General features: G+C 39.1%; 4 protein-coding genes across 11 annotated transcripts; 2 read left to right on the forward strand and 2 right to left on the reverse strand.

Moving 5' to 3' along the window:
• Positions 1 to 5208: 5208 nt before the first annotated feature.
• On the reverse strand, positions 5209 to 17501 carry mlycd (malonyl-CoA decarboxylase). The gene is made up of 5 exons (XM_063004231.1): positions 16951 to 17501; positions 12986 to 13098; positions 12314 to 12470; positions 12066 to 12218; positions 5209 to 6798 (listed from the first exon to the last, which is right to left on the reverse strand). The coding sequence occupies exons 1-5, from the start codon at positions 17494 to 17496 to the stop codon at positions 6253 to 6255; spliced, it is 1515 nt and encodes a 504-aa protein (XP_062860301.1). The 5' UTR covers positions 17497 to 17501; the 3' UTR covers positions 5209 to 6252.
• Positions 16463 to 58793, forward strand: zgc:173742 (DNA topoisomerase I, mitochondrial). Of its 7 annotated transcripts, none has more exons than XM_063004225.1 (22): positions 16463 to 16538; positions 18781 to 18935; positions 19305 to 19420; positions 21132 to 21261; positions 22314 to 22386; positions 24984 to 25030; positions 25809 to 25931; positions 28646 to 28721; positions 29635 to 29768; positions 29843 to 29958; positions 30510 to 30631; positions 37929 to 38051; positions 39274 to 39461; positions 40507 to 40651; positions 43518 to 43661; positions 43975 to 44160; positions 49892 to 49960; positions 55288 to 55402; positions 57439 to 57566; positions 58070 to 58164; positions 58252 to 58401; positions 58553 to 58793. In XM_063004225.1, the coding sequence occupies exons 4-22, from the start codon at positions 21173 to 21175 to the stop codon at positions 58653 to 58655; spliced, it is 2226 nt and encodes a 741-aa protein (XP_062860295.1). In that variant the 5' UTR covers positions 16463 to 16538; positions 18781 to 18935; positions 19305 to 19420; positions 21132 to 21172; the 3' UTR covers positions 58656 to 58793. The 7 variants fall into 7 exon arrangements, 6 of the variants coding, with proteins under 6 accessions (XP_062860295.1, XP_062860294.1, XP_062860296.1 ...); XM_063004224.1 differs by lacking the exon at positions 16463 to 16538 and adding an exon at positions 18108 to 18377; XM_063004226.1 differs by lacking the exon at positions 16463 to 16538 and adding an exon at positions 18108 to 18377 and having other exon boundaries at positions 18784 to 18935.
• A 1385-nt stretch (positions 58794 to 60178) lies between these two features.
• On the reverse strand, positions 60179 to 62371 carry hsbp1b (heat shock factor binding protein 1b). The gene is made up of 4 exons (XM_063004773.1): positions 62149 to 62371; positions 61373 to 61439; positions 60811 to 60931; positions 60179 to 60461 (listed from the first exon to the last, which is right to left on the reverse strand). The coding sequence occupies exons 1-3, from the start codon at positions 62191 to 62193 to the stop codon at positions 60816 to 60818; spliced, it is 228 nt and encodes a 75-aa protein (XP_062860843.1). The 5' UTR covers positions 62194 to 62371; the 3' UTR covers positions 60179 to 60461; positions 60811 to 60815.
• Positions 62372 to 63776: 1405 nt separating this feature from the next.
• On the forward strand, positions 63777 to 108600 carry si:dkey-246g23.2 (solute carrier family 66 member 2). Of its 2 annotated transcripts, XM_063004776.1 has the most exons (6): positions 63777 to 63834; positions 63941 to 64028; positions 70723 to 70991; positions 71338 to 71471; positions 91419 to 91635; positions 107862 to 108600. In XM_063004776.1, exons 3-6 carry the CDS (start codon positions 70792 to 70794, stop codon positions 108034 to 108036), a joined length of 726 nt encoding a protein of 241 aa, XP_062860846.1. In that variant the 5' UTR covers positions 63777 to 63834; positions 63941 to 64028; positions 70723 to 70791; the 3' UTR covers positions 108037 to 108600. The 2 variants fall into 2 exon arrangements, with proteins under 2 accessions (XP_062860846.1, XP_062860844.1); XM_063004774.1 differs by lacking the exon at positions 63777 to 63834 and having other exon boundaries at positions 63970 to 64028; positions 70718 to 70991.
• The last annotated feature ends 30314 nt before the right edge of the window (positions 108601 to 138914 follow it).

Raw genomic sequence — 138914 nt, forward strand, 5'->3', positions numbered from 1 at the left:
TGTAGTGTACGTGTAATTACCAAAGACGATAATTACATGTTTGGCTGTGCTGAAATAAATATAAATTTATAATTTTTTTCCAATCAAAGGTATTTATAAATCCATACACAGGTCAACTTTTAAAGCAAGTGTTCATAGCTTTTGGTTACTAAATTGGTCCGATCACAAATAGACACCATAAAACCTAGAAAACCCAATACTAGGAATTGTACTATTGTATTGCTTACTATTGAAAATTGTTATTAAAATTATTAAGGAAATTGTTATTAAAGTTAGAAAAAATTGTCTTGAAAGTTATACTATATTGCCAAAAGTATGTGAACCACCTCCTTTATTGTTCAGTTGTTTTAACCACAACCGTTGTTCATAAATAAGTTACAAGGGATTCAGAAAATATTCAGACTCTTTGACTTCTTGTTTTTAGATCCAAGTATTTAGACCCTTTATTCAGTACTTTGTAGATGCCCCTTTGGCAGCAATTACAGTTGCATGTTTTCTTGGATACATCTTTACAAGCTATGCACACCTGAATTTGGGTAGCTTATCCCATTCTTCATGGCAAATCCTCTCAGGTTCTGTCAGATTGCATGGTAAGCATCTGTGATCAGGTCCCTAGGCTTAGACTGGGCCACTCAGAGACATTTGGAGACTTGCCCCCAACCATTCTATTGTTGTTTTGGCCGTATCATTGCTGTCTTAAACAGGTGAACTGTTGCCCCTGTGTCAGTCAAATAGCAAGATGCTCCCTCTAGCATGTTTTACTTTAGGGATGGATTTTTTACCAGACATAGTCCACAACATTTAAGTTTAATTTTAGCTACTTCTTTTTTCTCATGTTCCCCTTTACATGTGGTTTAGCAAACAATGACTACTTTCTTGCAACAAAGTGATGTAGAAATGCTTTCTGTCTAACAGGTTCTTAGACTTTAAGAGTGACTGTTGAGTTTCTACCTATCTGACCCAGGCCATCTTGCCCAAACACCCAATTTGTCTGGTTGGCCAACTCTTAAGGTTGTGCCAAGCTTTTTCCATTTTAAAATTATTGAAACCGCTGTGATTGTGTCTGGGAACACTCAAAGCCTTGGATGAAATTTTATTTATTCACCGAGAGTTCCTTGGACTTTATGAATTGTGTAAATTGTGGCCCCTTCTAGACCCAAGTGTGCTTTTCCAAAATATGTCCAATCAGTTTACATTGCAACATGTTGACTCCAGTTAAGGTCTTGACACATCAAGTAGAATGTAAGCAAAAAGGATGCACTTGACCACAATGTGGAGTGCCACAGTAAAGTGTCTGAATACTCTTGTAAATAAAATATATCAGTTTCTGACTCACAAACCTAAAAAACTTAGGGTTGAGAGTCACCCTAAATTTAAAATGGCAGGTATAATGAAAATGACTGCAAACAACTCCAAGCATGCAACATCTCAAAAGGGTTGAAAACTTTTTGAATCCAAAGAATATGTTTCCACAACATTATAGCACCTTTCCTTTTCCAACATGACTCTGCCCTTGTGAACAATGCAGGGTCTTTAGAGACATGCTTTGACAAGTTTGGTGTGAAGACAATCCAGTGTACTGCACAGAGCTCTGACCTCAACCCTTTTTATCATTCTTAGAATGAATTGGATCATGACCTCATGAACTCATTACCTTCAAAAAATCTTTAATAACATCATCTTTCAGCATTCAGCACCTGAGAGTCTGACGCAAAACCTGTACTTGATGTTCTTTAATGTCTATTCAGCCTTCATCTGAAGCCACATCTGTTCATAATAAATGCACAATAACCATTCCACACTTTTATTATCAGCCTTTGGAAGAACTAAATGTTCTTTTAGATTTGCAGACTCAGTTGGACTTGTATTATGTATTTATGACAGACATTTTTGTGTCAAACTTTTCCACCTCTTCTCCTTTCTTCAGCACTACAATTCTTTCCCAAGTGCTGCTGTCTGCTACTACAATACAACTGCATTCTCAAATGTGTGTTCTGTAATGTGCCCACTGCTGTGCCATGAATTCCCCTAAATAGTGACTGTGCTGTTTGTGCAACAGTATTTCAACTCAGCTTTACTATTTCGAGCATTTTAGTAGCAGATACAGTAACAGAAGGCACTGCTGGGACAAAAACAATGGAACATCAGTATTATCAATTAGGGAATCAATTATATAAATATGGATAGTTAACAGCACCCATTATAAACAACTCAAAAAATTATTTTCTATATGGAGATTCACATATTCTCCTTGTATATGTGTGAGTTTCCTCCCACAGTCCAAACACATGCAGTCAGGTTAATTGCAGATACTTTAATTTCCCTAGGTATGAGTGTGTGTGTGTGTGTGTGTGTGTGTGTGTGTGTGTTTGCTCTGTGATAAACTGGCAACTTGTCCAGGGTGTTTCCTACCTTTAGCCCATTAAATTGTACCCACCCCGACCATGAATGGGATAAAGTGGTGGTAAAACAGACAATAAATGATTGAATGAATAAAGGAACTACTGGCTGTAATAGCGCCAAAGGTGTCTAAACCAAATGAATTTGTTGTATTTTTTAATTTTATTTTAGGTCTTTCCTGGATAAATAAACACTCTGACAATCATTTTTGAGTATAAAGTTGGAGGACGAATACTTTTTAATGCTTTGAAGACCTGTTATAAACTGGTACGGCTAAAATAGTCAAACTCCTTGAACTTTTCGTAGCGTATATCCCTGCGTTCCTCGCCGTGCTAGATGCGTTTTAATGTCATCTTTTGAACAATGGCTTTTTTCTCCAACTCTGCTCTCCGATAAGTGATACTAAATGTATCAATTGATTTCAGTTTCATTTCCTACTTCATTAGTTTCTATGACAGTGCAGCAGAAAGGACAGGAGAATAAAAGTATTCCTTCATTTCGACTAAAAATGCAATTTCACAGTTAGCTTGCACTGACAGCTTGTACAGTACAATGGTGAAAACAGATAGCGGCTCTACACGAGCGCTGTCGTCTCTTATCAGACATGATAGAAGATACGGGGGAATAAAATGAGCCGGAAACTGTAAATCCCTCTAAACGTGGCCAGAAAAGCTGATACAGTGATGACTGCTTAGTCTGCTGGTTTACTTTACATATTCACTTACAATGTGTTAAAGTGTGTTCTTCAAATCTAACATTCATTATGCATTCAGCACTGGAATACCTTTCTGCTAACCAATTGCCATCAGTGTTATTAAAATGTACTAATTTATTAATTTCATTTCATTTTTTTTATTTTTTATTTTACCAACAGATTATCCATGTCAGGGGCAGGTGCATTTTCCCTGGAATCACTGGGCCTAATGCAGTAACACACCCCAGACAAGATACCAATCCACTGTGGAGCATTGTACACCCCCCCCATGTTTATGATATTATACTAGCCACTCAGACTAGCCACTCAGCGCTGTTGCCTCACAGCAAGAAGGTCCTGGGTTCGATCCCCAGTTGGTGGCGATCCGAGTCCTTTCTGTTTGGAGTTTACATGTTCTCCCCGTGTCTGTGTGGGTTTACTCTGGGTGCTCCGGTTTCCTCCCACAGTCCAAAGACATGCAAGTGAGGTAAATTGGGGATACAAAATTGTCCATGACTGTGTTTGACATTTAAAGACTTGAACTGATGAAACTTGTGTAATGAGTAATTACTGTTCCTGTCATGAATGTAACCAAAGTGTAAAACATGACGTTGTAATCCTAATAAACAACCAAACAGATGGAACTGTCTGTTACACTAGCCCAGGGTTCGAATCTCAGCAGTGCTATCGGTGCTATCGTGGTTGATGACAATAAAATGAAATATTTTGCATTTTTAGATACAGTTTGGTTTGATTAGTGTAAGGACAAAAATCATTCTTTAGATGATTTATGCAAATGCTATAAATGGCCAAAAGTATGCCGACACCTCTCTATAAACTTGTTGGACATCCAGTTTAAAACCCATAGAAATACAAATAGGAAAAGCACCCATCATTTGAAAAGGTTTTTACAAGATTTTAAAATGTGGCTGTGGGAATTTGCAACCATTCAGTCAAAAGAGCATTTTAGGCAGGAAGACCTGGCTTACAGTCGATATTTCAGTTCATTTATAGTGTGTTAAAAGATGTTATGGTCAGGGCTGTGTGCACCAGAGTCCCTCCACACCAGACTCATCAAATCATGTCTTTATGGACCTCGCTTTGAGCACAAGGGCACAGTCAGACCAAAATGTACATCCAAATGTGCTTCACAACTGGGTGTAAACACATTCATTAATAAAGCGCTTGAGAGCCGCTGACTTAAAAGTTGTACTTGATGTTCCTAAATGTATATTCAGCCTTCATCTGAAGCCACATCTATTCATATTAAATGTACCAGTAACCATTTTACACTTTTATTATCAGCCCTTAAAAGAACTAAATGTACTTTTGGATTTGTGGACTCAGCTGGATTGGTATTTTGTATTTGTGACAGACATTTTTGTGTTGAACCTGAAAAGCATGTAATTACACTTTTGTTTACTGTAATTGATTTTATGTACCTGTTAGCGATGGAGTGGCTGAAACACACCATTACTAACACGTTACACTTAAACACCTGAGCTTAAGAATTAGTAGATGTGTCCACATACTTTTGGCTTCGAGAGGTTTCACACATTCTTCTCATGTACTCATGGGTTTTTCTCTCTGTACTTATGCTTCCTCACACCTCCCAAAAATATGCCCAGGGGTGGCTTGGTTATTCCGAACGATGCCTCTTGGTGTGAATGGGCCAGTGAGTGAATATATACTGTATTTGGCAGCACAATTTTTTTATTGGCACTCTGTGCATGGTGCGTCTTGACTTGCACCCATCTGGGTGGCTCATGGCAAAAAAAAAAAAAAAAAAACTAAAAATATGGAATACATAAAATAAAATGCCAAATAAGCAAACAATAGTTTACTGTAATATTAATTAAAAAAAATAGTTTATTAATAAAAATTAATATAGTAATATTACTAAAAACTTTTTAAATACAAACGCAAAATTAAAACTATAAATATATATATAATACAATATATATATATATATATATATAAAAAATATATATATATATATGTTAGTAATTAATTAATTCTAACCTTTTGCCACATACAGGACCTAATATCATCAAAGCATTCATGCTAATAATCAAACTAATAAAAAGGTAATTAAAAGAAGGAATTAGAAAGTATTTATTTGAAAAAAATAAACTTTAATGAAATGTAAATAATAACTACACATTTAAAATAAAATGTATTATGTATTTGACAAAAACAGAAATGTGTGTTGTGTCTTAATCAACAGGATTACATAGAAGAAAAGACAAGTAATGTTAGTGGCACTTCCTCTGTTATAGTAGGCACACATATATCATGATATGAGGTCAAAAAGCAAAGAAGTATACACAAAACATTAGAAATAACCCAAAATAAAATGATTTGAAGTGAACTTAAGATCAGATATTTTGTAGTACATATATAATTAACTGTGTAATTCAAGTTTTAAGTATTTGTTCTTGACCAATATCAGTGGCCAGACTTTAAATGCTTTTGTTATTAAATGAATGGGCACAAATCCCATAGACATACTTGTATGTCTTGTGAGAAGCCTTCTCAGAAAGGCTGTTGTTATATCTGAAAAAATAGAATAGAAATGAATAGAAAGGTCAACCTATTCTAACACCATTTAGAATAAAAACCATTTGGCTTTGAAACAGGATGTCCAACAAGCTCATGGACAGTAACCCAATACTTTTGGCTACATCACCACATAGTATTTACGACCCTGACTTATCTAGACGTGTATGTACAAAAGAAGAAAGGCTGTAGTGTTTAGTTTGAATGAAATACTGTTTGAATATTTAAATTTTCAAATGTAAAAAAATATATATATTGACGCAAAACACCCAACATCTTACATGCTAATGTATGAACACAAGTGTGGTTTGCAAATTTACACAGTACACAATGTAGAAACGCTACGTTTAGGCACATATGTCAAACTCATGTATAATACACAAGATTTAATGGTTAAACAATGCAAAAACACTTTGTACATCCAGCCCTCTAAGGCTTTAATTAAGTTATTATTTACATTAATAATTACAATTTACATTGATTTTATTAGAGACACAAACTCTTTAGTGCAGACCTGTGTTGTTTGGATGGATTGATGTTTGGGATGTCGAACAGGTCTAGAGTTCTCAGTTCTTTATTAATGTTTGTTCTTGCAGAACTCAGAGTTTGCTATTCATCTGGAACTGCGACACCAGGCTCAGCACTTGCTCTGAAGCTGTAATGACTTTGTTCTGCAGATAGGTTTTGCTGTTGGCACTTGTTTCCTGCAGGAAGTACCGGTAGTTTACCATCATGCCACATGAGCTAGCAATGCCCCTGGCGCTGGTATCGGCATGCCAGTTGAGCCTCCACAGCATGGCACCGTTCTGCAGGTGGAAGTTGGCCACAGGGTTGAGGGCATAGCCGCGGCGCTTCTCGCCGTACAGGTACCAGGCACACAGACGCATCAGTACAGGCTCCAGAGCCTGCAATAGCCTTTCAGACCGATGCCAGTCTCCAGAGGTAATGAGGGAACGCAGAGCATCGAGGGCAGAAGTGCCAGGTAATGCCCCTGTGACCTCCTCTACTTCTCTCCACTCGTGCTCAGTGAGCAGCTCAGACGCTCTGCCTTCCTTCCTGTACTGGGACAGGAAACAATGGAGCCATGAGGTAAAGCCTGGAATCGGAGAGAGGCTGGAGAACTGAGACATGTGTGGAAACTCACTCTGTAAAGAGAGGCAAACGGGTAGAAGATTAGGACAGGCTATCCCAAATTCATGGCTCGTTATATAGTCAAAAGTATGTAGACACCTCAGAATTTATGGTTGTGGCTTGTACTTGTTCTAGTAGAGAGAACTCATCATGATATAGCATTCAATGACCAACCTGTATGCAGACTAATAAGTCTAAACAAAAACTATTTTATCCTGGTGGCACCACTGGTGCTCAACCAACACAGTACACTATAATTAAACCCTATCGAGTCCATCTGGGCCCAGTTGCAGAATCTTGCTTCATCTGCCTTGCCAGTTATGCCCAGCAGAGGAGGCAAAGAGGCACAAATGACAAGTCACCTGTGCCTTGTTCAGTGTTAATCCGCTCCAGGTGGGAATGTTTCTACAGAGCACACTCACAAACTTGCCAGCTCCTTTGTTGGCAAACCTGCTTTTTTCTGGAACTGTGATGCATAAATCCATGTTAAATCCAGCTGAGGTGCTGCAAATGCATTGCTGTCCCCCGTTTGTTCAGAGGGTTCCCTAGTTTTCCTTTTTTCAGAGAATTGGGTAGTCATAATGTGACAACCAGTTTTCAGTTCTGCTCTATCCCTTTTCTATCCAGTTTCTCCATTGCGGGCTGTGTCTTTCATTTGTTACTTTGTTTCTGTTATTTTGGCCACCCTCTTTATTTCTCCACTGTCCCTTTTTGTGAGTGGCTTTTTAGCCACAGTATTGTTCTATCTTGGTTAAGCATCCTGCACTTTTTAGTTCTTGCAGGCGCGGGGGTTCACCTCGCGCTTTAATAGCGAGGCGCAATCGTCTCTCTTACGTAACTCTTACTGTTTGGTCAATGTGCTGAGGTGGAAAAATACACAGAGTAGCATGATATCATGTATGTGCTCAGGATTTCTGTATGAATCAGACAGCACACAAGTCGGAAGAGGTGTTTGCTAGCCTGCGGCTCATCCCTGCCAGTAAGGGTGTTGTCTTAGTAAACAGCAACAATGCAAAAACTAAATGAATAAAATCCCATTGTTTTTGTAGTAATTCCACACACTTTCATGTCGAGAGCACATGATTTTGCACTGCAATGATTGAACAAAATGGTCATGAACTTCTTAAATCAGGACCAATCCAACGCATTTCATGATGTCTTTACAGCCGGAACCATTCAGACAGCCTCTCGTGTGCACGGCTTGCTATTTTACAGCTCTGATTTAGCACTTTTAAATTTCCACTCAGCCATATCAACACCTCCGCTGTTCTTTTTGCTTCACTTCACTTAGACCTATACAAAACATAGCCACTCTATCTGACACACTCGAACTCACTCCCCTCATCTCCGCTGTCTATTTTTAAAAGCCCCGGCAAAGCAAAGCCAAAAGTGTTAGACTAGCCTTTTAAGAGGGAGTGTTTAAATCTGTTCTTTACCCCCCTCTCAAATTTGCTATCGTTTATCAAGGGGCTCTCCATCACCCACGTGAGGCAAAGTGAGGATAAGTGTGTCTGGGGGTCATTTTATATTCATCCGCCAAATTTACTGCCTGTCCTTGGTCAGCAGGATTAAAAGAGCTGGAAAAAAGGAAGGGACGGGGACGGGGACGGGGAAGGAATGAGCTGGAAAATGGGGATCACATGAGTACAATGCAGGAAGACAACTAGCCACTTTTCTCCGCCTACTAAATCACAGAATGACCTTTTATACCCACTCCCTTATCTTACATCCATCATTGTTGCTCTAGCCCAGTGGCAGAGTGAGTTACCTTCACCCCTCTGTGTGCAGTCAGAATCACTGCACTATGCTAACATTAAAATTTACCAAAAATTAGGCTAGACTGTTATTATTGCTATGTATTAAATTAGACGATATACACTGTATGGCTAAAGGTATGTGGAAACTTCTCCTAATAATGAAGTTTAGGTGTTCCAACCATTCACTGCTATTATTATTAAGTGTTGTCAAGTTGATTCCATCTCCTGGGACCATATGAAGTGTTTCTCCAGAATATCCCATCTCCTGTTTGGTCTGCAGGCTTCTTAATGGCCCATTCATCTTGTTGCTATCTGTCCTCTTTCTCCTTCACTTTACTCTTCCAAGCATGTCTTTCCAATGAATTGGTTCTTCTGAAAATGTGTCCAATGTAACAGAGCTTCAGTGAGAGTTTAGGTTTGATTTGGTTGATCCTCTTTGCTGTCCAAAGTGCTCGAAAGTCTTTGCTAGCACAAAGGTTAAAAGGCATCAATTTTCTTCCAGTCCCGCTTTGTTATTGTTCAGCTTTCATATCCATAAAGAACCACAGAGAAGACGCTAATCTGGACAATTCTGATCCTTGTTTGAAAGACTGGCACTTGGCAGAAGAAGGTCTTGTTTTGGATTTCTTGACTGCTGAATCCTTTGCTTTAAAAAATAATCTATTGCTAACAATAATTTAAATAAAAAGGCGAGTTCATATGCGGATCAGCTTTGGGTAGGGAGAGCCACACCCTGATCAACGCGTTATTCCTCAACCCTGTGCAGGCGCCATCAATCAGCCAGCAGAGGTCTGAATTGCCTCAGTTATGAGGAGTGCCTATCCGGCTCCCACTCCGTATAAACAACAGCCAATCGTTGTTCATGTAGGCGCCCAGCCCAGACGGATGAGCTGAGTTTTGAACTGACGAGTTCGAAATGTCAGCTCTGGTGAATCATTTAAATTTTAAAATGAAACTTTTTCCCCCCAACAATACAAGTCCTCCATGCAGCATCATTATAACTGACACACATTATACAGACAAATTACACAACCACCTCGTTCACAAGTACGAATCGCACCACTACGGATCATCTGCATGGTATAACAGCCATCAGCCCTGCACTTGCCCCCATCTCATTTCCCCTGCAGCAGCCCTGCTCAGTGTTGGAGTGTGGCGAGAGCTCTCCCGAGAGCTCTTAACAGGGCTTAACCTCCATTACACAAACAGCCACTCTGCACTTTATTTCATCAGCATTTTCCATGAAGCAAAAAGTCATCTAAATCCATAAACCTGAGCGCCTCTTGTTTTTCTCCCTCCGCTTCAATTCTGTTTCCATCCAGTAAAGTGAACGCACAGCAGCGAGCGTACAGCTCTGACACGCTACATTTCCTCTTTTGGTCTGATGTCATTAAGGCAGCGGGAACTCGGCGGTTAAGGTACTGGCCTAGTAATCTGAAGGTTGCTGGTTCATGCTGCACCAGCGCTAATTTGCCAATGTTGGGCCCCTGAGAAAGGCTATTAACCCTCAATTGCTTGCAATAAATTTGGATGAAATCTCTGCTAAATGCTATAAATGTCAAATTAAGAGCCTGCCCTTTTATTTGTTCGTCTCTGAGCTGAAATGTAATGGCATGTGAAAGCCACGTTGAACTGAATGCGACATAATTGCTGGGACATCGAATTTCAAAACCAGGGACATTAATATGGAATAAGTGCACATATGTAGCTATAGTAGCCTCCACTCTGCTGGAAAGGGTTTCAGCGTGTTTCTGGAGTGTGTCTAAAGAAATCTGCGCCCATTCAGTTAAAAGAACATTGTTAGGTTAGGTCAGAAGATGCTCGGGTGTTGAGGCAGTCTATTACAGAGGTTATCTGAGAGTGAATATTAGTGGTACTATCAGCTGGCTGGGCGTCTATACAGACGTGTTCGCTGCCCAGTGATTCCCCTTTAAATAAGTTCTATGAAGTTGGGGCTCAGGTGGCGCAGCGGTAAAACACGCTAGCACACCAGAGCTGACATTTCGAACTTGTCGATTCAAAACTCAGCTGGGCTGGGCGCCTACATGAACAACGATTGGCTGTTGTTCATACAGGGAGCCGGGACCTCATAACTGAAGCAATTAAGACCTCTGCTGGCTGATCGATGGCGCCTGCACAGAGTCAAGGAATAATGCATTGATCAGGGTGTGGAGCCACATACACAAAGCTGATCCGCATATGAACTCGCCTTGTGCAGGTGAAAAGATGCAGCCGGCTACTGCACACGTGTCGAAGAGGCATGTGTCAGTCTCGCACTCCTCAATCAGGGTCGGGGATCGGCATCAGTAGAGAGGAAGCATAATGCAATTGGGTAATTGGATACGCTTAAAAAGTCTGGAGTAAAAAAGGAGAAAATGTATAAACATGAAAAAAGTTCTATGAAGTTAAATAGTTAAATAGTTCTATAGGCAAACTTTTAATACAACTATTTAGTTGGTTGGAAGGAGTGCAGTGTGTTATCATTTTGCTCATTTCTCTTCCTTAATGGAGGAATGTTTGTAAAGCTAAAACAAGCAACACTGTTTTGTGCCGTTAAAAGCAAAGCCCACATAGTTTAGCTCAGTCTCTCCTACCGTCACTCAGTATTTACCATCGTACCGTTCACCTCTTGTCTAGCCTCATGCCTATCATAATCGCTTCTGCCCACTCAAATGTGTCTTCTTCTCTGACCTCAGGCATTTTAATTGTTATTCCATCACTACATAGTCTGCAGGTAATTACAAAAAATGACAACAGTGTAATGCAAGACTAATGGAGTCGGCTTCTGAGCACGACTTCTTGGAAATACACTTGTAGACCTAATTAAATTGCAGTAGACGTCAGCTTAGTTTCTACGTTACTACTTACCATACACTTTAATTTGCTACATTTTTTTTTTTTTGCTGCACACATATTTAGAGGTCAACCCAGCGGATTGCTCTGGTCTGCATACCTGAACTGATGCTCTTACTGACGCAACCCTTCTTATTTTATCCTTAATTTATACAGGCTTGGTACTTGCACTGAGAGGGCACTGACAAGTTCACCTCCCATGCCCCCCCACCACCATCCAGACGCCCAACAATCCAGGTTTTGAATCTCAGCTTGCAGGGTGGTGTGGACGATGTGTTGGCTAGCGTATTTCACCGCTCCGCCAATCAAGTGCTTTTATATCATACATTAAGCCCCTTAAATAAATCTGTAGAACAACTTTTTTGGACAGTTTTTTGCAAATGTACAAACATGATCTCAGTCAATCATTGGTCTCGGTCAACCAATTGGAACTGGTAAGAATGCAAAGTTGTTGCCAGATGTTACTGCCCAAACTCACTTATGTGGCTAAACTGGGGTGTATTTCTAGTCAAAGGATAAGAGAGAGTGCCTGCATATTACTGCCCATGTTTAACGAATGGATATATCCATAGTTTATGAGTGTCCACATACTTTTTGTATATTATAAACACAATGCTGTGTTTGATCATAACAGAAAAGAAAGAACTTTCTAACAATGTCATGTCACTAACCTGCAGCTCTCGCACCACCCTCTTGATTAGGTAATTCCCGAGGTCCACACCCTGAAGGCCAGTTTGGGTGGAGGAGATGGAGTAGAAGATGGCAGTGCTGATCTTCTCCACCTCCTCTACTGCATCCAGAGTGGTAAACTCTCTCACGATACTCTAGAAGCAAAAACATGAACAACACATCTATTCAGACCACACTATAAAACTGACCTGATGAATAAAGAGTGCGCTGAGTGAGGGTGCCTTCTTACCTGGATGTTATCTGAAATGTCCTGTGTGAGCGCTACATGTAAGACCACCAGAGGTTCTCCAGGCATCGATGCATGTGTGAAGACATAGCAGCGTCTGTAAGGTCCAACCCTGCGTTTAATGTCGGTCCAGTTACGCACCGGGTGAACTGCCTCATACCTGTAAGTGTGAAGACGTTATTCAACCCTGAAATTCATCTGCATGGAGGTCATCACATGCCCCTCACATTGCCTGGAATAGTGCTAGATGCTCATAAGGTCTGTTTTTGTGCACTTTCCACTGCCATGCTGAAAAGAATTTCTCCACTGGATTTAGAAACGGGGAATATGGTGGAAGTTACATCACTACAAAATGTGGGTTGTTGGTGAACCAGTGTTGAACCAGAAGGACAGGTCTAATGTGTCTTGAATCAACACCAGCTGAGGATGAAACTGGTATATTGTTTATACTCTGACTAATGATTGATGTTTCTTCTAATTGGGTCTGCACAGGTGCAATATAGGTAAGACTAACTGGTAATCACAGTTTAGTTTAGAAGTTTAGAAGAATGGAGTGTTGTTTTTAAAACTGTGCGCAAAGCTCTATTATGTGTGTATAAAATGGAGAAAAACTATAATCTTTCATTTCATTTCTGAACAATATAGAACACTTTGTTATTTGCATGTGCTTCTTACTGGCTGATCTTCTGAAGGAGCTCACATGGGGACTGCCAAGTGATTCTCTCTAGCCGGAGAAGCCCAACGGAGAACCATTCAGACAGCAGGCTCTTCAAAGTGCTGTTCAGATCCTAGAAAACACAACATTCAGTGAAGTAATACAAAAGTGTCTCGATGTACAAATGTATCCATGACTGTTTAACAAAGTAATCTGATAATAGGAACACTTTGTAGTCCTGGTTGGGGCCGATCTGAAGCCTATCCTGAATTAGACCTGAATGGGATACCAGTTTATTATAGGGCATCACACACTCATTAAGATCAAGAAACTAATTTGAAGTAGCTGAAGCATTTCTAGAACAAAAAGTATTCCAACAAATGCAGGATGAGTCAAACTTCCTAAAGATAATATACAGTATAGGATCAAACCCAGGGCCCTGTTGCAGTAAGATACCAACAATGTCAGCTGTGCTGCAGTGTCAACCAACTGTGTATGTTTCCACTGAAAATGAATTTCATTTCTGACCTTTAAAGTCAAATGTCTGGTTGTCGGATGTGGATATTTTTCACGGAACGGGCTGGGATATTGAAGCTAAGACTCACAAATACAGATGCGATACATGGTGTTACGTGAACCTAGCCATTGTGGGGGGGCACATATCAGTGCACCCTTATATTCAGTCTTGCCTTATTAGACATGATCAAGAAACTGTCTGGTCTGAAGCGCTTTATATAATTTCACGCTGCTTGGAAGAGTTTTCCTTCCTGTCAGTTTCAAGTTCAGGCTCATCTATTGACCGTGCACATCTTAATCATCCTTCAATCAGGATGTAATAAAGCTTTTAAGGATGTTATTAAGTGTAATCCAGTTTGAATGTCAGACTATGTATAAAGCTAAATTAAATAAGACTGTAATCAAAAGACATATTAAGAGGTTCAATCTCTTCTGGAATGAAAATGACAGCTGAAGTTTGAAAAGGCAGAACAAATTATAGCAATGTAATTGCAGGGACGTCCTCAGTATGGACGGTACACTTGACATGGCAAGAAGTCCCAGCCTTTTGAACCAGTAAAAAGCATACGCTATACTTTTCCAGTCTGTTTTTTAAACTAAATCTAAATACTTTCAGAAACATGTTTTTGCTGCTTCAATGCTAAAACACATACATACAAATTAGTGATGCCAATGGTTAATGATGGCCAATAACCGACAAAGACTTCAGTGTTCGACTAATGCTGGGGTTTAAAAATGTCATTTAAATTCATTTTGAACAGCTGAGGCTACAGCTCACCAACAGTGCCCATGCACCAGAGCATTTTTTATATTATTTATAAAAATTAAAATCACAAGCTGTTTTAGCATGAGGTCGGACTGCATGTTCAACTCTGCAAATGTGGATCTCTGTGTAGTGTTATGTTTTAACAGAAAGGATTGAAATTTTGGATGATATGCGATGAATTTGAATCATGTCTCAGTATAAAGGTAGAGTTCTGCCTAGCATTTGATTATAACTATAATAATGTTGTCAGGAAAAGCTTTAGCATCCAGGCTGCTTCTTTATTAATTATGATTAGCATGTTTCGTTAGTGCTTAACAGGGACTGTTCACTGCAAATCTACATTCTTGAATGCTGAGCTGTTTGCTGACAGTTTAGTGTTCTACATTACTGTCATGTTCACGGGTATGCTGTTTTTTTATTTAACAAAGACTTGGTACTATGAAACTGTAATGTGTGTTATATACTGATTGAATGCTATAAGCTTGTTAGTTATATTGGTTATTGGCTGATTACAACATGTACAGTCTAAGTAGCATGATGGCTCATTTGCACAATCTACCTCTTTAGGTTCAGCTGTAATCCCCAAATTATTTAGGAACTAATTTTATTAGCACTGCAAAAAAGGTAATAAATATTATCCATACTGATGTGCAGACACCCATTTTATTGTGAACATGTGAAGTCCAAATCATAAAATACATCTGTCTGAAAACATAAAAAAAAAAAAAAAAAATTTAAATGTCACACATCTGTATGTAGATAGCTAATTATGAAAACATTCTTGGACAGCACACCACCAGTGCATCAGAGTCTGACCATTTTTATTACCAGATCATTAAATCTCACTACTAGATGTTTTGAACACCAGCAAAACAAAGAATAACCCCACACTTACACTGACATAGTAATAACACTGACACTGTGAGGGGCACCATTGCTCAATTTGTACTGCGTATGTGGGGCAAAAGTCACACAGCGTGTGTTCATGTTGCTTTAAGGTACATTGGGTAAAGGGGCACTGCTGACGTTATGTAAGCACTATCAGGCATGTCAACATTGTCCAAATGCCAGCCAGTGGAACTGGAGCATATGACTATTTTATATTTATAGCACACATTGTGCTTTCCTAACAACACATACTGACAATACCTGCAGCACTGAGCAATAAAAGAGGGAATGGGTGCAATTTTGGGCCTAGGTGACCTACACCAATCTGATCATGCCCTGTCCTACCAAATAGAGCATCATAAGATCCAAGCCATTTTGCAAGAGTGTCTGCCATGTTTTCATTGTGAGCAATGAAGTGGTGAAGTGTATTTGGGGGCGTGTCTGTTATATGGCTGGCAAAAACAAAAAGTAAACAAGCTGGCCTATCACTGATCATTCTTTTTTGGCGTTTGGATGGTGCAGTGATCTATTACGCTAGGCCACCACCTATAAGATCCGTGTCTGATTCTTAGCAGTGCTATCAGCCGTTTTGCTGTCTACACAGGCATGATTGGCATGATGAGACATCTTGGGTGGGGAAAGGAAGGGGGAATGGTTGAAGCCCTGGATGGATTTTGAACGTTGCACTGTCATCATTTAATATTTTTACTTTATTTGCAGTGGAAAAAAGAAATATTGACCAGTGCAACTATAAGCTCTTGTGTTCAAATACCAGCATTGCTATTAACCAGCCATGCGCCTACACAGACATGACCGGCTGTGTGTCTGTATGGGTGGTGTTATACAGATCACATTTAATAATCTGCTTTACTTGTTAAGCTACTCAAATGTCCAAAGCACACCATAGTACTCTGTATGTAGGGGAAAAGTCACTCTGTGTCAGTCCACTGTAACTTTTCAACCCCATGCAACAGGACACCGAGGGCTAAGTGGGTGAAGGGGCACTGCTTATGTCATGTACTTTTCAACACTTCAGCACTTCCTAAACACCAGCTAGTGGTGACATACCATCACAGTTTTATAGTATGCTTTAAAAAAATGCTTTAAAAATCATTGAGACGCAAGACACGGCCCTGCGATTGATTGGGTTTGATCCTTGCCTCCGGTCACTGTTTGTGAGAAGCTGTGTAAACTCTCTATATGTTTGCAATTTTTCATCTGACTACACTAAATACATCTCTGACATCTGCAAAACATGCAGAAGGTGGACTGGCTGCACTGACAGTGTGTTTTCTTGCCTTGCAACCAGAGTTTCCAGATGGCATCAACCCTAACCATAGATGCAATCATGAACATGGATAAAGCAGTTAAAAAGAAGTAAATTAATTATTGTAGGTGTGCAGGTAAGTAACAAATGTGGTACCATGATTTTGTTTGGAAACGACAAAAGAAAATGTCCAGATACATAGTGAGTAAATACTGTGGTATCGAATATTTTAAGACATTGCCCATGCCCAATGACTTTTAATCATTTTCACTGTTAATGACATTGGTTCTACACCATTATTCTAATCTGTGATAATAATGATGGTTGGTATAGGGACAGTGTAGCCTAACTGTTAGGGTACTGGACTAGTAATCAGAATGTCACTGGTTCAAGTCCCACCACTGCCAAGTTGCTGTTGTTGGGCCCTTGAGCAAGGCCCTTAACCCTCAATTGCTTAGACTGTGTACTGTCCCAGAAATGTAAGTCGCTTTGGATAAAAATCGTCTGCTAAATGCTGGAAATGTAAATGTAATGTAAATGGTATTTACCCTTAAATGTGGACTGTCAGTGATTCTACTGGTCATTTCCAGTAGATCAGCTCGGAGATCCACCAGGAACTTGACTCCCCCCTCTGCCCTGCTGATGTGACAGAGTAAATGTTTGTATCTGGGGGTTAAACTGTATCTCAGTCTGTCTTCTGCCTGTAAAATAGTAGCCAGGTCCCGCATCTGTGTATCTACCAGCCTGCGTGCCATGTCCGACACCCCTTTGTGATCTACTCCATACTCCCGCGATAAGATCTCCAGAAACTCCAGTCTCTGCTCCTTATCCAGCTTTCTGTAGAAGTGCATGAAGTCCCAGCTGCTAGAGTCGGGGGGTGGAGGTGACTTGTCTCGGGTCTCATAGGTGGGTACAGGTGGCACTGTCCTGCGCAGGAGCTCCTCCATGTCCCTCATGGCTTTCTGTGTTGGTATAGAAGAATAAGAGCGACTGATACAGCTCAGTGTGGAGCTTCGGACTGGTTTAGAAACACAACAGTGTCTCCAGGTTCGTGTGAAAGCGCACAGAGCTAAACCTAAACGCATAGTGAGCATGGCACCCTCCGAATATAAACAGTGCCCTCAATGCCAGGACCAAAATAAACCCGCTTCTCCTTCCTCATTTAATGCGCTTCCGGGTTCTTCTTAAAGGAACCGCACTCATTTTCTTTTTTCCCTCTTCTTGTTGATGACTCAAGAACAAAACCATGATATAAACTTCAAATAGTCATACAAAAGTCATCTGTTTTTAAACTTTAAAGCCAAAGGGAGATTTAAAAAAAATATATACAAACACATAAACCCATACATATACAGTACATGTATATACAAGCATTTACATGGCAGTAGTGGGGCTTGAACCAGTGACCTTCTGATTACTAGTCCAGCACCTTATATATACTGTACATAAACATACACATATACTAAAAAGAGCAATAAAACAACTGCTAAACAAGTATTTAAATGCAGTAACAACCTTAAAAGTAATCACCATAAGAAAAAGAAAAATAACTGCACTCAATTCAAACAGTCCAGCCTGCGTTTTTCCAAAATAATTCTCTTAAAACATTTCAAATCTAAAATTACAACAAAAAAATGTTGTTAAATCTCAAGGAAATAAAGTGAAAGGGCTTCTAGCCAAAACAGGGTATCACACACTTTCTGCAGTCTACATTTTATTTGGAATTTTTTACTGGATTTCAGAAAGTGTGACAGTACATAAGCTTTTTTTCATTGGAAACTTGTTAACTTAATTTTTAATAATAATAATAACTGGAAGGAGGCCCCGGGGTAGACCCAGGACCCGCTGAAGGGACCCGCATGGGAATGCCACGGGATCAGACCAAAGGAGTTGGGAGAAGCTGCATGGGACAGACACCTGGGCTTCTTTGCTTACCCTATTACCACCTTGAACCTAAAATGGATAAGCAGAAAAGGTGATGATGAATATTATTATTTAATTTTAATTCCAATATTATATGTTGTCTGTCAATATCATTGTCACAGTGAATGCAGAGCCTATTTCAGGAACTTAATTAGATAGGTAGTGGTGGTTCAACAACATTTATATCTAAAACTACAATAATTTTTTTTATTGTAAGGAAATAAAGTGTAGGGGTTTCTAACCATAACAGGGCACCAAAAACTTGCTGCAGCTAATCTACATTTTATTTGGAATTTTTTACTTGATTTCAAAAATTGTGAGAGTACAGTTTTTTTTATTACAAATTGTGTCAACTGGTTAATTTTACTGTGTAGAATTTGTAGCTGATTCTTACTCCTCTTCCTCATCTTTTTCTTCTTCTTAATATTATTTTTTATCATAATAATTACTGGAAGGAGGCCCCAGTGTAGACCCAGAACCCGCTGGAGGGATCCGCATGGAAACACTTGGGGATCGGACTGGAGGAGCTGGGAGAAGCTGCAGGGGCCAGAGACACCTGGGCTTCTTTGCTTGCCCCATTACCACAGTGCAGTGACCCTAAAATGTGATGGTGAATATTATTATTCAATGTTTATTCAAATATCATTGTCACAGTAAATGCAGAGCGTATTTTAGCAACTTAATTAGACAGGCAGTGGTGGTTCAGCAAATAAAGTATTGGCCTAGTTGTCTAAATGTCTGGGTTTAGACAACATGCCACAACTCACAGACGGTGATTAAAGCTAATAATTCAACCCAAGTCACCAGTAATCGTATTGTCCTCCACTAAATGTTGTTAGGTGCTGCTTGCTGATGCTTTTTTTTTTTCATTTATTATACCCCATTAATTAAAATGTCTTTAATGAATTATTATAATTAATTGTTGTTGTTGTTGTTGTTATTACGAATATGTTGTATTAGTAAAAGTGTCGATCTGCAGATAAAAAGTTTGGACCATCCTGGGCTAAACAGAGTTTAGAAATATCAGAGCAGTTCCACAGTGGGAGCACCTCAGTCCTGCTGCTGCTGCTTTCACCTGGAGCTTCACTGTCACCTGTAAGTGTGAGACACGTGTGAGTGTTCAGTATTATCTTATCAAATCCATTCATTTATATCTGTAATTTTGCCTCTTACTCGATATTTAGACAGAAATAGTTTAAACCTACATTTTCCTTTTATTTTATATGTTTTAATCATTGTAACACGTTTTCGTCCATTTGATTGACGGTTTGTAATCAGACCTAGCTAACTGGTTATTAAGTGAGCCACTTATTTGGGTATATTAAACAAATTTTACACTTAATATGGCATTTTATTTTAAAACAACCAAACGCATCTAAACTAAAAACACTGAATTAATTATGAATTAATTATAGGCCATGGTTTGAGCAAGGGGAATTGAGTTTAAGATTTAGGCGGAATTACAATCATCCTCGTACAGCCTGTGTAGGTGCACTTTATTAAGTTTGAAACAGTGGCATTTAGACCATATGTAGTGTACCTTATTTCCAATCAAAAGTTGTTTGGGATTTAGCCATACGAAGTAAACCTTGGCAACTCATATAGCGTAAAAACGTCTATCCTCTGAATAGTTGGTGTTAAAAAAGAAAAAATCACGATCAATTAAATGCATATATAATGTAAAAATACGTTATTAAAAGAAATTCCTAATTGAAATGGGAAAACGGGCCAAATCCCAACTGGCGTCAGCCTTTCTCTGCAAGTGTTTTACTAAACCCTACCTAGTGTACTAAATGCATAGCAGAACTTTATTTGTGATTCAGCCATATAAAGTAGGTTTGATAATGGTTTATAAGAAGATGTTTATTCAGCGAGAAAATGTATAAAAGTTTAAGTTTTTTAGTGTTTAAAAACTGAAGAATACACTTCACACGCGAGCATTTTACACGCCCTATCTAGGGGGCTAAATGCCCAGTTGAAAGCTATTTGGAATTAAACCATACACATGAAACTGCAGCCATGCGTTGAGCGTCAAAACTGTAAGTTAGTTGCTAATCTAACCTAATCGCGTTTTTGGCAATAATTAGGTAAAATCTAATAAATGAAACGCTCATGTAAAATGTAATCAGGGTAATTTGGACCAGTAAACGGCCCCTTGCTTCCTATGTTGAAAATTAAATGACATTCTAGAGCATTCTTCACCACCAAAATAAAACTAAAGCTGCTTATGATGTATTATTAACCCAGTGTACCTTTCACAACCCATAAAACCAAACACTAATAGTAAAGCTAATAGTTTATGCAGAGCTGAATGTAGTCTGAATCCCAAATTGCTGTTTTCCCTGCATATGTGCCCCCCCATGAAGAACAATTGGCATTTACATGCTACTTCATGAACAGTTAGGAGGTGATAATTTAGAAGGGTAGCATGCAATCATTTATTGAATTGTCTAAGTTTATCTTAGACAATTGGATTAGCTTATTGTTATTGGTAAATTAGACTCCCTATAAAAGGTGCACCAGATGATTCATGAGACAGCAGAAGGTCCCCCTCCAATAAGGCGTGTGTTTTCTCCACCCTGAACTATTAGGGAATTACCTGGAAATTATAAAGGATTACACATTGCTTGACTTTGATCAGGGACCTTAAACAGGACTATAGACGCATCCCAATTTGTTTAGATTAGATGCACTATGTTAAGTTATGAAAATAGCTTTTACACCATATGTGGTGCAATATGTAACCAATAAAGAGCAGTTTGTTATTCAGCAAAGATGATATAATTTTATTTGTCTGCATTTTTAGCTGTATCCACATTTAAAGGATTTCTGCCTGATTTTTGAACAATGACTCAAGAAGACAAAGCAGAGAAGGCCAATCTGAAGAAAGCCAAAAAAGCCAAGAGTGATGTGCATTCTGGTGAAGACACTAAACTGTGAGTAGAACTGAAGAAGTTGTTTTTTTCTTTTTAAGCTTACACTTAGACAGTAGTATCAGTCAGATCACTGGTAATAGGAACAGTCTAACCTTGTACCTCTGGTGCAATTTATTATTTGTTTAATTTTTGGGTTCGGTAGTCTGGTTCCAAATTGAAACTTCTGATATCCTCAGTTCCAGGGCATCAAAACTGCTCTACACAGCACATGTGACGTGACATCAGTCCATTGTCCTCAGTCCTAAGCCCTTGCTTACTGTAAGGGGGGTAGCGTGGTACCAAATTGAAACACTACTTTCATAGTTTGCAGCACTTAACTCAGGGATTTAGCCAGTGAAACATCAGTTATTTGTCTTGGTGACTCCCTAACCATTGAGCATTAATTTAAGTCAAAACATGGGTTTATCCATATCCATGGAGGTGTTTTTTCCAGGTCACCTCCTAAAAAACAGCTCCATATCTTTAATCCTGAGTTAACTTTCAGCTTGTTTTTGATGCCATACACTTTTTACTCAACACCATGTTTATTGAAGTATTTGCTAATGAACTGAGTGTAACTAGGACTTAACAGCATTACAAACAACAGCTGAGCGTTATTATACACAACAGTATGTTTGGCGGCAGGAACGCCTTCTGTGTTGGAACCAGAGACAGAGACAAATTGGTCTCGTGAATAAATGATCTGCACCAGCAATCGTTAATCTAACCAAAGTGCGAAGTGAGTGGGTGGAAGATTGCATTCATTATCTACAGCATTGTACTTCATCTTTTTATGAATAAATTAATTTACCGTGATATCTCAGGCATGATATGGACAGAAACATGCAGACAAAATCATTCATCTCTGGCTCTCGTAATTAATTCATGCAAAAGAAGTACAGACACCTGTTACCGTCAGAAACGGCGCGAGTGCGATGTCAGGCTGGCATGCTGTCACATACTTAAATTAAAAGAGAAAATACAACCTATTTTCATCTCAGCCTGTGAACATTTTTCTTTTTTCCTGACTTTTTTACTATTTAATATTGTTTCATTTTTCTTTCTTGGCATAGTGGCAAATATAAGAAGATGAAAGTTAAAACCAAAAAGAAGTCTCAGGTCGAAGAGGAGATGAAGCAGCAGAAGGTAGATTTGTTTTTAGCCTTGAAGTTTTCTTACCTCACTCACTTATCTACACTAGCTTTATTCTGGTCAATGTTGCAGTGGTTTGAGAGTCCTTTCTGGGAATACTGGGCGCAGGGCCAGAGCTCATCCTGTATGCATTGCTAATCTGTTGTAGGGTCCTCACACCTACTGGCAGTTTAGGCCCCATAATGCTCAGTGGTAACATCTGTTTCAGCACAGACATAGCAAGATTTGGCTTTGAATTGGGATGAAATAGAGCATAGTGATGCTCAGCATTTTTTAACTGGCCCCAGCACAGGGAGAATGTTTTCCAGAACACCTGCAAGAAGTCTTAAACTTCCAAATTGCCTTAACCATATTATTTTGTTTATTTTAAAAGGTGTTTTGATGCAGTGTTGTGGTTTTTGCATCTTTTCTAATGCTAATTAACTCTAAGCCACAATCACCTGACAGCTTCTCTACAATTCTTATCAATTCTTATTATTCCTGTCAGAGCAGGGTTTGTGTGACAGCGTAGCACTTAAATCATATATTATTAAAAATAATGTTGCAATCTTTTGGCTTCCCATTGAAAAGTGCACTGTTACAGCTGCCACTTTTTATTCACCGGCTGGCAGTGAGAGCTCACGCACAACTTTCGTGAAGTCATGATGACTTTCCATGGAACCTGGCAACCCTGGTGACCGTGTTTTTGAACCACAATATGTTATGTGGCTGTATCAGTCCCAAACCCAGCTACGATGTGGGTCGAGTTATCTCTTTGATGCATTTGACCCAGTGTATGCCAGTCATTAAAGCCGACCTCCTGAAATTTGTCCTGAAACGTGTAAACAGGAACTGAGAGTAGCCAATTTACCTGCTGGCAAATGTAGGGAGACTGGAGGAAACACAGCTAAGAAAAACATAATTAACTCCTTGCAAGCAGTAATGAGACGAGAATTAAACCCACGAGCCTGGCGCGGTGCAGCATGGCCACTAGCATGCGGCACAGTTTCCTGTTTACATCTTAATTAAATACAGTTCAATAGTATAGTTGAAATTAGCTTTTCTTTACCATTCCATGCTTATCGAATTGCTCAGTCCATAATAATTAACTTTATTGCTTTTCGATTCCGACTAAGCCACATTGTCTGTAAACGTAATTAGTTCCGCACATACTGAGGCCTTGATCTTCACGCATTTATGAGCTGCAAGTGTGAGTGATGCAGCTTTGCCCTCATGTCGTTGTCTCCTGTCAGTTGGGTATTTTTGACACTGGAACACGATGCCCTTTGGCAAGCAGCTCGCCTCATGTGGCACCGATAATGTTGCCATCCAGTCACAGCATGAGCATTCAGCGTTGAATTTCTCCTTCATGCGTCAAACTGTCAGCTGCCTTTCTGTGACCTACCTGTAACCAGTAGAATCCCAAAACCAAAAATGGTTCCAGTATATAACCTAATATGATCCTGGAGAGGATAGCAGTGGGTCTGGAGACTGTCCTGTTAACATATGAATATAGATTATACTGTATTTACTGTACTCAGGTGGCATAAACATGGGTTTGGAATATGTTCCATTACATCACATACTGATTTACATTTGGTAACTGTGGATCACATTGCGGTACACTAATCATTTTTTGGAAAGTTCCCAAAACCAGTTTTACATGACTTTGTGCTTTATGACATGATTCATTACCATGCTAGTGAGAGCCATGATGAGACTAAATTGTGGCCATAACAGGAAACACTGGTCGTCAACAACATGCTGATCTGCTGGGGCGTTCAAACACGGGCCAGATTCTAATAGGGGGCCCAGTGTGTGCCAGATATAATTTCCCATACCGGTACACCACTACCAGCTTGAACTGTTAACACAAAGCAGGTTGCATCTATGGATTTGTGGTGTTCACACCAAATTTTGAGATTTATCTGTCCAGGTTTGGTGACCCTGTGACCACTGTATTTAATTTAGTTATTTAAAACAAGGGACCAGATCAAAAACATACATCTGGCCTAATGCACTAGCCTATCGCTGTGGAGATCCGAGGTCAAATCTGCATATTTTTACATGACGCAAACTGCAAGGGTGGCATGGTGGCTTAGTGGGTAGCACTGTCGCCTCACAGCAAGACGGTCCGGATCCTTTCTGTGTGGAGTTTGTATGTTCTCCCTGTGTCTGCATGGGTTACCTCCAACAGCCCAAAGATGTGAAAGTAAGGTGAATTGGAGACACAAAATTGTCCATGACTGTGTTTGACATTAAAGGCTTGAACTGCTTAGTCTTGTGTAATGAGTAATTACCTGTCCTATCATGAATGTAACCAAAGTGGGTAAAACATGAAGTTAAAATCCAAATAAATAAAATAAAAGCACAGCAGTTATACAAGTGAGTATGATTCCAGGTGAATTACTGTAATGATTTTCAGAAAAAATAAAATAAACAAACAATAGATAATTAAACGTAAATGTGTTCTGCAGCTAAATGTTTATTGGACAATGTAAGTAGGATGTACCTATTTCAGTCAAATCATATATAGAATAAATGACCAGCCATTAGCCTTATTGGTTGTCTACTGTCTGTATTAATATATATTTGTTTCTTTTTGTTTGAAGAGCCCTAAACAGGAGAACACAGACTTTGAATCAGTTGATGACACAAGGTACTGAAAAAAACTTTCCTCTGGTTGTGGCTATTAATTAAATAATTTCCCATTTTGTCTGTTTTGCTAAAACCTTCAGCTGTAAAGCAGTCAGCATCTGGATTTGGCAATTCCAATCCCAATTCCAATCCATATCTGCCCTTGATTCTGATGCATTGTGTACTGATGCTCATAGACGATAGCCATCCTGATTTGCCGGCTACATTAACTGTCTTTTAGGAAATTAATTTCTTTATTAGTGTGCAGGTTGATAAAACCTCAATACAGGAACTTGTTTTTCCTGTGAAACAGAACGAGACTGAAGTCTAAATTTTGCACTCTCGCCACCTCACACTGATGAAATGTATTTTTAATTACAGACGGCCACCATCCAAATAGATTTTCTAAAATTGACCCTGCTGCTGATTGCTGGAGGAAGGCAGATTTTTAGAGGTCAAGTGTTAAAATGCTAAATTTTTTTGGTGCATTTCTACTTTGGCATTAGCAGAGCCAGATCTGAAATCGAGTGCACAGGTCACTGTTATGCTTAATGGAATTAATTGATAAAGTTTAGTCACTCCTCAGTTCCTGCTTCAGTCTCAGCTTTCTTTTCTACTATTCCAGCATCTAATTGCTCTAATTATCAGCACTAATAAGGCATTTTTCTTTAATTACTGTAATTAAGTTCTTGCCATTCAAGAAATGATTGGTTGTCTTAGTATTTCAGAGTGTAATAGACCTCTAATAAGCTTTATTTTATTCCTGTCCTTTTCTTTCTGGCTGGCACTGTGATAAACAGGCTCATGTTAAAAGTAAAGGAGGAACCAGATGATGGAGACTTCATGACTGAAAAGAAAGGGAAGAAAAGGAAAAGAAGGCAAGAGTCCGTTGATGGCGGTTCTTCCTCTGCGGCACATTCTATGTAAGTGATACGGTTCATCCTGCATTATTGATACATACACAGTAAGCGGTAACAAGAACAGAGCTGTAGAAAAAGTATTTGCCCCCAATTGTCACATTTAAATGTTTCAGTTTGATTTTTAAAAATTGATTTTAAGACCGAAACAACACAAGTAAACACAAAAGGCAGATTTAAAATGATCATCCCATTTATTAAAGATTTGTTCTATATCTATTGTTCTATATCAAAACCTATATCATGCATTTAACAAAGTAATTGCAACACTTGGCATTAATCAAAGATTTGAGAGATGCACCTTTTAAATCGCTGTGAAGGAATTTTTGTCCACTTTTCATTACAGAATTGTTTTACTTCAGCTACGAGGGGGTTTTTCCGGCATGAACTGCCCTTTTTAAGGTCTTGCCGCAGCATCTCGATGGGATTCAAGTCAGCACTTTGACTTTGAAACCTTGTTTTTGCTATTTTGAACCACTCTCATACCGCTGACTTGTGGCTTTTCCTCCCTAAGGCTGAAGTCACATGATGCAGGCAAAAACGCTTTTGAACCGACTGTCTTTTTTTCAATGGAGTAAATTTGTTTACCTTGCCACTGTGCTACCATAAGCATTGCTGCCTCACTGCTCTGTTACTACCACTTGTCTCTGTACTCAAAGAAACATTCTTACTGTTTCACAAAATGCTAACCATGGGTTTGTGAGCAAAATACAGCATGGTGACTAGTGAGCTGTGAAATAGGAAGACCACATTTGGATCATAGATAGCTATCTCATGTTTACTAATCCTTGAATTACTTGTTGTGGCTTTTTAGCTTTTCAATAAGATTTAATTGGCTTGAGATTAGCGAAACAATGACATTTCATGCACGCACTTTATTCTTTTTTTGGGTTTTATCCTCTCATGTCAACAATGGTGTTTATTATTTCAAGTCTATTATTTCAAGCAGAAACCCCGTTTCATGTGAGCAAATGGCGCAAAAGGCTTAGCGTGTGAAAGCAACGTAGGACGTCTGTTCAGTGCCCAATTATGTTTTTTAAACTGTAATTGTTTTCCAAAATGCTGTTTTGTCCAATTCTGTGTGTCGTGTTTTGCTTTATAAGCTGAAATCATTTAGTGTAACAGTGGCTCGGTGGGTAACACTGTTGCCTCACAGTGAAAAGGTCTTGGGTTTGATTCCCAGGTAAAAGGGTCTAAGACCTTTCTTTGTGGAGTTTGCATGTTCTCTCCTTGTCTGTGTGTGGGTTTTCTTTAGGAGCTACGTTTCCTCCCACAGTTCAAAGACATGTATGTTAGGTGAGGTGAATTGGATATAGAAATTTGCCCATGACTGTTTTTAGTATTGAACTTGAACTGATAAATCATGTGTAACCTGTAACTCCCTGTACTGTCATAAATATAACCAAAGTGTAAAACATGATGTTAAAATCCTAGGATATAAATTAATAAGTAAATAGTGTTGCATGTTATAACAAAGGCAATTAGAAAGGATGCAATAACTTTTCTCCAGCTGGCAGAAGCAGTTGTTGCATATAGAAATACATCCCTTTTTCCAGCAGCATTACTGAGCCGCAACACTGCAAGCTTATTTTCTTTTTGTTTTGCTTTAGCAGTAGGAAATGCGTAGTCCGCATTTAATCCCATTCAACTCCTGTGGCTCGTGTTGCCAAACATAGCAGCTATTGTAGCAGAGCTAAATCGGTCTGTTCAGTTTACCGTAATCATCGCCTAACTTGCTTGTTTCCACCATGCTGCCTCCAAATATGTTCGTGTAAACAGAAATTTAACAAGTGAGTATGATTACCCTGCGATGTAAAAAACCCACTCGGCGTGCCATCTGTTTATAACACCTCTGTGTCGCTTTCATGTGGATGTACACTATATGGCCAAAAGAAAACACCTGTCCTAATTATTGTTCAGCTTTTTCAGCCGCACGCGTTAACAGGTGTATTATGTTAAATCTATTATATATTTCTAAATATAGCAACAGTTTGACCTTTTATTGATTATTAATGACTGTTCTCCATGCACAAAGGGAGGTTGAAGTTTGGTGTCAAAGCTTCTCAGTGGTCAGAGCCTTTCCAAATTGGAACTTCTATTGTGAGCCACAACCTTTTATCCAGCAACATGCCTTAATTTTTTTATTTATGCATTTTTTCTTTTTCTCCCAATGTACTCATTTAATTACTCAGTTGTATTTTCTCTACCACTTCAGTCCACTACCCTCCAACACAGGTTCTCATAGGGATTAGTATCATGTAAGGAGAGTCACACACTGATCTCCATTATTCCCTGTCTCTGTGCAGACACCAACCAGCCGAGGCCGCAACTGCATTAGCAATGAGGAATCCCTTTGGTGCTCTCCCACAGACACAGCCAATTCTGTCTGTTTAGGCATCTGTTGCTAGCAGGACAGAGATCTGAATTCAAGAGCTTGAGATCTCCGCAGTAGTGGGCTAAGGTGTTTTACCACTCTGCCACCAGTGCACCCTCACAAATGCTATTTTGGTGAAATGGCCACAAATTCCTGCAGATTTTCTTGTGGAAACCCTTCCCAGAAATGTAGATAATACGGCTGCAAGGAGGGCAATTGGGCATCATTGTTTTATTTATATTATACATTTCAGTAAAATGGTAAAATGATCTGCGTATTAATGTGTGCTACAATACAGTAAACTGTAGAGTTTTTGTTTGTTTTTCTTTGTACTACTGCCCAACAGGCCTAAGAAAAAGAAAAAGGCAGTACAGGATGGCGAAGGAGACTCTGGTGTTAAGAAGAAAAAGACAAAAGGAAAGGTAATTGACAATCCCAAGTATCTACAAGAGTGGCAAAACTATGAAAGACCTGAACCATGAAAGAGATATTTGACAAAGTTAAAGCTGGAACAGTACGCAAACATATGAAGGCAGACAAACCCAAACCTGAACAGTAAAGACTTTGATCTGATCCTTAGTTAAAATAAATATACTGAACGATCCTGCCATGGATGTAACAACTGTGTTGCCATGGGAGTTAAACCATTAAAAAAAAAAAAAACCAAAATCTTAATGCTCTTCCTGACAGTCTTCCTTAATACTCTTCCTGTTGATACATGCTCAGCAGTTGCCTACATTTATTCTGGGACAGATACAGACTAAGATGCAAATCAGCTTTCCTGGTTATGATTTGAATGATTCTAGTGCTTCCCAGTTTGATGGAACGCATAATAGTTTACAGTTTCAATACGACGCTCAGGTGACGCAGTGGTAAATTGCGCTAGTCAAGGTTTCTCAATGGATTAACAGCCTGTCTGGGGTGTTTTACTTCACTGCAGTCAGTGATGCAATTTCCCCCCTCAAATAGGCATGCAAAAGCATTTCTTTAAGCTTTATCTGAGAAAATTCCATCTGCCTAGTTCTCCTTGCATTTGGCACTTGGGCAATTCTGCACCTACATTGCGTGCTAAGGTGTAATCAGTAATACAAGTTATTTTAGTGAAGTGGGACAATTTAATGTCATCTAAAGCTATTTTTCTTAAGCCCCTTGGGTCGAATGGACCCATTTTTCATTTTTAATAAGGAATGGAACGTGTTGTTTTTTGCTGTGAAACTTGGCTGCTTGACTTGGCTGATTTTCTTTGTGAAACATGCACTAGTAATGTATTTTAGAGTTTTAATAAAAATGAGCACCCTGCATGTCATGCCATTGACCCATAATTATTTTTTTTAGAAAGTAAAGAAAGAAGAAAAGGAGGAGCAGCCTATCTCAAGCAAGAAGAAGAAAAAGACCAAGGAGGAGATTGAAGCTGCAAGGGCTCTGAAGATCAAGAAGAGGGAGGAAGAGGAACAGCAGCGATGGCGCTGGTAACAGAACGTGTTGTGTGAGAACGAAACTCTTTCTGGTTTTTGTGGTTTAAACACAATCTCTAATCCCTCAGGTGGGAGGAGGAGAGGTATGAAGATGGTGTCAAGTGGAAGTTTCTAGAACACAAAGGGCCATATTTTCCTCCTGACTTTCAGCCCCTCCCAGATGATGTCAAGTTCTACTATGACGGTGTGTATTTAATTTACCATTTACATTTCTGACATTTACTGGTCACTTTCATCCAAAGAAAGCGGATTACAAATGGGACTGAGTACAATCCAAGCAATCAAGGTTTAAGGGCCTGGCCCAACAGTTGCAGCCTGCCAGAGGTGGGGATTAAGCCAGCAATCCTATGACCACTATTCCAGTACCTTAGTCACTAAGCTACTCTATATGGCCTGTGGTAGCTCAGTGGTTAAGGTACTACACTGGTGATCAGAAGGTTGCTGGTTTAATCTTTATTACCATCAAGCTGCTACTGTTGGGCCTCTGAGAGAGGCACTTAGCCCTTGATTACTTGATGGTATTTGGTTCTAACTTTAAGCCGGTTTGGTTACGTGTCTGCTAAATATCATGTAAATACAGTGTGTCAATCAAAACCACTTGTGGTCAGACAGTTTGATCAATAAATCATGTCCTAAATTTAAAATATCGCTTGCAAAGAATATTTTTCATCATGGTTGTCATTATAATTGACTAATTTGCTGGTTTAAAACTGTTTTGGTGTTTGTGTGCAATAGGCAAGCATGTGAAGCTGAGTTTGGCAGCTGAGGAGGTAGCTTTGTTCTTCGCTCAAATGCTTGACCATGAATACACCACTACAGAAGTCTTCCGCAACAACTTCTTTAAAGACTGGAGAAAGGTATGTGTGTGTTTTACATTGTCTTTGTATAAAACAGATGTATAATATAGTCAAATTTACCGTCACAATTTTGATCATATTAATCTAGTACATTGTGACCGTAGAGGCATGCACAAGGTTGGCATCAATACTCAGACATTCTGAGACACACAATTGATGCTGGGGACATACAACATGCACCAAAAACATTTTCCGCTGACCTGGCCGGTTGTCCACACAGGAGTTAGAGTGGCGGTGGTTTGTCACATGGAGCTTAATGTGGCTCTTCTTATGTAATATGCCTCTGTCTGGCAACCCAACACTGGTATGTAATAAAAAGAAGCTGCATATGGGGAGCTGAGCATTCTGTTGTTCTGGTCACCACAATTTTGAACAGTGGTTGCTTTAGCAGAGCCATACTGTCGGCTCGAACCAGTCTGGCCACTCTCCACTGACCTAATTAGTCAACTATGGGTTTTTGCCTGCAGAACTGCAGCTCAGTAAAGGATTTTGGTTTTTCCCCACAATTCGGTTTAAACTCTATACATGGTTGGGTATAAAAGTTCAGGATATTGAAGTTAGGCAATCTGGGACTATTACCCATGCTAAAGTCACTCAGATCAGCGTTTCTTCCCCATTTGTTTGTAATAACTTAAGTACCTAACATGGCTTTTTTGGGTGTTGCCTTTCTACCAAATGATTGGCTGGTTGGATAATTACATGAATGAGGAGGTTTGCAGGTGGTACTAATATAGTGGAGAGTAATATCTCACACATGTAAGTGAATATCTGGCTATTGAAGACTGATCGGTGAGTTTTTGCTGTTAGGAAGACATCTTGCAAGTCAGTGAGTCTTCCTGTCCATTCATGGTGCAGTGACCGCTTATCTTTAAAGTTAAAAGCCTCTTGAGAACTATTGCACTTTTCATAAAGATAAATTTGCCTTTACCTCTAGAGCTGATAAATACTGAATAGTCAAAGGAACATCTATTCACTCTGGTCACAGCGTAGCTTCAATAACGTTTTAAGGTTTGAACAAGCTAGACTATCAAAATTTGAGAAAGAACACCATTAAAAGTTTTACATTTCGTATTAATCCCATTACAAGTATGAACAACCAAAGAAGAGATTGTTCAACTTCACTTTCATTCCCTCTGTTTCTCAGTTTAAATAGATCCTTCAGTTCAGAGCCAAGTTTTTTCTGGTCAGATGTGTGCAGCTGAGTGGGGAGAGCCGAATGATGGGTTCTTTATTGGGAGGGGGGACCACAGCAGGGCCTGAAGCCTATCATGCAGAATTAATTTCGTGCTGCTTAGCGCTCAATGCTCTTGAAAATACGATTTGTATAAAGGCATTGATATGCTAATCCTGACAACTCGCTTCCCACATTCAAACAAATCCAATTTAACTGTTTTATTATAACATGGGAAGCTTCTCCTTGCCTGACTGGGCACAGTCTCCTCCCACTGCCCAGCTGTCAATCAAAGAGAGAGTGAGGGATGGCAAAATGAGGAACAGGACAGATTGATTCAACATGGTATCATCGCATAGCAATACAGTAATGAGATCTTGATATGATTTATGCTAATTAAAAGAACCGTTCATCAGATGAGTGTAGAGAAGCAAAGCTGTAGCTCCTGTGAATGTAGTGTTTATGTTAACAAAATTAAAATTAGACAAAGTAGTCATTAAAATAAGAAATCTCAGGTGCTCAAGTGGCCCAGTGGTAAAAAACGCTAGCTCACTACAGTGAGATCCAGGGTTCGAAACCACAGCTGTGCCATCAGCCAGTCAGGCATCTACTTACAGACTTGATTGGCTATATTTGAGGGTGGATTGCTGAGGCCTGGTGATGATTAGGCACCCTGTTTGGGGTGTGTTACAGCATTGCACCCAGTGATTCTGGGGAAAAACCGGACCCACTGCCACTCTAATCAGGCTAAAGCGGTGGTAAACTTGTAAACTAATCTAAATTTAAAGCATATAGTGTACAAAGCTTGGCTGTTACTCCATAAACAGGATTTGTAACCTGATGAGGAACCAAAATTGTATTTTGGAAATAGAAACAAATATAGAATTTGATGTCTGCAGCCGGCTTAAAGTTGGTACAGAGACATGTTTATCCCTGCGTTCCATCACCTTCCCTGTTCACTACACTTTTTAGTCATTTGGGAACTGATGACTAATGTTTGGACTATTTGGCCATTTTTGCTTAATACAAGACTTCAGATGCTTAACAGTCCATGGTGGCAGCAATAAATTTTTAATAGGAGACAGATCTGGGCTGCAGACAGGTCAGTCAAGCACACACACTCTGGCTACAGAACCACACTTTTATAGCGTGTGTAGAATGAAGGATTTGAGGGAGACATATGCTGCCATCAAGCCCCCTTTTTCGGGAAGTCCATTGTTATTTCAGAAAAAGAAAAAACTTTCTTTCTGTCCATCTGTCTGTTGTTAGATTACTCTGTGTTGGGGTCTTGGCATAAGCGCCACTTGTGTTTACATAACAAAAAAGTTCTTACTGCTTAGAGACTGCTATGCCATGTCTATTGGTCACAGTACACAACACTCACTATACTGTTACTGATACATACTAACTACTAAAGCAAGAGGCTATATTTGTTTTACATTAAGTTTTAATGTAAACACATGCCGCGATTACAGTGCCAGTACTAATGAAGTTCATGTATCTCACTGCATGGCTGGTTTCACCAAGTGCTGTTCAGCACTGGGGTTTCTACAGTAATGAGCAGACTGGAAGTTTAGTGGAAAAGCACTCTATCGAGGTGATAAGTTTACCCATGTAAAGTGTTGCTGGTAATTAATTCACATTAGAGACTCATTTGTTTTAATGGGATGCACAAGGACAACAGCCTCTCGTTCTGCTATATACGCAGAAGTATATGGGTACCTGATGGGCACTGATGTTGGTAGATGTGTTTTGCTCTCAGCCAGAGTCAAATCAGGCAAATATTCTTCCGACTCTTGCCAAAGCCATATTTGTCATGTGTATAGTGGATGTAGAAAGTATTCAGATCTCTCAACTGTTTGCACACTGTGTTGTGGATTATATTTCGAGTTGATACAGTTGGCATGATACACACACTTGCCATACAAGCTGACAGTTTTAATCTGCCTTCATCAATGGGCTAAACTGTCCAAATCCAGATGTGTAAAACTTTTAGAAATGTATCTAAGGACTTTTGTCTGGTTTCTCTCAAGGTTTCGTCCTGTAATTTTAAGGGAGTTTTTCCTTGCCACTGGCTTGCTCAGCAGGGGTGTTTGGTCTGTTGGTCCTAGATTTTGTAAAGTTGCTTTGAGACCATGTCTATTGTAAAAAGTTCAATACAAATAAATTTGACTTGACGTTCAGTGTGACTGCTGGCAAAGGGGCTTCTACAAAGTATTAAATAAAAGGTTTGAATACTGTCAGCTTTGATTGATAATGTGTTTTTGGAAAACATTTACATTTTCGGCATTTAGCAGACGCTTTTATCCAAAGCGACTTACAGTACTTTGACAGTATATTGTCTAAGCAATTGAGGGTTAAGGGCCCTGCTCAGGAGCCCAACAGTGGCAACCTGGCAGTGGTGGGGCTTGAACCAGCGACCTTTTGATTTCTAGTCCAGTACCTTAACCACTAGGCTACAACGGCCCTGTGGTTTTCACTTTGTCATTATGAGTGTAGATTGATTGGTACAAATTGCAACTATAGCTATTCCAAATCAAACCCACAATACAATAGCGTGCAAAGAAAAAAAAATCTAAGGGTCTGAATACTTTCTGAATTCACTGCATCAGCCACTAAAATCATTCTGAGCTGATATGATGATACACCTGTTGCTTTGCAGTCAAAATTCCAGTTAATGTAGGTGTCAAAAGACCATAAAAAGTGTGTGACGTGTTTTGGTCCCTTGTCCTCTTCATCGCCTTATTGATGTAGTTGCCCAGGGGTGCAAGTGTATTTATGTGTGAAAGAGTATGTCCTCAAGCAAAACTGACAGAATGAAGTGGTGCCAAAGGGGAATAGAGGTCACCCTTTCAAAAGAACAGAATTTAAATTGCATGTTTGTGGTCCCTTGGTGCTGGCCCCAGGAGGAGAGATTACAGTGTTTCACCATTGGGGGTGACATTTAACAAGGGATAAGAAACACCTCGTCTCTGAAGCCGCATCCTCCTGCTGGTCTAAGTCTTCTTTTTTTTATTTTTTCAATTTTGCTCTAGGGAGGAACTGATCATTACAGGGTAGGAGGGTCACCGCTCTGATTTTCTCAGTTGTCTGGATTAACCTAGCTTAGTGCTCCATAATGGCTCATATTAACTCTATTAGCCTGCACAAAGGAAGCTAAGCTTCTATTCAAATCCTGATCTCAGTTGGAGAGTACCTTGTTCTACACGTTCAGTACCTCAGTATGCTTTGGCATTAAAGTGCACCAGAACTCCAAAAAAATTATTCATAGTTTTTAGAACCTGATTTATCATGGGAAAGGATTGGATTTTTAAGCTTGCTTTTGAAATATGACCAGATATTGGATGAATCCTTACAGTAATCAGTGGTAGGGACTGAACCCAAGCCTCTGGAGATGCTGCTGTGTTTTACATTACACCACACATCATCTGTGTAACGTCTGCAGTCCATGACATTCAACTTAAGACTTAAATAAATCCATAATGGCCCTTCAGGGGTCCCAGCTGATGCGAAATTATTTCTTTATCCTGGTATGTAATTATCTAACCAATTCAGAGCATAAAGCTACAATAAGTTAAGAAGTTTTTACATTGTATCAAATCTCAGCTCTGCCATCTGGCTGGGCTGGGAGGCCACATGAACAATGATTGGCTGTTGTTCACAGGGTTGGTAAGCCGGACCAGGGTTCCTCATAACTGGTACAATTACGACCTCTGCTGGCTGATTAATGGCTCCTGAGCAGAGTTGGGGAATAATGCTGATCAAGGTGTGGCTCTCTGTGCACAAGGCTGGTCAGCATTTGAACTCGCCTCATGTAGGTGAAGAAATGCAGTCTGTGCTGATCACGTGTTGGGGGGGGGAAGGGATTGTGTTGGTTGCGAAGCTCCTCAGTGAAGGGTTGTATCAGTGGAGTTGAAGCGTACTGCAATCAGGGTAATTGGATATGACTAAATTAGGGGAGAAAATTGGGGGGAAAAATTGGAGAGAGAAAAAAAACAGGGCAGCACAGTGGCTCAGTGGGTAGCACTGTTGCCTCACAGCAAGAGGGTCCTGGGTTTGACCCCCAAGTGGGGCCATCCAGGTTTTTCTGTGTGGAGTTTGCATGTTCTCCCCATTCCTGTCTGGGTTTCCTCCCACAATCCAAAGACGTGCAAACGAGGTTAATTGGAGATACAGAATTGTCCATGACTGTGTTTGACATGAAATGTGTGAACTGATGAATCTTGTGTAACCAGTAACTGCCTGTTCTGCCAGTATGTACAGTGTATCACAAAAGTGAGTACACCCCTCACATTTCTGCAAATATTTCATTATATCTTTTCATGGGACAACACTATAGACATGAAACTTGGATATAACTTAGAGTAGTCAGTGTACAGCTTGTATAGCAGTGTAGATTTACTGTCTTCTGAAAATAACTCAACACACAGCCATTAATGTCTAAAAAGCTGGCAACATAAGTGAGTACACCCCACAGTGAACATGTCCAAATTGTGCCCAAATGTGTCGTTGTCCCTCCCTGGTGTCATGTGTCAAGGTCCCAGGTGTAAATGGGGAGCAGGGCTGTTAGATTTGGTGTTTTGGGTACAATTCTCTCATACTGGCCACTGGATATTCAACATGGCACCTCATGGCAAAAAACTCTCTGAGGATGTGAGAAATAGAATTGTTGCTCTCCACAAAGATGGCCTGGGCTATAAGAAGATTGCTAACACCCTGAAACTGAGCTACAGCATGGTGGCCAAGGTCATATAGCGGTTTTCCAGGACAGGTTCCACTCGGAACAGGCTTCGCCAGGGTCGACCAAGGAAGTTGAGTCCACGTGTTCAGCGTCATAACCAGAGGTTGGCTTTAAAAAATAGACACATGAGTGCTGCCAGCATTGCTGCAGAGGTTGAAGACGTGGGAGGTCAGCCTGTCAGTGCTCAGACCATACGCCGCACACTGCATCAACTCGGTCTGCATGGTCGTCATCCCAGAAGGAAGCTGATGCACAAGAAAGCCCGCAAACAGTTTGCTGAAGACAAGCAGTCCAAGAACATGGATTACTGGAATGCCCTCTGGTCTGACGAGACCAAGATAAACTAGTTTGGCTCAGATGGTGTCCAGCATGTGTGGCGGCGCCCTGGTGAGAAGTACCAAGACAACTGTATCTTGCCTACAGTCAAGCATGGTGGTGGTAGCATCATGGTCTTGGGCTGCATGAGTGTTGCTGGCACTGGGGAGCTGCGGTTCATTGAGGGAAACATGAATTCCAACATGTACTGTGACATTCTGAAACAGAGCATGATCCCCTCCCTTCGAAAACTGGGCCTCATGGCAGTTTTCCAACAGGATAACGACCCCAAACACAACCTCCAAGATGACAACTGCCTTGCTGAGGAAGCTGAAGGTAAAGGTGATGGACTAAACCCAATTGAGCACCTGTGGCGCATCCTCAAGTGGAAGGTGGAGGAGTTCAAGGTGCCTAACATCCACCAGCTCCGTGATGTCATCATGGAGGAGTGGAAGAGGATTCCAGTAGCAACCTGTGCAGCTCTGGTGAATTCCATGCCCAGGAGGGTTAAGGCAGTGCTGGAAAATAATGGTGGTCACACAAAATATTGACACTTTGGGCACAATTTGGACATGTTCACTGTGGGGTGTACTTACTTATGTTGCCAGCCATTTAGACATTAATGGCTGTGTGTTGAGTTATTTTCAGAAGACAGTAAATCTACACTGCTATACAAGTTGTACACTGACTACTCTAAGTTATATCCAAGTTTTATTTCTATAGTGTTGTCCCATGAAAAGATATAATAAAATATTTGCAGAAATGTGAGGGGTGTACTCACTTTTGTGATACACTGTACGTTAAAATCCTTATAAATAATTAATAATAATATTAACTAGCAAGGTGTTAACTTGGGTCTGTTGGCTGTCTGGAAATGTTTCCTTTGTATGAAACTGTATTATGTAAAGTCATATTACAATGACGCAAAGCCTAAAAGGCTGTGTCCCAAATTGCATACAATATACTGCATAATGTATCAGACCACTAACGACACCCATTTAGCCCAAATGAATGTTTTGCTTTGTTTTTATCTCTTTTGCTATTTCCGTTGTGTGCGTGTGTGCATGCAGGAGATGACTCTAGAAGAACGCATGCTGATCACTGACCTGAATAAGTGTGACTTTGGTGAGCTGCATGTCATGCACCGACAGAAAGTGGAGGCCAGGAAAAACATGAGCAAGGAGGAGAAGCTGGTGAGTACTTCAGCTCTCAAACACATTGAAATCATCATTGCTACTGACTATCCATAATTGAAAATGTCACTAAAGCAGTGGCAGATTTCAGACTTGTAAATTGTGGTTTAGTTTGAGAGAAATCACATTTTTATTCTACCATTCTTTAAGGTTTGCTAGGGTTTACTGGTGGTGTGGAGCTAGATACATAGTAATATTTTGTAGACTTTTATCCAGTCAAGGCTATAGCACTCAAGTTCAAATAAAAGCTTGATAGCTTGTCCACATGTTATTTACTAAAAGTTATGAAATCTAACTTAGTTAGAAAGCACTCACTTGTCTAAATCTGTTTCTACCTCAGTTGCTTTAGACTTTTTTCTTTTATCCATTATATTTTGGGTAGCTTTTATTTTTCCTTTCTCCGACTGACTTAGGCCATCTTTTTTCTCACTCCGGTATGTTAAAATCATCATTCTTTTTTCCCCCCCCAATGTGGTCATTTCCAGTTTCCAACCTCTACTGCGTGCCCCACCCCTGTTATAAGCACCGCACTATTTTTACTCCGAGAGCTTTCACATACAGATGTAACACCATGCCCTCTGTGAATCACCTCTCAGCCGTACAGTTGCCTTTACCAGCCAGCAGAGGGCGTATTTTCAGCAGAAATGAGAAGCCTTGTTGACGTCCCTTACTCGGGCACGGCCGATTTAGCCTGTTGGACACCTGGCCAGGTCAATAGCTCAAGATAGCTAAGATTTGAACTCGAGAGCTCAAGCTCTTGATGGTAATGGGCTAGCACAATAGACAAGCCACCCAAACACCAGGCAGTGTGTTTCTGAACGCTTTTTTGATGCACGTCAGACATCCATCCCAGACACCAATTATGTTCCAATGTAAAAAAAGTTTGAGTCCATGCCAGCTGTTTTTGATGCTCAAGGGATGTGATCCCACTGTTTAGTTTGCGCTTGTTTGACGCACTGCCAACCCCCCCCCCCCCCACCCCCACCCCCCGTTACTTGGCCAGATGTTGAGCCTAATCTATATCTTTTTCTTCCTCATCTTATATAGTATTAGTTCAATTGTTTTGTATCCATAGCTGTACAATCCTTTTGTGTCAGTATTAAAATTATAAAAAGGATTATCTCCTGTGCTCATTGTAAATGGCTTTCATAGTAAATATATACTTAATATTTAATTTATCTACCATTTTTAATAGCTTTCTGTTTATTGTATGGTTCTTTAGGTAATTAAAGAGGCCAATCAGAAGATTTTAGAAGAGTACGGTTTCTGTATGTTGGATCACCATCGTGAACGCATTGGCAACTTTAAGATTGAGCCTCCAGCACTGTTCCGAGGCAGAGGTGACCATCCTAAACAGGGCATGCTAAAGAGGAGAATCCAGCCAGAGGACATCACCATCAACTGCAGCAAGTAACTACCTGACTACCTCTTACCTTGTACCAGTCTACACTGGCTCTGTAGTATTTGTATTGTTATTCAGGTACAGTTTTAGTGCTTAGATTTATTGTTTTATAGTATTTGATGTGGTAGTTTAATTGACAGGATTAACACTTCTAACTAACTGGGTAAAATAGACACTTCTATTGTTCTAGTCAGTATATTTTCATGGATTTCCCTCCATTTATCTCACAATCTAATCATTTTTATTCCCCAAATGTAAATCCTCTGCTCTTTGCACAAACCCTTATCTGATCAGGCAGAGCCATATCACTATACTCCTCCCTTGACATGTGTCCAGTCTGTGGCTGCTTTTGATCACCTGCCAGGGTTGGGGTTACACTTGGTCATATTACATATGGAGAGCCACGCTAAGCTCCATGTGACTCCTTCCCCATTCGCACAGACACCCGGACCAGTTCTGGTGATTGCATGTCACAGAGGCTGCGGGAAGAGACCTGTCCAAAACATCAAACGTGGCCAATTGTGTTTGTGTGGACCCCTGGCCAGGTCGATGGCTCTGCAGAGATTCAAACCTGAACACTTAACAGTGATGAGCTAACATTATTACATCATATGAGACTGAGAGGAAGCAGCTGAGTTTGGAGTAATTTGGTAAACATGCATATCGGGCGCTGTTATCGTTTTTTAGTGCTGAAACACCTGCTACTTGCTGTTAGTATTCCATTTTAATTTCAGTATTTTTACAAATAGTCTTGTGTTTAGTCCAGTGTAAGGCAGGAATACTCTTTGGACAGGATGCATTAACTTAATTACTTAGTGTTTTCGGGAGGGGGAAAGGTGGGAACCCAAGTACCTGGAAAACATGCATTAAAAAAACCTTACTAAAAGCTGGGAGACAACCTGGTATTAACTACAATGCTAACATTTCCAAAGTGGAAACCTGATCTTTCCTTTTTTTTTTTACCCTTTAGGGCTTTTATATATTTTCTTGTGTGTGATAAATATGTCTTCCTCTTTGCAAGCTTGTAGTTTACTGCTCTGATCCGCTCTACAGAGATTCCCATATCCCAGAGCCTCCTGCTGGTCACAAATGGAAAGAGGTTCGACATGACAACACGGTAACATGGTTGGCCAGCTGGACAGAGTGCGTGCAGGGCAGCTGCAAATATGTGATGCTCAACGCAAACTCCAAACTCAAGGTATATTAATTTTTTCACATGTGTGCACACTCTGTCTTACAGGGTACATGTGGGCCCTTTAAGTCTGGTCAAAATGCATTTTTATGAATGTAAAATTAAGGAAAAATACAACATGGAAGGATATTTACTAGTAGGCTTAGACTTTTTAAAGATATGCAGTTCTTAATTTTAGGGCAAACAATTGAGGGTTAAAGGCCTTGTTCAGGGGCTCAACAGTGGCAACTTGTCAGTGGTGGGGCTTTAACCAGCAACCTTTTGATAACTCCAGTACACAATACACACAGCCATGAGACAAAAATGGCTAATGTCATTAAACAGTTTTACCTTTTCTGGACCTAGTACTTGGGCAACAGCAGCCATTCACAATCAGTTTGCTCATCACTTGCATCGGTCACAATGTCCAGCTCCTTTTTCGATTGCTGTGCAATCAAATTGTTCTTAGGGCCCTTAATATTCTCAGCTCATACAGTTCCCTGCAGGCTGGTATAATGGGCATGTTTGGTGGTGGGATGTCTGTCGATATTGCTTGTTTTGAGAAAGATAAAGGTTTCTCCACAAATAAAGCTTGGCTGTCTGTTCACCTCAAAGAAAAAGTAATCCGTTGGCTATCTTTCTTGAAAGATACAACACTAGTTGTCGACTTTCCTGTGCCTCTTAGGAAATGTTTGAAGTATTTTTAAACTTGATGAGACTTACTTAATAGCAGAAAGATACACCTAATTAGATGAACCTGTACTCACTTTCCTTGCAGCTGATTGGTTCATTTTAATTCCACTTAATTAAAGGAGGCCAGAGGTTTCCCACCTTTGTTTTAGCCTCCTAAGACTTTTGATTTATTTAAGCATTTGTCATTGTGCTTTTATCTTATTTATTGTTTAGTACTTTTGCTACCACTAGATGGCAGCTAAAAATGTCTATTAATGGGGACATCAGGTCTAAGTTAAGCAGAACGGAGGTATAAGTCATGACAAAGCCTAAATGTAATGCGGTATGTGACTGCAGGGTCTCGGGAGGATAGAAGAATATGTGGACCGTCATGAAAAGTCAAGTCCATGCCAGATAACACACACACAACATTTGGTTAAACTCCAACCATTGTGGATTAAAGATCACCTGATGCTCCTTGCAGGCTCCCTGCTCTCTGTAGGTCTTTCATTCTTTTCTTTCTTCATCATGTCAATCCACATTTCCCTCCCTTGGTTAATAGATTAGGGTTTGATGACATTTAGCTGAAGTGCTGGATGCTGATTAATCAAAGCCGAGCAGTAAGTGAATGCGTTCTGTGAAAGTGTGTGTTTCCTGGTCCCCAGCACTGTGGATTTCATATTATTTGTTTCGCTCCATTCACCGCCTCTCAGACACAATCAAATCAGGGTGCAAAACAATCAATTCCATCATTACTCAATTACTCGAGTGTCACAATAAGCACGGTTATTCCCATAGGAGGAAAGATTTCAAATGAGTTTCTGGCTTTTTTTCTTTCAGGCAGTTTTGCCTGACTGCCTACATTGAGTTTCTCTCCTCACCTGTCACCTCTTGCTCTTTTCTGCCTCTGTCACTCTCTCTAGCCGTAAATACGACTGTACTTGTCAGTTTGTCAGCGTATTACTGGTGCAACGTTGATTTTGTCAGCCAATTAAATTTCAGCAAGCCACAGGGGTAAAACAAATATACACCAACATTTTCCATGACAGTAAAAAGTTCATACATAAAAATATAACCAGTCAAATGTGAGCCAATATAATAGGGTTAGATTTAAAAATTTTGGGTGGACAGTATTTATAAGCTAAACAGAACACCAAAACCAGTTTTTATAATTATATCAGTTAGACCACCAGAGAAGTTAGAGGATGGTAAATGTTAGACAAATGTTTACTTATAGTATAAGTGTTGAATGCAGCAGACATGATTTAGTACTCAGCTGCAGTGATCCAAGACGGGACAAGCCACCAACCGCTAACAGATTGTTGTGTGGCCAAGAATCAATTACGCCAGAGGACATAAAGACTACGACTTCTGTTTCAGACCAACAGAGGGACTACTGTGACTCGGACTCTAAATCATTTAATACTGCTAATGTCAGGTGGAGCAGTCTGAGTCCTTTCTGTGTGGAGTTTGCATGTTCTCCCCATGTCTGTGTGGGAGCTCCGGTTTTCTTCCCACAGTCCACAGACGTGCAAGTGAGGTGAATTGGAGATACAAAATTGTTCATGACTGTTTGACATTAAACTTGAACTGATGAATCTTGTGTAACCAGTAACTACCGTTCCTGTCATGTAACCAAAGTTAAATGCATGATGTTAAAATCCTAATAAAGAAATAATTCATAAATTCATAGCATCTATGATAAGCACTCAGGCATCAGGACTGGTACCAGATACATCAGGATTCCCTTGTCTTGGGTCAATGTCTCAGCAGATTGTTTTGGCGAATTGGTTTGTGTGTTATCTTGTATGTATTCACAAATAAAAGGTGCCATAAACTCATTTAAAATGCATAATTGACTGTTTTACCTTTTATAGCTTAAAAAGACACACCCTAGGGTGTACAAACCCAGCCACAAACATAAATACAGTCCATTTGTTACAGTGCAGTGGGTATGAAGACATTTTGGTAGTGATTTTATTAGCGGAAAAATATTTATTGAATTATTTTAGATGCACATAAATGGTTGGGAGTATCAAATCAATACACAATTACTGTTCAAGTAGTGCCTAAGGTTGTGACATCAATGTGAGGAGTATAAATCTAAACTTATTCCAAATCTGTCCTTATCAGAGCGACTCACAGCAGCGCAAATGTTCGGTGGCTGTAATTAGTCACAGATGAGCTGGATAAGCTAACGTTCATGTTCTGTGGCGTTCAGGGTGAAAAGGACTGGGAGAAATACGAAGTGGCTCGCAAACTCAAGACGTGCGTGGATGCTATCCGAGCCCAGTACCAGGGGGACCTCAAATCAAAACAGATGGGTGTTCGGCAGAGAGCTGTGGCCCTCTATTTCATCGACAAGGTCAGTTAGAGGCAGAGCTCACATACGCACACACCTCACACAGTACACTGCTTCTCAACTGTTATTGCCTTAGGACCCTCGTTTCCTTCTTCAGTGCTGTGTAAAACAAAACTTGACATTTCTGACCCTGCCTGTATCTGGCACATAGCAAGGCTAACAGCGCACTACCAAATTGAGCGCACTACCAAATTGAGCTCATTCCCATCTGTGTGCTGTGTTGGTAGTCGATGTTCGTTCCAGCTGAGGGTCTGCGAAAGGGACAAAGAGAGGGTCTTCAAGCTTCTGTTTTAAACGTGTGTGTGTGTGTGTGTAGCTGGCTCTGAGAGCAGGTAATGAAAAGGAAGAGGGTGAAACAGCTGATACAGTGGGTTGCTGCTCTCTGCGTGTGGAGCACATTACCTTACATGACACACTCGATGGAGAGAACTGTGTGGTGGAGTTCGACTTCCTGGGTAAAGACAGCATCCGCTACTACAACAAGGTTCCTGTCTCCAAAAGGGTAAGAGGCCACGTGTGTAGTCATTTCGCTGATTGCAGCTTCCCCAGCTGCGCCAGGCACTGCAATAAAGCCTTGTTTAGCTTCTCTGTTCCGTAGTGCCACACACTGCCAGTCAGCTCAGGGTCCAAAGACATTGCTGCTAAGCTACAGTGCAGAAAAACTCATATTCAACATATTTAATTTCATATTATTCTGTAAATTATATTTACTGTGCAGTGAAAAGTATTTGCTTTCTATCTAGTTGTTTCTATTTCTGCATAGTCAATGTTTAAAAAGCAAAATCCTTAAAGAAAAACTTACTCAGACACCACAGGTTTATAACCTTAGTACTTGTCAGCTGGCAGTTGTTGAGAGTTTTAGATTTTAGACATATAGGTAAGAAATGAACTTTCTGCTGGATTAAGGTTTGATTTTTGGCTTATTGTTTTTGGCAAGCCATCTTCAGTTTTATAGGGGTCCCTTTGATTGATTGCATTCCATAAAATTCTTTATGGATTTTGAAAAGTCAGCAGATTGGCTGAGCCCCCCAATCCCAAAAGCAGTGCCGAGCTAATCTGGCTTTATGTTTGAGGCTGTTATTTATTTATTTATTTATTTATTTATTTATTTATTTATCTATTTATCATCTCTCCAGATTTAGTAGCTTGACTGAGATTAAATTCTCATCTAATTTGTGCTGGCACATGACTCTGTTCAGGTTTCTTTTAATGACAGTGCAGTATATTAAAGCAACCCCGTATTGTGCTCCCACTTCCAGACTTCACTGAGGATCTGGTGTTTTCAGGATCATTTCCAAACCTTTTCTTAGACATAACATAGCAAGTAATATTTTTATAAACTGTTTTTATGTCTTGACTGAGGTACATTGTTCCAAAGGTGTTTTGATTTGTCTAAATTCTTGCATGCAAATTTTAGACCTTAGTGAGTCTTGTGTTGGATGCTGGAATGGAAATAGTTGTGGTGCTTGTTGTTCATGTAGTTGTTTGTCCTCCTGCATTCAGGTCACCCTGTAAGTCTGAGTGTCTGCTGGCTTTACTGAAAGTCTTATCATTAATCTAAGAGCTTGTTGTGAAATCTGTGATGCACTAATCCCTTGTGTTTTCATGAACTATTCCCTTGTGTTTTTATTTTTTAGAGTAATATCTTTGTTTGTACTTAAAATACATGAAAAATTCAGAAGACATTAATACACGTCAAGTTTAAATTTGCATGTGTATTAAATAACTAAAGTTGATTAAATGTATATGAAGTTGGTCTTGCTGTGATGTGATAACAGATTCCACTTTTCTAAGGCTTTACAGCAGATTTTGGAACCTGGTTGGGCTTTCATTTAGCCACAAGCATTAGTAAGATTCACTGATGTCGGACAGTTAGGCCTTGCTTGAAGTCGCTGCTTCAGCCTTTATTTGTTTCAGTTGGGTTTGTGGTGTATAAAAGCTCACAAAGTTTGTTTTGGCTTTCTGGTCTCCACTTTTCCAGTACAATGGTGTGTGCCTAACTCTACTCCAGCTGGCGTTTGGCACTGTGCAGGATGATCTTGTGTTTGTTGATCTTGTGTGAATGCTAAGCAGTGGATTCTAAGTCCTTGTTTAAAAATTTTTTTTCCACTACTGTCCCACGGCTGTGTGCTCTACATCATGTTTGTTTTTAGGTTTGTTCTTGTCACTCAGCTTTGAAAGGCCAAATCCATCAATCTCTCAAATAACACTACTTGTCCTGACGTTGCTTCCAGGGCTGTTTTCAGCTTAGTAGTAAGTGTTGCAACTGGTTTCAGCTGAGTATTTAACTCCATTTAGCACTCCTGTACTTCTGTTCTGAAATCAGGTGGTTTACTACTATATGGTTTAGTCGTTCTTGCTCCTGGACAGTTTCACGTTACAGTAACAGCACTCTGAGTGCTAGGGATGCTCTAATAGGCACAAAATTTGACAAACTAGCTTGTTTGAAAGATGAAATCCTTATACAATGAAAGTCAATGAACTGTCTGGTATAAACCACTCTTCTGCCAATGTTTTTGAAAGAGATTATACAGCTGTGTGTTTGCTAAAAGATGAATAAAAATCTGTGTGTATCTTAGGTAGTCATATCCAGTACCTAGGACTGTCTGCTTTTGTTACAGATTTAGGAAGCAGCTTAAGACGAGTATCTTTTGCAGTGATAATTGCTTAGAAAATGGTAATACAAGAAACTAAACTAATTTAGAGAGCACATGAAAAAAACATTTTTTGTCAGCACTGTTTATGAACGCATTATTTAAATGAGAGCATTTAAATGAGTCATCAGGTGAGAAATAATAAAGCTCTTTGCATATTTAGCCTGTTTATTCAGAGAGAAAACGAGAAGTTGGAAATGTCAAATATAATTGAGGAAAGATGTAATTTCCACCCGGTCGTCTTTCACTCATCATGATTAAGAATAGGAGCGCTTGATGGTGACATCTGGTGCCAGCTGATGCTGTGGGTTTGTCATATTAGTTTATTTTGCTATCAGTGTTTCTAATGACAAGTTGACTCATAAACTCAAGCGTCGGTGGGAGTGTAGGTGTGTGCGCTAGACGTTTGATTGCCAGATTGTGCAGTTATGTGAATTGTAAGTGGTAATGTAATATGCATATTAGCTCATACTGCCTTCCCCCTTCACAAATATGGGCTGCAGTTCTGGACTATAAAGTGAATAGATACACTGATAATAAATATGGTAATAGTTACATTTTCTTGTATGGAAAGATTTGACAGATTGGACATACTGACTTTGAACCGGTTGTCACTGTTCCACTCTGTGATATTAGTAAAAGGATCTCCAGGAGGAAGAAAAAAAGAAAAAATCTGTTTCTGTGCACCTACAGCTGTTTGAAATAGGATTAAGGGGTTATAGTTGTTTGCATTCATCTAGGCAAATTTGCAAAGAAATCTAACTTTCCCCCCGTGCTCTCTAAATTAGTTTAGCTTCTTGTGTTATCATTTTCGAAGCAGTTATTGTTAGATGTTAGTTATATTTATGTCCATATACTTATGGTATTAGGCCCATGCTTGCTAAAAGGTGAAGTGGGTAGCAGTGGGTAGCGCACTCGCCTCACAGCGACAAGGTCCTGGGTTCGATTCCCAGGTGGAGCGGTCTGGGTCCTTTCTGTTTGGAGTTTGCATGTTCTCCCAGCGTCTGTGTGGGTTTCCTCGGGAGTTCTGGTTTCCTTCCACAGTCCAAAGACTTGCAAGTGAAGTGAATTGGAGATACAAAATTGTCCATGACTGGTTACATTCATGACAGGACAGGTAATTACCGATTACACAAGATTCATCAGTTCAAGTTTAACACATCGTGTGTAAAACATGACGGTAAAATCATAATGGATAAATAAATATGCGGCTTCCTATACCCATGACCAAAATCGGACGCTTCTAGGTACTGGATATGACTGCCTTAGATCCACACACACACACTTTTCTATGCACCTTTTAGCAAACTTACAGCGATGCAGTTTCTCTTTAAAAACAAAAACATCTACAAAGCTCAGTGACTCATTGTAGCACTGTCAGGGGATGTTATCAAATTTTAGGCCTACTAGAGCAGCAAGAATTTTCCCCCTGTGTATTATTTTAGAATTTTCACCAGCTCTTTCTTGCAGAACACTTTAATTCTGAGAAATTATTGATCTGTCTTGCATTCACAGCATGTTCACAATCTGTCCTAATTTTTTTATTGTTAAGTAAGGAAACTGTAAGGGTTATGTCAAAAGCTATAGCTTAATCGTTTAAAGTAGTTCACACTGCCGTACTGTTGGAAACACCAGCAATATTTCAGCTTCAGTTTATTAAGTGACCACACTGCTGGATGGAATAATGAATGGAACACACACAACTTCATTCATTCTCCCCATGCTAAACAGCTGTAATGGGTTTTTTTTTTTTCATCAAATCTTGCTCCTTGTTTCTCCAAATATTCCTTTAATGATCGTGGCTATTCATTTTTTTCAGCTGTCTGCAGCATTTGCTTTTAATATGCATCTGGCTTATCCATATGCTCTGTATACTTTACACACTGACCTTTGTGAAAATATAAAATAGCCCAAATTATACAGACAAGATGAAATAAGCAGAAAATAACGTGACATTAAAATCCAAATAAAAAACTAAATAATTCACACTGACATTTGTAATAAGGTCACAGGTAAAGTTTCTATGTGATGATTTTTCCTTGCGCATCATGTTTGTGCTACTCTGGCTGCACAGTAGAACGATGCCCCACCACCTCGACCAGCTTAACCTTCTTGCAGTCATATATGGGCTTTGCTTGGCCTTTTTGCTCGCATACAAGCAGTTTTGCCTTAGCTTGTAGTATTCCCCTTACATGCCATTGTTTTTGGCATTTTGGGCAGTAAAAACTGAACTGGAACTGGTTCAAATCACTGGTTTGAACCTCTGAGTTCAAATCACCAGCACTGCTATCGGCAGTTTGGGATGAGATGGGGGGTGTTGGGATCTACATGCAGATATGATTGGCTATTGTATTATGGTCAAGGCTCTGTGATTAATTGGGATTCTGTCCAGGGTGTGTTCCTGCAGTGCACCAGATGATTCCAGGGAAACTGGACCCACCACAAAACCCTGACCGTACTGAAATAAATATTAGGCAACTGTGCATAAACATTTGTGACATATAGATTGACACCCTGTCCAAGGGTATTCCTGCCTTGTGCCCAGCATTTCCCGGTGAAACGCAACCCCCCCCAACAACCCTAACCAGGATAAAGTGGTTAATGAAAATAATATGTAATTAAAGTAGGCTACAGAAGCTTTGTTTTTTCCTGTTCATTTTTAAAAATTGCATAAATATTATTTGGACAGGGATGCCGAAACCTTACAACAAGCGTACAACCGTATGCCTGAATTTAATCTGTGCTGTTAGTGAGTGGAGTAAGCAAGCATGTTGGCTGTTAAAGAACACTTTTAATTTTCCAATCAACCTTAACAGTAGGGAGGATAAATGACTGAACGTTGACAGTGTGCTGACACTGCTTTTCCCCAGTATCACATGCTAGTGTTAATGCCTCTAATATGCTTACCCATTTGTGAATAAATCACCCAAATGTGTCAGTTACTGCAGTTAAAAAAACAACAACTTGCCAGTCTGAACTGCTTTTAGCTTCAGGTGTGGATGTTCTAAACTTAAATCAGCCTTATTCTGCATGGAAACCAAGAATTGTGCTGCTCTTCCTCATGCATGTGCCAGGAAGTTGGAAATATTGGAAGTGTGACCGATTATGCACTATACGTAAGTCCTTACCTAATTCACGGCCGTGAAAATCACGTCACAAACTGTGAAATGAGCTTTTTCCGTGTAATATGCGTTCAAGTGCCTCACATTTACTGGTTGATTTGCACCATGAGGGGTCTTACCAATCCTACGGCAATTCAGTTAGCAATCGGTTAGTCAAAATGTCCAAGATGTCGAAGTGTAAAGCATCTAAAAACTCTTTATAGGTAACTGAATTTGGAAAACTCCCAACCAAATTTGTGGGGACACGGGGCGTGTCAAACACAGACGAGAATTTTCGTATTTGCTGTGTATTCACCAACTGGGATTCAAACTCGCTATCTTGAGATCTCAGCTGTGTTAAATTCGCTCATAAGACAGCTGCTTTACTTGAGTGCCCCAAAAGCTCTAACCAATTTACCACTTTCTCTGAAAATGCATGCCTCGGTTTTGATCCGTGTTTATTTCTTCTGCCACCCAGGTTTTTAAAAACGTGAAGCTTTTTATGGATAACAAACAGGAAGGAGATGACCTGTTTGATCGGCTGAATGTGAGTATACACTCCGGTTCCATATTTAGCATCTTTTTACCTCACATTGATTGTAGGATTTCTAAGCCTCTCCTGCACTGCCAGCAGTTTAAATAGCGAGCTTAAGGTAACGTGTCTGATCTGACATGTACAGCGTGTTAAAACCGAACGCGAGTGGGTGAATTAGCGCATCGTCATTGGGAGCTGGTGCTGAATGCCAGCGAGACCTTTTACAGAGGGAGCGAAGAGATTAAAAGAGATGAAGTGAAGAAGAGAGCGATTGAGAGGCAGGCCAGCTGGGTAATTGTAGGAGCGAGTTCAGGGACATGCTAAAGTGCTTCGTGCTGATCTTTCACTCTAAAACAGCCCCAAGAAAGAACAGCATCCAATATCTGCCGTGTAGCTGCGCACAGATTATTCCAAATTGTATTACATGCTGCACCCGTCTGTCTCTCTGTTCGTCTGTCTCACTCGGTTTGCTGCTCTTCTGATTCGATTAAACTAGAAAAAGCCTGAACCTGACTGATTTTGACTTTAATATTTCACACTGTACCGCTCTTAACCACAAAATTTACCCCCACCGTCCCCCAAAAGTGTTTCATTCGTCTGTTTTCCATACATTGGTTTAAAAAAGAAACCCTTTATGTAATAAATCATCTTTGTCTTTATTAGTAGAATTCATTCTTATAATTTAAATAATAAAGTAGTAAATGTAATAATAAGTATTATACTTTTTAAACCTGATTTGGCACTTTTTTTTTTTTTTTTTTTTTTTTGCTGGATGCCCCTGATTCAACCCTCATTTTTGTCTGGATTTGGGATCAGCACTGAGAGAGCACTGACAAATGCACCTCCCAGTGTCTCAGCTGTTGGGTCTTCCCCCTCCACCCTCAGACATAGACAATCATGGCTGTGTAGACACCCGACCGGTCAATAGCATTTGCAGAAATTTAAACCCTGAATCTCAGCAGTAGTGGTATAGCATATTTTACTGTTGGCCCACCTTTGCACCCTATAATAAAATCCTAAACTAAATGTAAAGCTGATCCAAGACTGAAGGTTCTTTTCCACAAAATTTTAAATTATTTTGTACTGTTTGTGCAGGCGACATGGTGGCTTGGTGGGTAGCAATGTCGCCTCGCAGCTAGAAGGTCATTGACTCCCAGGTGGAACGGTTCGGGTCCTTTCTTTTTTATATATATATATATTATTTTTATTTTTTTTGTTTATGCATTTTCTACCCTTTTTCTCCCGACTTTTAGCGTGTCCAGTTGCCCGATTGCGTCACGCTTCCTCTCCACTAATGCTGGCCCCGGCTCCGATTGAGGAGAATGAAGTTAACCCATGCCCCATCCAACACGTGGGCAGCAGCTGTATGCATTTTGTCACCTACACCAGACGAGATCAGCTGCGGACCAGCTCTGTGTACGGAGAGACACACCCTGATCTGCACTCTTTCCCTGTCTCTGTGCAGGCGCCATCAATCAGCCAGCAGAGGTCGTAGTTGCATCAGTCATGAGAGAGTTCCTATCTGGCTCAATACCCCACCCCTCAACAGGCCAGTCGTCGTTCGTGTGGCTACTCGGCCCAGCCGGCAGGCTCGATATGATGTATTCGAGATCTCAGCTCTGGTGTGCTAGCGTGTGTTTTTACCGCCACCTGAGTGGCCTCTCTGAGTTTGCATGTTCTCCCCTTGGGTTTCCTCCGGGAGCAAAAAAGAATCTGAATTTTGCTTCAATTTAAGTTAAAGACAGGCGCAACTCCTTAAATTGTGAACTTGAGAATTGTAAATCTGAGCTGAGTAGTTACTCCCCTGTAAGATCCCATAAGAACGTAAAATGTGAGCCAGACCTTCCTGTTGATCATCCAGTTTATTGTCAGGTGTCCACATACATTTGACCTTGTTGTGTACTTTGTGTCCTCAACTGGTCAACCGAAGGCAAAAAGCTCCCCGAACAGCCAGTAAAAATATCTGAATTACAGGGTTGGCAAAAAATGGGTGGGAAAGATCCCCAGCATCTGGTCATGTCTACGGATCACAAACTTCATGCAGTCATCAAGGGAAGGATTTACAACCTGGCATTAAACATGACACATTTCTGACTGGTTGATAATTTGTTCTTTTACTTGTGGCATGGCATGGACTTCGGTTTCTGTCTGGTTTATCCAGCACAGATTTGAATTAGGGCGCACAGTCTGTGCTAGCTTTTGTTATTTTGGCTGCGGGTTCCCGCTCATTAAAAATCCAGCATGATTTAGCTAGGAACCAAAAGGCAAAACTAGTCATTGCATAATTTACACAGTGCACTGCAATTCAGCCAGCGGCTAGCAGGTGTGTGTCGTTCGGAGCTTAACTGCAGGTCCAGATGTGTCAGTGATGATCCTGGCTCTCCTCTTTGTTCTGTCAGGAACTCCAGCCAGGGCCATTAACACAGATAAACACACATCTACTCCCCAGCTGTGCTGATGCCAGGTCTTTGCCATGGGCATCCCAGATTGTGACCGTAAATCGGATCTATGATTTGATAATCATAATTTAAGTGTGTGCACCCCGTGTGGGTGCTGCGTGGTAAGTTAGCCCATTTCAACGCCAAGTGTGAGGGTCGGGTGTTTGTCTTGGATGTCGGTCACATGACATTATTTTTTATTCTCCTCCAGAGCATCACAGCTGTTTCTCAGTCTGAAAGTGGACTGGTGTGATGGCACGTGTGACGCTTCTAATAGGATTCCTAAAGTGATTGGACACCCACAGTATAAACATGCACTGTTCCTTTTATGTATATGTGTTTGCAGTCTATTAGCAGTGTGTAAACACTATTAACTCCAGACTGCCAGACTTGGAAGGTTTTTAATTAAAAACATACCTGACTACATACTTTTTTTTTTATTTTTTATTAAAAGAAAAAGGCAAACATTACTGTTGACACTGATCAGCCAAATGGTAGAAGACAACAACACACACACACACACACACACACACACCATCTAGGGGAAATATTGAACTATTAATTATACTACTCAACATTTCTATAATTACTGGTTTAAAAAGTCAGATGTTAGCATCCTGCCACCTTTCAAATAAGTCCCCAGGGGCATAATGTTGGCATTATACACTCTATAGAAGGAAAACACAGTCATTAAGTCACAGCACCAATGCCTGAAATGTAGCTGGGCAACTATTGTTTTGAAACTAATACAACTCGGAGACTAAGAGACAACCCAAAAAAATATATAGGTAAATAAATAACATAAAGAAAAAAAAACATGCATTACAAAGCCTTTTTTCTACAATTTTCCACAGGAATATATTAAATGTTAGATGCAGCAGATAATATCTGGCATAAAGACCTGAGTTACTTTGATAAAGGTCAAGTCAGTACAAGTATCTCCAAAACAGAAAGGGGTGCTCGCAGACATCTATATTATGTACCCACTGACGGTGATCAGAGTAGGGACAAGCCACAAACCACAACAGGTTGTTGGCCGGTCAAGATTCATTGATGCAAGAGGATATGAAGGCTATAGTGAAAAGTACAGACCAACAGAAGAGCTACTGTGGCCCAAAGTGCCGATAATTTTAGTACTGCTGTTGAGGTCAGTATTTATTTTAAACAGTGCGACGTGAGTCTAGCACCATATTTAAAAATTTACTGAAACTGGGAAGATTAATCATGTAATAAACCATCCAGCTGCTGTTTAATCGGAATTTTTTTACCTGATGTTTGTTGTGTACGCACTCAGCATGACAAATTTCACACATGCATGGACTTGGATGCAATTTTGCTAAAAGGTGGAGGTCGATGCCCAAGTAATCTATGCGGTGCATGACTCCAGGTTACAAATATGTGGTAAAGAGTGAATTTTCCTCTCTTTTTACCCCCTAAACAAAGCTCAGTTTAGTATTAATAATTGCCAAGCTATGTCTCAGTTGCTTTACAAGGTATTGGTTTTTTGACTAAATAAATGTTTTTCTTCTATAGAGTATATAATGTCAACAGTTATGCCCCTGTGGACTCATTTGAAAGGTGGAAGAATGCTAGCATCTGTTTTTTTTTTAAAACCAATAGTTGTAGAAATGGTGGGTTGTATAAATAATGGTTCAATATTTCCCCTGTGCACCACTGCAAAGATTTTGCCAACACATTTCTTAATACAATACTGCCATCTAGAGCAGAAACCTGAAGTCACATTTTCATTCATTTTCTTTCTGTGATGTGTACTTACTTAAGTACCAAGTGTTTAGTAGTAGTATTCTTCCACCAACTTCAGGCTTAAAATAGTTTACTTCAAAGCAGAACAATAAACTTCCAAGTAATGTGCCGACTTAACTTATGGTTAGCCTTTATGGAAAGAGCCTTGAGCTTGGACAGTCTTTACCATACTGATAAACATCAAATAAATTATTATTAAAGTCATTAAGTCAGTTAAAAAGCTGATTCATAAATTTGTTACAAAGTTGATATTAAATTAATTTGGCAGATCATGTTCAAAGTAGTCTGAATAATTTTTAATTTTAGCATTTCATCTAGAAATGGTTAGATTTATTCCTAGTCCAGAAGTTTCCTGTCTTTTAGATGTTTGAACCTTAAATAAAAAAAGATGGTGGGCCTAAGTCCCTTTCACTTGTCAGAGTTTAAAAGGTGTAGAAGCAAAGAATCAAGGTTTATTAAGTATTTTTGTGATACAATTTGTATGTAAAAATAAAATCTATAAATGAGCATAAATGCATATTTAATCAAGTATTGATTAAGGGAGAAAAGTATTTGGACACCTCAAATGTATTATGTTCCTACTTTGTTTCAAAACACAGTGGCGGCACAGTGGCTAAGTGGGTAGCACTGTTGCCTCACAGCAAGAAGGTCCTGGGTTCGATCCCCAGGTGGGGCGATCCAGGTCCTTTCTGTGTGGAGTTTGCATGTTCTCCCCGTGTCTGCATGGGTTTCCTTCGGGAGGTCCGTTTTTTTCCCGCAGTCCAAAGACATGCAAGTGAGGTGAATTGAAGATACAAAATTGTCTGACTGTTTGATATAACCTTGTGAACTGATGAATCTTGTATAACGAGTAACTACCATTTCTGTCATGAATATAAACAGAGTGTAAAACATGTTAAAATCCTAATAAACAAACAATAAACCTGCTGTTGGCAGTTTCAGCTTTGAGACAGTTGTAACAAGAAAATATTTGCCAAGTCCAACAGATTTTGCGAGTAAATGTGATATGCAGTAAAGGTACATCTAAAAATGAAAAGACATTTCTGTCATTGTTTTGCTTTTTTAATTTTATATTAGTAGTGGTTGTATATACAGAATCAATAATGTTAATGTTCACTTTATTATTTTTTTCTTCAGACAGCAATGTTGAATAAGTATCTGAGTTCTCTGATGCCTGGTCTGACTGCGAAGGTTTTCAGGACGTTCAACGCCTCCATGACTCTACAGCAACAACTCAAAGAGCTCACTAACTGTGAGTTATTATCTCTCTCTTTCTTGTTCTCTGTTCCTCTCTCTTTCTACCCCTCTCTCCTGTTATTCCTTCTCTATATCATCCCCCTCTCCTTTTCCTTTCCTTTGTCTTTCTTTCGGTCCCTCTTTCTCTCTCTTGCTCTTTTTTGGTAATGCTGTTACTATTGGCTTGAGACTTCCAGCTGAGTTGATCATGCTCAGGTATAAATAGCTGGTGGTATGGTTTACTATGGCATCTTTAAAGAAGAATTGATTTTAGTTTTTCTATATTCAAGGACACAGTCTTTACAGTGCTTCTCTAAAAGCAAACTTGTAGTGTCTCTTCAGTTAAACATACATGAGACATTTTCTTTTAATATGAGTCCAGGGATTGATGTGTTTTGTAATTTGATGGCCAGTTCATTTAGATATGTTGAACAATGTTGGACTGCAGCCTTGTTTTACTCCATTGTTTAATTTAAAGTGTTCTGTTCTTTTAGTGTCAGATTCATTGCTTTGTAATTGTTTGTAAAATAATCCATCATGCCATAGTTAAAGGCTTTTGTTATTTTTAGAGCAAAATAAAGATTTTTCTGTTTTTATGATGTACATGTTTTTGTATCAGGGTTTGGAGAGATTTCTCTCTCTTACACTCCTTTTCCATCTTGTCTCTGTCCTGCTAACTGTAATTAATTCTACGCTGGATTTAGAACAGCCATTCATACTTAAATTAATCACACAGCAACTCGCTGTTCACTCTCAGTACTGAACAGGCGGTGGCTTCATAATGGTTGAACCCTGCTGTAGAGAGAGAATCTGTACAACCAGGTCAAGTTAGCAACATGAGCTAAGAATAAACTGGTTATACATAACTAGTCTGAAGTTTCTTACCTTCCTCAATAGAGATGCATTTTTTTATGTCTCAAAGTATTCTTTCTTTGTTTCAGTAAGCCCTTTATTGTTCTTTTGTTTGTGATTGTCATCATTGTTTTTAATCATCTTTTATTTTCTTGTGAGCCATTTTTGTGCTATTATTTTAGTCACATTTTAAAATTTGTCATTGTGACTTTCTATTTATTTTTTATGCTTTTTTTCCATTTCAATTTTCTTTCTCTTTTTTTTGGTGTTTTTGGTCTTTCTTTTTTAATTCTTAACCCTTTTTCTTTCTTTACTTTCTCTTTTAGGTCGATTCTTTTATTTTCTGAATCTGCTTTTCTTCTGTTCCTGTTTAATTGCAGTGGCATTATATGATCTCAGAGAAGTGGGATTTTGTTCCTCACTGTGCTGTCTGATGTGAATAATGCTGGCAGGTTTATACTGATACTTAGAACATGTTCATGTTTTTAGTCTGTATAAAATGTACATTGTGTGCTAAACTGAAGCAGACCAGTGACCTCATCACATTAAATGAGTGCAGACATGAGTCAGTATATCATTCCTTTAAATTCAGCACTATAAAGCTCTTACTGGTCTGTGCTGTAGCTGTAATTGGTTTATGCTGGTTTCAGACTGATTCATAAGGCAGTTATTGGTTATGGCATTGCAACAACAAACTAATGTTTTAAAATCATTTTATAGATCAAAGTTCTCCATCAGCAACACAGATTTCACTCTTGCTAATATGATCTCTTTGGGAAAGCACAGTGGTGGCAGCATCATGCTATGGGGTGAGAATTGAGGGACGAATAAAAGCAGCCAAATACAGAAACATCCTTGAAGGAAACCTTTTCCAGAGCACATGCAAACTTTGAGTAGGATGACAATTCATGTCAGTTTAACATGACATTGACATGAAGCAATAATCCAAAACAACGCTGGACTGGCTTTGAGCACTGGAATGTCTTCGAGTGGCCAAGAAGACCAGATCTCAGTAAAATGCTTTATCTGCATTGATTTTAAATGCATGTCATTTTTTCACATTTTACTCATAAATACAAAATATGTATTTTTGTGCATATTATAGGTGAAAGAAATTAGATTTATGAGTAAAACAAACAATTTTATCAATTAAAATTCACTATACAAGTGTGCAAACGAACTTACTTTTTTCCTATGCAGCTTTAGAAAACACTGCTGAGAAGCTGCTCTCCTATAACAGGGCGAACCGGGCGGTTGCAGTTCTCTGTAACCATCAGCGGGCGCCACCAAAGACCTTTGAACAGTCCATGGCCAACCTGCAAACAAAGGTGAGCAGATACACGAGCAGATTGGACAAAAACACACTGATTATTGAACTTTATTAAGTTTGAGCTTGAAGAAAACGTTGAAATATTATTAGCACACTCAATTCCTCCACCCTGCTTTTTTATATATAATTATTTAAAGTTTAAAGTAATTTAAAACCTTTTTTTTTTTAATATATAAATACATCCCTCGCTGCAAGAGGTTTGTACATGGTGGTTGCTATGATAACTGGGAATACAACACATAGTGGAGTGCTCAAGTGGCACAGTGGTCTGATGAGCCCACTACCACTGAGATCCAAGTTTTAAGTCGAAACGGCTGGGCACCAACACACACAACTGGTCTCTGTCGGCTAGGATAATCGAAGAAATTCCTTATTCTGGCTGGTCAAGGGTGCTGGTCGAGGTCCTAGTGCAAACTACAGCTGTACAACCCAGTGGGATTTTTGAGGTGTGCTTGTTGTATGTGACTTCAAGTGCTTCTCTGATATCTCTTATATTTTCAGATTGAGAGCAGGAAAGAACAGCTAGCTCTTGCTAAAAAGGAGCTAAAACAAGCAAAGAAGGAGGCAAAAGAAAGCTCAGACACCAAGCTGCAGACGTACGTTTCCTTTACTACATTAGAAGAAAATTTTATCAAAGTCTTACAGGTCTTCTGAAATGTCTGTTTGTGTGTGTTTGTACATAGTGTGGTGGAGAAGAAGAAGAGGGCAGTGCAGAGGTGTGAGGAACAGCTGCTGAGGATGGAAGTTCAGGCTACAGACAAAGAGGAGAACAAGCAGATCGCCCTGGGCACCTCCAAGCTAAACTACCTGGACCCACGCATCAGCGTGGCCTGGTGAGCCTCTTCCAAACTGATTATATTTCTGCAGTTTAAAGCAGCGGTGAAGTCAAGCTGTTCCGTATGCATAGAAACGTAAACTAGAAGATCAAAAGTAAGACTTTGCTTTCTTTCCCCATGTGTACTCATGTGTTTTGCTGCCTTGTAGGTGTAAGAACATGGAGGTGCCGCTGGATAAAATCTACAACAAGACGCAGAGGGACAAGTTTGCTTGGGCCATCGACATGACTGAGCTTGACTTTCAGTTTTAACTAGTCTGTAATTCAACTTCTCAGGTTTTATCATGATGCTGTTAGCAGCAGACATACTTTTAAAATGCAGTTTGCACTTTATTGTTCTTTGATCAAATGTCAATTTTTTAGTACAAGACGTTAATAAATCGTTTTATCTTGAAATCACTTGTTACACCTGGTTTCAATGCTCATAAACAGTGCGGCCACACCCACAGACTTTATAAAACCCACCGTTTGCTGCCAGAGGCGTTTGATCTATAACAGGCAAATCAACATGTTGCACTTTAGTGAACCACCTAAATGTTCAAAATGGATGTTTTAAAACTGGACTTATTAGTAATTTAAGTAGTTCACTGAAATGTGTTTGCATAAATGTTTGCCACCTTGATTTTCATGAACAAAATGTGGTTCCAGTTAAACAGGTTTTCTGGGGTTTTGTTATACTGGTAAGCGCTTAATCTCTCTCTGCTTAAAATGAACCCACACTATATATGTGGTAGATACAGAAAAAGTTGAAAACTGCCGGTGTGTTGCTGTGTACTGCAACTTTCTCAAACATTGCTTTTTATACAAACTGTTTTGCTTCACCATTGCTGAATATGGGAGGTACACAAACATTCCTAATCCCTTGTGTACAGTGATTGTAATGGTTACATACCAACAGCTTTATAAAGGTTTAATTTTTATAAAGGTTTTAATTTTCCACACACAGGAGACAAGTGGGCACAAAGCATTTATTCTGTCATTTATTCTGTCCAGGGACACACCCTGGACAGACTGCCTAGACAGGGTTGCAAAGTGTTTAATGCCACTGGGGGCAAGATAGCAATATACCCTTTACAGAATGCCAGTTAACTGCAGGGCAGCTGACACACTCATACCTAGGGACAGCAGCCAACAGTGGCAGGGCTTGACATTTCAACCTTCATCAGTAGTCCAGAATTCTAACCACTGCACACTGGGTCTTTTTGCATGTAACTGTATATAGTCCCTGACTACCAGTAAGTTCAAAATCTATCAGCTCTCGTCTGCATTATGATTATGATGACTACCTGCCTGATTTTTTCAGGTTATTAAAGTTAGTGCAAAAAAACGTAATTAACAAGTATTAGGGGAAAAAATGAAATTGAAATTTGAGTGCATCTTAAACTGAGAAGGTTAAGTGTATAACTGTACCAACAATTTAACAATCAAGCTCGTATACACTGTAAAACAGAGCAATTTGACAAAGGATGTAAACGAACAAACTGCTTAGAGCACTCAAACATGCAGCTCAGCATTTAAGTAGTAATTCAAGCTGAGAAGAAAGTAAATTCAGTTACAAATATTTGGGGAATGGAGTTTGTACAGTCACTCTGGGGATAAGGGTAACGTCATCTCGTTAATCACAAGCAATTTGGATAAATATGAGGAATGGACTGCAAATGGTGTCAAATGTAACCCTCAACTACTTGTATTCACCAAGATCCTGATTTTCAAATACAACTGAAGTACCAACATCAGAAATGTTTTCTTGCAGTTTCACACATGAAAGTCAGACATTGTTTTGTATGAAACCATTTTAATTGCACAAATTCCATTGAAGGTGGAATGGTGACGGGTTGGCAGACACAGTGCTCATATTACAATAACAGGCATCAACCGTGCTGTCAGTTGGCCTTAAACTGGGTTAAAAACGTATTAAAGAAAACCTACATTTGAAGAAGTTGCACTATTAGGAATTGTAAATATGATCGTAAGTCAGTATAAAAAAAAACCTATACAACACAAATCTAAGCAGTCACCGCTGGGGAAAAGTCTGCTGGAACGTCCTCACTAAACAACCTGTTGGGACAAAATAAATGATTTTAGAGCAAGGTTGTATTTAACACATTTATAAGTGATTTTTACAGACCCTATGTCCAAATGAAGACATTTTGTAAAATAAAATAATAAAAGACTTTCTGATTATGTTGCTCTTGAATTGTATTTTCAGACAATTAAAAAGAAAGAAATAAAGTACTTGGTGTTTTGGCTGACCAACACAACAAAAAATAAAGTCTAGATATTTTTCTCTACTATTATAACAAGTGCAATATTTTTGTGTGCTTTTAGATTGATCAGGTCCGATTGTTACAACATTTTATGAGCAATCCTGTAGATGTTTACAAACAATTTCTGTGACTAAATGTACCTTCATTAAGAAGCCTCTCCTTTGGGCTTGTTCTCCCCCTCTGCCTCCTCCACACCTGCCTGAGTCATCAGGTCAGCAATGTTCTTCTCCAGGTCATCAATACGTGTGCTCATCTCGTCAAGTGAGCCTGGTTAAGGAAGATGAGGGAAGCAGCATCCAGCTGCAAGTTTCATACTATGCTGTTATACTGAAGCAGTGGCAAATATATTTGAGCATGTGCTATTATTTTACTTTATTACAAACATGTGGAGGGTGAAACAAGCTAATACCAGTACATAAACGGAATCGTACAGGTAAAACTTTCCAGTCAGTAATTACTCAATAGTAATTAGTAGTAGATGTTTGTGACATTTGGCAATTCTTTGTTTTAACACATTTCTATAAAGAAGGAAATACTATCCGAACATATTAAAATGTATTTAAAATGTTTTACTCTTTTGGCAGTAAATACTGTGTTGCTTCACTATCGTTTTGGTGCTTATTTAATTGTTATTTTTCCCTCTATAATGCATTTTATCTATGATCAGGAATTAAAGTTAATTTTTATCAAACCGAAGGATATTTCTTCCAATGATTTGATCTGACATGGTCTGGAATTTGTCCTGCATCTGCTGAAGCAACGTCTGCACCTGTTAGAGACAAAACATTTACAAAGAAAAAAAAAGATGAATATTTATTACAGTAAACATGTTTAAGCTGAGTGTGTAAAATCATTCACAAAACATGGGGCCTTTCTGGCATTTTCTGCATAAATCCAGGACAAGGTTGTTAAACCACTGGACGGAATACTCTGTATGGGTATTCTAAAATTATTTATCTATAATGTGATCATGGTGGAGTTATACATACCGTGTTATACAGCCAACACATTACTGACCGTATAGTGTATAAATGTATAGAATATAATACAGCAAGGATCAATGAAGAAACAAATGTATAAAATAAGCATTTTCGATCTAAAGAAAGGTCGTATTGTAGGACTTTTTTAAATATTGGGTCAAAACACTACATCTGTCCAAATATTAAAAGAATTAAACATTGTATTAAATCATATGTTTGTATGTGGTTGCAGATCAGTTTCCATGGTTTTAGTGTTGACAGGCAGACAGTAAGCTAGCAAGCTAATCTGTTATTGTATTTCAGCTAAACAAACGACAGAACAGCTGAAAATTTTCGAAAATATAAATTACTATCATTAAATTAAATATCTTCACACTGTGTATATGCGCTGTTAATCACACAAAAATCGCTACATTAGTTCTGTTAGACCAGTTAGCACAGCAACCAGCCTAATTAGATTAGCTTGCCTAGCTTGGTATGTCGAGGTATGTAACTTACCACTGCTGTAAGATCCTGGACAGATTTAGGATCAGTCTCTGCCATTATTAATGTCTAAACGTGAATAAACAATTAACCTGGAACGAGTTAATACTCTGCGAAATGCAAAATAAACCGAATTAAACAGACTCCACAAGAATCAGCTGGTGTTGACTGCAAACACCGGCGAGATTGTGTGAGTTCTCGCGAGATCCCCCCCAAACCCGAAAAGCTCATGTTTAAAAATCTTGGTTCCAAACCTGTAACAAAAAACTCGGTAAATCTGAGGCTAAACTGTCGTGTCACTATTTTACACACGTATAGTTGTAATAAATATGCAGTGATGATGTGAGCTAGTAATTTGTTGTACGTAGTAATTTTAGAAAATCGGCATTGTGATGTCTCTCCGCCCTGCTGTGTTTAATTCGGGCTATGCTGTATGTAGTCGAGCTGTTCGACTCCAGAAGTGTTGGAGTCGACTCAGAATCGATTCCAGTAAAGTGTAAAAGATGGATTCAATTCCAAGATTCAGTTTTATATAAAATCTAAATACCATGTTTACCACTGGTATGTTATGCAGGTTGTATTTGCAAATTCCTGTAAGATTTATATATATTTTTTTTATACTTTTAATCAAATATGTCATCAGTCACAGATGGATTCATTCATCTTCAAAGGCTGCTTTCGGCTTGGATTAGGCATGTATTCCATTCATTCATTAATCTAAAAAAAACTGTTTAGGCTTGCACTGGGCCTGCTGTATCACATTATTTATTTATTCTTAATAACCACTTTAGAGCTGCACTGGACTAAGGACTCTGGACAGGCCATCAGTTCACAGCAGGCAGGGAAATGAAAATGGGGCGTTTAGATCATCTGGTATAACATCTGGAATAAACAATTCAGGGTGTCCGTCCTTTTACCTACTTGATTTAAGTTTGGATTAGGTTCTAGGCTCACTGAAACATTAACCATGAGTTACTCACTCACCCTTTACTCATACAGTCAAACCTGAGAACAATTTAGAGTCCACAGATCAAAGGGAGGATACCAGTTAAATCAAAACCCACATGATACAAGAAGAACATGCAAAACACTTTATACATAGTAACCAGAGGCGAAGTTTAAGTTCAGGTTGGGCACCACAGTGGCTCGGTGGGTAGCACTGTCGCCTCACAGCAAGAAGGTCCTGGGTTCGATCCCCAGGTAGGGCACTCCGGGTCCTTTCTGTGTGGAGTTTGCATGTTCTCCCCACATCTGTGTGGGTTTCCTCCGGGGCTCCGATTTCCTCCCACAGTCCAAAGACAAAGAAATGCAAGAAATGCAAATGGGGTAAACTGGAGATACAAAACTATCCATGTTTGACATTAAACTTGTGAACTGATCTTGTGTAATGAGTAACTACCGTTTCTGTCATTAATGTAACCAAATTATGTAAAACATGACGTTAAAATCCTAATAAATAAATAAAATTAAATAAATCCAGGTCACAGGAACGCATGAGGCCTTTGAGCATTCAGCGCTACCACTTTTTAAAGGTTAATGATTTCGAACCGAATTTGTCACAATGTTTGGAATCGACTCAATCGCGTTCGTTTCGACTCATGATTCTCGTTGCCTTGAATTAAAGAATCGACTCCTTTAGGGTTCGATTGCCAGCCTTAATATTTAGACTCTCCATTCATACTTTGACCCGAGTTTTTTTTGGTAAGTATCACCAGGGTGTTTTGTTCTTTAAATGTGTTTTCTTTTTAATTACTCAGTGGGGGATTGTTGTGCTTTTTATTCATTGTTAAATCACATCCTTTTGTAGTTACTCTTTGCCGGTGGTAATATTCTCTGTATGACTGGAGCCCGGACGTGTCGCCAGTGACTGACTCATCATCATCCTGCTGATGAAGGTAAACATAACGTTATATTTTCACAATTTTAAACTAATGTGTGATTAACATGCATTCATATGGGTATACGTCAGCAAAGTACAGCAATGCTACGTGGTCTAGCATACACACCCTTACTGGTTTTAGTGGTGTTTCGTTTGCGTGCAGTATAATGTGTGTAAACAACGCAGTAAACAGTGATGGTTTACATTTAACCGCTCATCGATAGACGATCTGAATTTATCACGTTTACAGATCGGTTATGATAAAAAAAAAAAAAACGGAACAACTCGGTCGAAACTGCAAAACGGTAAGAATCTCAAGTTGTTTTGGTATTAACCAACATTGAAACAAAAAGCGCACATATGCGATTTACATGTATCAGAAGTACAGCAGTGCATTTATCAGAAAGCGGTGCTTATGTGTTTTGAAGGATTTGTGTAGTAATAGTGCGCTATTCTTAGATTGGGATCCATTACTAGTGGCATTTTAGTGCAAGCACTTCTGCACAACTGCTGCATCTCAGTTCCCAAACACCATAACATACAGATCAGACCTGCTGGATTGACCATTTCACCCATGTAGGAAGGATTATGTGTTTGCCTTTGTCCACGTCAGTATGGGGAAGTATTTTGTTGATCACATCTAAATCTCTGGTCTGGGGAACAAAGCAATCTGTGTGAGGAAATGCCCTGCCCCCCTAAGGCATGTTGAAGTTCCCCTAAGACGTGGTGAAGTTAAAACACAACTGAGATTTCCCTTCTTTTATTCTCCGTTCACTAAATGCTGCCCATTTGCCTTAATAATCAGATCAGTATGTCTAAAAAGAAAGCAAGAAACTATATATTTAAATGTGCACAGGTCTTGGTTTATTTTTCGTAATATTGGGCGGCACGGTGGCTAAGTGGGTAGCACCGATGCCTCACAAAAAGAAGGTCCTGGGTTCGATCCCCAGGTGGGGCGGTGCTCCGAGTGCTCCGGTTTCCTCACACAGTCCAAAGACTTGCAAGTGAGGTGAATTGGAGGTACAAAATTGTCCATGACTGTGTTCAATATGGCCTTGTGTGAACTGATGAGCCTTGTGTAATGAATGAGTACAGTTCCTGTCATGAATGTACCCAATGTGTGTAAAACATGACGTTAAAATCCTAATAAACAAACAAACTTCTTAATATTACAAGACAATTTGAATTATCTGTAATATGTACTGAGTGTTACACACTTTGGTTACATTAATGACAGAACAGGTAGTTACAAGTTCACCTCACTTGTGTGTCTTTGGACTGTGGGAGGCAACCAGAGCTCCTGGAGGACACCCACGCAGGCACGGGGAGAACATGCAAACTCCACACAGAAAGGACCCAGACCACTCCACCTGTGGATCGAACCCCATGAATTATTAAAGCATTAGTATCAAAGCAAGTGTAGCATATGCCGGAGAAATCAGCACCTGAAAAACACGTGTCCTGCCTGGCTTGACTCTGCATACAAGTAAAAGCTTGCTGTGCAAAAAAGAAGAGAAGTTTTTGCTTTAAAATAAAGCAGGTACATCTTTGTTGCACAGGGGCCTCTAAGCTTATGGCACTGTAAAGCTTATCTGACTGTGGACAGTGTCACTCAAGTTCCAGCAGCCTCTAATTCATTAAAGACCCCTTTTAGTGGTTCTTGAATCACAATCTCAAGACTGCAATGACATGCACGTGCCTTTCGACATTTTTGACTTTAACAGTTTGCTAACAGTCACATGCCTCCAAAAATGTACAATCTGAATCATGCCCCTTTAAGCAGAGACTTCCTGTGTTCGTCACTGTGCTTTTGCTTCTCCAGACTTTCAACATGCAAATGCACCACACAGCAGGTTTTGAATACATTAACAGTAAAATGTGGCTACTACAGAGGAAGTGGTGAATGTACAGATACAATTTTACCAGTAAATTTGTTCTGCCCTGTTTTTATTAATGGTGATAGCTAGCATACGTTTATATATAAAGAGAAGTCGAGAAAGTAACAGCAGAATGTTTGTGGACACCAGACAGCTGAAGATCATAAATGCAAACTAAACATGATTCTTTGCTGCTATAACAGGCTCCTATTATCTGGAGCAGATCCTTTGAAGATTTTGGGAAAATCTACTTTGATTTACTGAGTGATTTATCCACCACAGTAAACCTGGGTACCGATGTTGTGCAATAAGCTCTGGCCTGATTGCCCTTCCTATTTATCCCAAAGGTGTTGAATGAGGTTGAGGCCAGGGCTTTGTGCAGGCCAGTTAAGTTCCTCCACATATTTGACTTTAAATGTCTAAAACAGGTAAATGCCGTTACCAAACTGTCGCCAAGGGCAATTAGGTGGTACCCTAGCTGACCTTACCTCGCTCAGACATGGCCAGTTGATTCCTTAAAGAGTCTGTCCAGGCGTTTGTCTTGCATAATAGACTGCTGTGCCACATAAGCACTACTTGATTTAAGAATCAGCAATGCTGCCACCTCACTGGAAAGTAACACGCTTCACCACAGGTCGTCACACTGTTAAACACAATGTACACTCTAAGAATTTTTATTATCAGATTACTGTAGGGCGTGTAAACCCAGTAATCAGATTATTACAAAATCTGTTTTTATGCAGTCATCCGAAAATTTTGTTCTCTCTGTTTACGACGGCATATTGTTTGAACAAACAGCAACTCTGTTTACTTACTGTCAATTACTGCCTGTTTGCTTCCCTTGTTTGATATACAGCTGAACCTCCTGCTGGTCTGAACCCTTCAGGCTTGTCAGGATTGATTTAGGTTCTCCAAAGCACTTTTGTTGGAGCATGAACAAGGTCGAGATTCTGTAAGCTTTAAATACATGGTGGTCTTTTCCAAAATAAGTTGGGACATTTTGTAAAATGCAGTAAAAAGAAGAATTGTATTTTGTAAATATATATATATATACAGTGTATCACAAAAGTGAGTACACCCCTCACATTTCTGCAAATATTTCATTATATCTTTTCATGGGACAACACTATAGACATGAAACTTGGATATAACTTAGAGTAGTCAGTGTACAGCTTGTATAGCAGTGTAGATTTACTGTCTTCTGAAAATAACTCAACACACAGCCATTAATGTCTAAATAGCTGGCAACATAAGTGAGTACACCCCACAGTGAACATGTCCAATTTGTGCCCAAATGTGTCGTTGTCCCTCCCTGGTGTCATGTGTCAAGGTCCCAGGTGTAAATGGGGAGCAGGGCTGTTAAATTTGGTGTTTTGGGTACAATTCTCTCATACTGGCCACTGGATATTCAACATGGCACCTCATGGCAAAGAACTCTCTGAGAATGTGAGAAATAGAATTGTTGCTCTCCACAAAGATGGCCTGGGCTATAAGAAGATTGCTAACACCCTGAAACTGAGCTACAGCATGGTGGCCAAGGTCATACAGCGGTTTTCCAGGACAGGTTCCACTCGGAACAGGCTTCGCCAGGGTCGACCAAAGAAGTTGAGTCCACGTGTTCGGCGTCATATCCAGAGGTTGGCTTTAAAAAATAGACACATGAGTGCTGCCAGCATTGCTGCAGAGGTTGAAGACGTGGGAGGTCAGCCTGTCAGTGCTCAGACCATACGCCGCACACTACATCAACTCGGTCTGCATGGTCGTCATCCCAGAAGGAAGCTGACGCACAAGAAAGCCCGCAAACAGTTTGCTGAAGACAAGCAGTCCAAGAACATGGATTACTGGAATGCCCTGTGGTCTGACGAGACCAAGATAAACTTGTTTGGCTCAGATGGTGTCCAGCATGTGTGGCGGCGCCCTGGTGAGAAGTACCAAGACAACTGTATCTTGCCTACAGTCAAGCATGGTGTTGGTAGCATCATGGTCTTGGGCTGCATGAGTGTTGCTGGCACTGGGGAGCTGCAGTTCATTGAGGGAAACATGAATTCCAACATGTACTGTGACATTCTGAAACAGAGCATGATCCCCTCCCTTCGAAAACTGGGCCTCATGGCAGCTTTCCAACAGGATAACGACCCCAAACACAACCTCCAAGATGACAACTGCCTTGCTGAGGAAGCTGAAGGTAAAGGTGATGGACTAAACCCAATTGAGCACCTGTGGCGCATCCTCAAGTGGAAGGTGGAGGAGTTCAAGGTGTCTAACATCCACCAGCTCCGTGATGTCATCATGGAGGAGTGGAAGAAGATTCCAGTAGCAACCTGTGCAGCTCTGGTGAATTCCATGCCCAGGAGGGTTAAGGCAGTGCTGGATAATAATGGTGGTCACACAAAATATTGACACATTTGGGCACAATTTGGACATGTTCACTGTGGGGTGTACTCACTTATGTTGCCAGCCATTTAGACATTAATGGCTGTGTGTTGAGTTATTTTCAGAAGACAGTAAATCTACACTGCTATACAAGTTGTACACTGACTACTCTAAGTTATATCCAAGTTTTATTTCTAAAGTGTTGTCCCATGAAAAGATATAATGAAATATTTGCAGAAATGTGAGGGGTGTACTCACTTTTGTGATACACTGTATACTGTATATAAACATTTATAATTTGATGCCTGCAACACACTCCAGAAAGTTTAACCCATGTTTGGGGGCATGTTTAGCGCCTTTCCAATTAACAACTTCCTTAAAGTTATCTTCAGCCTTAATATCCTCCTGGCTTGGTCATCCAGTTTGGAGGAACAGTGTGATCTAGGCGAAGTGTTGGTAGTGCTGTGTGCTTTTTCAAACCCTTAAGCATCTTTTTCTTGTTCTGTTTTTTTCCACTCAGTGTATTTACAAAGGTCTTGGTCAAGCCAACAGACCGCTGCACCACCCAAACCCACGTTACCACGTGTTAACATATTAAGCAGTTGTATCAAAATATCATGGTTATTTTGGACAGATTTGCCAGATGGTTTACTTGCCACACATCAATTCCAGAAACAGAGCCTATGCAAACTCCATGCAAACAAGTTTGCATAGTATGTTTTAATGACGTGTCATGTCATTGATAATCTGTGCCGTCACCTCCAGGTTTTAAAGCACCAGTCTATACAATATTATAGAACAATTGCTTTGTGCTAAAATTTAGTATGTTGTGTTTCATTACAAATCATTTGATAAGCACAACAGGAACGGCATGATCTAGGCAAAGCTTTGGTAATGCTGTGTGTTTTTTCCCCACTCTGTATTTACAAATATGTTTAATAAAACTCTCATTGCTTGTCTCTCTCATTGCATGAACAGAATCTGTATGTAATTTATAACTCATGACTGGACTTATTGTCTTAGAGTATGAGTTGATGGTTTTATCTTTAGAAGCATTGTGTCATGTGATTAGACATATCTAGCCAAGACAGAAGGCTGTGGTTAAACTACCATGTTTAAGTAATAATGATCTTTTTCCTTAACGCCTGCTGCTACAGTTGATTTGTGCTGGTAAAACAACAGGTTTGGACATCAGGAGCAAGACTTTCATATGAGTAATAGTTTAATAATTTAGAACATACAGAAGACAGTCCTGAGACCGCACTATAGTAGGACTTTATGACTGTTAGTGCATACTAGGTGAGATGTAGTCATACATAGTTGTTTTTGTAAGGGACTGGATAATTATGGGGATATTTAATCATGTTTAAGGTAGGGCAGTTAGTTCAGATACAATTCCACTTTTATTTTCTGCATACCTACGTTCTGTGCATGTATGGGCACACACACTGGTTGAGTTCAGTTATTTAATAAACATCTATAGTCGGAGACCTTTTCATTTATTACAAGAATAAAACATACTGTAGGACTGGGTGATAGGACAATATCCAGTGATCAGTCATAATATTTTGATAATGTTCTATCCACTTTCTCTGTTGCAGGCTGTGGCTGTTTGTGTCTTTAATTTATTAGTTTATTTCAGTTTTTTTGGCCAACTTATTTATTTGTAAGTGGCCTGTCATAGTTAGTGTCTTTTAGCCACTGTATCATTTTACCTTGGTTAAAGAATATGTACTTGGGTTCTATTTCTCTCTTGCAGGGGCGTGACTTCACCTCTTGCTTCAGTAGCGAGGCGTGACCCGCCCCATTATAATTACCATGGTTTACTGTAATTGTTCCTACATTAAGTCAATTATGTTAATTTAAAATGTAAAAAAAGCTTACTGCAGGTGCTTGGGTGACGCAGCGGTTAATTACGCTACCCTACCACCCCTGAGATGCGGGTTTGAATCTCAGCAGTGCTATCGGCTGGCCAATGTCTTTGGTGTGGGGTGGTGTGAATGACTGAAGCTTCGCAATGCATTGGAAGGCAGGAATGCTCTGGACAGAACTCTCACCTTTACATAGCCTATTATATCTGACACCAGGCCACACCTTTTTCTTATACGTGTATTTCATAATCTCTTCCATATTGTTACTAATGACGAAAAGTTTATTTGCTTTGCATGTTCATTTCTGATTTTTTATTTTTATTATTAATTAATTCATTAATTAATTCTTTTTAATTTAATTTTTTATTTGTATTTTTTATTCAAATATAGACTTTAAATATTGGATTTTGTTTCAATATCTTACTGGGAGAGTAAGTCACTACCCAAAAAGACATTTTTATGACCTATTGTAACATCTTTACCAGTATTTATAAAGTAAGAAAGCTTACCAGCTACAGAGTTTTTGGGTGTAGTGTAAACATTATGCCCTTCTATTAACATCTAAGATAAATGTGGTGTCTCAGAACAGAGCTCACTGAGCGTTGTAGCAGCAGCACCGGCGGTGGCAGTATTGGTGCTGGAGCTGTGGGTCTGAGTCATGGACCCTGAGCTGGAGGAAAAGATGGAGAGCTCTTGGACTTTGCTGTCATGGCTAGCTTCATGTGTGATGGTGTTTGGTGGCGCTGTGCCTTACATTCCCCAGTACCAGGAGATCCAGAAAAGCAACAACACAGAGGGCTTCTCCACCCGTGTGTGTCTGGTGTTGCTCATCGCCAACATACTTCGCATCTTCTTCTGGTGAGTGCAGAAAAAATTTCACATTCAAACACTGCTGACATCTCAATAGAGGAGGAATGGCCAAAAGCATGTGGACTGATTAAGTTTAGGTGTGTCAGACACATTCAATGCTAACAACTGTATAATATGAATTATATAAAAAAAATGATGTTTTTAACTTTAAGGAAGACCATTTTCTGTTCCAGCATTAGTAGAACATGGCAAAATTCTCACAGACACTAAAATGATGCCTAAATCTTGAAGTACTTGCACAGCCTGCTATAACCTTTTTACTATGTGTTTTTACAACCACAAGTCGTGCAGTGTTACTGACATGTAATGCATTCATGTGTTTGTTTTTATGCAGGGTGGGAAAGCAGTTTGAGCTCACATTGCTTCTGCAAAGTGTTGTGATGATATTGACCATGTTAGCCATGCTGCACCTCTGCTGCAGCGTCCAGACCAGCAACCGTGTCAGTACCAAACAGCACCGCATCACAGGTAATGATACTTCCTTTGTATTTGGTTACAAAAGCTACATCCTTCCACCAAGACTAATTTACAAAAATGATACATATCTTACACGTCTGAGATTTTACAAACTACAACTGCAAGAAGTGTTTCTTTTTTCATTTATTTATCTTTACTTTTTTCTAAAAATTGATTTAGTAGACATACATAGACAAACTCTCATGACAGTGCAGCAGTTGCAGAATGGGTAACAATTACTGTACTAATGCACTAATGTCTAGAGGCAACTTAGTGCCGTCAGCCCACCTACCAGCTTGTTTTCTGGGATATGGAGGGAAACTGGAGTATCTGGGTGAGACCCATGCAGGCATTTTAAACAAAGTGAGCAGAGGCAAGAATCAAACCCAGGTCTGTTGGAACCTGGAGCTGTGCAGCACTCACACCACCTGCTACACCACCGCAGTCCAGCGTCAGAAACGCATGAAATGATCAAATACAAAATCAGTATTCAGGTTTTACCATAAGAGGGTGCCCTAGAACTAAGACAAGTATTATTGAAACCTAGGTCATTTTACTTCATTCTATTCTCTTTTCATCCCACTCTGGTGAATTTTCGAGTATAATGTAAAAAACAATCTAAAATTAAATAAATAAAGCAACCTAATTATAGAACTTAACCAACAATCATTACTACACTACACATCACTGTTATTGTCTTAATTTGATCATCCACTAATGCTTAACTAAAAAGCACTGTTGACCTGCTGGTAATGTTTTGGTAGTAGATACTATCAGATATACTGCACTTAAAGATTGTTTTCATTCACTTTAACGTTGTCAGGGTTGCGCTATGTCCGGTTTCACCAGGGAAAACTGGACGCAAGACAGGAATATCCAGTCTTAGGCTTCGGCAATCCACACTTTAGACTTAGCCCATCAGGTCTGTTTAGACACCCGTATGGCTGATAACACTGCTACGATTTAAGCCTAGATCAACAGCTGCAACACTTTTGCCAAATTAGTCAGACCCACAGTAACCCCAGACCTGGCTGAAGCGGTGATAAATCACACAATGAATAAATGATTATCATTATCTGATTTCTTGCATTAAACTGACTATGGTGTGCATGTAAACAAACACTGCACCACTATCCCATCTCTGGGCTTTTATTTATTGTTGGGTTGTTGTTGTTGGTAGGTGTGTAAAGCTCAGCATAAAGCTGTCTCTTAGGTCTGACTAACTCACTGAAACAGAACCCTAAGAATGAATGTGACATGTTGATTGGTCAGGTCTCATGCTCAGGGTTGAGATGTGAGAATGATCTGAGGCAGCTGACTGATACCTCAGGAGTCACACAAAAGAAAGCCGACCGAGTTCATGCAGGGTCAGTGTAGTGTAGCAATGATTGATATTAAATTTACACCCCAGTTGATTGGGTTTCTCCATGTACAGGAACAGGTTTAATCTAAGTCAGGCTTTTATTAGCCTTGGAATCAGACAGCACCCTGATACACCTGTCAGCCTGATGGATTGGAGTTAAGTCAAAGTTACAGTCCCAGCAGTTCTCTCAGTTCACCATTAGATGTTGGTGGCAGTAGTAGTAAATGTTTGTGTGCTAATGTATTCCTGTCAGTGTAAACGTGTGCGTGTGTCTGTGTGTATGTGCGGACTCAAAAATAAGTGGACATTATGACCATGAACTTGTGGGACAAATGACTTTCCCATTACAAAAGAATGGGTTTTAATACTGTAGCGACAGTAAGAGTTTCTGCTGCTTTCTCACAAGATTTTAAAATGTCTTTATGGTAATTAATGCCCGTTTAGTCTAAAGAGCATTTGTGAGTTCAGGCAGAGTTGTTGGATTAGAAGGCCTGGCTCACAAACAACATTCCAACTCATTCCAAGGCATTTGTTAGGTTAAACTCAGGGCTCTGTGCAAACCACTATTGCTTTTTTCTTTATTTTATAAAGTTCAGTGGCTAAAACATGTAAACTTAGTTGCAAATTAAAATAAACAAATCAATATGGCTGATGTTTAAAAAAAAAATACATATTTTTATTTGCATTTTGCGATCTTGTTATTTCCAATTCCGTTTCTCAGAGCTTCTATAGGAAAGTTATGGTGTCTGCTTACAGCTGGAGAATGAAAACAGATGTACTGATGAACACATGCAGGGTGGGTTAGAACCAGAATAGCTCAGAACATTGGACCCTTCCTTCTGTTGGTCATCTGAGACCCCCATGGTTTACATAGTGTATTCCACAGGCAGTGTATGTCTTACAGGCCACCTACCCTACCCTCATCTGATGCCATTGTTGCTTACACCCAGACACTTTCTGTCTTGCAGTGCCTCTGACAACATGTAATACTTTAACACAGTAAAGGAAAAAAGTATTAATTTATTTTAATTCAAGTATTTTTGTTTTTGTTTGTTAAGCTAACAGTGCATATATCCACTTTATTTATTAATGTGAATAAAATATGCATTAATAAGCATAAACAAATATATGTTTGAAACTAATTTAACAAGGTAATGTGATTGTCATATGAGTCAGTCAGTGTTTTTTTTTTACTTCATTTACATTCACCAGTACGTGCCTGAATTAACGAAATGTCTCCCTCTAGTGTTCATAAGCAGTAGTTACATTATGTAGGCTTACATGTACTGTGGATAAACCACTTTATTTAGAATGCCAGTTATTACACACTTAAGACGATGCTATAAAGTAATTCGTTTTATTTGTAAAGACACTTAATTGGCGTCAGTACTGCTAAAGGAAGTTCAAACTCTTATTAAAACAAAGTCTATATTTTTCTTACTGTAACAAATAGTGTAATGTTTTAATATTTGGAGGAACAATGAAATGAAATTGTTAAAGCAGTATAATAAAAAATCACACAGGTTAGGTCTGGACACTTGAAGCTTGAATTTATTTACATCTTTGTATCTAGTTTACCCCAGAATTATTAGTACCCTACATAAAGATGGGTAGAAAGTACATTTACATTTAAAATAATGTAATGTAGTGATATAGACTAAATACAAATAATTTAAATAACAAAATGAAGCAAACATTTTCTTTTATAAATATGATGCAACAGAGAGGCACATTTACCTTAATTACCTTCATTTATTTATTCTCTAGTGTGGTAAAGACTAGAGAATACACTAATTAAATAAGCCGTAAGTGTGGTGGCTGTCAAAGATAGCTACATGTCTAAAAAATGACCACAATAACAATTGGGTCAATAACTGGAATTGGCCTGTGAGGACCAAAAAGACAAAAATAACAAGGTTATGCGGAAAATAACATAATCCTCTTTTATATGGTGAAGAATCTATGATGTTTTGAAGCTTTTTTATTTCAAGTAACCTAGGAACTTTGTTAGAATAATAGAAATGATGGACTCCATAAATCAAAGTATTGTAGCGTCGGCACAGGCTTTACCCAGAAAGCCTTGCGGCAGTGGTGTCTAAGCTCACCGTAGCCGTGTATCCCGTTGTTGGGAGTGGGGTGGCTGCGGTGAGGGTTGGGTAAGTAGCTTATATGTTTGTCTGTTGTATGAATGTATGTGTGTATGAATGGGTGTCTGTCCCTAAACCACTGAATGAACTGCCAAAGGCAGCTCGCTCGCGGCCCTGACGCTATCCTTCCTGCTCGCCGGCGCCACAGTATTAACAAAAATATTTCTGTCAAGAAACTGCGTTTTGGTTTGATTTTTAAGCAAAACAGTAATCCAATAATCCAAAATTTTCAAATCATAAATAGTTCAATGTGGGGCGCTTGGGTGGCACAGTGGGTTACTGAGGAAAGTTCAGACTCTTGGCTCTTGAATATGAACTGTATTATTGAACTGGCTGGACAGCCAACAAACACAGTTGTCTGTTTCTGAGGCAGGTTAGTTGACAGGGTTCCTTATTGTTGTTGCAAATGCGCCCTCTGCTGGCTGGTCGAGGTGCCTGCACGAGGAGTGACTGAGACTCCAGTGTCTTTGTCTGGTGGGTGAAAAGATGCTACAGGAAACTGTGTGTGTAGTCAGCAGAAGAATTACAATCAAGAATCAAAATAATCAGCTCAATTAGAATAAAAAAAATGGTTAAATGATTACAGAATGTTGTGGTGGCACTTTTGCCATGACCAGACCTGTCCTGACCTAAACCCTAAATTCTGATTCATGGTTTTGTTCAAGACACATTTTTAAATGATTGTATTCAGACTTGAGCTAAAATGAAAACATTTCACAGGAAAATGAATAAACTACTGAATATTAGGTACCAAGTAAAATTAAAATAAACACATTCTCTGCATTGATACAATAATACCGCTGGCTTGTTCATGTGTACTAGTTTTATGTTTTCATTTCATATTAATTATATAGTAAACAGAAAATACCAGATGTGCCCTTTATGACGTTTCTACTCTTGACTCAGCAGTAGTCTAAAAATCGAATTAGTTTAAAATCGAATGTGTGTGTGATAAAACCAGTGCAGTAAAAAAAAAAAAACGTATCAGCATCCTTTTTCCGATACGTGTCCTCTAGAGAGCTGACTTGTGAATAAATAAAGTGTTGCTTTGACCTTCAGTCATGTTCAGTTCTCTCTTGGTACTGACAGACTGTTGACATGACAGCTGTGACACAGCACAGATGGATAAGTAATGAGATCCTCCAGGGTTCTGTATCTTTAGGTCATATCACAATAGTCCAGAATGGACTTTAGCATGGACATTACTGCGCTACATTAGAGCAGAAGGTGATTCTGAGGTTGGAACCTGTGGTATATGTTAATCACGTTAACATGCATTGAGATGTTTTTGAGGGTACCATACTTCAGGTCTTGTGCATACAAACACAGCTTATGACAAATTAGACCACTTAGGGGGATAAATAGTTTTTTTAATAACTTTCAACTACTTGTTAATTTTAGTATTAATTAAAAGATTGAAAAGTAAAATAATTGAAGTGCTGCTTTGCTAAAAAAAAGGAAGGAAGGAAAAATGTACTTCAACATTTCCAGCACAGAGCAGTACAGTGTGACATCTGTAACCATGATAAGGTGACAGCACCAGTATGGCAGCTGAATTTTAAAACTACAGTACACAGACCTCTGACTTCTGGATTTCTTTTCTTGTCTTTTATCATTGCTGTCTTTTTTCTTCCTTCCATTTCCCCCCTCACTCACTGTAAACCCATTAAAAGCGAGGCAGCACCGTCCATCACAGCTGATGAGCAGATACTGTACGTCCATGTAGTATTTCATTAGCTACATGTTGAATGGCCAGCATTTCGGACAGCCGTGAATTGTTCAGTCAGAGAGCTCTGACAAACGAATGGAAGGGGTGGTGGGTACTTTCCTGAGTCATATCCAGCTGTGTGTCTATTACAGAAGCAGTAATGAGAAAGATTGGTGCAACTTCTACCCACTGTGAGTCCTGCAGACTGTGGAATAGAACTGTGAGGCCAGAATTACGGAGCAAGTAACAAGGGACACAAGAAAACGTTGAGTTCTGCTATTGATTTTCTTATTTTATCCATGTAGTTATGTGGGTCATTGTGACTGACAGACCAGAATTGGAAATAATTTTCTGTTACTCACGTTGTGAGGTCTTTTTTCTTTACCAGAATGTATGGGTTATCTTTTAAAATCAAATTAATTCAAAGTTTATTTGTCACTTGGCCATTAAGGAGGAAAATCAACTTATGTTTTCCCTGTTCTTTAATAAATGAGCAGCAGCAGGAATGTCATATATTAATAAAACCTGCCAGCTTCTAGTTTCGCTTTAGCATTCATGTGATTCAGTGTGGACGTTTGTGAAAGCCCAGGAGGATCAGTGGCTGTCTAATGGGAGTAAATACCCGACAGAAGAGAAATGTCTGATTTCTTACAAGCTCCGTTACACACATGACTATCGTATCATATTGTATCATATCATATGAAGCAGAGAAAGGAATCAGTTAATTGTCTCTTAATTTTTTTAATTGGTAATTGAGCCAGATATGTCTTTGTATGTAACCTACAGTGATGCAATTAGTGATATTCCATGCCACAAAACGTCGTTACCTATTTAACTCCTCAACTATTGCAAATCAGCTTAGATTTAATTATTTTGTCCAGTTTGATGATTTAAAGGTTCTATGATATAAGGATGCTCTTTAGACGTTAAAATACACCATAGAAGAGGTGGCAACTGGAGTACCTGATGAAAACGAACACAGAACGTGTGATACTCCTTACACACAGCGACTGGAGGTTAGGATGTTACCTTGTTTTCCAGAATTTAGGAAGCGTAACATCTATTTTGCTAGCTGTTACACCATGTCACTTCTAAACTTGCTCCCAGTTTAGTGAAAAGAGTCACTTTAATTTTTTAACTTTCATAAAATACAAGCGCCTATATTGTATTTATTGGTAGCTGGTACATGCAACACTAGTTTGGGCAGCACGGTGGCTAAGTGGGTAGCACTGTCGCCTCACAGCAAGAAGGTCCTGGGTTTGATCCCCAGGTGGGGCGGTGGAGTTTGCATGTTCTCCCTGTGTCTGCGTGGGTTTCCTCCGGGTGCTCCGGTTTCCTCCCACAGTCCAAAGACATGAAAGTGAGGTGAATTGGAGACACTAAATTGGGGAAGGGTGTGGTCATGTGTGTGATGCTGGCATTTCCAGTCTGCATATTCTTACACCTTGGATTTAATTGATGAGGGTACAACCAAGGCCTGTTTCATACCCTAGTAAATAGATAAATCAATGTATTAATAAAAACATTAAGAAATAAATAGGTAAAATGATAATTACTTTAAGAAGATGTCAGATGGAAACATGTATATTCCTAACCTTTTTATTTTAAGTCTTGCAGTAACTAACCCTAGTTTTTCTTCACTGTCTTGATAAGATTGTTAAGGGCTCTGGATAATAATAAATGCGCTAGTTAAAACATGTATAAATGCTGGACTTTAGTGTTATTGGGTTAGTCGTGCCCTTGTTACTACATCTACTGGGGACTGTTAGGGGTCACACTGCTCCACCCACTCTGACAGTGTAACAGATAGATGTGTTGCTCTTCTACCTCCATCCCTGTTGTCTTTATTTCTATGATGAATCACTCTGGCCTGCCCTCAGCACAACCCCATCACCACACCCCACTGCGGTCTGTTTTTCACACTCATTTTCCTTCACCTTTATCTGCAACTTCCTCCATTCCACTTCCACTGGACTATTTAATGACCATTTCCTTCTGATTTTCACTCTCTCACATCTCCGAGGTAATGGGTCGGGGCTGACTGTGTTGCCTTGGGCAAGCACGGGCATGAGAGATACACATGTGCATTGTTTGAGCATGAAGGGCTTTCTAAACACCAAAAATAACAAAACCATATCACAATTATTTGCACACAGTTATTTAGTATTTTTTTGCAGTCTCTCTTTGCCAAGATAACAACACAAATCCAATAGTTCTCCTCAATAAAGAATCATTCCAGATCCTCCAGGCTCCTAGGTTGTCTCTTATAGACTTTCTTTCTCATGCTTTTGTGGGGTTTCGATCAGGTGACTCTTCATGCCGAAAGCTTGATTCTGTAATCACTGAAGCTACATGGAGTTCATGGTGTCCTGTATTTCTGAATGACCCTTATTTGACCAAATTTAATAACAGAGATTCAGTTCCACCCTATTTGAAACCAATGGCCTATTGTTTTTGTTGACAAGAAGTGCAGTTTGTGTTTGTGACCAAATAACCTGGTTTCAACTTCTGTTCCAGTTTAGTGTTCAGTAGTTTTTAGTGAACACAAAGTTCACTATGTGGTTTGGTAAAATATTTAACTTAACATACCTTAGTGTGTTGGCCTGAAGGTGGCATCTTATTGTTCAACGGTTATTTTTTAAAATGCAATGATTTTTAGGGTTTTTGAACCTGTTAGGGTTAGGGTTTTTGGATACCATCCTTACCACCCCCCTCCCCTATTTAATGCATAGAGGCAAAGCTGCAAGTTAATTTCACCTCATGGTGTTATAGTTGATATGAGTATTTTTAATTTTTATTCAGGTCACTTTTTAAGCCATTTCCCAGTGTTCCTGAATGTGTGTAGGGATTTCCCCCGTGTTAGCTCATATTTATACCTCAGTAAAACATGAGGTTACTTAAGATTTCCTTAACAGGCGCCCAGGTGGCGCAGCGGGATATTCCACTAGCACACCAGAGCCAAGACTCTGAACTCCTCAGTTTGAAACTTGGCGTTGCCATCGGTCGGCTGGGCGCCATCTAGCTGGCATAATTGGCAGTGCCTGCAGCAGACATGTTTCTGCTAGGGCGGGATAACCGGACTATGTGGGTGGGGTCTTCTAACGCTGTGTAAGGACCCTGATTAGCAGCTAGAGAGGCGGCTGTGCAGAATGCATGGGTGAAAAAGGGTTCCGCTAAGGGCTGCATGCAGGTCGGAGGAGGCGTGAGCAGCTAAATACGAACCTCGACTGCAGTCAGGGATGCCCCAGCAGCGGAAGACAAATTGACTATGCTAAATTGGGAGAAAATAGGAGAAAATGCATAAACAAAATAGGCAAAAAAAAGATTTCCTTAAGACTTGAAAAAGTAAAATAGAAATGGAAACATGCTTCATTTACATGTGTAAATTCAAATCTTTTGGGGTTTTAGTAATTGCCACGTTTTTTTTTTATATCACAATTGCTTCAATTATCCGTTTAAATCATCCTATTTGTAGCATAAAAGTGCGCTAGAGTTGAGCTAGGACTGACTGTAACACAATTCTTCTAGTCAGCTTTTACCATTGCTGTCTTTTTTGTTTGTTTATTTTTCTTTTTCCACTCCCACTGCTGATGGACCTTGGTGTCTCTTCAGCGGTGCCTGTAGGTGTTCTTATTCAAATGTGTATTTGAGTTTTGAGTGAGTTTCTGAGAAGTCAGCAAAGGAAAATGTGAATGTGCTGCATGTTTCTAACAGCTGCAGTTTAGAAAGCAACTCAGCAAGATCTTGTGGTAAAAAAAAAAATGACAGGCAGTTTATTAGCCTAGTTTCAACATGCCATCTGTGGTAATCATGGTAACACAATGCTGGACTATTTTGGAATACAATTTAGAAAACATTTTAGGCTACCAGGCCAGATTAGTTTTACATTAGGAGGGAAATAAATAATCTTACCAGTATCTGAATTAATGGAATATTATGTTGATGTATGTATTTTTTTTCTACTTTATTTATGCATTTTCTCCCAATTTAGTGCAGTCAATTTGTCTGCTGGGGGATCCCTGATTGCATTTGAGGTGGGTATATTGCTGCCCACACCTCCTCCGCAGCCCTTTGCGGAACCCTTTTTCACCTATGCACTCTGCACAGGCGCCTCTCTATCTGCCAGCCAGGGTCCTTACACATCGTTTGAATACCCCACCCCCTAGCAGAACCGTGTCTGCAGCAGGCACTGCTAGTTATGCCCACTAGATGCCGCCCAGCTGACCGGTGGCAACGCTAAGTTTCGAACCGAGGAGTTTAGAATCTTGGTGCTAGCAGAATATCCCACTGCGCCACCTGGGCGCTTGATGTATGTATTTTTAACCAGCACTATCTATTACAGCTGTTACCACATCTGTATTGTATGTGTGATTAATCTATTCAAGTTTAATTTCATTTCTGCAACTAATTTTTTTAGGAACATGTAGGGAATCAGAGCGTCTGACATTTCTGCTTTTTAGAATGTCAAACATTTGTGAGGCCGCTGCATGGAGTTACAAAATTAAATGCCTAGATTTTTAAACTGGATAGGAAAGTGCCTGGAGCTGATGAGATGTGCTTTAATCCCAGGGAGTACTTAGCTCTTTAGGTACACAGAGAGAAGAATAGGAAAGGTGACTGGGTATGGAAAGTAGCTCCTCTTCAGATCTGCAGATGAAGTAGTTTGCAAACTGGAAGTAAAGAAAAAAACTTGAAACACAAAGGGACAGTGAAGTTATCCGGGTCCTAAATGGGTTGGGTGGGTGTAGGTTAATATCCTAACCCTGCAGGCAGGTGTAACTTTGTGCAGGGCAGGTAGGTTCATATGTGGGTAGATATTGACCGTGTTTTTATGCTTGGTCTGCCAGCATCCTTGGTGGAGGTGGAATATAAGCTCTGAATGGAAGAATATACCCACCCTGTTATGCTCTGAGGTTAGAGTCTGACTGGATTCAACTCAGATGTAACAGACTGTAGCAAATAAACAGAAAAAAAGCTTCCTCCACTTTATCTTTATCATCTTTGGCATTTTTGTATTCAGAATGATCTCATCCATTAATTTTTAGAAGATTAATGTACAAAACCCCTAAGTGACTAGGATGCAAGATGAGGAATACAAAAATCCATGCATAATATACACTCACTGAGCACTTTATTAGGTACAGCTACTGTTAGTCACATTTAATTGATTATTATTAATTGATTAACCAAGTTAAACCTACTATACAGAAAAAAAAAGAGAATTGTAAGTATACAATTACTGATTTGCTCTGTACACTTTGTTACACCCTGTACTTCACTGATTTATCAAAATGAACCCCAGGACCCCCCTGACCAGATGTTATTTGGGTGGTGGACTATTTTTAGCACTGCAGTAACACTAACATGGTAATGATGTGGCAGTGTGTTGTACTTATAATAGTCAAGCAGGTGCAGCATTGTTGTTGGGATTTATTAACACCTCTCAATATCAATGTTTAAAGGAAAATTGTGGCCCAGCCAAAAATATAAAGCCAACAGTGTCCTGTGAGCAGAAAGTGTTCACTGATACAATACTAGAGAAAGATTAACACATAGCTCTAGGGTTAACTGTACACCTACAACAAGTGATAACACTATGTTTCTATATAGCAATAATAAATCATTTTATCTCCAAAAATGAGGTTACTAGAGTGGACAATAATGGCAGCGATTAGGAGTGGCATTCTCCTGCCATAAAACCACACCATTAGCACAGATCAGATAATGACACAGATGTTTACCAATATAGCAGCACACAACCACAGCGTCCAAATCTGATGAGGTGGCTTATTCCCAGAATAGTACACTATACGCTGATGAGCCAAAAATTAAGACTGCTTGCCCAATATGCTGTCAAAACAGCTCAGACCTGCCAAGACATGGACTCCACAAGACATCTAAAAGAGTCCTGTAGTATCTGGTGCCAGTACCTTTTCAGTATGTATGTCAACTTCTTTACATTGCAAGACGGATAGTCCTACAGTGCATTATAGTGCCTCTTTCACAGGTATACAATGCCTATGTGCCCGGCCATTCACATGTCCATTTCTGATGCCTGCATGCCCATTGTAGGTGCTTTTGACAGTGGACAATGAGTGGTTTGTTGTATTGTGTGTTGAGTCATATTAATTTCATTACCAGTATTAAAATTACCTGCAATTTGAGCCACGGTGTCTCTATATGCCTATCTGCTCCAGTCAACATGGGTACTACTACCATCAGCCTGACATTTAATATTTAATAATTTATTGATAATAATATTTAATATTTAGTAGGAATTGGAGGGCTGATCCTAATGATCCTAATGTTTTGGCTGACCGGTGTATATGGGGCATAAAATATTGTTTTTTACACCCTTCATAGTGCTGTATGAGATATAAATTATTACTAATGAACCACAGTTGTAGTGAGTGTGCAGCATTCACACCTGCTACCACAAATTTAGCAAACATTTCCAATGTGTGAAAATGTTTCCAAATGTGTACAACTAATTGTCTTGTGAATTTAATCTCACTGACGATGAGTAGTTGAAAATCAGAAAAGGAAAGCAGTGATGACAGTGATGGTAACTACGTTGTCCTGCTCTGTTTGCAGCAGAAGGATTGTAAAATATCAATTTTTCCCTGCTCCAGTGCTCAGCAGACCAGGGGTTCTCAGCAAGATAAAAGTACAATTAATTAGGTTAGACCAAATGGAACATGATTTCTGACATTTGTTATTGCAGTTTCAATTAAGCACGTTTGAATAAAACCTCTATGAGTAATAGAAGGTAATTCACCAGTAGAATTCCAATGGTTACTTACTGCATATATTTATTCATTCAATTATTTACCTGATGTGGCCAAAAGTATGTAGACATACCACCTAGCTGTTAAGTTTGGTGTAAAGAAACTCTAGTGACCTGCACAGAGCCCTGATCTCAACCCTACTAAACACCTTTGGGATGAAGTAAAACAGGGCAGTGGGAGCTCAGCGCTTAATCTACTGGACTAGTAATCAGAAGGTTGGTTGCTGCTTCAAGCTTCACTTTAACCTGTTGCCAGAATTGTATTTACACATGTGAATGAAATAAGAAACATCGATTGTGAGCCGAGTCTTCTCATCCAACATCTGTACCTGACCTCACAAATGTCCTTTTTATTGAATAGGTATAAAACCCACAGACTGTTCCAAAAGGGGGTCAGCTATCATGCTTTGTATTTATTTGTACATTCATATTAAGTAACTGTTTCATATTGACTAGATTATCTGAAGCCAATCTTGGAAACACTGGCTACAAGGTGGAAATAAACCTTCATCCAGGGTGCAGGTCAACCGCAGGGCAATACACACAGGCACATTTATTTAGTTGTCAGTCAACCAAATTCCATATATTTGGGGGTGTGTGGAAAAAAATTACATAGAGAAAACTCCAATGGAAAATGCAAATATATCCCAAACTGCACATTAAAACTAGAGGCAAGGATTAAAACAAGGGTACTAGGACCCTGGAGCTGTGTAGCACAGATATTAGCTGCTTTGCTCTCATGCATATGTATATAGTGTACGTTCAATTCACTGAATAATAAATTTGCCAAATATATTCAATCTATCACAATAAATAGTGGCACAGATGTTATTATTAGTGCTGCACAGCTTGAGAATCCTTGATTTGATCCCTGCACACAATTACTTCCAGTGTCTGTGAGGGTTTCCTCTTCCTCTTGGACTCACTGTGTCCTTGGACAGAATGAAGTGCTTGCTGAAGATGAATGAATGCATGAAAAATTATTTTAAAAAAAAAAATAAAAAATAAAAATGTTGGAAAGCAGTACTGGGACACTTTCTGACAGAGCTGGAACTGTGTAACATATTTTATTTAAATTAGAAGGTTTTTTTTAATAGGTTTTGATTGCCTACCATGAGCATCGTCTTCCCAGCTCTAATATATCCACTCACTTCACACTTCAGTACAGTATTTATGTCCCTCAGAAGGGCAATCACTTATTTACCCCTGTCTGCCCTGCTCTGTTTAAGTGAGTGAATTACACTTAATTGCAAGTTGTTAATTTGAGCTTGGATTTATGGACTCCTTTCTGCACGGTCTGTTACTTGCCAAGGACGAACCTGCCGGCCAGCGATCACGAGCATGTTCAAAACTTTTCACAATGATGTGTTGCTGTAACATTGCATCAGTGGTGCATTGTGCTGTCAGAGCTCATCAGGTTTATTGACGACTCGGTGCAGGCTGCCCGGTGAATGCCTGTAGTGTTGCCCTGCATCTTCTACTTGTATCGCTCCACCTCAGCTCATCCAGCTGTAGTAGTCCCTGTTTTTAGATTTTTAACCTTTCACAGACCTGTCACAGCTATGAAATTTTGCGGACTATTAATTATTAAACAGATCATTTTAATGGATGATTTCATTGTCTTTCTTGTTGACAACTCACAATCCTGTTGGCTTAGTTGTGCTTTAAGAAAAATGTCACTGAACTTTATAGCATGACCAAACCCCTTTATAATTAATATGATTGACATTTGTGAGGTTAGGCACTATTGTTGGACGAGATTTATCCCAGAATCTATGCCACTTAAATATATTTTTTATTGACATCACTATGTGAATTAGAAAAAGTCCCCCAGACCAATGCCACATAATTGGAATCATATACTGTATTTTTGCTCTTCTTTTGGCTGGTCCTAATTTAGGGGTCACCTGAATTGGCACAGTTTTAATGCCAAATGCCCTTCCTGAAGCAACCCTCCTTATTTTTATCCAGGCTTGGAACCAGAGCACACTGACAAATGCACTTCCCAGTGATAGGCTGTTTGGCCATCCCCATTTCAGCCAATCATCTGGGTAGATGTCCGACCGGCTGATAAAACCAATGAGATTCAAACCTTGGATCTCAATTTAATACACCTATTTGTGTTGAACTCAGTAATTATAAGGGTTGTAAACATACTTCTGGCCATATAGTTCATTTTAATAGACAACAAATTATCATTTTTTTGCATATATTTTACACAACAGATCAGGTTTTTGGTCTAAATGGACTGAGCACTGAAAAGGACTGTGTATAGTCATAAAAAGATACCACATCCTTCTTATTCTGATTATCTTCTAATTATTCTGTTTTCTGCAGTAAAATGTGATTTTGGTCGACTGAAACAGTGACAATAGGTCCAAGTATCACATCATACAGAATAGTTTTACATTCTTATGGTGATGACAGCAGCCCTTTGACAAACATCCAAAGCTATATTTTCTGACCGCAGACTCCATCATCCTTAATTTAGTAACCTGGAAGTATCCATATGTCAGCCAGAGCAGGGAGAATATTGGAGCCACAACCTTAATCATTGTGTAACAGCTTGACTGAGAGTGAAGAATCTTAGACAGTGTGTCACATACAGTCGTAATTCAGGTCACAATGGCCCAGATTTAAATAGAAAATACACTTTGGACTAGGAACTCGGATCTTTGGGTTTTTAAGTCTTAGCTTTTATATTATATTAATATTACTGTAAAATTCAAACTATATTGACTGAGGATCTTCAGTATTGTAGTTTAGTGTATTGTGTTTGGTGTCTGCAATGCATGATATCTCGTCTTTTTTCTTCCTGCCAGCCCTTGTCGTTCTTTTATTATAATCTTGAAGGCAAAAACATTGAGCATTGACTGAACACTTGTGGTAGCTGAAAATGTTTTATTATTTTAGAGCTGCAAAGTGCTGCAGAATAAATAAGTGTTTACTAAAAAATACTAACTGTAATCCAGAATAGTTGTGAGTCCAAGAGCATTGCTTTGTGGGTTGGAATGATAACATTTATCTCTCTCCCTTAATAAAAGTAACACTTGTCAATTATGAGTCTTTGTGAATAAAAGCAATTCAATAAAATAAATAGGACAGTGGCAGCTAATTGGTGGAGTTTTTGGAACTGTAATCTGAAGATTGTTGTTTTGTGCCCCACAGCCATGAAATTGCGAGTGTTGGGCCCCTGAGCAAGACCCTTTCTCTACAATTGCTTGCATTGTGTTTAGCTTACAAAAGTATCGGCTAAATGACATAAATGTAAATCGTATGCACGAGGCTTTTTAGAAGCTGTGCCAAATTCTTTACCACATCTACACTTACGACAGTTCCACAGCCAAATTTAAAAGTGTTTTGTGTACAGTATTAAAAAAAGAGTGTGGACAGGTATTTAAAATAGTATATGCTTTTAACCTTGTTGCAGGAGTTTGGGAAAGGCCTTTGGTGTTCCAGCATGGCTCTGCCCCTTTGATCAAAAAGAAAATTCCATAAAGTTTTTAGTAGTTTTTTTGTAAAAGAACTCCAATGACCTGCACAGAGCCCTGATCTCAACCCTGAAAGACTGATACAATGAGCCAAGCAACTGAAGCTCCACCAATAACTACTATGTCTTAAAGACATTGATAAAATACATATTTAAATTCTCATTTAATGCTGCAGACTTTTAAAAAGATAATTAAATGCTTGGTTTGATGCCAACACCCGGAGTTTGATGTCACAGACTTCGGTAGGAAAGTTACAGTTATCTAGGGGCACCGTTTCTGACCTGACTGGCAGGGTACGGGGTGAACCTTGTTAGTTTTAGAATTGTGAATGAAACACAGTACTTTCTGAACACAATACTTCTTCTACATGCCTATCGGCCTTATGCTTTTCCAGCTGAAGCTGACATGCTCTACAGCACAGTCTGAACGCGTAGCTGGGTACCTGTGGGCTCAGGCAGGTGGTAGATGAATGACAGAGCTATTGAGGCTGACAGCTTTGCTGATGATGATTGAAAAAAGGTGGTGATGTTTTGGTAATTAAACTATTTGATGTGGGGAGGGCTGCCAACTGCCTGGGCTCTTATGGGGGATCCTCAAAGTTCAAAGAACAAAAGAGGGCCCAAAAGAGCCACTAAGGCATATCTCAAGTTTTTCCTTTGTTTTCCGAATGTCCTTTTCGAAGTTTTCTCTCTCTCTGCTTTAGGTGTGTTTGCCTCACCTTTGGCCAGTACTCTTGTCTTTAGCTCTCTGTCTCTGTGGTTCTCAAGTCCTGCTCCAGGCTGCCTTTATCTTTTCTTATTGTTTTATATCTTTTCTGAGTTTATTTCTTATGTGTCTTTTTTGAGTTATTATTTTTCTTTCTCTATTTTTTTAAATTGTATTTTTTGGAGCTAGAAATCTCAGCAGTGGTGAGCTAACATGTTTTACTGCTGCACCGCCTGAGCGCCCTCCAAATTGTATTTCTTCCCTGGGCTCCCGTAACGTGTCGGCTGCTACAAGTGTTGTGTCCTTCTGCATTGCTATTTTGGCGGTTAAATATGCTCAGATGATTGATCTGTCAGTTTCTCTTAACAGACAATTACTTACAGCTTGTGAGCATTAATTCGCTTCAGGTGGGAGTTCTATACATCATGGTTTCTCTCTCTCAAACTTGCCAGCTCCTTTGTTGGCAAACTAGTTTTTTTTTTTCAGGTTTTCCACTGCTGTGCAATGCCAGCACATTTTTTTCTTCTTGGTACTCATCCAGTGTTGCAGCATTTTGGGTCTCATGGCAGAACTAATTCATTTAGGATTCAGGTGCGGCTTGTGCATTGTTGTTCCCGGCTGGTTTTGAGGGTTTCCTGTCTTTCCTTTTTCCCAAGAACTGAGTCGCAGGAGTCTGGAGCAGCCTGTCTCAGTTCTGCGCTGTCCTTGTTCTATCCACTTTCTTCTTAGTGGGCTGCGGTTGTTTGTGTCTTTCATTTGGTACTTTGTTTCCATTATTTTGGCCACCTTATTTATTTGTGATTGTCCCCTTTTTTGTTAGGGGTTCTAATTTGGTTGTGCATCTTGCACTTGGGTACTTTTTCATTTTTGCTGTTGCGGGGCTTCACCTCATGCTTCAATCAATAGGTGCAACCTGTCCTGGTACAGTACCAGGGACCTGCTCCAGTTTCACTGTTACCATGACCAGGATACAGTTGTTACAGTAGAAAAATTAATAAGTCAATAAATAAAACTAGCTTGTTACATGTTTAAAATTACCCACAGTAAAATTACATATCACAAAAACCACATACATTTATAAAGTTAGAATGACTTTTAAAAAAAAATGTAATGTCTTTAAAATGTCTTTGTGCTCACTATTTAAAATGAAGGAGAGCTCAGGGTAAGTGCCTCCAGTCTCCCAGCGCAACCGCTGCTGTTGTCAGCGAGTTTTATAGTTTGATGTCAAGTGAAATGGAGCTTTCATGTTCCTGACAAAGGGCAGTACCTGACATTACCTTGCTGAAGGGGCTGAATCAAGGCAAATCAACGTGGTAATATGCATGGATGAAAAATGACGGAGTCCTAGCTGCTCTGCCACACCACCTATTCAGATTTGCTCGAAACCAGCCTCAGTCGCTGCAGATTACATTAATATGTAGTGACTGCAGTCACTCTTGTACACTGCATGTGGCTCTCTTGTGTGAAATTGCTGTTTCTTTATTGCTGTATCTTCATTGCAGGTTCTTGTTCTTTGTTTACTTCATCCGCAGTCTTTCCAAGGACACTTGGAGGGGGGTGCAGCTCTTCGTGCTTTGATTCTGCATCCCCACACTTCTCATTTCTTTTTTAATTCGTCAGGTTTGGTTTAGGGTGTTCCCTATTGTTCTGTTTTATTTGTTAGCTGTAAAGGTGACACACACAAACACCTTGAGATGTCATAATAAATCGGATAGTGGCAACATCATATTTTGCTGATAAATTGTTTTTTGGGACAAATTTATCAAACACCTACATTAACTTTGTGTAAGGTGTTACTGAGCCCTAGAGCCTTAGACATGGCTAACTTTTTTTTGTTGTTGTTGTTGTTAAATGCATTTTCTCCCTTTTTCTCCTGATTTTAGCGCATCCAATTTTTACCCAATTGCGTTATGTTTTCTCTTCACTGGAGCTGACCCCCGTTGAAGAGAGTGAGACTGTCACACGCCCCCTCCGACACGTGTCCAGTAGCCGATTGCATCTTTTCACATGCACAAGGCGAGTTCATATGCAGATCAGCTTTGTGCGCCGAGAGCCACACCCTGTTCAGCATTATTCCTCGACGTCATCGACCAAGCCAGCTCTGGTGTGTCTAGAGTGGCAGACAGGACATTTTTCATATTGTCATATATCATTGTTAGCCTTTTCTCAGCCCTGTTTTCTTAAATCATGGCATAGTATTCCTATAGAAATTTTAACTTAAATGCTTAACTTAAAAGGTAAGGTTCAAAATAAGCATGATGCAAACTCCACACAGAAAGGACCCGGACCGCTTCATCTGGGAATCGAACCCATGGCCTTCTTGCTGTAAGGCGACAGTGTTACTCACCAAGCCACCGTGCCGCCCAGTATACTTGTTAAAGTTGTTGTTACCTGTTATTAAATACTTTTCTATAACAGCTTATCACTGCTGTAATAAATAGTATGTGCTCTTACATGGGCACATTGGTTCTTGATAAAAACAAAATATGATTGTTCTGCCATAGATTTACATGTAATCACACATATAGATCAGCCAAGCTATGTGTAGAGGTACCATACAGCACAGCAAAACACAGAGCCTTTATGGTCTTTACAGACTGTCAGCCTCCAGTACAGGCTGTAATGAACACGTTTTTATTTAGCCATCAATTTTCCTGTACTCTTGTCAGCTCTGTCTGGTTTGTCCTGTAAAATCAGTGAGGGGAGAGGCGGGTGGTCATTGATCATATCAGGATGTACATGCTGTGATCACTAGTGTGAAGAAGACTCATGAGAATCAGCTCTTTGTTTCTGACAGCTAATATGCTTTTAGTGTTTTTTGGTACCTGGATCTATCTGTATTCCTGACTGATACTGGATCTGTGCATGCTTTTCATCCAAAAATGCTAAGTCAGTTATACTGCAGTCACTAGGGAGCCCTATTTCTGCATTGGTGTTGTTTTTTCTTGCTCTGTTGCACTTAATTAAATTCATGATTTTCAACCATGCAATGCAGAACAAGTTTAATGCTCCTGTGAGAAATATCATTGCTGGTGGCTAAGTGTTTTGGGGAGCTCCCAGTGTTGTCCTATCCTGGCACAAATAAGTCTACATTATATCAGCTGTGTGCAAAGCTTAAACAGCCATTAGGTATGTTTCCATCAGAGTCGCTACTAATTCAGTCACCTAAACTATTTGAATTTGTACTATTTGAATTTTTTTTACTTTTTAATTTTTAATTTTAATTCGTTCTGTGAAACTTCTCTACCACACTGATAGACTTTATAGAGATGGACCAGTAATTCTTGTAAAGTAAGGAAAACAGCTGGTTTAGAAATGTCCTCTGTCCTCATGTTTACTATCAGGACATTAAGTAAGTTGGCAGCATCAATTGTTGCAAAAGAGGGGAGCTAGTCTTACAATTATGAAGAGTATTAAAACTTTCAACCTTTGATGGACTGGCGACCTGTACGGGGTGTTTCCTGCCTTGTGAATTGTACCCACCTCGACCCACCTCGACCCCGAATAAGGTAAAACAGACAATGAATAAATGAATGAACGTAATTTAACATCTAGAATTTACAAAACAATCTACAAAGCATCATTGGCTTCACTGTATACAATATAATACTGTCAGAGCACAATGTGATGTGAGGGACTTGGCTACTCTGCTCCTCTAATGGTGGCAGAAGTGGATTTTCTGTGCTGTGATTTTTAAATATCTTCTGTCAGAAAGAGCAGCTGTGTCATGTGTGTTTTGTTTCTTCTCTCGTTCACAGATCTGGACGTGCGGTATTTTTGGAGCTGGAGTGCTTTTGAGGACTATCTGGTGTTCTGTTTTGGCTTCACCCTGTTGTGTGCCTTCGTGACGCTGCTTTTTCTGGACTGGGTGGTGTTTGTGGAGACTCTGGGCTCGCTGGCTGTGCTGTGTGAGGCTATGCTGGGTCTGCCTCAGCTACTGCAAAACTACAATAACGGCTCCACTCGAGGCATGAGGTCAGATATTTAGCAACGGATCTTTTTAGTGTCTGAGGGTATTTTTTTAATCCAAATTGTTCAAGTGATGGGCTCGGGTAATCTCTTTGATCAGTACTCATTATGTTAAAGTACTGTACATATACTGGTGGCTTTCATTCTATGGGCTGTGGTCCTCCAGTGGGCAGTGTTGCTACTGCGGAAGGGGGATGGGAAGCATCATTTTATTTCTAAACTGCAATTCTAATGTACAAATGATTCCATTCCCTATTATTTAATATATTTACATTCTAAATTTTAAAACAAAACACACCTATTTAGACATTATTACATGACCAAAGTCACCATTGTCACAGTTACAGTAAAGTGCTTCAATTAAAATGATCCTTCATCCTTAAACTATTCTTAAAGGTCATTATTTTTTAATGTGATGATATTTATACCTCTGAAATCCTAAAACCGGAAAATTGACAGAATATCAGTCATTGTAAAATTACCTTTAAGCAGTAGGAGTCAGTGAAGGAAATATTTTAAGCCGGGCGGAAAATGAAAGGTTCTTTTGGATCAGCCTGAAAAGTGCCGAGTCAGTTGTCCCCTCATGAGTTGTGACACCACTCATTGATTTATTCATGCTACACTACCCACACATCATTCTGCCCTGACCGATAGCGCTATTACACTCAATCTGACATATCCCGTTCTGACACTTCGAGCCACTCTATAAACTCTAAAGTTTTACGCACCCATAAATATCAATGAACCTGTGACAGATTTTGGCTCACTGATGCCTCTGGCTATGTTTAAATATCAATATAAAGGTCAATAGCACATTGCATTGGTTGAAAATGGTTAAAAAGATACATTTCTGCAGGAATGGTGTTTGTTAGTCTCGTTATGCCACGCCATGTCTAATAGGCACTTAAGGGCTTTAATTGGAATGTAAAGTGTAGCCTAAAGCAGTCGCTGTCAGTCCTTTGTAGTTGAGAGAGAGAGAAAATGGAAAAGATGGCTGGTTTCAGCTTCGGTTTTGCTCTCTGGGAGAACATACCGTTCCTGAGCCTCATGAACACCACGTTAACTTTACACACAAACATAAACCTTCCAGCTCCCAAATCGTTCCAGCGAGGCTCATTTTCATTCAAGCGAAACCGTTTGGGGGATGCTGTGCTGGGTTTAATGTCAATTTTAATGGTAATTATGCGGTCCATTACTAATTACGATCATTATTTGCTCATTGTAGGTGATGTGTTTAAGAAGGTCGTCCTACAGTAAAACACTTTGTATGAGTTTGACTTTCTCAACCTCTGCCACCGTCAGCTATTACATGTGTGGTAGGAAGGGAAATTTTAGTTTAAGGCTCAGTCATTTTTAATAACAGGGAAAAATAATTAAAAAAAATATATTAAAAAATCCTAATTAAAAAGAATGTGTAGGATGAGAGGTCCAGTCCTATCCACAAAGTGCTCATGTGGGTGCAGGTTTTCAAAATAACAACTCATAAGCCTGATTTTGTCTGTTCAATGGATTAAATTGTCCTGGTTTTTAAACAAACAACCAGTTCTGTCGAGCTTTGTTGGATTTTGAGGTAAACCATTAATATTCTACAAGGCTGAAAAGATTGTGGACACCATATGTTTCTCCATATGTGCTTGCATGCATGCAAAACCAAGGATATGGCAAGTTTACTTTCATTTAGCCACGGGTGGCACAGTGGCTCGGTGGGTAGCACTGTTGCCTCACAGCAAGAAGGTCCTGGGTTTGATTCCCAGGTGGAGTGGTCTGGGTCCTTTCTGTGTGGAGTTTGCGTGTTTCCCCATGTCTGCGTTCCTTCGGGAGCTCCGGTTCCCTCCCACAGTCCATAGACATTCAAGTGAGGTGAATTGGAGATACAAAACTGTCCATGACTGTGTTTGACAGTAAACACAGTTGACTGATGAATCTTGTGTAACGAGTAACTACCGTTTCTGTCACGAATGCAACCAAAGTGTGTAAGACGTTGAAATCCTAATAAATAAATAAATAAACACAGGAGCATTAGTGAGGTTTTGGATGGGATATAGGTAACTGATGTGCATAGTAGCATTGTCTGGTTAAAATTAGGGAGGGGGATTGGGTTTAATACACTATATTGTGACACATTGCCCTATAATCAGTATTCAAATGATCTGCAATTTGCCCTTGTCTTAATAGCTGGCCATATCAGCTAATAAGTTTATGACCGTAACACGCATGGTTGCCATTTACATTTTCAGGGAGTGGTGATAATGTTTCAACTCATTAGTGCAACAGAGTAAATGTAGCATGGTGCTTCCTTCTTTCAGTAACCTGTTATGGTCAGGCTGCAGCACTGGAAGTAGTTTGCAATTTCAGCAGATACATTAGAGAAAGAAATCTCTAGACACCTCATGATTCTATTACATTTCAAATCATGGGGGCAAGATGATATTTTAATGTGATATTTAATGTGATAAGGTACATATTAACAACATACCTATCACATTTTTATTCACCATAAAAAAACTCTAAACGTAGGGTATATCAATGATTGTTTATTAACATAGTGGTAACAAATCCAAATCCACAGGTGCCAACTAGCAGGTTACTCATTGTATTTTTGAGCATTGTTCTGACGTACCCTGAATCACTAAACCTAATTAAAACAAGTGACCAAACACTAGAAGAAAAACAAGTATTCTTAATATGTTGTCAAGAAAAATGTTAAATATCAATCATTGTGAAAGTCAAGGAGCCGCCCAAGTGCTCAGGGACAAAGTTATTAAACAACACATGCATGCACATCAAACACCTTATGCACTGTATGGACAAAAGTATTGGGACATCTTTTCTAATAATTGAATCTATGTGTTCCAAAGTTCCAACTTTGCAGCATCAGTTTAGGGAACTATCTAGGGTTCTTTCCTGTTCCAGCATGACTTTCCCCCTATGCACAAAGCAAAGTCCTAACAGAGTCCTGACCTCAGCCCCACTGACCAGGTTTGGAATGAACTGAAAAATCGGTTGAGTCTTTCTTGACCAACATCAATGCCCAGCCATATAAATGCTGTCATCATTTGACTGATCATTCCACAGTTTTCTTCGGGATTTACTGCAATTTCCTTCGGGATCAGTAAAGTGTTATACAGACATACTCTTGTGAGAAAGCTTCTCAGATAAGCAGCTGTTATTATAGCTGAAAAGATCATATTTGTTTTTAAAATGGGATGTCCAATAATCTCATGGTCAGGTGTATAAATTATTTTGGGCATATGGTCTGTATCCTTGGCAGTGCAATAGTTTCTGCAGGTGAAAGCTTCATGAAACCATTAATCATTGCTGGACAGGTGCACCACACAAGATTTCAAAATATGCTCTCAGACCAAGAAAAGGAAGATTAGAGAGAAGTGAGCACTTCTCTACACTGCAGTCACCTCTGTTCTCACATCTCATAGTCAATCAGCAGCTCTAGCAAGGAAAACACAAGGCCATGCCACAAAGTGAAATAATTCTAATACTTTCAACAACAACAAACTTGTCTTTATTGAGGAATATGTGTATAATTTGTTATTCATTTAGTCTCAGAAATGAACATTTGCAGAATTCATTGAAATCCCAAGAAGCCATGACATACATGAGTCTTAGAATTGTATCTATGCTTTTGACTCCACCTGTATATGACACTGTTATAAAGGAGCGGTGCTGCGTTTCTGCAAGCTCTGAAACATTCATGCTTATATAAGGCTCCTATTAAGGGGCAGTGGAGCAGGGATAGTCTACTGCTGTACTCGGTGCCTTCCAGCCACATGATTATTGCACCGGCAGAATTTAAAGAAGCCCAATTCAAGCTCAGTTCTCTAAAATTGTCTCTTTTTATTATGTTATTATCTAGTAGACAGACTCATACCATTTTTAAAGCTCTGATTGTGGCTATTACTATAAAATTGTGTGTTTGTGTGTTTGTTTGTTGTTAGACATGTGTAGCAGTTTGAAGAGAGGCGGTTGACATGTGATGTGTCTGTATTTGTGTTTTCGTGTCATTGACGAACATTAATGGCGAGACATTCATTGATGCACTGTCCTATCTTTCCCTGAGGGGTGCACTCTGTTTTTCAAGGTCAGGAACATCCTCTGTGTTTTTGACAGGGTCTTTCATTGCTATTTTTTTTTCTCTCCGAAAAATTGGCTCCCCCTGAGCCCTGTGGCGCACATAGACTGGTGTAAATTAGCTTTGTGCCCTTACTGTACATGTGACTGGACTCGACGCGTTCTGAGGTGGAGATGATGGAGGTGTAAACAGTCTGAGTGCACAGACTTTCATACTTGTGGCAGTCTGTTTCATTCTCTGTCTGACCAATTCAATCATCTGCAGTGACACAACCCGGATTATTCACAGTTTGTGGAGTTGCAGTTCTGTTTATTGTCATAGTGTAAATTCAATATTTCTTGCCATGATCATGATGTGTAAGGCTTGTGCATAACTTTCATAAATAACACACGTTTTTTTTGTTTGTTTACACATGAATGGCACATAAATACAAAATACAAAAACAACAGTTGGGGGGATGTTAGGTATTGCAATATGTTGCTTTAAGACATGATTCATTGTAAAAAAAAAATGATACAAATGATATGATACAAATAACTTAACTTTTTAAAATTCTTACCCAGATCTTGTCCAGTCAATAGCAGCAACTCTAACTGATTCACATCTTATCTGTAAATACTAATTTAATGAAAGATAAAGGTTGTCTCTATCCTGTGCAAACGTTAAATCTGAAGGGTAAGGACGCCCAGGTGGCGCAGCGGGATATTCCGCTGACGCACCAGCACCGAGTTTCTAAACTCTCGGGTTCGAGGCTCGGTGTTGCCACCGGTCGGCTGGGTGCCATCTGGCGGGCATAATTGGCAGTGCCTGCAGCAGATACAAATTGACCACCATATCTGCAGGGTGGGGACCGGACTATATGTGGGTGGGTGGGTCTTCATACGCTGTGTAAGGACCCTGATTGGCAGAAGAGACACCCGTGCAGAAAGCATGGACGAGAAGAGGAGGGCGGTACACGTGTAGAGAAGGCGTGGGCAGCGGCGTGCTCTCCTTGGATGCAAATCTGGAGTCTGTCAGCAGCGGAAGACAAATTGGATGCACTAAATCGGGAGGAAAAAAAATCTCCAGGCTAAATGTACTATAGTGTAAATTATACACTGGCAATTGGGGGTCAACTTTATATATTAGCTAACTAAAATCCGCCCAACTGTTGTTTTTACCACTTTTGGGGGGTCCAGGTATTAATTAGAAGGTTCAGGCCCTTCCAGTACCCCGTGTAATTCGAACCATGCATTTATGTGTCATTTAATTGTAAACAAACAGAAAATCGTGTGTATTGTTTATGTAAGTGATGCACAAGCCTTAACAGTTTTCATATCGTGAACATGGCAAGAGTGGCAACAGTGATCAGAGTGAAAGTGAAAAGTCTGCACAAATGAAGGATGTTGATATTAAAATGTGTTTCATTACATATTCCCATTGATGTATAGTGTTTGGCCAATTTGCTGCAGTAGAATGCAATTACCAAACTGAACATATCAAATGATCGATGCCAGTGATGTGATACCATATGGATATAATTACGAACTGATGGAATGGGGAGTGTATCTACTGTACCTAATAAATTAAAAACTGTCTATGTATAGTGTACACATAGTCTCTGGTACCTCTCCACAAAGCATGAAAAGGGGTAAACTGTTGTGAAAGTTAAGTTATATGATTATGTATTTATGCACAATTTGAATGCCTCTGTTTTAAAAAGAACTTTTTTGTTACACCTAAACTCCCTCCTGCATCTTTCATGAGCAGTGATATAGCAGAAGTATTTAAATGGGTAAACTTGAAGGAATTCTTCAACTTTTTTGGCACATGGTGTGCGGCTGAGTCAGCGTGAAGAGCCTGTTTGCTGGTGCTGAAGGCGCTCTTTCCTGCTGTGCTGATGAAGCTGACAGAGCTGTAATCGGTCTTGCAAGAAAGCAGGGACGTAGAGCGAGTTCTTGGTGCTGTGTGTGCCTCTCTGATTGTTCCTGATTACCTCTGGGAGTCCTGTACTCTCAGGAGAGGTTTTGTGCATTTATAAACAATAAGGATGTCACTTATGGTTGTGTGGCGAGCAGTCACCTCTGTAGGCTACCTATAGGAAAGCACACATACACACATGCCTTATTGAGATGTTGCTGTTATTACTATGGTGAATTGGGGGAGCCATTTATCTTAGTGTGTATACGTGTGTGGGTGTGTGTTCATCTGCCCCTTGGTCTCATCAAACACCGCTCAGCTGCACTGTCAGTTGATTAAATCTCATAAGTCACCTATAAGGAATAATGAAGGCCTGCTAAAATATGGTCACCCATTCAAATCATTTTCAGCAGAGTGACACAGTCATGTGAATCTTATCAACCACACTGACGTCTTCTGTCACATACAGTATTAAATATAAACTGATTAATGCACATCGTGCTGTGCGCCTGGGTGTAATCACTATATCCTCACATCTACAGGGTTCTGTCACGGGGACAGACGACTGATCTTAACAATGATGGTTTATTAATTACGCTATATATTGATGCTCATAGTTTCGTAGTCAGAAGGTGTCCACATACTTTTGGAATATACTGGAATATAGAACACTTTCAGAGAGTGCAGGTGCCAGACTTGCCTGCCAGTAGTCCAGACCTGCTTATTAAAAATGTGTCGTGCACTATGACATGTGTGACTGTTGAGCAGTCAGGTTGATTAGTCTGTGTATTAATTTTAATTAAAATCAATCCTACTGTCCCTTCCTTTTTGGAATTGTGTTTGTACGTTGTATTCATCCTGAGTGTTTGTTCATTGCCAGCCACAAATGTATAGATTCCATTTTGGCTGAACAGTTACTGCATGGCAGATGTGTGTTAGAGATACACAGGCTGCTTTAAGGCACATATAGACAGATAGAAGCTGCCATGATGCTTACTTTAAAAGAATCTCAGGTTCTAACGATCTTAAGCACTGCGCTTTAACATTTAACTCGCTCTAAAGTACCACTTTATCTCAAGAACTGATAATGAGCTGGTGAGTTGAATCAGGTGTGGTGTGTTTGGACACTTGAAGTGCTAATTGCAGACTGAGGACTGACACACCAGGGTTGATTAAGTAAGATAAACAGATGTGGACTATCAGTCTTCCTTTCATAAGACAGGTCCAGCTGAGCCATATGTTCTGTCTTATATCACCTAATTGACATTCATAAATTGGGCATTATTATTTGTGGGTCAGGGATTATGTTTTATAATGCAACCAGAATTCCTTTCTGCTGCTGGTGTCTCTTAAACTTCTTTAACTCCTATTATATTTAATACACATTTCACACATTCCTGAAGCTGAAAAATCAAATTGATGTCCAGGAAAATACCCAACATATGTGGCTTCCTCTGTAAACATGAGGAATGAAAAACAAACAGAAGGTTTGCAATATTCATCCAGTCGGACAAAGATGAAGTTTGTCATTTATGTTCAAATACATGTAAGCATGTGTGTTTGGGACATAGTTTAGAGGGAACGGTGGATGTAAGGGTTGAGGTGGTTTTGTCATTAAGCTTTAAAGCTGTTAGCATTTGCAAAAAACAATTTACTTTTTCTAAAATATCTGGTTGACAGCATGAAACAGAATATTCCAAGTCACAATTTTACTAGTTACACAGTGCCATGTATTGTGTGTGTGTGTGTGTGGGGGGGGGGGTCCTTGATTTCATTTTTTCATCACAAACACAACCTGATAATTCCAAACATATTTAATCAGCATTTGTTTGTCCATCAATGTCTATAAAAAGCCATTGTTTGTGGGTTTTCTCTGGTGGCTCCTCCCACCTCTTAAAAACATGCCAGTTGTTGGATTGGCTACTCAGGATTGCCCTTGGGTGTATTAAGAGTGAGTGAGTGAGTGAGTAAATCATTTGGTCACTAAATGGTTTGAGTGTCCTTGAAATAAATTAGCATTCATCCAGAGTATGGGTCCCACTTCGCGCCCAGTGTTTCCGTCTTGGTCTCCGGATGAATCAATGAATTCGATTTTTTTTTTCAACAGATGTTGCATTGTGTGGGGTGTTTGGGTTACTGTTTTACTGAAACGTCTCATGCTGTCAGGTTTCAACCTGATATCATTAAAATTTATAGGAATTCTAACAAGAACTTTAACAAGCAATTTTTTTAAAGAAAAACATAAATTTTAGCCCATTAGAAATTCTAACCTTAAGCCTTCATAACTTTTCATGAGTTGGTTTGTGCAGAGTCCCACATATTTACAAATGTGTGCACCTCTGAATCCGATTATTATCCGAATGAGTGGCAGCTGCTGCTGAATTATAAAGTGATATCCCGGGCTATGCTGCATAAGCATGAGTGATAGACTTGCCTGGCCTATCTCATCTTTCCTACATGTGTAATTAGAGTGGGAGTGATAGGACCTTGCTGTGCGCTGGTAGTCCTGCTATCAAGAGTGTAGTAGCGCAGTGTGGGTTCAGTGGATGTGTCAGGGTTCGTTAGCACTGTGTCACTGGGTGCTGCTGAAAGCCTTGCTCCTTACTAGTCAGTGTAGGGAGATATCGGCCCAACTGATTACTATGATTATATTAACTTTCTTAGCATTTCTGCACCCAGATCACAAAATGATTCACCGCTGCAGGACCAAACTGGGCAGCACATGGCACGAATAATGGGAAATAACATTCTAGAACAGAAAAGAGTCATTACATGAGGGAGAATAATAGGACCTGCCCACCATCTGTTTTATCTTACAGACGGACGTGTTTGCATTAGCGCTTCTTTAATGAGTTAGTGTAGTACACCAGCTGTTTACAAGAGCTGAAATATATTTATTATCATGCACCCATGGGTCTGTTGTTGTCTGCAGGTCCACCTTCAGGCATGAATTAAAACCTGCTCTGCATTCCAACAGCTTGATCATTACACTGTAGCTGTATTACTTGTATTCTTGAAGGACCGCATGTAGACGTGGTGTAATGTCAGCAACTTAAATGAAAAACATACATCATTAGAGACCTGGGGAAGGGTTATCCAGACTTGGAATATGCAAATGTAGTACTTGATCTTCTGGGCAATTCATTTAGGTAATAGGAAGAACCTGTGTGCAGTTCAAACATCTAAGGTTGGTAGATTTTTCCTAAGTAGAGCTCTCTGAGCAGTTCTGCATTTGTGTACAGCTCTTCTGGTTAAACAAGGACTTGTCTTTCTCTGAGAAAAGTGCCTCGGTTACATCACTATTTCTTTGCAGTGGCAGAATCAATTTCCCATGAACCAACTCAGCAGCAAAAACTTAATTAAAGTAGTCAGTATAAACATTAAAAATCTTTTCTTTAAACTTTTGTCAGTTAAATAAAGACTCAAGATAATTAAAAATAATATTAAGATTGTTGTTTTGTGTTGTCTTGCGAAATGACTTAACAAAATTTGATCAGATGCCTTAAAATATGGGAGGAGTTTGGGTTCATTGGCCAATTACAAAGCAGCCACAGAAGTGCATATGTTATATTTAAAAAGAATTCAGACACAATATCAGATTAAGTGCATTGAATTACTGAAATCTGATTTTATTGACTTGTAAGACATTATATGTTTAATATTTACAACCATGAAAACTTTTAAATTGTTCTAGAACAGCTAAAGTTTTACATTTCAATGGAATGCCATCACTGATCAGTGAAATCCCTTATTATTAGATTAGGAAAGTGCACATAAAAGCAGTGATTCAATTATTTTCAAAATGTGATTATTCTGTACAAGCAAACACACTTAGTGATAAAAGCTCATGGTATTAGTGTTGATGGTATTGCAGAACTGCAGGAATAAGTTAATTTAAAATATAAAAGGGATTTTCTGCTCTGAGGCTCATTGAAGGAGAAAAAGCAAAGAATTCACTGTTTAAACCAGTAAAAATGTGTGTTTAAACCAGTAAAAGAGTGTCCAACGTGTGCACTATTAAATCTAGGCAGGCAAAAGCTATACATTTTATGTAGTCAGTCATACTTTGTAAAACGGATTCCCTTTTAAAGAATTACCTTCACTAGTCATGTTCCTGCTTTGTGCCATTATATTAACAACGACATCAACAAAAAGATGTAAAATTAAGAACATTATAAGATTTATCCACCAAGGATACAGAAAATGGATGAACATTGACTTTAGCCGCTGACCTCTCCAAGCTAAAGTGACTATTGGTTTAACAATAGCTGATCAAAAAAGTTCCTATTTAGTTAAATAAGTTCTTTGGGGGAGGGGGTGCCCTGATGTGCTATGTGGCTGTAGTTTCACATTTTCTCAATTTTTGGCAAAACTATGCTTTTTGTTTAGTACAAATAACCAACAGCTATTTCATTTTCAACCACTAAGTAGCCAGAATATGTCTTGTTTGTATTTTTTGCTGACTTTAAGATGCACCTATTTAACTGTCATCTTTTCTGGTAGCATATCTCAGTATATAGTAATAGTCTGTCTTTTTGGATTTTTATTTTAGTATGCCTTAAGTATGGTATTATTTTTTTTCCCAAATAAATAATAAATTACTAACAAATTCTCAGTTAAAAGTGAATGTCAAAAAATGTGAGATTTAAGAAAAAGAAAAAAGTAAATGCCTGTTACGAGTATCATGCTTTATTCTATGTCAGTTCACCAGTTTTCAAAATGATACTTCAGCTGACATTTTTGCCATCTGTCCTCCTTTAAAGTAGGTCATTGTGCTTTATCTCTAAATCTGCTCTGAATTTGAGACCCCTGATCGTGCTTCTGTCCCAGTCCTGCTTTCCTGTTTCTCCGATTCCTGCTGAGCTGTTCCTCTGTACTGCTGCTGGTGGAGCTTCAGGATCTCCAGCTCATTAACTGCACGGCTCAGGATCTCACTTTCTCTACTGAGTGGCTCTACTTTGCATCATATCTACCTGTTTTTTTTTTTTTTTACAAATTTCCTAAAGGCCACAAAAGCTGCTGAATGAGGAAAAGACACAAATAGGGAAGCCACAGATCCTTCCTTCATCCTTCTTCTTGTGTCAGTTTATTTTAAATGTCAGTTTTACCGTTTCAGTTTTCACTGCTTTTACAGTCACATATGTAAGTGAAAGCTCTCTGAAGTTTCGTAGCACTCGGGCGCTAATAGCCCTCCTGCCTAACTGCTGTAACGAATGCTGAAAGATGCTTCTCGACCATTTTCTCTATCTCGCTCACTCACCCAGTCACTCGCAGAGTGCAAAAATATGTAAAACTATCCGTTTGAGAATATCATGCTGTCCAGTTCCACATCCAGTCGCAGTAAGATTTCAGTTACACTGACAAATTGCACCGCTGAGCAAAATGCTGAGCAAAAATCACATTTCTAATGCCTGGGTGCCTTGTTCATTCAGTACTGATCTTGCACTTACTAACAAATTCCATACCATGACCTTTTGAAAATGAACAAAAGGATTGGTATTTAAACCACTGTTCTCCAGTGGTTTTCAACCTTATCTCCAACATGGGTGATTATACGGAAGAATTGTAGCACATTTCTGTCTACTCTACACATTTACTCAAAGCAACAGATGGACCAATCAGGACTTTGTGAGGTGAATGGATGGAATACCATCGTATGTAACAAAAATACCAACACAACAATTAAAACCATTTTTGCAACATGTTAAAGTGAGGTATAAGAGATAAGATAAGACTTTATTGATCCCCTTGGGGAAATTAACTTGTTACAGCAGTACATAAGAAGGGTGGTAAAAACAGAAAGGAAAAGACAACTAGTGAGAAACCTCGAAAAATACAGTGTGCAGTTATTTACACTAAAGGGTTCACTTTTAAAACAAGTTATTATTATTATTATGAATATAATATATACATGTTAATATGAATAATATATTACATATGCACAATGTCACAGTTTTATGACCAAATGCTACATGATATCCAGGGGGTTTAACCTCTGGAATGTACTTACCAAGTGTAAGATATTTAACATCACACATGGCTCAGTTACAAGGGTGAAAAAAAACAGTGGCAACCCTGTCCTTATGGTAGCGGTTAGTATTTAATTATTGATGTATCTTTTATTAATAGCACTTATTTGTGCTGCCACTATGATGAAATGAAATGTTGTTATATTGATGTGTGCATGTGTACGTGTCTGTTTTTATGTAAGTCCTTTTAATGTTGGCTGTATGCAAGCTTTTCATTTTGATTGATTCAGCCAATCGAATCTTGCATCCTTACTTATGACTGCTCTCACTCTGTATACCATTTAAGTTATTTCTAAGGTTAAATGTGTGTGTGTGTGTGTGTGTTTGGACATAGGGGTTGAGTGATTATGTAAGTATAACTGTACAGGGTTAAGAAGGTATTCGTGTAACTCTTGCTGGTTAAGCAGGTGTGTGACTGGGACGGTAAATAGATATATGTGTTTAGTTGTAGAGGGGTGAGTGGGTATCTGCTCAGGGAAGATCCACGTGGTAGATGTCAGGGTTAAGTACTGGATTGAGAGCAGGGTGGAGTGCAGTACAGCCTGTAACCATGGGACTCAGTAATCTCAATCATTATAATAATTCTCTCCACTCTGCTCCTCTCCTGTGGGTCCAGCTTGAGCGTTCACGGAACATTTTATCCATTTTTCCTCAATTCATCTTAAATTTAATGGTAAGAATATAATAGAAAGTGTTGAATTGTTAGACTTGGTGTTCTCTGAATGGATGATGAAGATCCTTTAAATGGCAATTTATCTCCGCTGTGATGCAGCGCTGATGACTTTTGTCTCGTACACATGACCTGCCTCCGTTAATAACATCGTTAATGTTTCTTCATTAATACTGTTTGCAGTCTCTGTGGTATAGCGTTTACTAAGCATAGAGAGACCAGGGCATAAAAGGAAGAGGAGGAAATTCATATGGCAGGACTACATGTTGCGAGGAAACATGAAATCTCCACACTGGCTGCTTTTAGGAGAAAAGTATATTTCCCAGTAGCAAAACATATTTTTTGAGGTTTGACCACTGCCAGCCATGATTACAGCCAGTCCCGTATAAAAACCATTTTTCTGAGTGGTTATTGGGATTGCAAAAATCTAATACTTTCTCAGTCCTGGCATGGTGGGTGGAAATGCTATTTTTTGAACCACAGATTCAAGTATTACAGTAAATTGGTGAGGAAATCTCCCATGTTTAAACTTGCCTTGTTTAAAGGCTTGAAATGCACTGTATTTCCAAAAATATGTGGACACCTGACCTTGTTTGGACGTTCAGTTTCACAATCATAGTCATTGATTAATAAGTTGCCCTATGGCCCCAATCCCTCTTTGTGACTAAACAGCATTTTCGACAGAACAGCAGTTTGTGATGTTAGGCAGTTAGGTTGGACCTGTTCCAGTTCATCTCAGTTGTTGTTCATTGCAGTTGAGGTCAGGGCTCTGTGCAGGCCACAAGAGTCCAGCAGGTCTCAGTTTTGCTAGTTTCATGACTAGGGTAGTCATTGACAAGACTGCAAGTAAAGTAAAGTCAAAGGTTCCCAAAGGACATCAGCGATTTTTAATAACTGTCAGTGAATCAGACAGGCAATCATTTTTAAACTGACCAGACTACCTCTGAAGAATTGTAATCAGTCATCTGTTGACATGCTTTTAAAACTAAAACAATGCCAACAGTGGTTACAAAGGATATAACATTGACCAGTTAAGGTCAAAGAAGGGGAGGTTGAGTAAGTTCAAACCAGAGAGAGAGAAAAAATGATAGACCAGTGATGGACCAGCCCATTTGTTTTCTAAGTCTGTTTCTATATAAGCACAGTTTCTCCTGCTAGGATGACCTGGAGGATGCAGAGTAAATCCCAACTCTGTCTCTGACAGCTGAGTGATGTTCTGCACTTGCCTGTGGCATTTCTTCTCTTAACTTGATGAAATGAAGAAGCTTGTCCACATAAATACCATCGAGGTGTAGAAACAACTGACCTGAGAAGAACAAACTGACTGTCCATTCCTAATAATACTGGCTTTCCTAATAAGATTTTTGACTCAACACTCACATATGATATTCAAGTCTCACAGAGATTGTTTCAGTAGTGTTTTGGCATTCATAGCAAATCATGTGACAGGTAAGGGTGGCTTAGTAGGTTAACTAGTAACTAATGAGTGAAGTCATGAGAGCAACTAGAGAAAAATACTTTCCTAGTCCTAGGACTATGTCCTAGTCAAAACAATAATAATATGGATAATACAGATGCTCTAAATGGGGGACCCCCCCCCCCCCCCCCAAACTGTCCAGTTTAGGTACCATACCCACTGCTTATATGTATACAATTCATATTATAAAATAAATTAGATGCCAGTGGCGATTTCTCTAAGACTGCAAGGGAAGCTCAGCTTCCCCTAAAATGTCAAAAATTAAATGGTCAAATATGTACAGTTGTGTTAACATTTCATTGACTACAAATGCGTTAGAACACGTTCATCTCGAAGACGAGTTCATTCAGAATCAGCTACTTATCACAAATCGACTCGATTTTGTTAACTCCCGTAGCGTCAATGCATTTGCCCATAGAAGCTGAGCGTCTATTCACTTCAGTGGGACTGCATGGAACGTTTTTTTTCATTGCTCCGAAACTCGCCGGTCATTGGATAAATGCCACGATTTTGTCCCGCCCCTGGACGCTGAGCGTCTCTGGGGGTGAATGGAGATGTCGGCGGGTCTGGACGCGGAGCTTCTGCAAGATGATTGGAGGATCAGTCAAAAGGCTGAATCCCGTTTTGATTGACAGCTATTTTGAGATCTACACCATCACTTAATCACTGGGAGCTTCAGTCCCATCGCGGATTTTGCGAGTGAAGTTGAAAGACAAACTGCAACCCATTTCTTGGTATTTGCTTGGTGAAATTACTTGACCATTTCCATTGTTCATTGTGTAAATAAAACACACTCATAGTTTTAAAACACACTTCTGTTTCAGGACACTGGTCAAGTCCCTGGAAAAGACGCCTACTTGGTACGATGGGATCACAGGCCATTTTCTTGAAAAGGAACGGAGGGCAGAATTTATGTATAAATAAATTGACAAATTTTATGATGTAAGCCGACAATGAGCTTGCCCTCTTCGAAAGACCAGCAGCCGCCACTGTTAGATGCCCTCAACTAACCTGGGGAATTTCCTGTTCCAACATGACATTGTTTTGTGCACAAAGTTCACCTGGCCTCTGGTCATTGCCAACAGTTTGTTGTAGGCATCACAAAATATAATCAAAGTTGGTCAATAAAACAATGGAAATGCTTTTATTACACTCCTTGCAGTTATCTAAATGGTTAAGAGAATCAACAAATCACATATTTTTGTTTTTATGGCATTTTTTTGCATGGAAAAGTGTCCCAACTTTTCTGGAAATGGGGGTTGTATATACAGAGACAGATCAGGAATTTACCCTACTGACATCACATTCTTTTTTGTGACCAAAGTACATGCTGCAAGGTAAACAGGTTATACTGTTACATCTATCCATCAATATAAATAACAGTTGAAACTTGGAGGTTATAATTACTTAGCAACCAGTGGACATATGAGTGATACAGGTATGTTACAAAAACCTGCCTTTATTAGATTTGTTGTGATAAAAAAAAAAAAATGCACAATTATTAAATTAGACAGTTAAGTTAAGTTAGTCACTAACTAGTTATTTTAATTATGAAATACTTGAATAGAAACTAGGAAACATTTCTAGTTTTGTGGATCCCTGTTTTTCTTTCTGCAGCCTCCAACTATTCCTGGAAAAGTCTTCTAAGGACAGAGATGGATAACTTACTTCTGCTTGAGATAATTTTACCCATTTTTCTTACCCCTTATCTCGTGTTTTGTAATGATTCCTAGAAACTGCACATTTAGTTTTTATGTGTAATTCAGGGTTTTTAGTTATTTAGTCGACAGCCCAGCCTTTATATTCTGTTCTCCTCCACTTTTATAGTGATATGGTTTTATAGAGAACAAGAGAAATGAATGAGAGCTGCAATTCGACAAGTTTCAATAAAGTCCCCAGGCTCATTGAGCCCGGAGATTTCATTAAAAAGAAATGGTTCAAATAAGACTTTACTGTAGCTGGCTGTATTTCCTATTTCCAAAGTACTTAAAGAACTTTTATGTGCTCTTTATGTTGGAGCTCAGAAAGTCTTAATAGCTCCTTCTTTTTTTTCTCTTTTTCTCTGATCAGTATCAAGATGGTGCTCCTGTGGACTGCTGGGGACATTTTCAAGACAACATACTTTGTGATTAATGACAGCCCTGCCCAGTTCTGGGTGTGCGGTACAGCCCAGATTTTAATTGACATTGCCATTCTGCTGCAAGTGGGCTACTATGGTCTGGAGTCCAGAGCCAAAGCCGGGTGACCTCTTCAATGCTAATCTCTACTCCAAAACAAGGGCTCCTTCTCCATGTGCATGTGTGTTTTATTATCAGGTAGACATTTATTTAAATTGTGTGTCTTTTTTTTTTTACGGTATTTATATTTTTACGAGTTACTGTTACGTTACTGATGAGCAAGTGCACTGTCCAAAGGAAAGAACTGCTCAGATGATGTATTATCTTGATGCCATAAACAATATACTTTTTGTTACTTATAGCCATAGTTTGTTGTTTGAGAAGTGACACTTAAAAAGTGACCATTTATAAAAGAACTTTGGATGTGAGCTTGGCAAGCTGTGAGACTAGCCCCAAGCATTTTCATTTAAATGTGAGCTAGTATGAGTCTGTAGAAAGATTTGTCAAAATCAGTGCCACTAACGTCTACACTTTCACCAGTTTCACAGCCAAAACTCAACCAAAAAAGTGTTCACACATAATAATTTCAAAATTATATAAATCTGGCAACAGTTTGACGAAGGCCCTTTGGCTGAATAAAAACTTGTTGGAAGCCTTCCCAGAAGAATGGATACTGTTGTAGTTAGAACAGGAAGAGCAACTCTATGAAAATGCCCATGGTTTTAATATGGTAGGTTCAAAGTTATGGTGTTTTATTTATTTTATTAGGCTTTTAATTTTTTACACTTTGGTAGTTACTAGTTACACAAGATTCATCAGTTCAAGTTTTTTTTAATGTCAAACACCGTTACAGACAATTTTGTATCTCCAATTCACATCACTTGCTGGTTTTTGTACTGTGGGAGGAAACCGGAGCTTCTGGAGCAAACCCACGCAGACACAGGGAGAACATGTAAACTCCACGAATAAAGGACCAGGTCCACTCCACCTGGGAATCAAATCTAGGACCTTCTTGCTGTGAGGCGGCAGTGCTACCCACCGAGCCAAAGTTATTGTGTCCTCATACAATTAAACTTCAATACAATCTCTTTTTCTCAGACATGCATCTGCAGAAGTAGTTTGTGTATCTATAAGGAAAGGTCTATAAGTGAATATGCAAAAGTAATTGAAAATGTGGCTATTAATCTTTTTATGTTTGGCAGGTTTAATGATCTGATGCAGAGCACATCCTATTAAACTTTAACCATTTTAAATAGAATTCCAAGTTTTATGATGACTCATGGATGACTTAATAATGAGCTCATGAGCTGATTCTTGAGTGTTAGGAGCTGAAAAACTTAAAACTCAGGGCAATAAGCCTTCAGGACCTAAGGAACCCTGGTGTAGGTTAACACACAGCTAGTTGATTGGTCAATTTGTCTGGTGGAAAGCCACACATTTTCTGAGCAGTATATAATTATGGTAAATGTTTGTTTTAAGTGGAAAAATCTTACATATGTCCTGTAAAGACTAATGTTACCCCAAACCCAGACAATGTAATCAAATCAGCAATCTGGGAGGTTTTACCTATTTAATCTTTTCTGAGCATTACTGAACTTATAGATTAACAATAAACACCTACCACATATTCCTAGCAATAATATATATAAACCCTGTTACCAGCTGTGATAAACAATCATCAACATTAGCTTTACAGATTGTCCCAATGGTTCTTAAAAAATGGATAAACACAGCTTCATAAATGCTGGCATAACCACAAGCATCCCTACCAAAATGGGCACATTTTCAGTCAACCCCATAGTACAGAACAATTCATTACATTTGAGCTATTTTTATCTTCTGAGCTTATTGATGTTAAAAAAAACAGTAAGACCACTGTTGATTAGTAAATCAGTATGCTGGTACAGCTTGAAACCCTGGATAAGTCTTCCATCAGAAAAGCGTTCCACACCATTAAACATCAACGCTGGAGTGGAGAGTGGGATGTTATCAATCATTGTGTAGAACAGACCACTGTAGCACTGGATCCTGCTGCATCTCAGGCTTTTAAAGTATTTTAGATTCCTTATATCATCTGCTGTCGTTTTCTTTCTGGGTGTAGATTTGGAAAAAAAGATGCTGGGTTTATTGTTCACCAGAAGCCCCAGTGTGATTACTGTTAACAGATATGGCATATATTTGTCAGACGCTAATACAGACATTTCAGTGCGAGTCTCACACTTTTTAAGGCATTAATTTAGAGAGCTGTGAGGGTGTGTGGGTGTTAATTTACTCTTTTCTGTTTCATAAGCAAAGTTTATACACAGTGGAGATTAAGCCCAGCTGTGTCCTTCCTATTACCGGCATGTACTGAATGTGTGATGCTGTTCCCCTGCTCAGATGAAAAGGAACACGTACAATCCATCATGGTGTTATTTTAGAAGGTGGGAAAGTGCATAGTGTGTATTTATTTCTCTCTGGAAGGTCTAATTTTGTTGGGTAATTTTAAATATACCTGTAGATTTCACAATAACAGACTGCTTTTTTCAGCCTAAACTAATAACATTCAAGCAAATGTACTTTTCATGTCTTTAGTAAACACTCTGTTTAATCATTTACAGTCAAGGTAGAAAATCCCTCTCGAGGGTGAAGGAAAGATTTTGATGTTGGGGTGAGAGAAACATTTGTTTTTACTGTGTTTTTTTTCATAGTTTACTTATTATCAATTCCCTGTTACAATTCCTCTGGCACTTGCATCACCTCATACTAGCCAAAGAAAGCAGCAGACCAGCACCCGTCTGCTCTAATGTGCAAAGATGCCAGGTACTTCTTTACACCTGCCAGCAGTGGATTCTCACAGAGAGCTGTACAGCATACACAGTTACCCTGTGTGAATCCTCCACCACTCATGGTGGTGCATCTACCACAAAGCAGAAAGCACAATACGGCCTAGCCTTCCTCAGACCGGGCTGATTATCCCTGTGTTTAACATGTACTGTAAATGATTATTCAGTATGTTTCAAATAGACCATTAAAGTACAACTGTTTGTGTGTTATCTATTTTAGAACTTATATTTTTTGTTGTTGTGGAAATAATGCAGAAGTGTCAGTAGTTTTGCTAATATGCACATTTATATAGGACAAAAACCTTGAATTCAAGGTTTTGAAGCCTCTTGTTACCAAAGATGTCCAACATGTATTGTCCACTGTATATGTCTGTATGGTGTATATGTGTAGTTTCAGTTTGTCTGGTAAATTGCTTTTTTTAGGTTTATAGTAAACCATTAAGAATTGTAGATGTTATGCAATGTGTGATCATGGCTGTTTAATGCTGCCTTATTATTCAACTCATTATCAGTCTTCTGAGGTTTGGAATAAAAGAAGCTCTTATTATGAATGTCACAAGAATGTTTACATGGATACATGCTTTTCAGGTCTGACTAGTGACTTAAACTCAAGGAAATGTTACTAAAAGCCAATAAATGTTAGTGTTTTTGGAAAGAAAGAAAGTTTATTAAAGAAAATGAAATGTATGGACTGTGTTTTTGTGTTGTTTGTCAAATTAAAACCTCTACAGCTGCACATCATTTTATTTGTTAATCTTTATTACCACATTAATCTTTTAACCTGCAAATTTAATTTCAGAGAAGCCTACAATGTGCACAAAAGAAAGCCAACAAATTCTAATCACCCCAAGAGCTTGCGACATCATGTTTCTGTGTTTTTTGAGACCTTCTGGCTACCTTTAGTTTTGGTCTAATTACAGATAGTATGATTCTTAAATAGTATAGTTTAGTATAGTTCTAAAACAAACTGTATAGTTCTGAAATAAACATTCAAGGTTTGTTTAAATGCAGATAAGCTATATGGTAAAAAAAAAAAGTGGACACTTTACCATGAGCTAGTTGGACATCCTATTAAAGACCAGTGGGCGTAGCCCAAGAATATGACTGGCTTGGAATAAACATTTTAATTCATCCTAGATGTGTTCAGTTTGGTGTTAGTTGGTCCACAGCAGACTTGTCAAACCATGACTTTAAGGACCATGCATGTATACAAAATTGTAATACAAGTATTATTTTAATATTTTATTATTAACTTGTTACAGCTACAATTACTGAACTATTATTAAGTAACAACTAAGCAACAACTGATGTAAAGTGCAGCCACAAACCTGCCTGTCAGTTTAAAGGTTTTGGTATGAGACTCGTAATAAGCACACGTGGGTGTGATGTAGGTGGGTCCACAAAAACTAGCTAATTAGTGCACTAACAAACAGGGGGTTTGTATTGGTGAAATATGTTGTGAAACATGTTGGCAGCTTAGCAAGCACTGGTGAGCCAGGCAGTCACCTATCTGTTAGAATGGCACTGTGGATCCAGTACTGGATCCACTGTAACTAATAGCCCTGCGTCACTATTAGATGAGGTGCCAATGGTTGACACTGGCTACATATAAAATATTTAAAGTTGTGGAAAGGCCTAGATTATGCATGAGAGACCCGGGCTGATGGCTACATGTCTCCTGCCATTAATCAAATGTCCATACATTAATGATACGATACAATTGGTCTTGCTGATGACTGCTGGGTTTTTGGGGGTTTTAACCTGCACTTGAGGGTAAATAGGGGAGAAATTAAGTACACTATAGATGAACAAGATCAATTAAGAAACAATTTAAGTATTTTATTAATTTGTATATTATTTGTCAGTTTCTTTATTTTCATACAGTGGATTCAGAAGTATTTAGACCCTTGACTTTTGCACACTTTGTTGTGGATTTGATTCTAAATACATAAATGTAAATGCCATTTTTGCCCTTCAATCTACACTCTACCACCCATAATGACATGAAAACATGTTTTTTTTGTAAAATGTAAAAAAATAAAAAAATTAAAACCCTTATTTACAAAAGTATTCACACCCTTTATTCAGTACTTTGTAGAAGCCCATTTCACAGCATTTGCAGCTGCAAGTCTTCTTTGATACATTTCTACAAGCTTTAAACATCTGGATTTGGGCAGTTTATCCGATTCAAATGGCAGATCCCCTCAAGCCCTGTCACATTGGATGGCAGGTGTCTGTAAACTGCCATCCTCAGGTCTCTCTACATATGTTTTCTTTAAGGTTTAAGTTTGGGCTTTGGTTGGGTCACTAAAGGACATGAAGAGGCAACTCAGTTTTAGTTTGGCTGTATGCCTGGGGTTATTGTTGTATTGAAAGATTAACTGTTGCCCAGTCTGGTGTTTGCTTTTAAACTGTGTCAATCAATTCACATTGCAATTTCTGGATTCCAGTTGAGTTCAGGACACATTTTAAAGCAAAATGAAGGCAAACGGGAGAGCGCCTGACCACAAACTGGAGTGCGTCTGAATACCTCTATGATTACGAGATTTCAGTTTTAATTACCTTTTGAAAAAATAAATGTTTTCAGTTTGTCATTATGGCTAATTACCCATAAAATATCAAATGCACAGCACAAAGAGTGCAAAAAGTCAAGCGGTCTGAATACTGAATCCACTGTATGTTGCCATTACTAATAAAAATAAAGCATTTTAGCGCACAGACTTGTTGTAGCTGCAGAAATCAATCATGAATTTCGGTTACTGTATGATTAGTCTAGACACTCTAGTTTTCTTGCATTGCCCAAAACCATGCTCATATGTGGACTGGTTACTCATTTTTTTGCTCTACAATAGACTGGCACACTACTGTATGTTTTCCCCTCTTTGTGGCCACCACTTTTTGGAAAGCATTCAAGCTAAACCTGGAGCTACAACCTCAAACCAAACAAGTGGTCACTGACTATAAATAAATAAATTATGTCAAAACTAAATGGGCTTTGTTAAACCAAAAACCCACACAGAGATCTAGAGACAAAATGTATTACCATGTTGTTACTAAACCTAGATAGCTTTTTCAAAAAAGGAATTACAGAAATACATTATTGGTTACTTAAAAAATATCCCTATCTGACAGGCTGAAATCTCAAACATGGGTCTTTAATTTCATTCTGAAGACTGCAAGGAACTGAGCTGTTTGCACAACCCATGGATGTTTATTCAGCTACTTCAGTACTACTACAGAGAAAAGCCTGGAAGCTGGAAATGTCAAGCCAAGCTGTGCTGGGGGCTCAGAGGGTGGAACGTCTGGCGCTTAATTTGTCTAATGTCAAACAGGTTGCTACATTTTTGGCTTTGCAGTCCAGCATCAGAGATTTTAAACAAGTAGGAGGCTACATGAAACAGCAGTGGAATTACCTAGGTAAATAGACTAAATACAAGTTAAGCTGCAGCCACAAAACCTAAATGGTACATACAGGAAGATCAGCCAAGTATGAGTCACAGTAGTCGAGTCTTAAGCAAACTCATTAGTGCCATTCTTGCAGAGACATGGTTAAACCTTTCTAATTTTGTACAGCCTATAACGGGCCGAGAAGACTGTTGCTCATCCATCAGTACAGCAAGATTCTTTGCACAGTAATCAGAGAATGCAGACATGCACTTCTGCAAATATACAACAGCTTAATCTTGCAGGGATTTAGGTTTAGGTGTTGAGCTAAGATATTATTAGAAAACTTGGTATCTCATGGGGTACCAATGAAACACGAAAATGAAATGATTCTGATTCTGATTCTGATTCTGATGATGGATGTACATAACAGTGATAGAAAAATCATGAGAATATAAAATCAATAGGGAATTTGAAAAGATCTAAAAGAGAAGAGGTCCAAGAGCTTTGAGCCACCACCATGTAGATCCCCACCATATCATCTTAACAGATTACCCCTCTTTGTGTGACTCAAACAATCTACGTGTCATGATTTCAAAACTGTCCTTAAAAGCTCTAAGCACATGCCACAGAACTCCCTGCACTTTCCTGAACCCACAGACCTACATTTATCAAAATTACACTTAAAAGTCTCTAGTCAAAGAACAATTTTAAAATTGCAGTCAAAGACAGTAATAATGCAGTAGATGGACTGGATGGTGCTGTCCTTTCTGTTGGTGTTATTTGAACTTCTGATAAGAGCTTACTCAGAGAAACGCTTTTAAGTAAAGTCATGCTGTGTCAGCCTTAGGTTCAGACTTGCTGCTACACACAGTGACAAAATTAAGAGGGCACCATCACTTACTTTGGCAATGTGTAATTTTTTTTTGTCACAATAAGTCACAAAACACTGCACAGTGTGTGTTTGAGTGAATCCGCTTTCAAATAAATATTTTTTTAATACGAACACCATTACTGGAAAAGTTGGGACATTTTGTAAAATGTTTTAAAACAATGATCTGTGATTTGGTATTTACTTTGAACTTTATTTAACTGACAAATGTACAAAGAACAGATTTCCAATATTTCTAACTGACCAGCTTAATTTTATTTTAAAATATGAACAAAAATAGAATTTGATGCCTGCAACACTCCTAAAAAACCTGGGACAGATGCATGCTTACCAGGATGTTTCACTTTTCCTATTAATTGCATTTTTATTTATTTGGGATCTGAAGATAGTAATTGTTTAGTTGCTCAACAGACAGTATTTACTATTGTCTAATTCTCTTCTTCATGATGCACCTTACATTTTAAAGTAAAGACAGCATGCTGATACCATCGGCATGGTATCAGCATTCCCTATTGCCGAATCTAATAGCTGAAAATTTGAGTGGCAGCGTCCCCACCATGTATAATTATTGGATTGGGCCATATTTATCTCTGTTTATTATCATCATTTATTTCTGCATTTCTGACAATTCTGGGAATGTGAATTAGAGATTAGCACAAAGGTTATATTTGTTAGATTCTCATGTACAGTGTATCACAAAAGTGAGTACACCCCTCACATTTCTGCAAATATTTTATTATATCTTTTCATGGGACAACACTATAGAAATAAAACTTGGATATAACTTAGAGTAGTCAGTGTACAGCTTGTATAGCAGTGTAGATTTACTGTCTTCTGAAAATAACTCAACACACAGCCATTAATGTCTAAATAGCTGGCAACATAAGTGAGTACACCCCACAGTGAACATGTCCAAATTGTGCCCAAAGTGTCAATATTTTGTGTGACCACCATTATTATCCAGCACTGCCTTAACCCTCCTGGGCATGGAATTCACCAGAGCTGCACAGGTTGCTACTGGAATCCTCTTCCACTCCTCCATGATGACATCACGGAGCTGGTGGATGTTAGACACCTTGAACTCCTCCACCTTCCACTTGAGGATGCGCCACAGGTGCTCAATTGGGTTTAGTCCATCACCTTTACCTTCAGCTTCCTCAGCAAGGCAGTTGTCATCTTGGAGGTTATGTTTGGGGTCGTTATCCTGTTGGAAAACTGCCATGAGGCCCAGTTTTCGAAGGGAGGGGATCATGCTCTGTTCAGAATGTCACAGTACATGTTGGAATTCATGTTTCCCTCAATGAACTGCAGCTCCCCAGTGCCAGCAACACTCATGCAGCCCAAGACCATGATGCTACCACCACCATGCTTGACTGTAGGCAAGATACAGTTGTCTTGGTACTTCTCACCAGGGCGCCGCCACACATGCTGGACACCATCTGAGCCAAACAAGTTTATCTTGGTCTCGTCAGACCACAGGGCATTCCAGTAATCCATGTTCTTGGACTGCTTGTCTTCAGCAAACTGTTTGCGGGCTTTCTTGTGCGTCAGCTTTCTTCTGGGATGACGACCATGCAGACCGAGTTGATGCAGTGTGCGGCGTATGGTCTGAGCACTGACAGGCTGACCTCCCACGTCTTCAACCTCTGCAGCAATGCTGGCAGCACTCATGTGTCTATTTTTTAAAGCCAACCTCTGGATATGACGCCGAACACGTGGACTCAACTTCTTTGGTCGACCCTGGCGAAGCCTGTTCCGAGTGGAACCTGTCCTGGAAAACCGCTGTATGACCTTGGCCACCATGCTGTAGCTCAGTTTCCGGGTGTTAGCAATCTTCTTATAGCCCAGGCCATCTTTGTGGAGAGCAACAATTCTATTTCTCACATCCTCAGAGAGTTCTTTGCCATGAGGTGCCATGTTGGATATCCAGTGGCCAGTATGAGAGAATTGTACCCAAAACACCAAATTTAACAGCCCTGCTCCCCATTTACACCTGGGACCTTGACACATGACACCAGGGAGAGACAACGACACATTTGGGCACAATTTGGACATGTTCACTGTGGGGTGTACTCACTTATGTTGCCAGCTATTTAGACATTAATGGCTGTGTGTTGAGTTATTTTCAGAAGACAGTAAATCTACACTGCTATACAAGCTGTACACTGACTACTCTAAGTTATATCCAAGTTTCATGTCTATAGTGTTGTCCCATGAAAAGATATAATGAAATATTTGCAGAAATGTGAGGGGTGTACTCACTTTTGTGATACACTGTACACTGTGTGCTCTGGCTAAATGACTCAATGTGTTAGCGTAATGAGAAAGCTGGTGCACCAGCCACAGCTGAAATATCCACCTGCTACTGATCACGCAACGCAAAGCACAACCTCAGGGAGAAACCTGCTTTTAATAACCACAAACACAGTGCAGAAAAAGCCTACGCCATCCCACTTTATTAGTTTTGCCTACCTTGCTCTTATTTTCCTTTAATTTGCATACAAGGTCATGCTGGGTGCACATGCCGACTGCTTGTACCCACTAAAAGCAACCACAGCTCAAAGAACAAGATGTATTGATTTCTTATTTTCCAAATTGTATCTACCATACTTCTCAGTCTGTATTAAACTTTTTCCCCCTGAGAGAGCCTGGTCTCTGGGTCTTCCTTCCTCTTTCTTTAGTTCAGAAACTCCTTAGTGGCCGCATAACTTCATCCCCCAAGCAATTAGCCCCAATCCGAATGAGGTCATTTCTCCACCACACTCCTTCACAGTGAAATCAATCCACTCATTGCTTTCAGTGCCACAAATCAATCAGTTTTGGTTTTCCAGCAATTTTACCGCTATCCCATCCTTGAAATTTAAAAGAATCTGTCACTCTTCAGGTTTAATCATGGTGTAGCCAATTCAAGCATTCAGAAAATTAAAAGCCATATTATGAGCTGGAAGTTTATGATTCTTGCTGCCCTCAGCCACACCACTTCTTCCTAGTAATGAAAAATAGCTATTTGTATTTTCAACCACACTGATGTGGCATACATCTTTCTGATTGGTATGGATTATAACTGCAGACTGAAAACCAGACTGGGAAATTGCACTGAGCAGTAGGAAGGCATTGAAAATTAAAAATACGATGAAACAACCTTTTATGACCTTTGTGCCTTTGTGACCTTGTTAAGTTTTCTCATAATTTAGTAGGTATCTGTTCTTTGAGGCTAATATAACTAACTATAATTTGAGGTGATTAAGGACTTATACATACATATAATACATCCAATACATATAATGCAATTAACTAAAGCTTGTAAGTCTGTATTTCAACCAGAAAATAGCAAAAAATACAAAAAAACTAAAAACTATTATTAATAAATGAAAACAGCTGTTAGTAAAATCTATCATTTGTGCACTAAATCCATTTCAGAGCTTTTGATGCTTGGACAGAGAAAACTAAATTATTATTCCCACATTGCTGCTCTAATACTGTATCTCACTTCCTGCTCAAGCCAAATGCACCAATAAACACACCATAGTTTAAACTAAGTGACAATTATACTCGGTTGATGACTATCATAATAGTCTATAGCGGCTTTTACAACTAATGCAGAAATGGTAATATGAGACAAATCCATAACAATAAAACGTCAAAAACAATTGTAAAAACAAGAATAAAAAACTAGCATAGGTCAAAAAATATTCACACAGAACAACAAAAACCCAGTATATGAGGTAAAACAAGAAACAGAATAGCCCAATCAGAGTAATATTAACCTATAATTAGATGAGGGTGGTAATAGGACCAAACCAAAACATAAAAATAGGCATGTGATGGTGTCACCATAGGAGTCATAACCAAGAACTGACCAAGTAATGGAAATCAGGATCTCTTTTCTACATCAAGATCTTGACACATACGAGTACAGTATTCGAGTTATACAGTTATTTAATTACATTCACATTTATTCTATTTTTGGCCAAAATAATGCAAACTCCCCTTTTTGGATTATTGAGTTGAGTTGTTTCACCCACACATATTGCAATTGGGTGTATAAAAGCAATATTTTTATTAACTGCTTCATTAACATCAGTAAATTATTTCTAAATGGGCAGGATGGTCGCTAAGTGGGTAGCACTGTCACCTCACTTCAAGAAGGTCCTGCGTTCGATCCCCATGTGGGGCGGTCTGGGTCCTTTCTGTGTGGAGTTTGCATGTTCTCCCTGTGTCTGCGTGGGTTTCCTCCGGGTGCTCCGGTTTCCTCCCACAGTCCAAAGACATGCAAGTGAGGTGAATGACCTTTTTACCAATACAATTTTACTTTTAAACATAGGTAGAACCCAAACATTAAGAAATTGTTTTAAGAAAAAATGTCATGCCAGTTGTTGAATTCTGCCGCAGGTAGTAATGTGAAGTAATGTGGGGAATCCAATTAACAAGTTCATTTCACATTAATCAGTTGGTAGCTAATTGTAATTCTAGATAATTATATTATATGCAAGAATTGTTTGATGCATTTGGAAACCTTCTGCATTTTACCTTATTATACACAACCTTAATAGTTTTTACGCTCAAGTAAATGACGTGTAAAATGCAATTATCTCATAGTGAAAGTAACTCAGTTTTTTTCATTTCTAGTCTGTTCTTCTTGTGCAAACCAATCTTGTTTTAATTCTGTATTGTTTTATGTAAAGCGCTTTGTAAAGTCATTGTTCTTGTCCTTTTGCTAGTCAGTCCTTTCAGTGCTTCCCGAGGGAGATTACGAACCATCCTCTGGATGGTAAACCCACACTGACTAATTAACCGAGGATAAACCCATTAGGGTGCACGGTGTGAGCCAAGCCCGCATCTTTCCCCTGACTTTGCTGAAGGTCACCAGGGCTGTTGAACTTAATACTAATGGATTGCTTTGTGTTATAAATACTGACATACAGTGTATCACAAAAGTGAGTACACCCCTCACATTTCTGCAAATATTTCATTATATCTTTTCATGGGACAACACTATAGACATGAAACTTGGATATAACTTAGAGTAGTCAGTGTACAGCTTGTATAGCAGTGTAGATTTACTGTCTTCTGAAAATAACTCAACACACAGCCATTAATGTCTAAATAGCTGCAACATAAGTGAGTACACCCCACAGTGAACATGTCCAAATTGTGCCCAAATGTGTCGTTGTCTCTCCCTGGTGTCATGTGTCAAGGTCCCAGGTGTAAATGGGGAGCAGGGCTGTTAAATTTGGTGTTTTGGGTACAATTCTCTCATACTGGCCACTGGATATTCAACATGGCACCTCATGGCAAAGAACTCTCTGAGGATGTGAGAAATAGAATTGTTGCTCTCCACAAAGATGGCCTGGGCTATAAGAAGATTGCTAACACCCTGAAACTGAGCTACAGCATGGTGGCCAAGGTCATACAGCGGTTTTCCAGGACAGGTTCCACTCGGAACAGGCTTCGCCAGGGTCGACCAAAGAAGTTGAGTCCACGTGTTCGGCGTCATATCCAGAGGTTGGCTTTAAAAAATAGACACATGAGTGCTGCCAGCATTGCTGCAGAGGTTGAAGACGTGGGAGGTCAGCCTGTCAGTGCTCAGACCATACGCCGCACACTGCATCAACTCGGTCTGCATGGTCGTCATCCCAGAAGAAAGCTGACGCACAAGAAAGCCCGCAAACAGTTTGCTGAAGACAAGCAGTCCAAGAACATGGATTACTGGAATGCCCTGTGGTCTGACGAGACCAAGATAAACTTGTTTGGCTCAGATGGTGTCCAGCATGTGTGGCGGCGCCCTGGTGAGAAGTACCAAGACAACTGTATCTTGCCTACAGTCAAGCATGGTGGTGGTAGCATGGTCTTGGGCTGCATGACTGTTGCTGGCACTGGGGAGCTGCAGTTCATTGAGGGAAACATGAATTCCAACATGTACTGTGACATTCTGAAACAGAGCATGATCCCCTCCCTTCGAAAACTGGGCCTCATGGCAGTTTTCCAACAGGATAACGACCCCAAACACAACCTCCAAGATGACAACTGCCTTGCTGAGGAAGCTGAAGGTAAAGGTGATGGACTAAACCCAATTGAGCACCTGTGGCGCATCCTCAAGTGGAAGGTGGAGGAGTTCAAGGTGTCTAACATCCACCAGCTCCGTGATGTCATCATGGAGGAGTGGAAGAGGATTCCAGTAGCAACCTGTGCAGCTCTGGTGAATTCCATGCCCAGGAGGGTTAAGGCAGTGCTGGATAATAATGGTGGTCACACAAAATATTGACACTTTGGGCACAATTTGGACATGTTCACTGTGGGGTGTACTCACTTATGTTGCCAGCCATTTAGACATTAATGGCTGTGTGTTGAGTTATTTTCAGAAGACAGTAAATCTACACTGCTATACAAGTTGTACACTGACTACTCTAAGTTATATCCAAGTTTCATGTCTATAGTGTTGTCCCATGAAAAGATATAATGAAATATTTGCAGAAATGTGAGGGGTGTACTCACTTTTGTGATACACTGTATATACATTTGACTATTTAATTTACTCATAACCAGTAACTGCATGTCGTTATCTGTATATTTCCTCATATGATGTTGTGATCTAAAAAAAATTCACTTATATGCTTACTCATCCCCTCAGTCACAGAGCATCCTTCTCAGCTTACACAAAAGGATTAGCCTGAATAATAAATAAAAAAAACTGTGGTAAATAAAAGCTAGGTAAGCAAAGGGACAGTGTGTATCTGAACTGAGCCTCTGGGCTCCATGCTGTCCCTCAGTCAGGATACAATCACTAATTATAAACTGCCAAAATGTGTTAATGAAGAGAGGAGCTCAAGTCTCAAAGTGTTTCAAGTCTGGATCTGCCAAAGTGACTTTTGATTAAATCTAGTGAGCCTCAACACTGAATGACCCAGCTGAGTCTGGCTGAAAATGTCAGCCTGTACATCTGAGGGTTTTTTATGTTTCAGAAGCTTATATAGTGATGGGGTCACAACGCACTTTGGGAGGCTTGTCAGTCCTAAAGTTGTCTGAATCTGATCGCAGAGGAATTGTGGCTCTGCTTAAATCCAACATATTTTCAGAACCATTGTTAGTCAAATGTAAAACTGTCTGGTTCATGCTTTTGATTTTCCTTTTGCCCATCTGTCACTGCAACTTGGCACTGACAATATCTCCTAAAATTCATAGTAGATTCTAAGATCCAGACCCCCATCTGTTACATTAATACATTACTTATATCTATCATATCTGCCAATCTATCAAAAACACATTACACAGAGAAAAAAACATTTTATAATTAAAGCTCCTTTCATTTCATCCTCATTGCTACCTGGAATCAACAGTACCTGGTTGACATAACTTTTTAAGCAGCATTTCTTCTTGCCTTACTGACGAGTTGAGAGAAAGAAACTGTACTACAGAGTAGGTGTAAAGATCAAAAGAAAACCTCTTGATTCTTTTCTGCTTTAGAGGTTTCGAAGCAGCTTCTCATAAAAGATTCACAGCACTGCTGGGGCTAAGATAGGGTGGCGGTTCAATGCCTGTCATTCAGCATTGATTAAGTGCTCACATTCAGCTTGCATATGACTTTTTCCCAAGTGACAAAAAGAGACTGATGGTAAAAAACTTTTTCCTTTTTCTGTGTAGCTCTGTCTTGTGTATGAGGGAACCTGATTATAAGATGACTCAGCTGAGATCACTGATAGGGATCCTTAGCTCGTGCTGGATTTTTGTTGGCACAGGAGTAGACACATGATAATAAATACACAAACACCATATGACTCTACTGGGGTATTTTATGAGCAAGAAATGCCTGGCACACTGCAACAATCTGATCGTAAAGGACACTATAAGTATGCAGTATTTTGTCTCCATTTGTCTTTTTAAGTCCATAATCACTAAGTGTAATAAATAATAAACAGCTTACAGGACAGATAATCTGTTTAAACACAGGTTTTGTGCACATTTTTTTTGTCTTTATATAGTATTTGTAAGAGAGTATAGTATTTCTGGAGTATTAAAACTGTCATATTATATACTATAATTTTTATATAACAGATTTTTCAGCTGTTACTTTTGGAGCAGTTACAACCTCAGATACTTTTCAAGCAGACTTCATGAAGTTCCCACATGGTCACCATCACTGAGAGCTTCAAAGTTTGATTCTCAGTGGTTCTACTGGCCATGCCAGGCACTCAGTTGACACAATTGGTCATGTCTGTTGAAGGAAAGGTCAAATACGTTTTCTCCCACTATCTATTCCTAGGTGCATCTTAAATTATTTTTCATGGCCTTTCCAAACACTTCAGAGACCTTGGCTTTTTCTCTTGCAACAGTTTTTCATGTGGCACATCTGACGTTTTAATCGTTTCTGCAGTAGTCCTTCTTCTTAAACTTGACATCTTCCCCTACTTTACCACAGGTTCCCCTGGGGTTGACACCAAGAAGGCCCCATAGTCTACTGGCCACAGCTTCTTACACCTTTCTCATTGATTAAACACTTGAATTAAGACTTAATGTATCTGCACTTGCTTATCTGTACTTTCTTCCAACCATTGAAATTACAATTTCATTCCCAGAGTTAGGTTTTTTCAGTTAGGTTTGTTGAAACTGCCACCTAAGTGACACCAAGCATGACAGCCACCATTTACTTTGCAGTGGTAAGTCAGTGGCTCATGTCCCAAAGCTAGACTGGGTTACACGGGTGGCCCAGTCATCATACACATCAACCCAGCTCATGAGGTGGGTATTACAATGATAAATATTATTATTATTTATTAATACTGCTGTGAGGGTAGCATTAATGCTGAAGGGTACATATTAATCATATGCTGCCATAGAGATGAAATTTTTTTTTCAGTGACATCCCTGTTTATTTCAGCAAGCCATATTTTGCTTGTGTTACAACACTGTGGCTTAATAGTTAGAGACTGCAGGTGCTAGAGTGGCCTGCCTGCAGTTCAGACCTGTCTTCCAGTGAAAAGATGTGGAGTATTAAGTAGCATAATATATAAAACACAGACCAAAGAGCGTTGAGCAGAATGATTGCCAAATAATTAGAGAACTTTGTTAAATAGAATTGTGAAGTAAATTGGTAAACATGTCTCAACTTTTTTGGAGCATGCTGCAGCCATTAAATTTTGACTATGCATATTTTTTATACCCAAACAAGTTGATTCATCGAAACATGAAATCCTGTCTTTGTGATCGTTGTATTCAGAAATAGGTCAAAAAAGATTTTCAGATAACTGCTGTCAGAGGTGCTCCACATAACTATATTTTAACTGATAAGGCAGAATTCAATATTGCTAAAAAGAAAAAAGGAAGGCATAACACAATTGGACATGGTGCCATTGTGGAAGTCCCTGGCAAGCCCTGAGGCAGTGTGACAATGTGTTTAGCCATCATGGTGTCCCACACCTTGTGCAAGAGAGAATCAGACACAGCAAACCATATTCCCCTGATGCTTTGGGAGAGCAAACACCCTGTGTAGTGTGGATAAGGTCATTCTGCACCCAATCCAGAGACATTATACAGAAAATGACAATACTGATACTAATTGTACATCATGTATAAGGTAGGCTAATCTAAACTGGCAGCTGTATGTAAATGAAAAGACTAAAATCAGGCTAAAAAAAGGAAAGAGAAACAGAAAACAAGCTGATAAGGTAAGATCTCAGTATATGTCCCATCACCCTCCCATCCCCTCAAAAGCCTTCTCTCAAATTTTAAAGCATGCCACGATCATCATACTTTCATTTTAAACGTTTTAGCAGTCATTATTGCAATAACACATCAAACTGATCCGTGGGTGTGTTTGTATATTTGCCAGTGTCTCTAAACAGCATGCCAGTCCAGAACATTGTAATTAAAGGCATGTAATAGGTGTACACTGTCATCTCTCATCCCTCAGCATTATGTCAATATGTGCACGTTGTGATTTCTCCTCTCTTGGCACAGTGTTAATGAGATTTTAGGAGAAGCAGAACAGGTGCTTTGGTGGAACTGTTCAGTGTGGCTGTAAATGCAGTGTAAACATATCACCAATGAATGAAGAGGTGTGTGGCCCCCTATCCCCTGCTGAGACAAGATGCATTGCATTTCAGTCATGCCTAATTTATTTAACGTGCCGCTGCTTTCTTAACCGCTCTGGGACAGTATAGAAGCAAAGCACAAGAAAGCAGAAATGTGGTTCCTTTTTTATTATGTAAATTAATACTATATATGCCAGAAAATTGGAAGTACTGGAGCATATATGTGACTATAATCCAAGATCAGGGACTGAACACTAGGCAGAATTCAAAGCCAATCTAAATCCACATTCTTAGTTGGGAAATACAGTAGAGGGGAGAATCTAAATCAATTATATTATTATTTTATATAAGAAATTATAATTTTTGTGTATTTGCAAAATACAGATTCAGTTAGGTTTACTTTTAATTCAAAGGTTTCTGTTTAGAAAACAGTTTTTTTCACACATTCAAAATTTTCTTAATGAATCACTAAATAGAAAAAACAACATAATTTATTCTTCTTTTTAATCTTTGTGTTTTAAAAAAGAACTTACTCTGATTTTTTACTGTCAGTACTTTGTCACACTTTAAATTCCACAGACTTGAGCTAAAAAAAATCCAAAGCTAAGGTTATAATAAGGTCCCCAAAATCTTGCAGGCTAGATTGTTAGTAATTAATAATCTGGTCCTTAACCTGCCAGCCTGGTTGTCCCATGCTAACGGTATCTAGAAAATGATGATCAAAAATGAGATAATAAAATCCTACTTTTTCTTTGTTGTTGATTTTCCTTTCAAATGTTCTCCCTTTAGCTTTAATTATCTTTTAATTGGGACATAACCAATTACCTTAAGCACACAGGCAACCCAGTAGGGCCTGTTTTGACATGCCTTGGCTACTGCAGTGCCTAGAATACACCACAGCTCCCAGAGGTTTGACCAGACAGTGGAAGTTGTTGAAGTGCAAGATAGCAATTCTCTCTCCCATCAGACCTTCTGCTAAACTGCTATGCCACGTAACTACCCCAAATCACAATGCTTTCTACCTGTATTAGTTCAGGCTAATTTATTATTAGGTAGTTTGTTAGCTGGCTTTGATCATTTTTAACTACTGTTCAATAAAGCAATATGGATATAGTGATCTGAGTAACCTGAGCTACCCTGGACCAGTGTGAACTACTTCAATAATGGAAAGTATTTTACTTTTACCAACATTTAGACTCCTGACTCAAGTGATGAGCCCTTGGTGCCTTCTTAGAGCTTGGCATCAGAGGTATTGTCCATCTTGTTTGTTCTATAGATTAACCATTGGTCATATTTGGTGGGCTTAAAGGGAACCGTTTTGAGTAAAATGTAACTGTCTTTAGATTGCTAAAAAACAAGATGAAGCTGCTGAATACGTGTTACCGTTACTAAAAATCCAAGGTCAGTTTGGCATCAGGTATTTCTTAGTTGTGAATGTTTGAAACTCACAGGGCTTGTTAAGTATTTTAATATTTTTCAGATCAAAATACGTCAAATATTCCAGCCAATAATTTCTCTTTCAGTCATGATTTGGAGTAGAAAAATTGGGCCAGTGATAGCTCAGTGGTTAAGGTACTGGACTAGTAAACAGAAGGTTGCTGGTTCAAGCCCCGCCACCACCAAGCTGCCACTGTTGGGTCCCTGAGCAAGGCCCTTAACCCTCAATTGCTCATCGTGTTCCGCTCACTGTGTAAGTCGCTTTGGATAAAAGCGTCTGGTAAATGTAAATGTAAATCAATATAATGTATTCCTTAATCAATAAATTGATGACCAAATTCTGCTGGATTAGTTCTCAGTGTGGGCATGTGCAGATTTTTTATACTTTAGCTATAGTACAGCCCGAGCCACTGGCAATGCTTGGGGGGAAAATCTGCCTTTTTTGTTCTTTTCCCCCTCTCTACTTCTCTTTTCTGTTCTTTGATTACTTATTATTCAGTCTGCATCTCTATTCTTTATTACATGTTGTAAGATGAGAATAAATTAAAATACAAGTCTGCTCAGCCTAGCTAATAAGGGAATCCAAAGTGCATGTGTGTGTTTCAGAAGTGTGTGTGTGTGTGTGTGTGTGTGTGTGTGTGTGTGTGTGTGTGTGTGTGTGTGATTAAAGGCAGAGTAGGATGGCCCTGATGATGAAAGGACAACAGGAAGGATGAGCGACTTTCACCTGCATGTGATTAAGTGGACTTTTGAGGAGCCGCTGTTTAACTGCTGAGTGTGTGTGTGTGTGTGTGTGTATGTGTGTGTGCATATGTGTGTGTGTATTTGTGTGTTTGTGAGTGTATAGCAGCCGTTTCACTGCAAGAGTTTTAATATAGCTGAGTTTTAATATAGTACACCTCAAAGAACCGCATTAACTGGCATCCTGAATGCTAAATTAGACCTTAAACTATTACACAAAGCCAATTAGAACTAATATTAGCTTAAATATTTGCAATATTTCCCCATTAACACCTAATTAACTTTCTAAATTAAGAGAGAAATTATAATTAGTTACTATAATTAGTAAATGAGAACCCAGTTACAGTGTTAAATAATATTATCCTGGCATTTCTCCACTATTGAAGCCTAATTTATTCTTTGTCAGAAAGGGGTTTAGATATGTGATTTGAAACTAACTTTAGAATTTTTGGAGTAGTCATTGATTCATTGTCAACCAGATTTTTATTAGCTGTTTATCAGATGAGACAGCAGGAGGGTACCAGACAGCTTCTATTTTTGCACTGTTGGGCCTGATGCAATAAAAAAATTGTTGACTAAAGGTACTCTGCTAAATAAAAACTCTAAACACTGACTCCACTGTTGCGTTAACTTTAAATGTACATTTTTGTTGCATTTAGGAGAGGCTTAGAACTTAGTGAAGACGTCTTCAGATATCATTTGATACCACTAATCATTTGAAGACAACAACAGACTCACAAACAATAGAAAAGGTAAGGTACTTTCTGATTGCCAGCAAAGACTAATACCTTAATGCTTGTCTTTATCAAGTGGTAAGACATGAGCCAAATTGGCACAAAGGCACAAAAAGGCACAAAGCAGATTTAAGGTGTAACCAGCATTTTCAGCCGGGGAGAGACTGGTTTATTTGTTGTTTTGTAGATAAATATATTTCTTTAAGGTGCACACCTTTTTGGGGTTCCAAAAAAACATTTTGACTCAATGTGACTACTTTTGTGTAATCTTTTTTTTTTTTTTACCTTTTGTGCAAAAAAAACCCAAAAAACATTTGCATCAACTGCTTTATCCTATTCTATATCCTATCATATCCTATAGTCCAGGTTAAAGGAAAACACTAGGCACAAGGCATGAATACACTGGACTGGGCGCCAATCCATCCCAGGAGTTTGGCCACCACCACCCCCTTCCCATACATAGCTAAGCATGTCTGTCTAGACTCGTCATCTGAGCAATGATGGGCTAGCGTAGTAGACTGCTGTGCCACCCAAGTGCCTTGCATATGCACACTGCACCACATACCACACACACACACACACACAAAGCTGTCTGAAAAACATTAAATTATTCACCAAAATGAAACCCAAAGCAAGTTTTGCCCAAGGCCCGTATCCACACTGGAAATCTGTCGTGTAAAACAGGGTTATGTGAAATACATAGAAATTAAAGTGATTTTACTTGCAAAGTTTAGCTGAGAAATAGCTGATATACTATATTCCAGGCTTATCACTGTAGCCCATTTCTCCGTCCTGGGGTTTCTAAAATATGTATGCTTAGCTAGAAATGGAAACTTTGTGTTGTATAAATTTTGAGTGCTGACATTGCCATGGGCCAAAGTATTCAACAGTGGACAAAAAACCAACACAGTGTGACCATTCCAACTTTTAAAGAGGCCCTGTAGCTATGCAGGTGGAATGTAATTGTATTTCAGCAGAAATCCATTTTTCCATATAATTAAAATCACCAGGCTGCCTTATACCATCATCAGTCAAAACAACACCTGCAGGAACAACCGTAGATCCGTTGTATCATTTACTGTATTTCGCAATGCCGGTCATGTTTGCAACACTGGCATGTGTGCACAGTGTCAACAGTCCTGGTATAAACAACGTGTCCAAGTGGGAGAGAGCGAGAGAAACTGAGTCTGAGTTCCACAAACTCACTTTTGAAAGTAAATACACTGGCAAGAATATTGAATTCTGTCTCAACTGAATAATTAATGCAACAAGGCAATGTGACACTCAGTATGTGTTTATGCATCAGAAGAAATTACTCCCCAGCATAAATGAAATGTAAACATTTCTAGCAGCTTAAAATGATTGAAAATGTGATTTGCTTGTAGATAGGAGCTGAGAAGAGGACAAAAAGATGTGATTTTTAGCAAAGTTTGTTTGACTGCAGCTTTATGTCTGGTGTGGGAATGGTTAATTTAGGACTCATTATAATTATGTTAGGGAATGCGTTAATGACTATTTGCATGAGTAAACATTTAATTAGGTGCGCATGCTTACAAAAGTGTTTGATTCTGCAGTAGATTTCCCAGATTCATCTTTTCCGAGATTTTAATTCAAGCTCTGCACTGGGTATAGAGAGGCAGAAAAGAACAAGAACAATCATGACTAGTGTATTTACACTGCGCTGTCTTTTCCATCATTGGGTCTCTGGCCTTTTCTAGTCTACCCCTCACACTGGCAATAACGTGCTGACAGGCAATTTGAACTGCCCAGCCTGGCGTACTCTTTTCTTAGCAGTAAGTACGAACGGGAGAGCGATTACACTGGAATAGACAAACAGCCTCTCACACTGCTGCAGATCCCACTGCAGTGGTTTGAGGCCATCGTTCTGCTTTGAAACAATGGCCTTGATGGCCTATTTTGATTAACTTTATAAAAAAAAATGATAAAACAAGAAAAAGCCAAAACAAAAAAAGAGAAAGGAAGGAAGGAGTGAAAGTGGGATGGAAGGAAGAAAGAAAAGAAGCAAGGATGGAAAGAAGCAAGGGGGAGGGAGGGAGGAAGGAAAAAGGGAAGGAGAGAAAGTTATAAAGTAAAGATGAAATAAACAAAACTAATTGAAAATGGAGCAAAAGAAAAAGAAAAGACAAAAGGGAGGACAGAAAGCAAGTTGTGTGGAAGAAAAGAAGAAAGACAAAGCAAAATGGATCTAAGAAAACAAGAAAAAGGCAGAACAAAGCAAGACGGGTGAAAAAAGGTCAAATTGAGAAATAAATAAAAGAATGGATGAATGGATAGATGGATGGATGGATGGATGGGTGGGTGGATAGTTGCATGAATAAATGGATGGGTGGGCGGATGGGTGCATGAATGGATGGATGGTGCATGAATGTATGAATGGATAGATGAATGGATAGATGGATGGATGAATGGATGGATGGATGGAAGTAAAAAGGTAAGAAGGCAATAAAGAAAATATGAGAAGGAGGAAGGGTGGGTTTGAGGGAAGGATGGAAATCCTCATTCTTTCTTTACCTCTGTTACCTTCTGTTACATCTGTTATCAGGCCATTCATCCATATGGACATCCAGGACAACGGCAAGCACAAATGAATGAAAGAATAAAATGCTGGGAGGTCAAAGATAATAATACAAGTTTTTAGACTGCCCTACATTCCATAGCAGTTAATAAAAGCAGAGACACAAATAAGTACATTTTGTTTGCCCTTTTTAGCTCATTATTCATGTCTCATTACAGGTAAAAAGATCAGAAAATTAAAGAACTGCTTATTTAAACACACTTTTTAAAATCAAACACAGAGAGTGGAGGCACTTTATGCAGGGACGTGGTCTGTAGGTCATTAGTTTGACTGATGGCTGAAGAAAAGGCCAGTGTCAGTTTTTGAGTTTGATGCAATGTTTGGCTAGTAGTGGTGTGACAGACATGACAGTAACCAAATATGTATTATAAGTGTACTCCACCAGCGCATGTGATATTCATAACTGGAGAAAGAAAATGCTGACACTATGAATGCAATGTAGGAAGCCCCAAGTCATGTTTTATTCAGTGCAGATGATAAAGGAGCTATTTTTGGCCACCTTGTATTGGGATTTTCAGTCTAAACCCCCACCTGAATGTCTGCACCCACAGCAGTGAAAAGGTCTTTTTGTATCATGTAAAAACATTTAACATATTCACATTGAAGTTTAAATGTGGGGCACTAGACTTCTCATAAAATACATATTTCCATAATCAAAGTGCCACAGTAGCCTGAATCAAAATGGTTACAAAAGTGCAGATTTCTTAGAAGTAGCCCTGAGAGAGACCGACAGCGCTGTCCCTTGTGTATTTCTGCTTTGCACCTTGTTTCCTGGGGGTATCAGACTAAATCATAAATAAATTTATAAATGTAAGAAATAAATGAACAATTAAACGATAAATAATAAATACATTTTAAGCCAATAAAGTAGAGCCACAGAATTTACATGTAATAACAGATCAGAAATTGTAAGTGCTGATTGAAACATCAATATGAGCATAATTTTATTAAAGATTTTTTAAATTAAAAAGTGAATTTAAAACAATCATGGGATTAAATCATGTATAAATAAAATATTTTGTATATTATAAGAAACGTCTTAATGTAGTAGACAACTTTCAAAGTACTAAAAGCATGTCTTATACCTTTGGCCATGGTCAACGAATGCAAAAATAATACTTAAACAATAATAAACACAACCAAGCCACCCTAAACTAGACTGAAATAGTGATCTTTGCAAAATCATTCTAATAATGTTGCTTCAAATATTTCAGACCAAAGGCATTACTATAAATAATAGTTCAGTATTTTAGCTCCTAATTGCACATTAAATCTACCATGATACACTGACTCTTTCATCCACGTCATCCACATAAATGCATGCAATTTTACAGAAATGTAGGTAATTAGAGTAATTAGCTGCCTTCCCTGCTGCCACAATTAATTCATATTTGTTTACTAAATCTGTAACATTCCCCCATATTTAGGAATTACAACAGCTAACCTGGTCTGCATACCAGACTTGGCCCAGTTATTATGCTGGATGCTTTTCCTGAAGCAATCCGACTTATTTTATCTGGGCTTAGGACCAGCACTGAGTGCGCACTGATGCTCACCTCCCAAATGGCACCCATCACCCCCCACCCTGACGGACAATAGCCAACGATGTCTGTGCAGATGCCCAACCAGCCAATAGGATTGCTTAGGTTCGAATTTGGATCCCTTGATCAAAGCATTAGTGGGCCAGCGCACTTTACCGCAGCATCAGCTAAACGTCATAACATTCGCCCTAATATTTACAGTTGCAATCAAAAATATTCAACCCATAAAGGAGTTATGGAGTTATTAAATATGTTAGGAAGATAATGACACTGCTTAATATCCTCCCAACTTCTAACTGACTGCCTATATATTTACCCATCATTTCCTTTTCTACCCTTTGCTAAATACTCACACCCACCTCCTTCCCATTTCCTTCACAGCTCTTCATGTTTTTGTTTTTCTAAATAAATAATAAAAGGGTTGACTACCCAGTACAAAGAACTCCAGACCAGCATCTTCAGAGTTTATCTCTCTTCATCATACTCACTCTTCATTCAGTACAGTTGAAAGTGTGGCCTGCACTCGTAAAATAAAGGATTTATTAACTTTTCTGCAGAGCTAGATTTTGCTTTAAAGAAAAAAAGGAAATTGGATAGGACTGCAGAGTCCTGGAACACAGTTCCCTGAAGTGGTGGATTGTCTGGTGCAAGAGAGATATAGCTTTAGAGTGCTGTGCATTAATATTTTTAATTATTTTCATGTCAGGTTTTGACTGGCTACTAGTGTTAACCTGTCTGTTTGCACACTTTATTTGAAAGCTGATAGAAAGTTCACAAGTAACAGTCTGGATGTATGAAAGATTGTGTGATGTTTTCAGAACTGTGCTTTGCGCTCTGGTTCATCCAAATTCCCGGAGCACTGCTGTGATCCCACAACCACACCAAGGATTAATGCCTAATCCTCATCTGAACCCTGTCCTATCACTACTTTAATGCTTTCTCTCTTCACTCTCTTGCACTACCCCTATGCATCCTTTAATGAGGTCACCTGTTAGGGATGGAGGGTTGGATTTTTTGTGTGTAAAGACTTTGGATTTTGCCTTTTTGAATAAGAAATGGAAAGTTAGAAAGCAGAATGGGTATTTCAGTATTTTGTGTCCTTTGTTTGACCCCTCGCGTTACAAGTGTGCACTGATCACACCGTTCATTGATGGAGGGTGCAAATTAGTCGATATTTTAGCAATCCTCCCTCTCCATTAGTCTCTCAGTTAATGTCCATCTGCCACCTGGATTTGTACAAAGTGTTGCTTGTTCTGTTATTTCCTCAGGCTTGAGGAAAACCTAATGAGGTTTCAGAAGGACAAAGTGCTGTTTATGCAGCTCTCTCTCTCTCTCTGACTCTGTAAGCCTGGTATACTATTGTGCTGTCTGGTAACCGATGATGGGGCAAAGGGGGTGTGAATGGAAAAGATATCTTATGTCTGTCCTATCCTTGACTGGCAGAGCATATAGATTGTTTATTTATTTACTTATATATTGTTTACTAATCACACTATCCTGGCAAGCACCGTGTTTAATTTATCTAACACCCCCTCCCAACACATGAGAACCAAAGCACCAAAGACAGAACACACGCTGAAAATGAAGCCAATCAATTGTTAACAACACACACCCACACACACTCACTTTTTTACACCCAGTGCAATTACGTGCTGAAAGGTAACTGTTCGACCTTTCTGCATGGAAACACTAAGAAAATCTAGTCATACTTTCAACATTTTCACCTTAGCTTCCTCACACCTGTCACCCCAACTCTGCCAAATCCACTATGTGGACACTTCAGTTCAGAGGACATTCAAAACAAACATTTTAAGAAACTAAGTGAAATTCCCTTATTTACCCATCTAGTAAAACATTATGATTAGAATACAGAAGATGCAGTAGCATTTCTAAACTTTTCAGGTCTCTAGCAAAAACCTACATTTTACTGATGCTGTGCCATACACAGACATGCATTTCTCATTTTAATTTTGTCTGACATTAACTGCTAATACTAATATTTGCACACACTGGCTAAAACACTGACCAACCAAATACACAGGGGTGTTGAGGCTTTCTTTATACAAGAACATTAAATTTGTTCACAGGCTATTAGAAGTACATGCTCTCTATTCAATGTTAGTAAGGTTTTAATGTACAATGATGTTTACACATGCTTTATTCAACATTCTTAGCATTACATCTTTCATCGGGGGCTGTTTGACAGAAGGCTTTAAGCAATAGCTTTACTCTGCCAGTACTAGTTTACTTATAAAATGCTATACACTTAATACATTTTTTAAAGTTAAAGTTTATTTCCTTGTTTTGTTTTCTATATGAGTGAATATTTACAGATTATGCATGTATTAACCATTAAGTCCACATTATTGTAAAAAGAAATAGACCCTGCACTTACAAAATGCAATATGCAATATACTGGAAGGGTCTGCAAGGATTAATTTTTCAGATTTCAGATTTTTTGAGTAGGTTTATGAAGCATGTGATGTAATTTAAGTTTTAAGTAAACCCAGTGCATTTCATTGTAAGGATTTTAGCCTACTAATCCATTAGTTATATTTAAACTAAGGGACAAGTACATAATAAAGTAATAAAACTTTATTATGTACTAGAAAACACAATATATAATATAATAATAATAATATAAATAGCCTATTGCCAAATTACTTTGTCTTTAATGATTTCATTTTCATCCCTCCTACCCAGACATAGCCAATCTTGTCTGTGTAGACGCCAGGCCACCAGCAAAATACTTGATGAAAATGCAATGCCACCAGGTACTCCTACAGAACTACAAGACCTCAAGTGTTGCCATGTTGTTTTTCTAAAACGGTATTAATCTTTGAGAACAGAAAGAAATACTAATTCATGTAAGTGAACTTTTTATGTAATTTAATAATGCTTAGTTTGGCTGGTTTAGCTTAGATGACTTCATTTATATTGCTTTTAAATGTTACCTGGTAAATATTTAAAAGTTACAGTTTGTTCTGGTGGGTTTTTCCCCCCAATCTGGCAACCCTCTACAGTCCATATGCTTGTTTCATGCAGCAGCAGCAGCAGCGGCAAGCAACAGCGGATGAGGATGCCGGGTTTATGCGCAGCAGTTTGCGTCTCTTTGTGTGCCACTGAACTTGACGCAGCCTGAAGAAGCGAAAAAAGAGACGCGTCGGGTTACGTTGAGCTGGAGTGGCAGATGTGAGGAAGCTGGGACACACAGAGAAACTCGGAGCATCCTCCCGTGTAACTTCCAGTGCTTCTCTGGAAACAGCGACTCAGCAGCACGACTTCTCTCGGTCACATTCACTGTGCCTGTGAGGGGAAGCGCGCGCGCTGTGCGGTTACACAGAGCGCGCGGGACCGTCCGCTCCATGGCTTTGTTTTTATGAGCTGTTTTGCACCTCTTTTCACTCCGGATTCTGTTTTTTAAGGTTTAATAGCTATGAAATAAAGGACGAAAGTGTTGCGCCCCTACGAGGAATGTAAGGTTTTTACTTTATTCATTTGAAAATTGAGGACCGGGTTCTCAGACCTAACGAACGGTACGTTGAAGTCATTTCCACCTGGCTTCTTGTGTCTGAACTTGATATTAGTTAGCATAGTTAGCACAGTATTACTTTTCGTAATTAATTTTTTATGATATTCCCTGTTTCTGTAGCTGTTATTAATTTAAGAACTAGCTTGAGACAAACACACGTTCAGTATACAGTGAATGTGATTAGGCAAAATAGTGTGGGGAAGTATTCCACTAGTTCTGTGTTTATTTACTTCCAGTGCATCATGATGGCTGTACTTTTGAACATGAACAAAACTGTATATTTATAAGCATACATATACACTTTTTAAATAATAAAAATATTGGAAAAAAGTATTCAGACAACATTGAATTTTGCTCCATTTTTCTTAGCAAATTGTCCTCTATTTTCCCAAATATATGGACATTTCTCAGGTAGAAACACAATTTTATAATGCTCCATAAACTTTCAATCAAATTCAAGAATGGAGATTGACTTCCACAAGCATGCACCTTTACCTTTGTCAGAAACTGCCCCTGAGGGTTTGTTTGGGGCCTTTTTCTTAATGATAAGATTCAATACTCTTTGATCTGGCCATGTACATTGCTCTGTTTATGTTTCCATTGATCATTCGTATTGGCTGAGTCCTGTTTGGAGGGAAGTAGACCCATCTCATGATGCTTGATGCTTTTTTGACAAACGCTGATCCATATGGCCAAACTGTTACAGTTTTGACTCCATAGATTGGTATCCCAAATGTATCCAGATTCCTTCCAGGTTATTCCAGTCAACCTTTCCTGTGCTTTCTGTGTCAAGATGGGCACACGTCATGGAGTCCAGCCATGAAGTCCTTGGTTGTTAAGTGATCTTCTTATGGTTGCCACCCTCACATTTGTCGTACCCTTCATCAGGTCTTTTGCAGTGACACTGGTTGTTTTTCATTGCTGTCCTGATGAGATTGCTAAGGCCTCCAAAAGAAATTTTGAGCACAGCAGGTTTTAAGATCTGCAATGTTATGTAGGAGATTAGGAGCATTAACAAAATATCCTGCTACTCTACAATACCACATCATTCATTTTCTTTGTTCATTTGCTGCATCATTCAATTGATAAAAATGTAATTAATCTAGTCTTAATCTAGCTCTGCAAAAAAGTTTACAGTCATAAATCCAATTTTCTGTTGGGGGTTAAATATTCACAATTGCAGCTGTAAATTTTTTACTGTGGGTGTGGCATTGCTGAGATTTTACGTCTTTTCCCCAATATAATTAGTTAACTTATTGCTAAAGTTTTCTATTTTTGTTTGATCTGACTATTTAGATGAGTGCATTGCAGTTTATTGCCATTTGTGGATATATACTTGCTGTTTTTGCTGTTTTCAGCTTATCTAGCAACTCTTTTCAAGTGACTGCTTTTACCTTTTATATCATTAGTTTAAAAGCCTGCTGTACAATTGTGCTGTAAGACAACTCTGTTTATGCTCAAAATACATGTTTTTGAACATGGTACAAAGACAATGTTTCAAGTACATTATCAAGTACAACCCATTTTAAGGAATTACAAATTACAAGCAAACCCATGTTTTTATTTTTTTAAATTTTTTTTACTAAAAGTAAAAAAGATCATAATTAGGATTAATAAAAGAAAACTTCTGCTTGCATTATATTATTAAACATACGCTGGTGTGATTATATCCTTCAGGATCCATAATTTAAGTTTTATATGTAAACCTGATATACTTTTAGCCATTTAGCAAGTTAACATTAACTCCCCATCCTTCCTAAACCAAGCACATTAAGTCAAACCTCAAAAACTCCAGAGTACAGAAGAGCTACTGTAAAATAATAACCCTATGACATCTGATAATGTCTTTATTTCACTGACAGTATATCTTAAAGTACATTACAGAAAATTGGGTAGCTTGTGTTCTTTGTAAAGTCTAGCTACAGTATGCAGTGATCAAATCAGTGAATCCATTATGCAACCATTCTGAGATTTCTGCTTTACTGAGTTTTAGACCACTGCTGCCAGCCTGGATTTGCTTGAGATCAATATCTGCATTAAGTGGTATAATGTTTAACCCATTAAAATAAAGTTGTTGCAGAAAGGAAAAAAAATGTTCAAATTTTTATGTTTAAATTCAATTTTAATGTTTAATTTTACTTTTTGGGCAGTGCAGTTATGGCCCTGAAATATATAAGATGATGTTATAGTCAGGCCATTACTTCTGATATCTGTGCTTACAATGGCAAAGGGAATTGCAATTTTCTGAGTTATAGTATCTCTCTGTGCGACAGCCGAGGTGTTACTGTGGGATGATGAGTGAAGTGTATAGAAGGGTATTTCAAATGGTATGACAATTTATGCTGCATTATACAACCATAAAGCCTATAATATTCTGTTTTTTTTTTTTAAATATGATACCTGAGTTATAAAAAAGGCAACAGATGTGACTGCAGCTGGATTTAGGACAGTTTGGGTGCTGTGTTTTTGTAGACTGTGATGTTACACAAACATGGTATAAACACAGAACACTGGATTAGAAAATATGTGAAGTCTGATTTCTGATTCAGTTATTTATTTTCCTTGAGTAAGCATCACACAGTCACACATTGACAGTTAATTATTACTCACATCTAGGGGTAATCTAGGTAATCTGGGTCCTGGCCCCATGCTTTGCCATCTTGACACAGCTGGCACAAAAGTGGTTTTGCCACCTATTACACCTAAATCATGATACAAACGTGATTGTCAAAGGCCTTTCTGTGCTGCTACTTCTGTTAATTCCTATCAAAGCCACAGTTCACATTTTACTCAGATTTTCATCCTGTCTTGGCATGTACAATGTGTGTTACAGTGGTTAATGTCACATGCTTTCACAGAATAAATGCATTAGTGGATTGGATCAATAAAACAAGCCAAATGGAATCCAATAGCAATCCAGCACTTAGTATCAGCACTGACACAGATACTTAGTGTTGTATTGCTTCATTCTTATAATTAGTAGACTGCACATTAATATTTTACCCTTAAAAGGTCCCTGAAATTTCACATTACATTTAAAATGACACCAGAGGTGTAAACTTAATTAGGATTATGCTGGTTAAGATTGTGCAGACATTGAGCCAGTTTCATATGACTTGTTACAACAAAAACACTGAAATTTCCCAAAATTACCAACCAGGTCCATTTGTATGTTGTGAGGTGAATCATTTTACAGTGCATCCTGTTGCCATCTTTTCCACATGTATTTGTACTTTGCTGTTCACATTGCATTGCCATGTGCATTTATTAGTGGTGTGGTCCTAATCTTTTGGCAT

Source organism: Trichomycterus rosablanca, chromosome 11 (genome assembly GCF_030014385.1).
Source record: "Trichomycterus rosablanca isolate fTriRos1 chromosome 11, fTriRos1.hap1, whole genome shotgun sequence".
In the NCBI taxonomy this organism is placed as follows: domain Eukaryota; kingdom Metazoa; phylum Chordata; class Actinopteri; order Siluriformes; family Trichomycteridae; genus Trichomycterus; species Trichomycterus rosablanca.

Bases quoted from the DNA above. Each gene is read 5' to 3' on its own strand.
- hsbp1b (XM_063004773.1), bottom strand. From the start codon at position 62,193: ATGGCAGAGACTGATCCTAAATCTGTCCAGGATCTTACAGCAGTG. The intron at 61,440-62,148 runs GTAAGTTACATA...TGTCTCTAACAG, and splicing joins TCCAGGATCTTACAGCAGTG to GTGCAGACGTTGCTTCAGCA. The intron at 60,932-61,372 runs ATATCCTTCGGT...AACCAGGCTCAC, and splicing joins AGATCAAATCATTGGAAGAA to TTGACGAGATGAGCACACGT.
- si:dkey-246g23.2 (XM_063004776.1), top strand. From the start codon at position 70,792: ATGGACCCTGAGCTGGAGGAAAAGATGGAGAGCTCTTGGACTTTGCTG. The intron at 70,992-71,337 runs GTGAGTGCAGAA...GTTTTTATGCAG, and splicing joins ATACTTCGCATCTTCTTCTG to GGTGGGAAAGCAGTTTGAGC. The intron at 91,636-107,861 runs GTCAGATATTTA...TTCTCTGATCAG, and splicing joins GGCTCCACTCGAGGCATGAG to TATCAAGATGGTGCTCCTGT.
- zgc:173742 (XM_063004225.1), top strand. From the start codon at position 21,173: ATGACTCAAGAAGACAAAGCAGAGAAGGCCAATCTGAAGAAAGCCAAA. The intron at 22,387-24,983 runs GTAGATTTGTTT...TTTTGTTTGAAG, and splicing joins AGGAGATGAAGCAGCAGAAG to AGCCCTAAACAGGAGAACAC. The intron at 30,632-37,928 runs GTATGTGTGTGT...GTGTGCATGCAG, and splicing joins TCTTTAAAGACTGGAGAAAG to GAGATGACTCTAGAAGAACG.
- mlycd (XM_063004231.1), bottom strand. From the start codon at position 17,496: ATGCTCACTATGCGTTTAGGTTTAGCTCTGTGCGCTTTCACACGAACC. The intron at 13,099-16,950 runs GTAAATACCATT...TGTGTTTTCTAG, and splicing joins CTGACAGTCCACATTTAAGG to GATCTGAACAGCACTTTGAA. The intron at 12,219-12,313 runs GTAAGAAGGCAC...TTTTGCTTCTAG, and splicing joins ACATTTCAGATAACATCCAG to AGTATCGTGAGAGAGTTTAC.